Source organism: Buteo buteo, chromosome 4 (genome assembly GCF_964188355.1).
Source record: "Buteo buteo chromosome 4, bButBut1.hap1.1, whole genome shotgun sequence".
Taxonomy (NCBI): Eukaryota; Metazoa; Chordata; class Aves; order Accipitriformes; family Accipitridae; genus Buteo; species Buteo buteo.
Window position 1 is genome coordinate 52,528,927 of NC_134174.1, and position 144,179 is coordinate 52,673,105.

At 36.5% G+C, this 144,179-nt stretch overlaps 1 protein-coding gene across 2 annotated transcripts; it reads left to right on the top strand.

Moving 5' to 3' along the window:
* Positions 1-8,803: 8,803 nt before the first annotated feature.
* DNTT (DNA nucleotidylexotransferase) lies at positions 8,804-106,948 on the top strand. Of its 2 annotated transcripts, XM_075026133.1 has the most exons (11): positions 8,804-9,006; positions 12,423-12,597; positions 19,795-19,920; positions 31,247-31,417; positions 32,682-32,753; positions 35,793-35,916; positions 37,261-37,393; positions 70,025-70,127; positions 79,024-79,287; positions 80,739-80,822; positions 105,463-106,948. In XM_075026133.1, exons 1-11 carry the CDS (start codon positions 8,804-8,806, stop codon positions 105,547-105,549), a joined length of 1,542 nt encoding a protein of 513 aa, XP_074882234.1. In that variant the 3' UTR covers positions 105,550-106,948. The 2 variants fall into 2 exon arrangements, with proteins under 2 accessions (XP_074882234.1, XP_074882233.1); XM_075026132.1 differs by lacking the exons at positions 79,024-79,287; positions 80,739-80,822.
* The last annotated feature ends 37,231 nt before the right edge of the window (positions 106,949-144,179 follow it).

Genomic DNA, 144,179 nt, shown 5'->3' on the forward strand with positions numbered 1-144,179 from the left:
CTTGATATATGCCTACATCCTTGCCATCATCAAGTCCTTCCTACTCAGAAACTGTTCTCCTGGACAGAGCCATCTTTTTCCACTGACTGCAGCAAAGTGAAGAATATTATTTCCTCTAATATTTTCTCCCTCAGATGTGAAGTTTTTTATTCCCTCTCAGACACATCTGGTCTTACAGTCTGATTTAGGTGGTTGCTTTAACCTCCCTCTATCAGTATTCATCAAGAAATATTTATGTTTGGTTTCCTTTCATGATGCTGTATGCAACCAGAACAGTAAGGGCTGTTGCAAAGTTGGACTGAAATTTTCCTTCCAGCCCTTTAAGCTGAGCATTATCACCCACAGTTGTCATGTCCCTCCATCTCCCCCCGCCCCACCTTGAGTTTCTGACACCTGTACAATGTGCAGGAAAGGATCAAGAAGGCATTTTAACTCACATAACCTGTATACCAGTGAAATAAGTAACCAGAAAACCATTGAGTCTGCTTAAAGGGAAAGATATACACTACATATAATTATTTGTGACAGAGAATTTTCTGGATTTACTGGTGTACGAAAAGATACACAGATTTTCCCCCTGCAGGTTGTGCAGTATGACATATTTTGTACCTTATTAGATGCCTACACATGATAATGGACTGACTGACCAAATTTTCTGTACATACAAAACCATACTGTTAGGAAAATATAATTTGATCAATGTTAACTGCATGGTTCAGTGATTATGATGCTTATATACACAACTTATATTTTTTTAGTAAAATCTGTGTATATAGTTTCTATATCGTGTCCCATTTTGCTTATATAAGCTTTTTCTTACTTGTAACACAAGAGACATCTTGGACTACTTTTCCATACATTTAAAAGCGTGACTACATCTTACCTCATTATTTTCATCTTAGTAGTTCACTACTATTGAAGTATCTTCCTCTGCAGACCTTTTCTTCTTGACATGAGTTTGATATGCATTCACTTACAGCTGTCAAAACTGTAGCCTGTGTATGTTGTTATACCTATGGCTTCCTCATTCTTTGAAGCTTATTGTGCAATTGCTGTGCATGTTACGTTGAGTGTCTGTGCAATAAGTCTGCACAGCACAGACCAGTAGGTAAGACTGTAAGAGAGAAAAAGCAGTATTTTCTTCAGTGCTTCCTGTAAGTAAATCAGTGATCTGGCCTAAGTACCAAAATCTACAGGAGATTTTCTCCAAATCCTCCTACTTGACTCATTTGCTTTGGACAATGAAAGCTGGGTGATAGATTGGTATGACTTCTATGGTGCTTGAATCAAGCTTGTAGCAGAACAGCCTAGAATAGCTAGAAATTAGCTGGTTGGGTTTTGAAAACACGTATGTAGTAGTATTGTCGAAATAATTGTTCTTGGCTGTCTGATAACTTTGGCGTCTGCTGGTACCTCCTCTCCATAACCATCAGCACAGTCTCAGGATTTAGGCCTTTCTCTCCTCTAACTTGGCCTGATTTTACGTCTTTGTAATTCCACATATTTCAACACAGTCAAACAAAACAGACGCTAAATTAGTCTGTGTATCATGCTTGTATTCATGACATTTTGAATTCTAGTGCATTGTAAATCTCATAATGATCTGCCAACAGCAAAAGAAAACTATGATATTAAATTGTGTCCTTAATAATGTCATGAAGTGCAGTGACTAAATTAAAATGTCTTTAAATTATAAGCAGCATGTATTTTGAGTAAAATTTTGAGTAAATTGTTGTAACAGAACAGCATCCACAAATAGATTTACCTGCTTTATATCCTTCCTGCTGTCATGCTTCATAATATATGATAATAATTAGTTTAGCATAGGAATAGGAAACCAGAAGGATGTAGGAAACCTTAGCAGAAGACAGACATTGAAGCTTTCTGACAGAAAGATCTTCAGTACAGCATGATATTCCGATTTGTCACTTAACTATTGAATTACCATCTCCATTCATAGTTATGCAATAGTACGTTGAGTCTGACTTTTCACATAGCAGAAAATTAGCTTTTATTTCTTAAAACTGAATCCTCTCTGCAGCAATAAACGTGGGAAAGAGGAGTAAAGCTCATAATACAAGTACTTCAATTAGGTGGAATTATACTGTCTCTTTGAATAGTATAAAAATGTGTCAAAATTTGTGATGGAATTTCCTAATAAGTAAGTGTGCATCATAAAATAATGGCATGAGATTTACATCTGTGATTTAAGGAGTCAGAAAGATGGCTCTAAAGGCTGCCTTCTCAGAAATACCTAGGGACAGTGTGGTTTTCTTATAAAGATCAATCAACATATGTTCACAGCTAAGTAAGTATATAATACTACACTGGGACAGGGCTTGTAGGGGCTATTGCAAGTTTGAATTGACTTAGAAATATTGACTTTTCTGCAGGATGAAACAAGGGAGCAAATTTTGAGATGATAGCCTGGAAAAGGAACTGCCGGTGACTTTGAGAAATAAATTTTTATGCAGCTGAAAAAAATTAGCTTTCATGGTAGTGAAAGGTAGAGCCATCAAATCCACACTTCAAAACAAAAATGTTAAAGTACATTTTGATACTCCAGGCAGCTGCCAAATTATAGGTAATGTCAGTAAGAAATGGAAAGAATGCTTTTGTGGAAACTGTGTCAAGAGTGGTTTTGGATTAAAAAAATCCAGCCGGATAAAGCAAACTCTTTCCTGCTATGAATTAATCACCCGGCTAGGTTACTTCTGCTGTAATTAGTTCTGCATTAGTGGAACTCAGGACCTCAATAAATCAAAAACGTGAGAATTCTGCCTCATTCCACTCTGCTTTCTAGCTTCCTTCAGTTCAAATTTCTAGAATAAAGAAGCCTTCTAATTGATTTTTCCTTCACCTGCAAAATTCACAACACATCACTCAGGTGAACATCTGTTTTGTTTCCTCTCTGGAGGTAACACAAAATTATGTGTAATCCTCATCAGCAATTCTTTCAGCTTCTTTGACTTTTTTTTCTGCAGCTTGTTTCAGCAGAGTGTGCAGAAAGAGCTCTGTCAGGACTCACCATACTGTTAGCCATCACCTGTTGCTTTTGCTCTATAGCTAGAAAGTGAGATAAACTTTCTTAACTTTCTTAACTTAATCACACTTAGTGTGATTTGCATAAGCTTTTGAGAGGACGAGGGGACATAATGCATTCATAAGTTTTTCTTCCCTCCGCAACAACATTATCTATGGTACTTACTCTTACTTACATCTCTCTTTTATATTACCTGGTCTGATTATCTCCTCAGCTTGATGGTGTGGGAACTGCAAGCCAAAGAAGCTTTCCTCTACTACTGAAAATTGAGTGTATAGCTGAAAACTTTATGTGAAACGCAGCAGTAGCCTTTTCCCGTTTTTCATTATTTTGGCTTAACTACATCTATCTTTATTGAATGCATCATGCTTTACTATCTGTAAGTGTAGAAGGCATAAATGTCAAACATACTGCCGTTTGTATATTCTATAAAGTAAATTGGTCTAGAACTGCATTTGCAGTGTTACTGCAAGATGCATCAATTCCACCATCTAGTAACTATTAACAACTAATTAAAAGAAGATACATGATCAGTTTAGCTGTTACATTAGCAGTGTCCTACTAGAGGAGCAGGGGAGGAAATAAGGACTCTTTATGAGACAATGCAGGTAGCAGGATAAGAATTTTTATATAACAGTGTATTAATTTCTAGTATTATCATTTTATATAAGAAGTTTCTGAAATGTTCACAGGAACATTACTTGGTCATCATTGAGAGAAATAATCTTTTCAGCTGCTTAAATATAGACCGTGCAACACTATTTGTGTAGCTCCTCATCTCTGAAGCGTTGTTTGGTATTTGTTAATTAACGGAAATGCCCTTAATACTGGCAATGACATGAATGTGAGAGAATAAATAAATGGCACTCAACATCCAGAGACCTTTACCTTTGTAAACTGTGTTTGGAAGAGCTGCAGAACCGTCAAAGGACCTGCCTGACCATGTATATTGATGGGATTATGCAGACATGTCTCTGCTTGTTGCTGAGAGGTTCATGAGGCTCCCACAAGACTACAGTATAAAGAAAACCATTGATGCACCAGCACAAAAAATCAAAGAATAGTCCAATAACAATCACAACAAGGAGCAGCAGCTACCATTAGCGGAGTAACCAAAGAGAGCAATTGTAAGCCTTGTTACTGAACAGAGAGACTGAAGGAAGAGTAAAAATAATAGTTTCCAGGGAATATAGGCATATTGATGTGGCTAGGAAGTAGCTCCTGCCAGGATTTGTCACCAATTACTTTTCCGCATATTGTAAGCGGGAACCCTATTGCTCTATTTAATTATATAGCATTGTGATATCACTATTCCCCAGTTTTCTCAGAAAGGGCTTAGAAGAACAAACCCTTTCTGTAATAGCTGTGTATACAATCAGTTAAAGAAGCTGCCAGCTCTTGGTGTGATTTCTACATGGGCAGTTTTTGAGTGATGTTGCTAAATACATTATTCTTATTCAGGTTTTCATCTCCAATTTGGGGCAAAAAAAAAAAAAAGAAAAAGATAATAAGCAGCTATTCTGACCACATACATCAGAAATGTACATTTGATGACAGCAACTACAAGATTTTCTTTCCTCTCTAAGCCTACTTTATCTTACATGCCAAATACCGTGATACAGCCAAGTAAGCACATTCAAAGCGTACTATCAATTCATCAGTTTTTCAAAATTCTTGGTCATCTGGGTGGTTTATCATCTTTGGTGTGAATAACTCAAGCATGTATACTTCAAAGTTGCTCCCTGAAAATGTTCTAGTAGTTCAAAGAATATAAACACCAAAGGGGATGAGGGAGAATTGATTTTTAAATGTATCTAAACATTTCCAGAATATACTTTTCAACTTTTCCTTATCTCTAATAATAGTATATTTATTCAAAACACTGGAATCAAATGTAATAGTGTGATGTTCTTTTTCTGTGTTTTGTAGGCTAGCCAGATTGGTTTACCATGCTCATTTTGTAAGAATTTATATATTAGTATATGGGAAAAAAATCAGGACTAAAGAAATAGATTCATGCAACATAAGTTCAAACTGTACCTTGCTGGTGCAGGTAAGCACTCTCCAGGAACTCCAGGAACTGACTCCTTTTGTCTGATGGAATTGTAAGATATTGTTAAGGTTGTTGATTACCTGCTAAACAACAATGAAAACTTCCCACATAATGTGGAATTAAGGACAGAATCTTGAGGCCTTCATGAGTCCATATGACAAGTAAAGCAGAAGACTGAAGTAAAACAAATAAATAAAAAGATGAAAACAAACCCTGTACTTGTTTGTAAGAGATAAAATGTCACAAACAAAGTTTGTAGATATTTTACACTTTGGTATATGTACATCCTTCAAGTTTGTGCATTGGCTAAGTGTAAGTGGTACAAATATAGAAAAGTTCTATGTAATAACTTAATTTAAAAATATAATTGGATTCCACAAAATTTTTACTAAAACTAGGAAAAACACCTGCCATGTTATTTTTAGGCATTGAGAGATTGGTAGAACAGGTAGAACAGCAAAGGGAATGCTTAGCAGCCAAGAAGGCCAGAATTTAAACAAAAGCAAAGTTGTGGCAATATCTAGACAAAAAACAAATATCAGAAGGATTTTAAAATTTCCATGAAATTGTTCATTGGAAAATGCTGAATTACCAAAGACTTTAAAATGAAAAAGCTAAGAAAAATTAATCCTTGTGAAACAATAGTGCATGAAACACTGTTAAGCCTATGTGAAATCAAAACCAGTATCCAAACACTCACTTCTCTACTTTTTATTGATGCTGCTTGAGAGATGCTTTCTCTGTAGGTTAGCATACTGCAGCTGTGTATTAAAAGCACATTTCACCCCACTTCACAGGAAAGCTATATAAAATAGGCAAGTAACATTTTATAAAATATTTACAATGCAGTTCACATGAAAGCAGGGCACTAAAAGACTATCTGACAGTAATCAAGAAGGTGCAGTGAAAGCATGTGCAAATACTGAAATTCAGAGGACCTGAACTGTGCTTTCCAGAAATTCTGTGTTCCTGCACTTTTACTCCCAAGGAAACCCACTTTGAAACCAGATCCGTACTCTGGCTTCAGGCTGAGGTCTGTACTAGACACTGCTTGAGGACTGCTTGGGATGCTGTTGTTGGCACACACATCATAAGCGATGGAAGACGTTTACTTAAATGCCCAGCAACATTTGTGTACATCTCGTTCTTAATCTGTCCCTTTGATAGCATGTAAAACTGATCCACAGCAACATCAGAACATGGAAATTTGCTCTAGATTTCCCTGTACTGAGATGGACAAATTTCTGCAAGTTTCTGTAGTTTTAGGCCACTAACCATATGTGGTGTCATGACTTACATAACAGGCTACTTTTCCTTTGTCATAAATAAGAGCCATGCTTTTCCTCCACTGTATTTGCTCTCTCCCTAATGCATATTCTACTTTCTGTGTTACTGTCAAAAATATTATAAAGTAATGTTGTAGGAGAGTAGGTTATTCACTCGTCTGGGATATGGAAATCCTGTTAATTTTAGAAGGTATATTTAATAAAATTGCATCATTGGCAGGGACCTTTTCATGGTATTATACTGTGTTTATTAGACAGAGAAAATCTCATTGCATTAGGTTCAAAGCTAGAAATTGATTACCAAAGGAGCTGGGTGCCTAGGTTGCTTCGATATTTTGAAAATCCCACTAGGCCTCTGTTTGCAGCTTTTTGGCACCTAAATACCCTTGAAAATCTGGCTCAAGAGTTATTACAGAAACACAAAGGAATAACAACTTATGTTTTTCATGCCAGAAGGATTTTACTGGCACTGAGCATCTTGATGTTACACTGGGGGAAATTATATTTACATATTTGAGAGCACTAAATTAATTATAACATAAAATAAGACTTTGTTTAACATAGGTAAAGAATCTGTTCTAAAATACATTATTCCTTGTAGGGATTGAGATAAAGTAAAACATTTTACCAAGCCTAGAAAGGCTGTAAACAGGGAGACGGCCAGTGTTCAACGGTTGATTAGTAGTCTGGAAAACAGACATGGAGCAACAAAATAGATTGCTCAGCCTTAATGCCAGACCCATCACTATTAATTTTTTTTTTCTTCCTTGCTGCCATTCTTTTGTGTAAGCCTCTTAAAGTCTGCTTGTCCATTTTCCAGTTCTTATGAAAATATCTTGTATAATTTCAAAATAACCTTGAAATGATCTACTTTGACAATTTTAATGTTATGAATCAGAAAGAGGAAAAGGTATTTTGGCTTCTGGGTTATCCTTAGGCAAGGGAAGAAATGAATGGAGTCTAGTGTATGTACTGAACTATGTATATATTTTCTTCATGGCTTCAGGAAGACCCCAGAGCTGAAAGCTCTATATTAATTTTTGATGGTTAGTTTCTGTTCTGATGAAAACCATTTCTTTGTATCTGTTACAATACAGTTGAAGCAGCAAGACCTACAGGGCTGGGAAAATGTCAATAATACTTCTATAATTTAATTTTTAACTCATGGCAATAATTGCAGGAAATGAGTTTTGACTTATTTTTCGATAACATAGGTTGTATATCCATCCATGATAAAATGACAGAAAATAAAATTGATAGATCTGACTTAGGCAGGATTTTTCCACCTTGCTTCCTCTCCTGAACATGAGCAATGAGAATTGCAAGATATAACATTTCTGACACATTCTGAAGGACTGGTAAAATCCAAATTCTCTGCTACACTAAAAATAAAAATCCAACTTGATGTGGAAATGGGGATATATACCACTGAAGTAGATTTGTGCTGAAATAGATGCACATGCTGTAAATCTGGTTGTTTGCACTCACTTTGCTCTGGTGGAAATTCAGGGTGATACCTAACTGGATCCAACACAATGTCTGTAACAAATTTTAGCATAGTTCTCTGATGACCAATACCCCATCTTCTGGGAGAGGATGGTACATAGCCTCCATAATCACCCCTGTAGTGGTTTGGAGGTCACTGGGTGCTTAAAAGCGGTAAGGTAGTTACTTTTTCTCTACTGTACTGTAGATAGCAGTACTTTCCAGAGCAAATAGTAGAAAGCAAAGTCAGCAATGCATGCCAAAAGTGTATTTCAACACATCTCTAATGCTTTCTCTTTGTCTTTCATTGCCTTAGTATCAAAACAGCAAAGGATTTCTTTTATTGTAAATTTAATTTCAACAACTTATTTTTTGTTTGCTCTCTCAAAAAAACCTATTGGTTTTAAATCAAATTAATTACAGAGAAGTAGCAAGTGTACAGGCTATTCTACAACATTTTTGTATACTGTTATTTAGTTGTATTCTAAGACATAGTTCCTAGCTAACAGTAGGAAGAATTATTATTATTTTTTAAATAAATTGAAAATTAATGTGCCCTGCAGTTTGGAAAAGTGAGATCTGGAAACAATTTGAAAGCAGAAATTGATGGAACTGGGCCATTAAACCAGCTGAAGACCTGGTTGATATTTTGAGATAATTTTGCTATGATCAATTTTATTTGGATAAAGTCTTTACAGGTAATGGCTGTTTTAAGGAATGAAAGCATATTCGCACCTCTCTAGAGTAGTTCTGTGGAAGAAGTCCCAGCTGGTAGAAAGCAAGTGATGTTTCTGCCTGTGTAGCACTTGTTTTTGATTTCAGAGGGGAATCAGAAGAAAATTACTTCAATGGGTGGTGACTTTAAATACAGCTGCTGCCTGGCAGAAAGTATGTTATCTCCCTTTTACCCAGGTGAAAACACTTCTACCTTGTGTCATGGATAGCATCAGAGCTCCAGCTGTATTGTCCCAAAGGAAGAGACAGAAAGGGATGCGTTCCCCAAACCTTTCCTGCAGTTATGAAATAAAGTTCAATAAGTATGTCATTTTTATTATGCAGAGGAAGATGGGGATGACCAGAAGGACATTTTTGATGGAGCTGGCAAGAAGAAAAGGTTTCCGAGTAGAAAGTGAACTAAGGTAGGAAAATGTTTATATGTGTAGAAATAACATGTAGTAATGCTGCTTGAAGCGTTCTAATTTAATAAATGTAATCATGCAAGTAAGTGTGGTTGAAGATTTTGCCTACATATTTGGTGGATATACTTTGTTCTTCCCGCTATAAAGATGCTTCAGGATCTCAGTGGGTGTTGCTAAAGTGTGGTTCGTTTTTATTGTCTTCTGGGCAAGCAACAGGCAGAACACAAACATTAGCAAAATTTCTTATTTTTTACCTCTAAAATCTGTGGTTCTAATTTATCTTAAGTTTGTTAATTTTAACATGTCTACATTTTTCAGTGTACTGCTTCTCACATGGCAAATAAAAACTGTAAGGTGTGAACTTGTTTTTCATGTGATATGTGTCTATGCCTTTGTATAGTCTCACTGGAGTCAATGAATCATGTCTTTAGCTGATTTAAATCAGCCATTGTTTATGTCCTCCTTGAAGTCAGGTTAAGATTAATCTAAACTCAATGGCCAATTCCTGAAATGAAAAAACATTAAATATACAGGAACAGAAAATGTGATGGGTTGAGGGGGACATTTCTCTAGAACACCTCTAGTATTCTAATATTTAACCTTCCTGTGAGTAATACACTGATGTGAGTCTCAAAGTTACTGGCTTACGCTTTGGTACAATCTGTAAGAGCACTGGAGAAAAAAACTAGGAATAAAGTACCACAGATGTGACATTTCAGGATGAAAATATACTTCACCTGCAGATTTGTCTGGTGGTGTTTCAATAAGCCAACTCATTTTGAAGGAAGCCTTCCTCCAAATAGTGCTTTTCATGAGTGCTAGTTATATTATGCAGTTCTCTGAAAGCTACATTGTTATGTAGGCTCTCTGAAAGGCTGGAAGAAAACCAAGTATTGATCATTTGTCTGTATCTGTATGCAGATAGTATACAACTGGATCCCCCCTATAAAAGCTCATTTCCACAGATTTTTTTCAATCCCATTGACTTTGAAAGCCTGAGGAAGAGGGGAGGATGAAATAATTTGTAAAGCAAGATTCAAGCAGGTATTGAACAGAAGTAGGCAATTAGTGTTTGATACAAAACTAATTGAATTCGTAGGGGAAAAAAAATGAACTGTGCTGTTCTGAATCCTACATTAACAATCCATTGAGGACTGAGTAGACGCTTTATCTGGTCTGCTTTGACACACAGGTATTTATTGCCACTATTTCAGACTTTCTGTAAGTTGTATGCAAGGCAGGTGTTATGTTTAATTTCAGCCTAGCTGCTACTGGATAAAACATAACTATTTAACTGTTGATTTTTGTTTTTGAAAATGCCAGAGGAAATGCTAAATTTGTTACGTTCTGTGCCAGGAAAAAAGTGCAGCTGTACAGGTACCAGAGGAAACTGGTGTGCAGCAGCTAAACTGCTGCTGTGAGCATAGCGATGGCAAAGTTCCCAGATCTGCAGCTCGGTACAAATACATTACATATGAATATTTTATATAAAGTGGAATAAACCACAGGAAGCAGAAGTTCTATGTCTCTAACTGATTTTTTTTTTTTTTTTTTTAACTCAAGCAAAGATGTGACAGTTTAATTAAAGTAGAACCTAGCAGGGATAGATAATAACAAATGCAATAGTATTTCATGAATATTCACCTAACCTAGACTTTTAATCTTTTAGATTAAAATAAATTTGGATTATTTTTTTCCCCCCAATGGACTCTGCTCTACAAGCTTCACAATATGGAGAGAAAAAAAAAAGTGCTATACTGTAACAGTCTTCGTATTTCCAAAGTATAATACATTCAATACATTTTATATCTTTCAAAAATATAGTACATTTAATGTATTGGAGAGTTATGTGATACCCGTTTTCTATGGTCAGTTTCTAGTATTTGTAATTGTGGTTTGGTGATTTAATGAAATCAGTGATTATTGGTATGAATCAGGGTCACAGGGATAGGCCAAGGGGTTTTGTTGGTCTCCTGGAAAGTAGTTTGCATTGAAAGGTTGTGCAGCCTGCCTTCATCAGTTATCAGCCCTCATTTTTAAGGTCCATACTAACCAGCTATCTCTACCAGTGGTGTCCTGTCTGCTTGGACAGGTTGGTAGATTAACTTCTCCAGGTGTTACAGAAGGGCTGCAAAGCAATCTGTCAGGTCTGTTTGAAATTTACTGTATATGCACAAGGCTGTCACCAGGATGGGTTAGCAGGAGGTTTACGGAGGCCTGCAAGTGGAGGCAGCTGCTATCGGGACAGTTTATGTTCCAATTCTAGGCTTATTTCTATAGAAACTAGGTCAAATAATGACACTGTCTTGTCTGTGCCTTTTCCCCAAGAAGCTTAGGAATCTGTTGACTGATATCATTTAATTTTGGCATATATTTCAGAGATACTGAGGTTCTACAAGTTTCATGAAAATGAATAGTTTTGTCCTTTATCTGTTGTTGTCTTTGTGGGTAACAGCACCCTCCTGGGGTTTGTGTGTGAAGGGGGAACAGTAGGAACCACTCAAGATTTCCTACCAAGTTAGTAGTTTTCTAAACTTGCTGAGGAACATCAGCAGGCCAGGTAGAAATTTACAGATCATCCTAAGTGTGTATGTAATTTTTTCTTGAAACATAACTGTCCCTGTCCATTATTTTCCTGTGGAAGGTGCAGAATTGTGTCTTTTTAATGATGAACTATCATGGGATTCTTTCCAATGTTATTCTAGTACATGGACCCAAATTTAGTGTAATAAAGTCTGTGCTACTGTATTTTTAAGCAATGTACACCATATAATCTATTGAACAATAACTCAATCTGTACATTTTATATTCACTAAACTAAGATATCAGTTTTGTAAGAGACTGGCCTCTTAATAGCAAGGAAGCAGTCTTTAGATGGAGTGCATAATTCATAAGTTATGAACATTTGACAATGCCATAAGTAAAAAGCTTAATATAAGAACATAAAAGTTAAATTTACAAAAAGATATTACTAGCCGTAAAGCTTTAAAGAATTATTGTTAACAGACTTTTTAATACTGTAAATCTTTCATTCATTGATCAAGAATATTGAGAAGGGGCTATCAGGTATCGTAAAGTAGCCTTTTCATTATGGTACTGGTCGCGCAAGCCAAATATTTTCAGAGTCGCAAAAAGTGCGTAATAGGTTAAAGTCTTTATGGAAGGCAAATGATACTGAAAGAAACAAAATGCTGCACTTACGGGAGCTTACGGCTAAAGTCTTTCCTCAAAGCAGATTCGGTGACTGGAATAGATATATTGTGATATGAAAATACAACTGCTTCCCACATCCTAACGTACAATATATGCTAAAATTTCAGGAAGTGCGTGATAAGTAAATATGGAAATAGCAGCTCTATATGTGTACAGCTGGGTTCAGGAAAAAAGGAGACTTCTTTTTCTGTACTTCTTGACAGTGACTCTGTCACTCATATTGTGGCCGAGAACAACTCTTACCTGGAGGTGCTGGACTGGCTGAGAGGACAGGCTGTGGGCGACAGCTCCAGGTTTGAACTACTGGATATCTCCTGGTTCACAGCCTGCATGGAAGCAGGAAGACCAGTTGATTCAGAAATGAAGTATCGTCTCATGGTAAGACAGATCCTTCAGTGCAAATACAGTGATGTTCAAAATGCATGACTGTGATTAGTTGGTTTTTTTATATACTTGCGTTGTGATATATTTTTTGAATTTAAAACCTTTTTTTACTAAAGTTTACATGAGTAATTCGCAGTTTTAACAGATTAAAGAGACCTTCCATACCTTCTCTATCAGTGTCTGGTAATGCTAAATTACTATGCCATCACGTTACAAACTGGTAATATACATCATCCCTGTAAAAAAAAAAAAAAAAAAAAAAAAAAAAAAAGGGGGGGGGGGGTGCCATTAAAGGGGAAATATCCATCAATGAAGCACTCGCTGTTGTTGTGGTACTTGTGGTATTTCCACAAATACTTCAACGTCATGGTAAATGTCCCACTGAGAGCAGTGTGTTTTAATGGGCTCCTGATGGAATACTTTGCCTCTTCAAAACAATACAAAAATATTAAAACCTTTGCTGTTTGGAAGTGATCAGCTAACCACTAGGCCCTTGAAGGACCTGTGAAATGAAGGCTGCTGCAGTCTGTAGACATGCATTTACAAACTTGGCACCATCAAGTAAAACTGTCCTAAGAAAAAAAATGGTTTTATTATATTGTATTCTCTCCCAATGGGAGCTCTAAGTCAGAGGATATTGTGAACGGCAGGCTGATTATTTGGTGAACGGTGTTTGACCTTGAAGCAATGGATGATGACATACTTTGATCTATATCTGACAAAATTATGTGCTAATTTCTCAAATTGGAGCGTAGTGTGAAACGGTGGTATTCAATACCCCCAGTACAAACTATAAATGATGAGGGTGTGGTAGGGATGCCTGGCGCGCTGTGCACAGAGCAACGACAGCACGTGCCGCTGGGCCGTGAAATAGACCCTGCGCTGCGGCAGGATGAACCTATTCCCTTGTTCTGCACGCATTCAAGCCTCACGGTGATGGATATAACATGCCCTGGTGAAGAAATTAATTCATACATCAAGAGAATAACAAATCTGGTCTAAAGCTCTCTGAAGTGAGGGATTCCTGATGATTTCTGAGGGTCTGGATTAGGCTCCATGTGAACTGTTATCCCACTGCAAAAATGATAACTGGGAAACCTGTAAACACTGGGACCACGGCAGGATCATCAGCGTGTACCTTCCTGTGAGGCAGAGGATGCCTGAATATTTAACAGCAGTATCACACTGTTCGCTGCTTCTTCATCCTGTTTAGATTATGAAGGATGATTCATAAATACCACCCTTCCCCAAGAAAAACTGTAGCTCCTGATTAATTTTTTCAAACATCTTTCATTGCCAGAAACTATTTTTCAGGATTTTACATGTAAGAATTACTGTTTAATAACAGTTGTGGGTGGGGGTGGGGAGTGAATACACCAGATGGAGCTGTCGCTCTCAGACTCAGCATAATTCCATGACAGAATATGTGTTTGTATTTGCAATCCTTCCAATGAAGTATTTTTGCAATATGTTTATAATATTTTCAGTGAATCTGCTGGAGGGAGAATAGACCAAAGAAATTAATGCAAAACAGAAAATACCTGAAAACCTTGTAACTACTATATTGTGTAATCTCACAGGCAAACAGGTCGTAAAAATAAAAATACTGGGTATGCAAAGAAGTTCTCTAAACAAGAAATAAATCCAAAAACATCAGCAAAAATCCTGTGAACTTTGCTGAGAGTTTCACATCAGGATTAAAAGTAAACTAAATTACCCTTTATGTACATTCTTAGTTTCAGCAGTGTGTAAAGACCTATAGATTCAGACATCTCAGAAAATAGATGGGTTTTTTTCCTTTCAAAGTCAGAAATGCCTTTGTCTTTCTCCAAAATGTCTCCAACGATGCTGAAGCTTACTTTTTTTTTTTTTTTTTTTTAAATCAATGAGGAGGCCACTGCAAGTTGAACTGCCTTAGTTTTCTTTTATATATAAAAGTCCTTTTGGAGTACTGCTGGAGCAAAAACTTCTGAAAAAGGTAGCAGCACTGTCAGGAGACCATTAGTATACTTTGAGACTGGCTCTGCAAGTAAGACCTTCTGTTTTTATCGAAACATAAAGATTTCGTGGTAATAAATGTAGAGTGCAATAAGCAAGCCAGTGACAACTGTACCATTAACATTAAAGCTTATAGTTAAGACCAGTCTTAATTATATAGTGACTCTAAAGAGATAAGCATATTTGTAAAGCAAACAAGGAAGGAAGAGCAAGGATTCTAGAATTTCAGCAAATTTAAAAATAATTTTATTGTTGCAGTGTCACCATGATTATTTTTTTTTTCTGCCTTGAGAAATGAGGAAGGGTTGAAGTAATGGTGAATTTTCTTTTTAAGTACTAGACCAAAATCATATATAATGTAATTTAATTGGAGTTTCACTGAAGACAAATTTGGTCCATTATGTCAGTCCTGTAAAATGTGAAATGAAAGTGAATGAACAACCCTTGAACTCAGGCTACATCATGAAGGCTTTGAGGTATAAGGAATGGATTGCAGTGGGGGAATGTTTTGGGTGAATAAAATTGCCATTAATATCAACAGCAGTAAAATTTCCACTTTCAGATCTTACAGTAGCCTATTTGGAAGGTTGTTCTTCATTCAGGACATTTGTTTTAATGGATTACTAAAAAGAAATGTCCTTCTTCATGCAAAACAAGGGGAATAAAGTCAGAGTTACAGACGATTAGCTAACATATTAATTACAGTTGTCACCAAAGTACATCTTTCTGTGGTTGCGAATGATCCAAGAGGTGCTCTGATGTTAGTGATTTATAGGGTATAAAAGGTTGGGTGACCAGATCTAAGATGGTCTGAATTCTTATTGATTCATTTGGTAACAGTTGACTTTTATAGTTAATAGCCATCATTTAATTTAATAGGCTATGGAAGTGTGGTAGCCAAACATCCGCTTTAAAGGGAAATCAAAGTATTTCTCTGCTTTGTCCAGAGATGCCCTTCCCACCACAAGCAGATGGGTATTCTGGACAATAGCAGGACATGGACATCAATATGTATGCAAGGGCATCCCCATATGCTAGAAAGTAGTGATGTTTCCTGGGTAATGGAAAAGAAAGAGGCAGAGGGGAAGCTTTCAGAAGGATAAAAAGAAAGGAAGAGAACGTTAAGTGGGTTCACATCCTCAGCAGCCTTAGGAACTGTGCTGTGATTGTGTCTCTTCCGCCTTTTTCTCAGTCAGAACCCCAAAGTTGTTAGTTAGTTAGGTTTTTTTTAGAAAGGAAAAGAGATTTATTTCCTGAACAAAGGATTTCCCTCCACATTAGGAAAAGGAAGTACCACATCTTTTGATCCCTTGTTGTATCATGTGACAAGCAACTCATATTTAACATTTTCTGGAGTGTCTCACTCTGTTGCCTCGTGAAAGAGAGAGGCTCTAACTAATGGAAGAAATTCTTCATACTGACAGTCAGAGTTTCCCAGAAAATAAAATGAAACTTATAAACTGGCTGCCTTCTCTTCATAAAATGCTGGATATCAGCAGACTTCATTATTTGATCAATGCTGTCTGGACTACAAAGCTGCTGGCTGTTGAATAAAGTGGCCTGACACAGTCTCTAGTATCTGCGCACCTTACTCACTGCTGCTCTGTTTTCTCTCTGTTATTTCCCTATGTCATTATACTACTTTGTGTATTAAAAAAAATAGTTTGACAAAGAGCAAAGTAGTCCTCTACAAGATTAATTCTGCAACTAAGCCCCTCTGCTGTGCAAATAGATGCTAGTGGTACAGGATGATTTTCTTGCTTATGCCATGTAGAAAATGTCACCGTGAAGGAGTGGCAGTGACTTTCACTCTTACTTCAGCCTGGATGTGGGGTACAAACTCTGACTAGCTCTAGCAATTCAGTAGCCTACACATTTAGATTTTTTTTTCAGTGGTTGCCCCTGTGCAGTGTATCATAATTTAATTTTAATGTATTGAATTTATCTGCAAAAAAAGGAATTTTAATTCTTACTTTTTTCTCATATCCATAGTTGTTTCTTCCCAGTACTACAAATTATTTTGAGGTAGTGTGAGTTTCCAGGATTGCTTGTTCTACACTGTAATTGCTGCCGGATGAAAGTTTTGGTTTGTCCCATCTGATCTTCCCACCAAAACCCAGTATCAATCCTGTTCCTATGTTCTGCTGATGATAGATCATCTCTGTAGTTCTCATGCAGGCATCGTAATATTCCCTAAAAATCAGACTATAGTGATTACTGTTTGCTAGATGTTTTTGCTGTTGATTTCTAGCTGAAGTTTCTTCTGTTGTTATATATAATCAAGGCCTGTTAATTAAAAACATAACTATTACTGATTAAGAAAAATGCTCAAATATCTCTGCTAAGGCAGGAACAGGATGTTTATGTGCCAGTCTATCACCCTCTTAAACGCATAGAGTTTCTGCATTAATTCTGCTCTCATCCACAATGCTAGGTAATGCTACATGTAAGGTTCTTGTTCTTTGTGTGTATATATCCTAATGAAGATAATAGCTTATTATATATTCTATTCAGTAACGTTGTGTTTGTTCGCAGTCTTTGCAGCTGGCACTATCATTTCAAGCAGTATATTAGCTGTAATCAGTCATAGTTTATATGATTTAAAATCAATTTTAAAGTATAATTCATGAATGTGTGCAAAAGTGGATGAGTTGTGCTGTTGATCCTGGCTGAAACCCATTTCAGTTATTCCCAAGAGTGGTCTTACACATAAAATAGCTTCCTTCCTTTCAGTGTATACTATGGAAACTGCCATATAATTCACTGCTCCTTCAGCTGTGCAAGTAAATGCCTTTTTTGTGTGTGCATGAATACCGTTATTTAACTACTCTGTATCAAATACAAAGGCAATTTAGCATGAAATTATATGTGTGGGGGAGTGTGTGTGAAGGCACATACACATATTTATAGGTTTGCCTAGCACAGATGCTAGCTGTATGTCTGCACGTCTTTGGATACAGGGGAGAAAGGGCTCATCATTCCATTATTGGGGTGAAAATTTCCTCCATGTATCTTTGTGATATTTTTTGTTGTTGTTGAACCATTTCCCTGTGGTTTTGGATAGTGCAATGCAATACATTTTTGATAGATCTGCTAAATGTTTTCAAACAAAATGACAAATAGCAAAAAATACACAGAAATGCTGAGAATGCTTTGGGTGTTTCCCAAGTATTTAAGATTTGGGCACTTCTAATGAAAGCAAAGGGATTAAAGGACTGGGCATATAAGGCAGCAGAAAAGCTGGTGCTAGACTGTCTTTTCAGTTGCTCACTGGTCAGGACACTTGCATATTGAGGACTTGTGCTTAGGACTCTCTTTTGTCAACAGGGACACAATTCTGTGTATCCTGCCTTTCAGGAGAATCCCCCCCCCCCCCCCCCCCCATTGGGGTGGGTTGCCCACAAACGTTTTTGTTGATCTTGGTCGATTTTGCATGGAGCAAAATTAGGTGAAAAGCAAACAAGCATGTAGGTAGCCTGGTGGTTGGGAAATTCCCATTTAAGATTTGGCACCTGGTTCCTTTTCCTTGCTCCAGCAAACATCCAAAAATGATGTCTGAATTGGATCAGCATGTAAGGAAGGGGCTGAGTGAGAAATCACATCATAAGAGGAACACTAGCTGTTGGTTGAAAGGGTGGAGATGACTCTTCCATGGCTGTTTGTAAATGTTTCCTTTGCTTTATAATGACCCCAAAATAGAACATTTAGCTCAATGAATTAAATCTAAACCAAAAAAGTTTTCTTTCATTTTACCTGGAAGAGGGGGGAAAAGTTTAAAGTCATACAAACATTTTTCCTCCACCACTGAATTAAAAAAAAAAAAAAAAAAGTCAGTTATTTGAGCATCTCCTTTTTTCTTTTTTCCTTTTTTCCTTTTTTCCTTTTTTCCTTTTTTCCTTTTTTCCTTTTTTCCTTTTTTCCTTTTTTCCTTTTTTCCTTTTTTCCCTTTTTCCCTTTTTCCCTTTTTCCCTTTTTCCCTTTTTCCCTTTTTCCCTTTTTCCCTTTTTCCCTTTTTCCCTTTTTCCCTTTTTCCCTTTTTCCCCTTTTTTCCCTTTTTTCCCTTTTTCCCCTTTTTCCCCTTTTTCCCCTTTTTCCCCTTTTTCCCCTTTTTCCCTTTTTTCCCTTTTTTCCCTTTTTTCCCTTTTTTCCCTTTTTTCCCTTTTTTCCCTTTTTTCCCTTTTTTCCCTTTTTTCCCTTTTTTCCCTTTTTTCCCTTTTTCCCTTTTTCCCCTTTTTTCCCTTTTTCCCCTTTTTTCCCTTTTTCCCCTTTTTTCCCTTTTTCCCCTTTTTTCCCTTTTTCCCCTTTTTCCCCTTTTTCCCCTTTTTCCCCTTTTTCCCCTTTTTCCCCTTTTTCCCCTTTTTCCCCTTTTTCCCCTTTTTCCCCTTTTTCCCCTTTTTCCCTTTTTTCCCTTTTTCCCTTTTTCCCCTTTTTCCCCTTTTTCCCCTTTTTCCCCTTTTTCCCCTTTTTCCCCTTTTTCCCCTTTTTCCCCTTTTTCCCCTTTTTCCCCTTTTTCCCCTTTTTCCCCTTTTTCCCCTTTTTCCCCTTTTTCCCCTTTTTCCCCTTTTTCCCCTTTTTCCCCTTTTTCCCCTTTTTCCCCTTTTTCCCCTTTTTCCCCTTTTTCCCCTTTTTCCCCTTTTTCCCCTTTTTCCCCTTTTTCCCCTTTTTCCCCTTTTTCCCCTTTTTCCCCTTTTTCCCCTTTTTCCCCTTTTTCCCCTTTTTCCCCTTTTTCCCCTTTTTCCCCTTTTTCCCCTTTTTCCCCTTTTTTTTTTCCCCTCCTCAGTCTAAATACCTGATTTTATATTGAATAATCTAGTGTTTTCTGGGAAAACTCTGTTCTTTCAAGCTTATCCGCTCTTAAAGCTTTGTGGTTTATCAATATTACTGCAATAATAAGAGTAGTAGAGACTTGCCCTGTAGAGAGACTTTTTTTTTTTTAAATGACAGTGCCATTGAAAACTGCCTGCAAGAACTTACTGCAGAAAATGAAAAATCCCAGTAAACACCAGATAAACTGGTATTGTTAGTGCAGCCAATGTGAAATTACATGTTTTTCCTAGAAAGATGGTAGAAGCGTTATTATTCTCTTGCCTTCTCTTTAAAGGTACATATTTTGGGATCATGAAATGTACTTTTGGTATTTTAGGCTATTTGACAGGTGTGTCACCAACCCTTCTCCCCGTTTTTTGTTGTTAGGAACAAGATCAGTCTCCTCCTTTGAATACACCTGAATCAGAAGTGCCATCATTTACTGCAAGCAAAGTATCTCAGTATTCGTGTCAAAGGAAGACAACTTTAAATAACTACAACAAGAAGTTCACGGTAATACTTATTCTATCTATGAAATAAAACCTAGCATAAATAAAATAATACGGTACTTGCATCAATATTTTCTATGGTACCCTCAGCAAATTCATGAGTTAAACAGGCAGCACAATTATAAAAATTTAAAAAGTTATATATCTGCCATACTTAAATTAAAATTAAGTTCAAATTTAATTACATCCTTTAAGTATTGCTGAAAGCTTAACACAGTGGATCTTTAAATACACTAATAGCTTGTAAACACATGAATTTTTAAAACAAATGATAGAATGGCATTCTGAAAATGTCTTTTAGCTTTTCATCACAGTCTTATTTGACAAATTGGAAGTAATGGTAAGCGAAAGTTTGGTTTAGGTCAGTCCAAGGTACTTCACAATTGCTGTGCTGCCTTCTTGCTTGCCCAGGTGTTTGGTTCTTCAAAGTGTGATTGTAAGCTTGAGATTTTCACAACTGCTTAGTTATGAAAACAGATTGCATGATCAATGTAATTACTTTAACATGATGAAAAAAAGCCTTAAATTGTCTAGTTAAATAGAAATCTTAGAGACTGTCATATATCCTATTTAATGCTCATAACATTACACAGTTCAGTGGGTATGAAGAGCCTGAGTCACCTGGTCTAAATTCCTCTTAAGTTATTGTGCCTAATGGCTCCTCTTGGCTGGCTCTAGATACTCAGTGACAACTATTCAATAGGAAACGTTTGACACAGAGACTCTAATGTAGTATAGTCTGGATAAATCTGGCATAGTTACATTTATATGTTTCAATTATAGCGTGAAACACCTTCTCATCTTCCTAAAGTTTTATTATTTATTTTGTTATTATTTATAATTTTTATGCTTTTACTTCATGTGTGCCTATAAATACACAAAAATCTTTCAAGTAAATATTATTTGTAAGATCCATGTAAAAAGAATAAAACCAGATACCAGTAATTTGAGAATAAAAAACATTTACAAGGTAAATACTAAAACCTCTGGGAATTCAGAACTAAAGATAAACCTAAGAGCAACTCTGAAATGTCTTGAATGCATAGTTAAAAATTAAAACCCCTAGATTTTGCCTTGTAGTGATGCTTTTAAATAATGATCAATTATACCAATTATATAATAGTGTTTAAGGTACTCAAGCAGGTTGAACTGTTTGCTTATTTAAAAAAAATTCCCATTTTGAGCAATCTGATGGGAATTTAGTTTTGACCCTGCTTTGAGCCTGAGGTTAGACTAGAGGCCTCCTGAAGTCCTTTCCAACCCCAATGATTCCAACATTTCCAAAACTGCTTCTTTTGAAATAGCTACCATGCCCCACCTCCTGCTAGAAAAACAAGGCTGTGAATGCTACCATTTAATCTCTTGAAAGTGGTCATTCTTTTTCACTGTTTACAAATATCAAATACACCCTGCTGTAGGGTAAGGTGTCAGACCAAATATAGTATGATCCAAAGATTCAGTAAAATACTGGCCTTCTTGGAGAAATAGGAAGTAAGTGCCTTTGTTCTACACTTCCTGAAAACAGTGGAATACGGGAGTCTGACTCTTTCTTGAATTTTCTGTAGTAAGACATTTTGTCAGTCATTCTGAAGGTAAAAAATTAGAAGTAATCGTGATGGATTATGGCAAAGTACAATGGCTACTCCTAGAAAGCAACAAGTTGTTGATTTTTAATTATCGTTAACAATTTGAGCACAAAAAGGTCTAGAATAAGGTAGTTCTCTTTTTAATGTTACCTTTTACAATTATTTTTAATTTTGAAAGATCTAATATCTTTATTTGTAAATTCACACAGTATTCTTCCATTTTCCAAGACTGAGTACTATAACTCTAGTGAATATATAGTTTGTCTCCTAGCTGCTGAATTCCCGAATTTAGTCCAAGATTCAGTTCAAGTGAAAACTGTGATAGCAGCAACATATTCATTGAGTGGTTTCTGTCATACTTGTGTTTCACAAAGAAGCAGTCCCTAAATTACTTCCAGGTTTATCATTGCAGCAGTCTTAATGTCAGAGGACAACTTGTATTTGATAAATGAATTTAGCTGAACACATGAGAAGCAGGGCAGTTCGATGACTGAAGCACTGAGACTCCCTTCTGTTATCCTATATATCAAACATTTCTGAGTCTGGCTAGAAATTAGGTTTTGTAGTGACAAAGGTAGCAGTTTTTCATCTTCATACTTTGAAAGTAACTGTTCTGAGTTCATGCTGTATTTTATTTCTGGAGGTGGTACTGGGCAAGCTGATAATGCGTATGAGTCTGCCTAGCATCTGCATCTTGACAGTTGTAATGTGTGGTGGGTTGACCTTGGCTGGATGCCAGGTGCCCACCAACCTGCTCTATCACTCTCCTCCTCAGTGGCGGGGCGGAGGGAGAAAATAAGGTGGGAAAAAACTCATGCGTCAACATAAAGGCAGTTTAATAAGAGCAAAGAACGTGCACAGAGGCAAAGGAAAACAAAAGATTTATTCTCTACTTCACATAAGCAGGTGATGCCCAGCCACTTCCTGGGAAGTAGGGCTTCAGTACGTGTAGCAGTTGCTCCAGAAAACGAACATCATAATAACGAAGGCCCCCCCCCTCCTTTCTCTTGGGTTTTATTGCTGAGCAGACATCATATGGTATGGAATATCCCTTTGGTCAGTTTGGGTGAGCTGTCCTGGCTATGTTCCCTCCCAAGATCTTGCCCACCCCCAGCCTACTGGTGAGGGGGAAGCGTTGGAGAGACAGCCTTGATGCTATGCAAGCACTGCTCACCACTAGCCAAAACACTGGTGTGTTATCAACACCTTTTTAGGTACCAATGCAGAGCACAGCACTATGAGGGCTGCTATGGGGAAAAATTAACTCCATCTCAGCCAGACCCATAATGTAACTCCTTAGGGCTGTTGCTCTTTTTCCTCACAACCAAAGCTTGCAATAACAGCAGAAAGGCTTGGGTGTTTATAGACTGCAAGAGCTGGCCGGTTCCCTGGAGGCCTGCCAGTTAGTCTGCCTAATGTCAGAGGAGCCTGATTTTCAGTTTTGCTGTTGTTTTGTCGGTCTTGCATTAAACCTGTAATTCTTGTTCTCAAATAAAAGTGTTCCAACAGATTTTTCAGTGCGAGCACTTAGCAAATGCACTGAAGCATTGGTATAATTCACTTGTGCATGCTGTGGGCAGCCAACCATTAAATGACAGATTTTCCCTGGCTCAGAACTCTATATCCTGAAAATTAGGTCCAAACCATCTTGAATTATGTGTTGATGATAGTATTTTGTTATAACAACTTTATTCTGTGAGCCAGGGTTGTTCCCTTTCCTTACAGATTTTCTATTTTCTTTGGTTAGCTTGAAAATAATGTTTTTTGTTCTTGCCTCTAACAGGGTCACAAAACTATTCCTTGCTTATGTGTTCTTGGATGAACTCATATATATTCTTCCTCTTACTGGACTTTGCCTTGATACTGTGTATCAAATTCCCCTTTAAGATGAGTAGTAGTTATGTTTGAGAAAGAGTAGTATTTACATTTGACATCCTTTAGTCTCTTCAGAAGAGCAGGAAAACAGTCACTAATAGGAAGTGACGTGCGTACAATGAGGCTTTGACTGTGCTGCTTCAGACACATTTGGAGACTTCATTTCTGGACAACTTGGTATTTAATCAGCAGTTTTAATCTTGAGTCCTCTTCTGTATATATTTTACCGTGAAAGACCATTTATTAAAACCAAATAGCAGAGATATTTGATGAGAGCTCATGAGGACAATGTGGTGGTTTAACACACTAGATGCAAGTTCTGTGTTTAAGTGTCCCATGTTTTCTTTCTACTGTAATGGCCAGAAAATAACTTACAGAAAGGTGGGCAAACCAGTTTTACATCATGGAAGAAGGTGCAGAAGGGTTGGCAGACTGTGCAGATGTGAAGGTTTCATGACTGTGTTTGGTATGGGGTAAATCCTACCCAAGTTATTTTGTTTTATGAGCGGTTGAGTAGTATTAAGGCCTGTTGTGTGAAGAATAGACTAGGTATGTCAGACTGCATGCCAAGGAGGAGACAGTGGCATTGTGTGGCAGTTCATGGAGGAAAAATGCAACCACTGCAGGCTTGTGGGGCCTCATGCAGTCTTTGGGTCACTGTGCGTCATGTACCATGAGGTCACACTACATAGGTTGGGAACCACTGCCATGGGCTTTACTCATTTGAGTGATTCAGGAATGCACCTGAATGCATAGCCCTGACTCCAGAGGTGAACTGTAGCTGTTCAGATGGGTAAAGGTGCAAAACAAAAGGGCAAATAATTTCACCAGAGGCTGTGCCTTAGCATGTTTCCTTTACGTTTGTCTTAAACATTGATGTTATTATGGAATAGAATACTATAATATTGTTCTCTGGCTCATTTGTAAATAGCTAGCCATCCTCCCCCTCTCCCACTGAAAATATACACTTGGGGGCTGCATTGTGTTTTCATGTGGTAAAATAAATGGAGTCATTCTGCTGTGCCCGAGAGGGGTTGTTGAATTTGAATATTAATACCAGACTGCAATAAAATTCAGAAAGACATTCTTCTGTGAGGAAAATACAATTTAATTCTTACAGAAGAAACTAATTAAGTCAGAGGCAAATGGTTCTGTGATTCTGAGGCTTATTGCTAATGCTACTGAAAGTTACTCTGCTTTGGCTGTTACTCATGGTAATGAGAACGTGGATGTTTAGCATGGGAAAGATGCCTGGTTTCCTTTCCACTCTGTTAGAGAGAGAAAAAAAAAGAAATTCCCTTTTTTATTTTCTCTTCTTTTTTACCTATAGAACCATGTATCAGTTATGCCAGTGGCCCAAGCATTTATTATTATTATTCCATTTTAAAACAGACCTCAGGAGAACCTCAACTTTAATTTTATAATGAACTTGGGAGCTCTGTAGGTAGAAAACCACTAACTGAATGCATATCCGTAATAACATGTACTGTCTTACTGGCATAGCCTGCTTCAGTAAAAATTCTTCAGACAGTATATCAAAATTGCAAATTTTGTAAATGTATGTGAAGTGTACACCTACCCATAATGAACTCGTGGTTTGGTCTAAGGAGCAAATGTCTCTTCTCACTTTTAAGGTAAGTGGGAGGGTGCTCCCTAAAATACAGAGAGAATATAAATACACCTGCACTTTTTGGCAACCCAAATTTGTATGTATACATCATGTCTATGCTGCTTTCTTTCACCACATTAATATGTGTAATATACATTTAGCATTTTATGTTTCTTATTACACTGTGTGTTTTCATCTAGGGCAGTGTTATGTGATTGTCACTCTCACTGCATTTTTGCTCTCTGTCAGCAAATCTTTTCTTGAAATTGTCTTGTTTTCTTTCACATTATGTGGAAAAATAAGGAAACTTCTCAAGAGTACCACTCTTCTGTTGTAAGAAATGAACCTGTTATTATTGGTTAATATGAGGAGCAGCTGGAGCTAACATATTTATTTCTAATAATAGTGTGTATACAAGGACCCTGAGATCTTGCACATTACTATTATTCTCATTCTTTCAGCTCCTTTGTTTCTCCAGCTGATGTAAGATGATGTGATAAAATCTTTGGACCTGGACACATATTGGGCTTTTCAGTTCAGATACCAAAAATAATAATAATAATAATAAAAAAAATCAGACTGAACAAAAATGGATAATTTTATTTATTTGGAATCACTTTAGTCAACACTATAGGTTGGCTCAAATTGCTTAATTCTCCTTGAAATAAGCACCTAAAATTGTTTATTTTCTCTGTGTATACAAAAGGCATTCACATGCCCTATGTCTCTTCCCATTGACACATGAAATTAGGATTTACACTGGGGAAAGTGAAAAGAAAATTATTTGAATGAATAGTTTGCTCTAAATCTCTTTAAAATCACTTTGGTCAGTTCTGAATGGACACCAAACACTGGCAACAGCAACGTGAAGAGAACTAGGAGCCACCCTTTGGATTTATGACTTACTAAATAAACTTCAAGTAGAAAACAGTGATTGAGAGGAAAAGCGATTTAACTCAAATTGCTCTTCTGAGTGTAATAGTCCTTCAAGCAGGTATCATGTAGGATTTTGTTGTTGTTGTTGTTTAGCTCACTTAGCTATTTAGCTCTTTGGTAGATTAAGTTCACCTGTACAATGGTATGTTATTTTTTTTATTTGTGCTGCAGTAGCATTTGCAGGCTCAAGTAAGATAGAGGTCTTTTTTGTAAGAGATGCTGTACAAACACATTGTGAAAGACAATTCAAGCCCTGGAGAGTTCATAGCCCTAACAGACAGCAAAGGAAAGATAGCAAGGGAAACAATGGCAGAGAGGTATGAAGCAGCTTTCCAAGGTCACACAGCAGAGGAGCGGTGGGTATAGGCATGGGAATAACACAAGTGCTCTGTCCATGAAGCTGTAATGCTTTTTTTACAAAACAGATTAGATTTAAAATATGTTCTTGGTAGTATAATATTGGTGATATCTGTTCTCACAGAGTCTTAAACTGGAGGAAAAGACTGTTTTGCAAGTAACAATGGAACTGCTCTGATAATCTTGTTGAAACAAGCAGGACAGTATGAAGCATAGCATGGGACCGTTAACTTCTTTTGCTTTCCTGAATGTGAGTGGACTCATACTCTGATATTCATGCTGAATGTTATCGGGTTAGCTGTTCAGCAGGCATAAACCAGCATAGCATTATTGATTATTATTTTTTTCCAAGAATCGCTCTCATATATTAGTTGAGAATCTTGCTCTTTGTGTTGATTTCAGTGTTGTGATTTTAGCATTTATAATATTTCAGTGTGCATTTTTACATGTGCAAGATGCTTACTGGTAGCTTTGCTTTGTTAATGATATTTTATCTTACTAGGTCTTATGCCAGATATTAAATGAGCTTCAAAACTCCTGTCAGTACATCCATCCTCTTCCTTATTTCTAACATAATTCAACAAAATCTTTGTGTACTTTTGTATCTGACCCATTGGGGTCTGGAAGTCCATTCCATGCCCAATGTTTTCCATAGCCCAAGTTTCACCAACATACATTCCACAGTTTTAGACACGGATGGAAAATTTGCAGTAACTGAAGAACTGAAATGTAGCCCAGCTATCTTTCACATTAAATTAGAGCAGCCCCTGCAGAGTATGCCAGAGATTATGAAAATCCCACGTGTTGGAAATCTCTAGAAATTTAGTTTCCCATTAAACTAGAACCTTTTAAATGGGCAATCTGAGTATTGATCTGATTGATAAAAAGATGGTTAGGTGCTTAGTAAGAAATACAAAGGTTTAGAATAAATCAGGGGTCAGTAACTTTCCTTTTTTATATTGCCGTAAGTAGATTTCACTAGAGATCTAATAGACTGCAAACCTTTTCTCAGCTGATATAGGAGTTTCATGTGCTTTTCCCTTCTGGAATATTGTTCAATATGGACTATAATATTCAATAGGCAGCAACTCCACTTGGAGAGCCGTTTCTTTCTTTTTTTAAAGCAGAAAGATTTTATTAAAAAGAATGTCAAAAGCAGTTTTATGTAAAAAGACAGATCTGTAATTAATTGCAGCATTTGCAGGCAATGTTTTGTACAGGGAATAATGAATATTCAATACTATTTAATTGTTTATTTAAAACTGCTTAATGAGCTTCACAAAGGCAGGAAAACATTGAAAAATGCCAACTAGAATGATAAAAACGCTTTGATTAAATTTTCTTACTGGCTGTCAGCAGCCTCTGAGTAAAATGCTACATGTGATTGTTTTTTCTCAATAATAGTGGTGACACAGCTTTTCTGAAAACTGCCCTCCTGCTACTAGGAAGGGGCTAATACCTCTCTAAAACAGCAGTGGTGCTGGTATATGCAGACACATTTATCACGATGGCTGATTATTCAGTGTAGAATATATCTATTTAAATGTGCATGTGAGAGGCTGCCTGTTGGGAGTGAGAAAAAACATCCCTAGACTTTGAGCTTCCTAATCAAGAAGATGACTTTGCCGGTCTGTCATTACTACACACAGCTGAGTAGGTACTTATGAGAACTGTTTTCTGTCTATGTGTTTGTCGTGTACAGACTATTTTATCAAGAAGGTAACAACTATATCTTTTTGGTTCTGTTCCCTGATTAATTCTCCTAGTGTTGACTGGAGTAAGAAATTTCTTGCCAAACACTGCTTTCTTGAGTATTCATGTGCATAGATTGTAAAGAGAGAAAAAGAAAGAAAAAGTAATCATAATTTTGTGACTGTAAACCTCAGCTCAAGTAAGAATTAGCATCTTTTATTGCATAGAAGGAAAGAGTCTTTGAGCTGATAAAGAATAAAAAGAATAAGAACTTGAGACAACATCCAAAAAAACCTCACAGCACAGGAAACATCTGACTCCTGTCACCCCACTGGTAAAAAATATATATTCCCCATTTGCTTTGCAGTACTGTGTATGCTGTATTTGTTCTTCCATATGCAAAGTGGGATGAATCCATGCTGCTTGTGACCTCAAATTGGTAGTTTCCCCTTTTTTTGCATTAGTTTTCTTTCTAAATGGGAACTATAATGTGCACCTGTCTTTAACCAAAAAGTATGTAATTAAATACAACATAATCTGTCAAGCAAATAAAGATCTTAAATGTGGAAAAAAAGAAAAAAGAATAGCAGTTGAACAAATCCAACAATTAGCCACTGCAAGAGCTTTAAAGACAGCTGTAAGGAAGCTAAGTTTTTGTGCACTATTTTTGTAATAGAACTCCCCCCCCCCCCCCCGCTCCCCCCTTAAAGGAGTGTTTTCCACCCTCCCTTTGATTCCTTATACCCAAGGGCTAGCTGAATGTAAATACTGGTATAAACTTCCAGATCAAGCATCTTGCTAAACAGCTCTCTATCTCAAGAGGTCTTTCATGAAATGTTATGAAAATGGAATTGCACAGTGCTTACTAATCAGGGTAGCTGATAAATAAATATGCAGCTAAGGGGAGGATTCTTTCAGTGAGATGGACAACAGGTGACTGATCCTTACAGAGATCAAGGAGTGAAGTTATACTGGTGATACAGAACAAAGCAAATTCTCTATAGCAAGCCCTAATTAATTATTTTTATACACTTTAACATGGTAGCACAGAAAAAAAAAAGGAAAGTGCAGTGGGTTTGTTTAGCTAAGGTGCCTACTGTCAAACCAATTAAGATCTCATATTTTTGATTCATTAAGAGGAAAGTTTTGCAAATCCTAGGGTCAGTAGAGAACATTTTCTTGCAGATTGTGGTTTAAACCTTCATTTTGCTTCAGTGAGACTATAATATTTATAGTCTGAGCAACACGACATATCAGATGGTCTGTTTTTCTAGAACTGACCAAACAATAAAATGTAATATGTAAGTAATCTACATTCATTTGTGAGAAGCACATTTAATTTTAAGAAGTTGTTCTATTTTAATGATCTAAATGATTGTACCTCAAGTAAAATCTTTTCATTGTTGTTTAAATCAGGCTGTATTCCTTCAGTGCAGGGTGACAGATGCTGTTCTCAATTCCACAGATGTAGTAAAGGGACTGGATTTGCTGTCACATCATTTAGTGGGCCTGGAATTGACTCCAGTTCACCTGGAGATATTACTCATGTAGCATTTAGGATGTGCAAGGCCTGCTGTTTTTTACTTGGCTTTATTTTCCGATACAAAGCACATTAATGCTAAGATAAAAACCAAAGCAAAATCTAAATTATTTTTTAAACTATATAATGATACATTTAATTACAAATTAAATTAAATATGAACCTAAATATGAACGGTGATTCCATAAACACTGAGGGCAGGAAAAGCTGTTCAATCTCATTCCTTCCTACTCTCTACTGCAGTCATTGTTCTAGTAAGCCATTTGCTGTCAATGTCTGTATCACAGGGCGTTACTCATCCTTATTCCAAAACCATTTCTGAACAGACACTTGGACTACTGCTCAGTGAAGAGATAATTGCAGGCAGATGCACGCTGACAGCAACTTCTTTGTTAGTTTGTAATGCCTCGTGGGGCAAAGAAGAAGCAGGAGCAAGTTGGAAAAGAGGAAGGATATGCAGCAACTGATAGAGTGGGACATGTATCCCTTTCAAGGCCGGGATCTGTTAGCTGCTCTTTAGAGACTTTAAACGGTAAGAAATGGCATCTCCAGGAGGAGTGCAGGACACAATGCAGTGCCGGAGCTTTGCAAGGTTGGCTTGTTTATGGTCTGTACCTAGCCTACCCTGTGCCATTTGAATGGTGCAGAAGATCATCCCTAACAGCCAGGCGTGGGATGCTTTTTAGATAAATATTCTGAACAGTATCTTCTGGAAATGGTACACTCTTAGGTGGTTTCTTCGGAGATGTTTAATTTTGCAGTCTTTTTTGAGGTTTTGTGCAAGGTTTCATTAAGAACTCAGACTTCCAGTTGCTGGTCAGCTGCAAGCCTTCTTAAGTTCTTATCTTAGGTTATTCACAGACTTTTTTTTGCAGCATTTGTTCTCTCCCAAAACACAGTGTTCCACAGTGGGAAACAAAAACCTGCTTCTTTTCTCTACCACTGTGTGATCTGTTCCCTGCATTTAATTTCTAAAAATTGCTGCTATTAAGATATATATACATATATATATATATTTTTCTCATATTCTGGGAGGGAGGGAGGGAGACAGACTCCAAAGCTATGTAAATGACATATGGATAGTTTACAAATAAATAAATAAATAAGTTGTACTGGCAATCTCCACGTAGTTTTGAGCGCAATGTCAAATAAACCAAGCCATGGATAGCTGAAGAGCCATAAAGAAAATGTTTTTCTTTTTGCATAGGTCATACAACTGAAAAAAGAGGAAAAAGTGAGTTTGTTCCTTAAATTCCTAAATGGAAGCATGGCTAAAAGATCAAAAAGGAGGTGGTTTCCAGTATTGCCACAGACTCCTATTTGTTTGTGTCTGAAAATGAAGATATCATGTACTGACCTGCTGGATTACTTACGTTTGGACACAATTCTAAAAAGTATGGTGCTCTTTCACATTGATTTATTAGATCTGCACAGAATATGGAAAGTCTATCTCACAGAAGGTTTTAAAGTTTGGCTTTGTTACAGATCGGATTCTTTTCCCACATTTGCCTCTCAAATACCATTTTTATGATATCTGGAAAATTTCAAGTGGTTAGAAAATTATGCTGAATTTTTTTTTATGAACTCTATCTTTTCACCTTAGTATAAAGAAATCATTCTTGAATTAGCATACTAAGTAACCTTTCTAAGGAGTATGCTGAATAGCTTAAGCTTTTATTAACCTTTAACTTTTTTCTACACCTGTCCTGTCCCCCCCCTCCCACCCCCTCGCCAGGATGCCCTTGAGATAATGGCTGAAAATTATGAGTTCAAAGAAAATGAAATATTCTGCCTGGAATTCCTGAGAGCAGCTTCTGTGCTGAAATTTCTTCCATTTCCAGTAACCAGAATGAAAGATATACAAGGGTTGCCTTGCATGGGAGACCGAGTCAGAGATGTCATTGAGGTAACATACCTCTGAATTATCTGCCAATTGATTCTTTTACAGATCTACTTTCAGAGGTCACAGAGTGCAGCATTGATACCTGTGTGTATTTACATAACCTTCTGTATTTCCTGTAATAACATTATATTACCCTTGTTACTAAGAATGCAATGATTTCTGGAAACCTTTTGCAGTAACATAAGGTTCTGTCATGGACCCCCTGCCCTTAGGAATAAAAGTAACTAATGAATAAATACAAATTAGTAAGTAATGCAGTATCATCTTTGTATGTATTTTTTTTTAAAGGCTCGCTCTGATTTGGATGTGACAGGTTAACTGTTAATAGTTTTCTTCATGTAACTTCTGCCCTTGGCAACATCAATTTGCTCACCTGAATGCTTTATTAGAAATACTATTTTTGCAAAACTGGTAAATATTTTAATACTTTAATGTTAAGTCCTACCTTTCTATAAGTTATAGCAGAGCCATTTATCTAGGTGATGGATGAACTTTACATTCTTACTGGAGCTTTGAGTATTCCCTGCATTTTTCTTTAATTCTTAGCCTTTTCAGGACCCCACATCTCAGGTGCTGTTACTCCAGCAGGCAGCTGATCAGGGGGTCTCAGCTGTCTGGAGAGGTCATTGCTGACTGCTGTGATTCACTCTGGCTCCTTGTTTGCCTCACTCCACCGGTTAAGAATGTAGTCCCTGAAGTGCTCTTTGTACCTACTACCTGGGGACTGGGAATTCAATTATGATGCCACAGAAAAAAGGATGATTTGGGGGGTTTTATTGCTGGGGTTTTTTTTGTTTGTTAGTCTTTATCAGAAAGATGAAAGGAACTGTACACTTAAGAAAAAATATATCTGTTCTTATAATGTTCTTTTAAGAGAAGTAAACTCAACCAAATAATGAAATCTAATTTTCAGGACAACTCATTGATAGCTTATGATAAATAACTGCTTTCTGGCTGTGAATTTATGAGTAAATAAGTACTGTGAAATATATTCCATGGTCCCAGTTTCTACTTCATCCTTGAGTAAATTTATGAGTAAATAAGTACTGTAAAATTTATTCTGTGGTTCCAGTTTCTCCTTCATCCTTCAGTAATTATCTGTCTGAACAAGGATTGCAGAATTTGATCCTAATGCAATAAAACAATATGCTTGCTAAGGATGCTCTTCGTGTTTTTACGGGTTGTTATGACTTTCTTCTAGATTGGTTTACTAAATCTTACCATAATCTTGGTATTTTTTTTAAAGTAATGTTTTTTCTTTGTTTAGGAGATTATTGAAGAAGGAGAGAGTTCTAGAGCTAAAGAAGTGTTAAATGATGAACGATACAAATCATTTAAGGTAAATCTTTTGAAGTTTGTTGCTGTTGTTTAAAATTGCATATATTTTCTTCTGTTTAGTAGAGCTTAGACATTACCACCAATTTTATTATAAAGAAACATCCAATATCAAGTATAAAGAAAGAAAGGTCTTGAATAAAGAGAAAGGGAGAGAAACTGATAGAGTAAGGAATAATGGTGAAATCAGTTACCTTTCTAATTAATGTGATGCATACACAGCTGCTCTTAAGCTTGAACAAAACAATCTCTTTTTCCTGAAAACTAATGCAATGCATAGTCTTTGCTGTAAGTTTAACCTGATGTTGGGTTTATTTTTTCCTCAGTTGATTATTACTATAACACTATACCATCTTATTCTGGCATTAAGAGAATACCAGGTGAAAAAGATGACTCAGATCTATTTTAATTCTCTTTTGTGTGAGGCAGAAGGAAGAGGACTGGAGATACTTCTTTCTTAGGCAGATTGTAGGTTCAGTGTCACGGTTACACTTCATAGTTACAGGGAATCTAAAACACACAGATAATGCAGTTTGTATTTCTTAAATTTTCAGTGAATTCTCCACTGGAAAAATATATACTGCACATTTTTTTTTTAAAATTTTATCTACAGTTTTAATATCTAAAAGTATCCTGTTTGTGCCTTCAGAAAAATTTAAATCAGAGTAAAAGGAATGGGACTGTTTAATTCTCCCCTGCATTATTCACTTTTACTTCAGCTATTGAAAGGCTCTTCCATTCTCTCTGATCCATAATACAAGTATGAAAGGATGTTCAGTGATTAGTTTTTGATGCTACCTGTAGCAATACTCAGAGAAGAGGTGTAGATTCACATGTATAGCAGAATTCAGGAACCGGACCTGCTTATTAATGGTAATAAAGATTGAGGATCCACCATTAAATTTTATGTTTCAGGGTTTAAGAAAATTTCTTGGAGATCAGAACAAAACCTATCAGGGGACAGATTATCTCAAATATGCTTTATGCCTTGTTTCACATGCCAAATTACAGCAAACTTAAGTGGCTCTCTTGTTAGCTGAGTACAGTCTCAACATTTTGACTAAATTGCCTGTAGCCAGTTTTTTCCAACAATTTTTTTTATGGGTTTCTAAGATAGCTAAGTAGAATCCTATAATATTAGTGAATTTCTAAATTTTACTGTTTAGCATGGTTCTGGTAATGCCTATAAATCACTGATCATGACTTAAAAGATCACCTCTCGTCCCAGGACCACAGTTATCAAACAACTGAAATAAATTATACAGTCTATGTTTGAGACGTAGGGTATGTGAATGACATGGTCAGTTTGCCTTGTTACGGAAGTGGATGCTGCAAAGAACAAGTTCATAAAATTCACTTTCACCAACTGAAAAAGAGCAATGATTGCATACACAATTGAAGAAATGGGCTACTTGCTACTGACACTGCACTCTTGGCAGTGTCTCTAAATTGACATCTATAAATATATTGAATAATAATGGATCTTAGTATAGAAAGAAAAAAATGTGGTTGTTTTTTACTAAAAATTTGAACAGTGGCATAGAATCCATTTTCTTTAGTTCTCCATCCCAATATTAATTAAATCTCTTGGAATTGTTCTAAACCCAGTAATAGACCATTTTGGAAATATTTTAGTACTAGCAAAAACATTAAAAGATAACAATCTAAGTATTTAAAAAATCACATTCTTTCATAAACACCCGTGATTCAGACAAAGAATAGGTAATTTCATGCATTATATACAAAATGTAGGGTAATTCCTATTTAATATTTAATTCCTGTTTAATATTATCCAAGATTTTAATTTTTCTGTTTTCTTTATCTTGATTATTTCCAAGGAATTAATCTCTTTAGAAAAACACAAAATAAAGCTAGTATGGTTGGAATTCGGAGGTTGTAGATTCAATGGAAAACAGCAGTTATTCATGTCTTACACAGCTACTCATTGAATTCTATGAAAGTACAAAGAAACTATTGAGAGCTTCAGTATTGACAAATTGAACATAAAGAATGTGCTTTTGGGCAAGCATGAAAGTTTTCTGTCTTGCTTTTATGTCGCTGTTTGTCTGAGATATTGATCCACTGAATAATGCTTGCAACTGTGACATTTTTGCTTTACATCCTTTCTTGGGGGATAAGTTAGTGCACAAAATTACTTTGGAATAAATGGAATATAACCCTACTACAACTTCAGAGACTGGTAGATTTTTTTTTTTTTCCCCCCCATTGGACAAAATAGTGAAATCTGTGCTCCAAGTTAGAAGTACAGGAATTTAGCTTGGCTCATGTGAGGACTGAAGAATTGTAAGACTGTTTATAATATGCAAGCAAACAAAAATTACCATTTGTACTTGAAATTGAATCCCATTTTGGAAAACAGTATTGGCGTGACCTCCAAACATACGTTTTTTATAGAATGCAGTATAAGAATAGATTAGTTGTCTTTACATACTTACCATCTGTTTCCATGCACCAGTAAGACTCATTGCCCTCGGTGCAGAATTTCAAGGGCCACAGGGTTCTCACTGACCCCAACTCTTGGCAGTGCTGCAGCACCAACATCATGTGTACAGCTGGGAGCTGGTAGTGCATATAATACAAAACCATAATGTCGGTCAATGAGGAAGATAGTCTTGAGACATCTCTTATTCTGTGAAGTCAGTGTAAGGGAATCCAGCTACTTAACATTATTATTTGCATTTCTATTAAGAAATGCAGTAAAAATAAAAATCACTATCCTTATTTCAAACCTTAGTTGAAGGTGTACATTTAGGCGAATCATGTAAAGATGCCGGAGCTGCTACTGTATTATTGTTTAGATTTCATTTTAATGAGAACTGTCCATGTATAAAAAACAATTGTCTGTTCAACATAACTATGCAAAGAAAGGAAGCTGAATCTGTATGTTTGTATTACGGTATCTTCAATATAGGATAAACTCTGCCCAGTGTTTCCTGTGAAACCTTGTTGTTACCTATTTATTGTTAATTCATTGCTCCTTTAGAAAACAACACTGAAATGTGTGTTCTTCCACTGACCTTAGCTGTTTACCTCAGTCTTTGGAGTGGGAGTGAAGACATCTGAGAAATGGTACAGAATGGGTTTACGAACTCTGGAAGAGGTAAAAGCTGACAAGACCCTGAAGCTCTCAAAAATGCAGAAAGCAGGTAAGGTGAAAGTCTCATAAAAACTTGTATCTCAGTGCTCTAAGAACTTGATAACAGAATCAGAGGAGGAGGCAAAGTTCACTTATACATCCATTTCTTGCTGCAGTGTCTTGTGAATATTAAATTATTAGGTTAAAATAATGTTTGGACTAACAGAGCTCCTACTTAAAAATGGTGTCATTCAAAACATATGATTATGCATGGTTTTTTAATTGCTTACACAGATACCCAATGAAATCTGCTCTTATACACAAAACTATTGATGGGTCATTATTGCACAGATCGTGAAAAAATTACAACATTAGGAAAGCCCAGAACTACTTTTCAGAGGAGACCTGTCTCCTTCAAGGCAGCCCTAGTTTAGTGATAAATCTAGATTTGTAATAAAGTACTTGTAAAAGTACTTTCATAATCCTAGCACATCATAATTTTAAAGTGTTAAACGTGGTCAAATGAATAATGTTGCTTCCCCATAGATTTGCGTGTGTGCACACACATGCCATGTCCCTAAATAAAGGAACTCATTTAAACAAAGGAATCAGTTACATTAAGAGAAGGGGATTATATAACAGGACATTAACATAATGTAACTTTATGTTTGCATTAAACCCATGTGTTTTATGTAACCTCAGTAACCCTTGGATCAGCTTGCCTGCATTCATGCTCCATTGTCCTTTTTTCTTTTACATATCATATCCAAATGTGAAGCAAGCTGCAGGACTGGGCTTTTTTGATACAAGCTCTGTGATCAGACATAAAGATAGCTGGGATATTTCACATACCTCTGAGCCCTGTACTTGGGCAGAATCCCATCATTTTGGGAAGAGCACCTTTTAAAGCAGTATGTCCCAAAATGCCATTGATGGGAGCTGGTAGAGAAGTCAGACTAATTTATAAATATTCAGGTTCTCAGCAAGTGGAGCAATTACCCTGAATGCTATGTTGTTATAAATTGAAACAGCAAATTATAATGACTAAAATATATATAAACTGTAAGGACAAAGATGAGGGAAGGAAGAGGCTGTCTCTTGCCTGTGATCCCCCACACCCCAAGCAGGAAGCTGACTCCAGGAATGGCATGGAGGAAGGAAAAGACTTCTCAACAGGCTGGATATAAATATATTTGTTCCCACAACATGTCCTGTAACATGTCCTATAGTTTCAGGTACAAGATAAAGCATTTCTTAATTCTTGCTATTAGATAAGGTTCCCTTGCCCATGCTATGAGTTGTGTGGTTTAACTTCTTGGTGAGAGGTGGCTATTTCACACGGGGCTTACATAACAGTATGTAGATTTTGATAATTCCACAGACTGATTGGCACTTTTTTGCCTTTGATTTCCAGGGTTTCTCTACTATGAGGACCTTGTTAGCTGTGTATCTAAGGCAGAAGCGGATGCAGTAAGCTTGATTGTCAAGAATACTGTGTGTACGTTTCTACCAGATGCTTTAGTTACCATAACTGGTGGTTTCAGGAGGTGAGTGAAAACAAATGAGGTCACGTGGTTGTTTTATTCTGGTACACACAGAATGATGTTTGTGTCTTGGAAAAATCAAAGAAGCTTAGTGGGAAAGTATCAGAGGGTTTTTTCCATATTTTTTTTTTCCCCAAACAGGAAAGAAATTCCCAGGTTCCTATGTTTTATTACTACAGATGGTTGGTTTGTCGGAACAAAATCTAAGAATAGCGTGCTGGAAAAATTATGTTTCGATCACGTACCATACTTGAGCATATTTTTTTTTTCTCTTTTGGTGGCTCTGAATTCCCAAGACTGAGACTATTGTAAGGCCATGTTGAAACAAAGATATGATAGCTTTAAGGCAATCTTGGTTTGTTTTTGTTTGGTTTTTTTGGGGGGTTTTTTTGAAGATAACTTGGTCATATGAGATTGAAAGGTGCTAAGGCAGAGTTTGTAGTGTTGCAAGTATACTTTGCAGTAAACACTGACTAAACTGAACATAAAGTACTGACTAAACTGAATATACACTAACCTCTGTATAGCTAGGGTGATCTCAGAATTTCTTTCCTGGGTGATTTTTGTTCCTAAAGCTTTTGATCTTGGTTTGCAAAACCAAACCCAAACCTGTTGCTCAGGACATACACAATTCATTCTTTCAGCACTTATTTGAGAGCTTTCCTAAAGCCACACAGCAAAGTGTTGAGACTGGGAATAGTCTTCAGGAGTATTGGGTTCCTTGCTCTGTACTCAGTCCCCCATTATGTCACTGCTTGTAGTACATGTCATGCTCATAAACCTAAAAAACTTAGCACCTTAAATCTCTTGCTGCTGAATTTGTTACTGTGTAAAACTTTGACTATGTTTTTAACACAAAAATATCTTTCAAAAAATACTGGAAGTATTCTCTTAGAACTTTAAAATACACAATTCTATCACTCTCATGCAACTTAAAATGGTATGAAAGCAAAAAGACAGAAGAATGCTAATAATTAATTATCAATTGTGTGATTTATTATTGTAAGCCTACATAGGCCTACATAGACTCACTCTGGTGCTAAATTAAGACCTTACAGGATTTTTAATTGCTATATACATACACAGTGTTTATGATGAATGTATTTTATCACCTTTGTGCTCCCTCATGATATCTGTAATTATTCCTTGTATGTCCCATATTTATTGTAAGAATGTTTGCAGCCACCAGCTACATGATTTCTATAAAACAGTGTGGTCAATAAGAAGCATTAGGCTCAAGTATGAACCCTGGTCAAAGGTATAAGAAAAAGATAAAATTTTATATTCAGAACCTCAAGTGTCATTATTTTGTGAGTCCTTGTTTAAGAGGCATGTGATGGCAATCTCTTCGCACTGATGCAAATCAGTCAGGGACCTTGTGTTAGTAAGTTGGATATAGCTGATTAACACATGTCTAGATGGGTCAGAGAGTTGCAGGGACAGAACTGTTATCACACTGAAAATTCTCAGTTTCTTCTGATATGATGTATTTGTGAGCTTTGTTGGCAGCATAGTTGTTTGCAAAGTTGGAATCTCACACATCAAATTTAAGCCTGTTGTTTTGCTTAATATTTCAGAGTCATATGATAGTTAGCTATTCTCTTTTTTGTTAAGAATAAGCTTTTGTATCTTTAAATGGGTGTGTCAAACTGGAAGAGAAATTATTTAAGTATCTAATTATGCCTTCAGTGAGTAATCCTGTATATTAATTATGTGCCTTTAAATATACAGAGCATATATTAAAAAACTAAGTTTCAAGATGTCAGTCCTAAATGATATTTTACCAGCCCATGGAAAACAAATACTACAGCGTAGGATTTGTAGAAAACTTGATTAAATGGATTGAGGTACCTTTATTAAGCACCTATATTTTAATTACTGAACTGCAATAGAGTTGACTACTCTGTTCTTTTTTGCCTGTCTCGTATAGTGGCAGTACTCATCAGCATGAGGTATGTGTTAGCTCACTAGCTCACAGTTTCCAATTGACAAATTATTATTTGTTTCTTTCATCATTATGTAAATATTTTAATAAAAGTAGGCAAATTTTATTAATCAAACAACTTGATTCCCTCATACTACACCTTGTACACTACTAACATAAGAGAAAAAATAGCTTGTGATTGCTCTGAATAATATATTAATTCCCCAGGACCCAGATTTGTCTTTTTTTGTATATTTGTTTCATAACTTGGAAAAAATAAGCAGTTGTTTGTGTTCCTCCAGATTTGACTGGAGAGTTGAAAGTCAGGAGTCTTATAAACCTTACTTACTATGCAGGACGACTGGATGAATTACAAGGAACAGAACTTCCATTAGCAATCTACAATCATGAAGATTCAAAAGGGTAGAGGTGAACTACAGGAAAGTTACATTCTTTTTCCCAAACTTATCAAACACACACATGGCTGGATATATTTAATGATTTACTAGACCTTTTCCATTAGATTCCTGGAATTTCATGAAATCAGATGTTGTAGTATTTCTTTTAATCAAAATTAGGAAGCATTGTATAAAATTCCAGTAAACAATAGCTTTTTTTAAAACCCCAGCAAACTTGTTCATGGACTTTGGTTTGATTTAGCTTTCACCTTTAGTCTTCTGTATTGCTTCTTGTACTAGTCTTAATGCTAGTTGGTGTTTATAGCAGCCATAATCATGGATGATGGTAGATGAACCATGTTTCAGGTATGGACGAAGGAGCAGCTCAAAAGATTAAGAGCAAACACAGGAGAAGCCACTATCTGAAGTACAAAAGCATCAGGGCATCAATCCCTCAGTAGTCAAACTGCAAGCACAAGTGCAAAAACAGACTTGATTGGCAGCTGTATGTTAGAAAGCAATAGGAAAATGAAGAGCAGGATGGACAACTGGCAGTGAAAATGATGGATTCTTGAAGAGAGGAGACAAGGATATTCTGAGCACAGGTTTTGCTGATAGTCTGGAGACTGTGTTAGGACACTGATAACTGCTTGTGTCAAGGCAGCAGGATTGCAGGATTAAGCCGGTGGTTACCCATTTGCTGATTATGCAGCACTGGGGACTTCTGTTTGCATATTTCTAATTCAGGATGGTGGAATTTTCAGGGGGAGAAAAAGGCCATAAACAGGAAGTGAAAATCAAATTACTAAGTTGGATCTATGTGGTTTAATCAAAATACCAGACCTACAAGTTGTTAGACTGAAGCATGAAAACTGGAAAAGCTGATGCAATCTTATTGAGAACATACCAAGACCTGTTTCTCTGACCCATTGCATACAGTTTATTTCCTCTTTTGCTCTAACGTTCTGTAGTTTCAGCTTAGCCCTCAAATTCTTTCTTTTACCTCTTCTCAAGGGTCAGATTACTGAAGGAGACTTCAGTGTCTGCTACTTCTTTGATGCCTTTTCTTTCTGACTCTTTCATCTTTCTGCCTGTCTTCACAAAACAATAGCTTATAAAACATCTTAAATCAGAGGTGCTTTCCATGTGGTTTTGGTTGGAAGTGGCAACAATGCTATGTTTGGTTGAAGGCAACTCTCTTTTCAGCTATCTGAATCCATAAAGGAATATGAAGACTTAAAAGTAACTGAAATAAAGGTTTGTGATGGCAACCCTTCAGTATCTCCCTAATTTGAAATCATTCAGGAGCAGAAATGAATAAATTAATGAAGTCTGGATGAGTTTATCATTTGTTACTCCTCTACAGAAACACTTAGCTAACTGCCTGTTAAACATACTCATTGAGTTTCAGTTGGTATAGTTTCATATGAGAAGTTGGGAGAATTTTTAAAAAATCTTTTTCTGACACTTATCTGGGTCATTTTGAAACAGAAATTACAACACTGAAATGCATAGAAATACAGAAGTAGAACAATTGTATTTATGAAATAAATAAATCACACCCACACAGTGTGGAAAGCATTTCATTGTCTATCTAGTGAGGCCTATCAGCTCTGCTGTAGAGAAGGAAGTATTGAAAATGCTGATAATGCACTATAAAGCATACCATGGACAATGTTATCAGAAAGACTGAATTTGCCATGCAGTTTATTTGAATCAGGAATTGGCATGGCATTAGTTTCAGTGCTCAGCCTCTCTTATTTTGAATTGCTGAGATTTAAGGCTGTTTTCTTCTTAAAGTTAATGAGAGAAATTCTGAGGTGGGGAACAGTACCTCATATTACAAGTCACAAAAGCCACTGTGGGTGAAGTTTCCCTTCCAACATTGAGTTAAAGAGAGGCCCTGGGATGGGGAGAAAAGAAACTTTATTTTAGCGTGCAACATCCCTGATTAGTACTGTGTTTGTCCCAACTATATCCAAGGCAGGAGTGTAGTTTAGGCTAATGTATGTTACCACTTTTAAATGAGAGTTAAACTGAGGACCTGAATTTTTTTTTCCTGGTTATTAAAATTGTAATTTTATTCTATGAGGAGATTTAAGTTTTTTTCAGTAGTAATAGCATTATCTCATCTTGTATATGTTAGTACATGTTACAGAAAGTTTGATTCGTATTAGCAAAGTGTTAATGCTATTATTAATAATATTAGCATCTTTGCAGGATTGTTAGTAATGACAAGTGGAGAGGGAACTTCAGACTAGGTTTCATGGCAGTAAAACTGGAGTACTTTTTGCCTTTTCCCATAGTTCCATGTTAGGACATGGCTTCGCAGTGACTTCAAGAACAGGTTGTCATGGGCTGAATCATTATCACCACATTCTGCAAGATCCTGTTTTTTTTGCTAACTTGATTTAGCTGCTGATATTTGGTTTTGCCACAAGAGGTAATCTAGACGGAGGGTTTCCTAAGAGCAAAAATGCTTGGAGGAAGCATTGTATACTGTATGTAGTTTACGGCTTCAATCCCTGTACTGGTTATTCATATCTCAATACACACACCCACAAAACCCAATTTTGACTGGAGATGTTCAGAAAAGGATCTGGAATAAGAATTAAATACAATAATAAGGATAAATCATCATGTTCATTAACTGCATTTCCAGTATGGCTTTCTGTTAGCCTTTCTGTGTGCTTTGTCCACATGATTAACAAATGATTTACAAATTAGGTTTCAGTTTTCTTGTGTTCCATGTAGCACACTCGAATAGTTGTGGTTAGCTCTGTAGCAGCAGGATTGTATTGCTATGGTATAAGCACATAGTTACTATATCATCAGTAGGCACTTATTTTTTAGAAGTTACCTAGGCATCCTATTGGTATAATGATTTCAGTTCTGGCTTTCTCAAATGAGATTTACTTAGACATACTTTTGTTAGTTTCTGTCGGGAGGAACGGCCGTAGTCAAGCCTGCTCCGTCCCTCCCGTCTCCGTCTGCTCCGCCGAGTCTTATGAGCAGATTTGAGAAGCCCTCCATCTGTTTCTCGGCCTAACAGATTTGAGGGTTGCGAGCGGCGGAGGAATGCACAAAAGTCGACTCAATATGAGTGATAGAAGTGATTCACTTTACTTGCACGGATAGCTCACATTTACACAGTTTACGATAATTATGCCTACTAGTCCTAATATTATTGGTACATTGCTAATGTTTATTCATTACTAAAACACACCTACTTGTGGTTTGCAGCTATGTAGGTTCCGCAATTTTCTCATGGGAACTTTCTCAAAGTTGTCTATGAAACCTTGCCAAGGTCACAGTGGATGCAGTTACTTATCTCATTCTTCAGCATCCAGGTGTTGCTTGTCAGGCCAGGCTCTTCTTATCTTCTTTTTTCCCAGCACACAAGGACACAGTATTTTGTAATCTTATGCTTCATTCCCACATAGCGGCTGGATTGCTCACATGCCTTTGCCCAGCCAAGAAATCCCCAACAAGTTTCTCCCATCTTCACTCTATCTTAAGGCAAAGTAGACTAAGGAGACGCTTCGTTTTAGATAAGTTTTCATATTGCAGTTCTTAAGAAGGTGTCCAAGTGTCTTGGGCAATGCATCAAGCAGAATATCTAGTGCCTATCGTGTATTATTTGTCTTGGTGGGAGGCTAATTTCTCAATCCTGCATCAGTCTTCAGGGAAGTTTTGTCTCGGACTCTCTTGTTATTGAATTCTGTTCTAACATGAACCTAATTGTAGATCACTACCTCCTTGCTTGCATTTTATATTATCTTTTACAAATCGGGATTTGAGGCTCTGTAACATTTGAAGATAAGGACTGCTAACAGAAAAGCAACGAAGACAGCAAAGGACAGGGTCTGTGTGTTTGTCAGGCAGCACTGCCATGCTTTTGTATATTTGAAAATTTCTTTCCTGGGTGCAGTGACATTTCTTACAAGGCAAAGGAACTTATAAAGGAATGACATGGGACAGGACTGTTGTGTATCAAGAAAATCATTTAAAGATATCCCTCCTTTCAATCTCAGAGATAAAGTAAAATGAAATGGCTTGGACAAGGAAACACTTTGAGAGATTATTTTACAGGCTCACGCGCTGATGAATAACTAATATTATTGTGGCACCTTCATTTCAGAAATGAGACTTCTATAAGGCATCTGGAATCAAAATTATCTAACTGTATTGACACATGCTCATAAATGAGAGGATGTGAGATCAAATGTATGAAGAATATTACACTTCCTAAGCTCTTGGTATATACTCAGGACTTCATGGTTTATTTAAGTGAGCTAATCATGTGGCATCTGACTGAATTTCTTGATAAATCCTGATAAAAAGCTCTATTTGACCTTTTCATATTGGATACTCCTAATACAAGTATTCTTTAGCAGGCTGTAGAGGTTCTACAATGAGGCTAGAACACCTGACATGACACCAAATCTTTGTTAAGTTCTGAGAAATAAATGTATTCGAAGTCCTATTACATAATTTTTTTTCTTTCAGCCCAGATGTAGGATTAAAGTAGTGCCAGATTTCAAACTAATATAATTAATTTAGTCAAGTTTCTTTCATTAAGTTTTTAGACAAACTCCCAAGCAGAGGTTCCTTATTCCACTCACACCTTGTTGTTATAGTGTATCTTTACATTTACACTCTTCTTAGATATAGTGGTTTCTATGCTTTTTTTTTTCCTCCAAAACACAAGCTATAATAAGGTAAGATATAAGCTGTACCCAGCTGTTCAAGTCCAAGTACTGTAATTTCTGCTCACTTTCTTCTACTGCTGTTATAAGAAGTAAATTTTTTAATTTGCTGTTATTTTTTTTGTCAGGGAGAAGTGTGCTATAAAGGAGCTGTGGGGCAAGCTGTTCACTGAACATTTGAGCTGATACAGTAGTTTGCACACAGTCTAATTTAAGCAGATCCTGGAATAATCTAGCAATTTTTCCAGCAACAGACTGGAGACTGTTTGGATATCATTCATGAGCACAGCTTTGCCTCTGATAAACTATAGTCCACTTTGGATGAGGCTTTTAACCCAGAGGTATTCTAATCTGATCTGCTTGGTCTTAGAGCTTAGTAAAAGAGCTTCACCCTACTGAACTTCCTCAGTTTAGAAGTGTTTGACCTTGAGGTATTGGGATGCTATGAATAAAAATATTCTGTAGCAGGAGTTAGAGGCACTACAACTGGGAAAGAACAGAGGTCATCACTAGTTTCTGCTTCTAATTTTCTGTAACCCATTAAAAAAATAAGTTGAGAAAGGAGAAAATCATTTTTATCCAAATTAATGGATACCCGAGTCAATTTAGACGATAACCTATTGGAGTAATTCAGACACTTCCTTTTGTCATTAGAGCTTTGATTATTTTTCCACTCATTTCATCTATTATTAGCCATGATGAATCATGAAGTAGAAGCTGATGAATAAGGTATCTGGGAGTCATGGACAAAAAAGTACTCAGCACAGTGTATTCTTTCAAAGCCTTTCAAAAACTTGATTCGGTATTTTTTACACACCCTACTCTACTCAAACCTTTACCACTTTTGCAGGTTTATCAGCTCATTAGAAGGGTGCTGTTTAGTTATATACCTCTCTTCTCTCTAAAGTTACTTCAAGTGATGGGTCCAGAGTGGAGGTAGCAATGCTGCCGATTTCTGTGAAGCCAGAAGTTTTACCCTGTATATGTAGAACCAGAAACTCCCTGGATTAGCCTTACAGTCTCCATGATAACTTACACCTCCTGGAATGCATTTGTCACAACCTTAACAATGTTTATTATTTTCCATATCCTATCAACAGTGGTGATGACTACTAGTAAGCAAGCCAGAGCAATACAGCCAGAGCAATACAAGTAATGTTTATAGAGCAAGATACGAAATCCCAGACTATATTAATTTAGCACTACTACAACAAAGCCTTCTGTATTAGCTTTTTTTTTCTTTTTTAACTGAATTGGACAAAATGAGAATGAAAACCAAAACTAGGGGTGATGTATTTCCTTGTCAGGCAGTCAATCTGAAATTTTAGTTATGTACTGATCAGGTTTGTTACCATTTTAATTCTAGACAAAGTTTGTTTATTTTTTATGGAACTGGCTAAAATCTTTGAAGTTACTGCATTGATGACTGCTTTATGCTATTTACTGTATTTGTCATTATACAGAGTATAAGGAATATTAGCAGCAGCATTTTCAAGTCACAAAGGTGAAGCAACATATCACAGGTATATTACTAGGAGAAAGATAAAGTATTGTCTTAAAAATAGGTTATTTCTTTACAGTTCACATAATAGTGTTTTGTTCATTTGATATCCAAATCTGATATTCAATGTTAAAATGAAAACCAAAGTGTGCAATTAATAGAAAAAATGCAAGAATTTCTAGTAAAGATGCAACTATTTCTAGTGTAATAACAAAACTACAATTCACAGGACTCTAACTGCTTTTGACCACAAATTCTAAGTAGGTTGCCTTTTTCCTGTAAAAGGTTATTTTAAAATAATGTATGAGACAAAGTTGCCAGATGATCTTGGGCTGCTAACTGCATAGATCAGTTTGGCCATTATCAGAGGCAGAAACACCCTGTAACAGAGAAACTGCTGATAGATGTGGTAAGATGCAAAAGTTTAAAACCAGCAACAATAAAGTAGATGTGAGTCAGAATAACTGAAAAACTTGCTGTAAGCAGATAATTACTGTATACACACATACATATACATACATAAATATAATACATACATATATAGGCACTCTCTATATGAAGAAAGAGCAGAATGACAGCTAATAATGGTATTCAATGAATTTTTCTCCTTTTGCCTTTTTCTGATTTGCCCTTTGAGGTCACTTTCAATCATTTTTGGTACATAATGGTCAGCCATTTGACAATTCTGAGTTTCTGAATTATATGGAAATATTTTTAGAATGCTTGCCACTGCATAAAACCAAAATGTTAATGGCTTCAGTAAGTCAAATTAAATTTTAATAGCCATAGTTTAATTTTCCTTTTAGCCTGTTCACATCCTTTAAGTACCATTAAATGTGATTCAGTTGTCTTCTAATATCAGCTGACCTGAATAGCCTTTTCAATTAGCCTTTTAGATGAAGCAGATCTGATACATTTAAAATAAATAAAGATCTCTTTTTATTGGTTGAATGCTGATATTCACAGCTCATTTAATCCATTTATTGAGATGCAATGTCAAAAGAACAACAGTTTCTTTGTGCAATGCTGGTGAATAACGTGTAGAGATGAGACAAAAAATCACAGCATCTTTGTTTTGCAAGTGGATGGAATTTAAGGAAGCGAACTCAGATCTATTTAAGATTTTAAGAAAGATGCATGATTGAGAAACGAAGAAACTTATTTGCCAAGAAGTTACACATTGAAAACATTTTAGGAAACAGTGAGAAAAATAGTGAGCTAGCAATGTAGATTCCCCTCATTAATTTATTCTGATGTCTTGCAAATAATCTAATCTCTAAAGAGTAAATGGATGTCCCATGTTTTTTAAATCTGTTCATTCTATATTAATGTATTATGTTTTAATTTAATCTTTTTATGGATTATTTTACTGTTTACAATGTCATAAGTCTTTTACTTACACAAAAAGTAATAGAAATTGTCAGAAATCTACCATAGTTCATTCAAAACATCTCTAATGTTTCCATAATTCTGTTTGATCTCAGTTTTGGTTGACAGTTTCTCAAAACCTTCACCTTATAACAGAGACAGCCTACTGTGATTAAACCTTCACTCTGTATGGGGGCAGGCATGGGGAAAGAGGTTTCTGGGTTTGCTTCTGTTGTACCCCGTGCTGAGCAGTAATCTGGGGTGTCTATTATGTAGAAGAGCGAGACTGAGGATGCTTTGGACTGTAGGTGTATCTTTCCCAGTGGCTGTGGTTATCAAAGTGCAAGAGAATGGTATTGTCATTAGCTAGAGAAGATTTCAGCACTGACTTCAGCTTTGCCTTCACCGACTTCAGCACTGCCTTCAGTTTAGTTGCTTGTATGAGTGTCAGATTATAAACCTGCCCACAAGTAACTTGCTTTCTCCTGACGTAAAGTCCTAGCTCTGAAACAAATAAGAGTCTATCATGACGGCTGGCTCATTAGACTCACCTGAGTGGAAAGAAGTGGTGACAGCTGTCAGTACGAATAACAGTACTCCCAGCTCCAAACTCCAGTGGCTTGTGCAGTGGCACTCTTTAAGATAATATACCATTAGAATTCAAAAAATGTTAAAACAGATTTTGCATTATTTACACAATTTTCTAGGCAAGTTTGCCAAAGTGAATGTTTTGAAAAGTTATAAAGTGGGGTCATAATGCAACTATTTAAAGTCTCAATGTATCAATGAAATATACTTAATAACCTATATTCTACTGACCACTCCTATTTTAAAAAGGTTAGCAATAAAAATTGTTGTGATTTTTATTATGCTAGGTTAACTAAAAATTATTCAATTTGGCATTTTAGAACAATTGACATAGGCAGTACTGAATACTATTAGCATTATGAAAATTAAACATTTAAGTTACTAACTTCTAGTATGACTTATATTGAAAACACTTCTCTGTTTTTTTTTTTTGGAAGGGGAAATGCTCTGCCTTTCCTTGAACATGACTCTCCCAAATACATAATTCTTCCAATATATAAATGTCATTTTTCAGTGAGCATAAAACACACATTAAATAAGCTCACAAAAGGTCTTTTGCACAGGACTTGGGCATTGATGCTGATACAGTTTGAATACGATAGCATTTCATCCAAAAAAATTGTATCAAGTCCAACAGCCCCAGGCATTATTATAACATACAGTCTGGGGTTGGGGCAGGGAGGCAGGTTGCATGATACAGAGCATGTACTAAAATTGATTTATCAGTATAATTTTCTAAGCTAGATAATCTGCTTCCTACACTAATGGTCAACTATTGCTCTTTGAATGTTTTCGTAATTTGGGACTAGATTAGTATGATATGTCATGGGGGAATAAAAGCTGTTCTGATTAAAAGGAAGCTGTACAAATAATTGGTACCTAACATTAACATGTACAGAGATGTATTCACAGGCTGAATGAGCTTCATTTTCAAAATCTGTAGAGAGAACGACAAGTAATTCTTTACAAGAAAATCTCAGGCAAGATCAATGATGATAACCTTAGAACTACTCTGTAGCAGAGTCATGTTATATGTGCTGCAGTTAATTTGGAGTGCATGAAATAGGGCTCATGCAGTTTGCAGGCTCATTCTTTTTCATGCTACTGATATTAGGCATATAGTAGGAATATGACAAAGAGAATATGAATATCTAACTTTTAGTGAGTTTTGATTTTATCCCATGCTTCACTATGTGTAAGGAAGTCTAAATTCACTGACAATTTGATTAACTCTTTTTGGAATTTTATTTTAGTGCCTTTTCACTAATGTTTGGTTGGTTGCTGGTTTTTTTAATACTGGGGGACAAGATAATTTGTATATTAATATTTGGGAAGAAGTTTGATGAAAGGGGATGCTGACAATGTGAAAATTGCAAGCCAAAACATATCAGTGGTGTTATAGAACAGGTCTATACCCAGAAACTAAGATAGTGAATGAAGTAGATAATACGTTTATATTTAAGCTTAGTTGGAAAATATCTGTCAAAGTGTTTATAAGTATTGTTTGTTTTCTGTGAAAGTTTTCAATTCTTCATTGAAGAACTGGACAGAAATGTCATTCTCTTGCCTGGTAGGGGCTATAATTCAAGTGATTTGTGTATCTTTAGTGAAATGAGTTCTTTAGTTGGAATTTCTCTTTCATGATGAGCCTCAGCTATAGAATTTTCATACTATATTGTGTCATTTCACCTAAAGACAGGGCTATGTGCATCATGGAAGAGGTAGTTAGAGGCACAGAAACCTCTGTGAAGTGTTACAATGCCTTTTCAAGATCACTGAAATATTTTATTTAGGTTTTGGCCAAGAAATTGAAATTACAACTTGGATTAAAACATTTCTTTCTCATTTATATTTAACTGTCCACACAAATCCTTCTGCTTTCTCTTATTTTCCTGACCAGCTCTGCTAAACCCTCATTGTAAATAACAGATAGAGTGATTAGAGAGAGAGAATAAACTATCAACTATAACTATCATTCAGAATTTGTAGCAAAATCAAGCACCAGCAAATATTTTCCAGTCATTAGTGATTTTTTTAATGGTTGGTTTTTTTGGTCTTTTACATGGGTATTCCGTGGATGCATCATATTTTGAAGTACTGCTCTGAAAAGTGACAATAATCTGGGTGTCTCATAAATATTTGACATGAAGACAGCTTAATATCATGCATTGATTTCTGAAATGTTCAGCCAACGAATTTAAACAGACTGATTTTAATACTTAGGCTAGGAAGTATATTGAGGTAGGATATTTAAAATATACTACATGAAAAGTATTTGCTGTAAATGGATAAGCACTAAGGGTTTTACAGGCTGGCTCACAAATAAATAGCTATAGAGTAAAATATATTCATGATAGTACATAAAACTGGTAAGTAAAAATCTAAAAGTTATAGAGCATTAGGTACAAGGAGGACTATTAAGATAGTGGTATATATTCAGGGAAAGATGAAGTAGCAAGATAGAAAGAGACAGGATATTTCAGATAAGGTGTTAAGATAAAAGAAAAACGTAAGGAACAAGAGGTCAAATCAAAGGCGTATATGGCCTTGATGAGATAGGGATGCATAGTTTGTTAGACAGTTCTGTTCCTTAGATTTTATATACGTGTATTGAGTTTGTGTGGCAAGGTTTTGGTAGCGGGGAGGCTACAGGGGTGGCTTCTGTGAGAAACTGCTAGAGGCTTCCCCTATGTCTGATAGAGCCAATGCCAGCCAGCTCCAAGACAGACCTGCCACTGGTCAAAGCCAAGCTCATCAGTGACAGTGGTAGTGCCTCTGTGATAACAGATTTAAGAAGGGGGAAAAAAAGTTGCTGCAGCACAAAACTGCAGCTGGAGAGAGGAGTGAGAATATGTGAGAGAAACAACACTGCAGACCCCCAGGTCAGTGAAGAAGAAGAGGGAGGAGGTTCTCCAGGCACCAGAGCAGAGATTCCCCTGCAGCCCGTGGTGAAGACCATGGTGAGGCAGGCTGTCCCCCTGCAGTCCAGGGAGGTCCACGGTGGAGCAGATCTCCACCTGCAGCCCGGGGAGGACCCCACACCGGAGCAGGTGGATGTCCAAAGGAGGCTGTGACTCTGTGGGAAACCTGTGCTGCAGCAGGCTCCTGGCAGGACTGATGGCCCCGTTGAGAGAGGAGCCCATGCTGGAGCAGGTTTTCTGGCAGGACTTATGACCCTGCGAGGGACCCACGCTGGAGCAGTCCATGCCTGAAGGACTGCGCCCCATGGAAGGGACCCATGTCGGAGCAGTTCATGAAGAACTGCAGCCTGTGGGAAGGACCCACATTGGAGAAGTTAATGGAGGACTGTCTCCCATGGGAGGGACCCCATGCTGGAGCAGGGGAAGAGTGTGAGAAGTCCTGCCCCTGAAGAGGATGAAGTGGCAGAGACAACATGTGAGGTACTGACCAAAACCCCTATTCCCCATCCCCCTTTGCTGCTGGTGGTGGTGGGGGGATAGGTAGAGAATTCAGGAGTGAAGTTGTGCCTGGGAAGAAGGGAGGGGTGGGGGGAGGGTGTTTCAAGATTTGGTTTTATTTCTTATTACCCTACTCTGGTTTGATTGGCAATAAATTAAGTTAATTTTCCCTAAGTCAAGTCTGTTTTGCCCATGACAGTAACTGGTTGAGTTATCTTTCCCTGTCCTTATCTTGACCCACAAGTCTTTTGTTATATTTTCTCTCCCCTGTCCAGCTGAGGAGGGGAGTGATAGAGCAGCTTTGGTGGGCACCTGGTATCCAGCCAGGGTCAACTCACTACAATATAAAACAGTTTCATTGGGGTTCACCTCCTAAAAAGAGGATGCCTTACAAAATCCAAGCAACTCAAGGTGGAAACAAAGAGAGACAGTAACACTGCCTGCGGAAGAAAGTGGTACTCTTTTCTAAAGGGAAATCGAATCAAAACTCTACATAAAGGTAAATTGAAACAAACCCCTGCTAGCAGTTCTCAATAAGTTCCCAGCAGTAAAGTCAGCTGTAAGGTACCATTAATGAGCTAAGGATAGAGCCTGATTATGTTTAAAAGATTTAATTAATGTGTTAAGAATGAATAGTGCCAATGATGCTTAGTGAGTTTTGTGTCAGACATATATAGGTGCACCAGAAAACAAGTGTCTATTTCTTATTTTGTTTCAGACAATTGTACTTAAACATCTCTTTCCCTATGAACTCCAATGCCTGTCCCTAAGCAATTCAGGACAGAATTAGAAATAATTCATTACATATTGTCTTGTATGTAGTCCTTCTTGAATGTATGTTGCTTCCTCTGAGAGCTTTCTGATGCCTTACATGTTTTCAAGTATATTTCTTATTATTCATGTAGCAAGATAATTTGTTTGTTAGTATGTTTTACTCATAAGTGTTTCAGGGCATCTACACCAGAGATGAAGTTGCTCTGAAGATTTTGCTCTCTGTTAGTGAGCAGTTACTAAGATGAACAATATTATGTGGTTCACTTTGCAAAAGAGATTTTGCAGGCTCAGATGCCAGACAGTTCAGGGTTTGCAGGATCTAATGTCTGTTGTTTAGAGTGAAGAGATTGAAAACCAGTTCTAATTATAATATGTAATATACTGCATCACTTTTACCATGGTTTTATTCATAGAAAGCTGGCTTGAAAACAGGATATTTATAGCAGAGTTTACTCATTGCTGATTTACCCTTTAGCAGAAGACAAAGTTTATTATAGGCTAGTTAGTTGCTGTAAAGATGGTTGACAGCACAAAGACTGATGTTTTCCTGGCAGATAATTATGAGAAAAGCTGCAAGTATCGGTGACCTTGTAGTATGCTTACAGCAACCAGGACATACATTTTGCAGATCCCTGTGAGTAAGAGTAGCCGTAACATTTTACTTACATGTGACATGATCATGCTGGTGGTGTGGGGACATGACAATGAGGAAGTAACTGCTGGCTAATTTGTTTTTGTTTTTTTTTTTCTACAATATGAATCAGACAGGACATTTTCTACATGTCAGATAACAAGGAAAAGACTAAAATGGTTAAAAATAAATCATGTAGGAAATGCCTGAATTACGAGACATAGCCAGAAATAGTTCTTTTGGTTGGTTTCAGTTTGGGAATGGTGGAATTTATTATGGATTGTTGCTATACTGTGGGAGAGTTGATGGAAATGTTTCAGGCAATCTTTTTGAAGAATGGAAAATCAGCATTAAATAGAGAGTGGCAAAACTTCATAAGATAGACTTGGCTACAATCATCAGCTATGATAGCTGTTCTATCAGACTACTAGGGGCTATCTTGGAGAATAACAAAAAAAAACCCCATGAAAACCTTATGGATTGCTGCTGCTTATATACAAGTTTATAAACTCATATTAGTTCATAGATTAATAACCTTACACTCTGTATGTTATGTTAGTGATCAAAGACTGCAGAAAATTTTCCTTTTATCTTGGTATATCTTACACCTAGACACAGTTCTAGTGGGTGAACGCAGCAAACATTCCTGGTTATTTGATCCTGTTACAGAGGTTATTGTGTCCAGCTGCACCTAGTTTATCTGCATTAGTAATAAGATCCTCATTGAACATTGCTTATGAAATGTCTTGATGTTGATATTATATTATGCATTTGTATCACTACCATAAATAGTACTACATCCAGACTTACTAAATTTAGATTGTATCTCCACAATTCAAGTACCATAAATGAAGTGTGAACAACTTATTGGTACATTCTAGCTAAAGGTAGTTGAGAGCCTTGACACTGATTTCAGCTGAATCATGACAAAACAGAAGGATACTTTCACCTGATTGTTTGAAAATTTGAACTGGCAAGAAATGGTGACCCAGAAAACGCACCTTCACATTTCTCCTAAAGAAATAAAAATGTGTAGCTACAATGAAGATACCCTTAAAATGCTCCATTACCTAAGGTCATACAACAATGCAGGTTGAAAAAGTCAAGGTTATATTCAGAAAGAAGTCAGAACAGAACTTTAGAGAAATATGACGTGACTGGTTCAGAGACTCACTGAAAATACACAGCTAGAGCTTTACAATATCTGGAACAGGAAAAAAGGCACAGAGAGAACACACAAAAGTTACATTCTCAAACAGGGTATCTCCTTGCCATGGTTTGAGAATTAAGAAAGTTGGTTAATAATAATCAGAAAAGTTTTCAATTTAGGATTAAATCAACTAAGCCAGCTTCATGAGCCCCTTAGACTGATGGAGGATCATGTCTTGAAGCAGAGCAAGGGAATTTTGTAAAGGAGGGTAACAAGATTTCACTATGGAAAGATTTACTGAAGGTAGAAGGTAGATTTAATGACAGGCTTGTCTACACTTTAAAAGGCTTTTCTGGTATGCTTATACTTGTAGAATATATTGGCAGCCTTTCTCTGTGGAGATGCAGTGTTCCTTTGCCAGTACAGTTTAAATGATTTTCTCAAATGGAATAACTTATATTGGTCCAAAGGGTATAACTGTTTCAGCTCCAGGGAACTGCTGGCTAACAATGTGATTTCACACAACACAGCTATCTTGGCAAAACGCTGTTGTAGACCAAGTAGACAAGTTTTGAATTTCAATTTATGTTTGAAAACTGATTGCAAAACAGGCATAGTTGTGTTCCATAATTCTGGTGTAAAATAAGTTCATTTTAATAGTAAATACTTTCTCTGTAAAAGTCTAGTTTTCTAAATGTATCCCATAGGTTAAGAGTAAAGTCCTCTTCCCTCAGACAAAATTAGTTGATTGACAAATTAGGTCTTAAAAGAGAGCAATCTCATTTCCTTTATATTATGCTTCTGTAAAATTCCCAACTACCTTACTTGCAGTAGGGTTATGTAAGCGTAGTTATGGAAAAAACATATGTAAGTCCAATCCTGGAAAAACTTAACAGTTCACTCTAAAAAGTCAAGTGAGTGAGCAATGTTGTTAAAACTAAACAGATTGTACACATACTCGAAGTTTAAACTGTGCATAATTGTTTCGGAAGCACTTGAGTAAAACTTTAGTGTCTTGGTAGAAAGGCTAGACTCAAACTTACCATCTTGCAGCTGTAGGCTAGCAACACGCAACTGATAAATTTGAAATTAGTAGATATTATATTCCATTGGATGGAATAGGCTAATAAGATATCTTAAAGTAAATCACAACTAAAGTGGAATTTTACATATTGCCACAAAATGCCAGAAAGTTCAAGTTCGTAAATCAGCTTCTCATGTCTTTGTGACTAACCCAAATGCATGAACAACTACCTGCACTCCTCAGCCATCACACCACCAGCTCAAACAGAAGTCTTAATCCTATTTTATGTTAGAATTTGGGGGAGGTGTCTTTTTTTGGTGGGTTTTTGGTTTTTTTTTTTGTGTTTAGTGGATGCAAGCAATCTATTTCTCAGTTCAAGGAATTTTAATAGAAAAACTGTCATGTTTATATAACTTCCAGTACAGCTGAGGAGGAAGCAAATACAAACCTTTATTTTTATGGTAGGTTGATTCTACAGATTGTCCCATCACTGCCAAGTAAGTGAAACCCAGGCTGAACATCTAGTATCATTCAGACATTCTGAAAATGCACGTTTCCTTTCTTGCATGAACATTAATATGGTCTTTTAAATTGTTTAAAGTGAATGTTTTGATTTTTGGAAATGCCAAAGTAGACATGCATGAAAAAGAACATTTTGATGGCAGTTTCTGTGACAAAGGGATATGACAAAGAAATAATCCATTTGAAACTCTCAAGAGAATTAGCTAGAGAGAATTAAAATGGACTGGGATTGAATGCATGTTTTCAATCTACCACCAGAAAGCTTCAATATGGCAAAAAAACGTTGCTATAAAGCTATTTGTTAATTTTGTTATAGTGTCAGTATAGAAAAATAAATTTTTCTTTCTTCTTTCAAAATAAAATATCTTAAAAATTAGCTTATATATATTAATGAGATTCTGAGTAAGTAGAATAGAAATACAATTCTTAACCGAACAATTCTCTTTTGGACAATAATAGTAAATGGAACCTGCCTTAGTTGCAAAATCATTTTTTCTAGTTAAAAAAAAAAAAGTTGTGTGACAATAACTTCATAAAAACATTTTTCAAAATATACCGCTTTCATAATTAATAATGCAGACTGTTGTCTACTTATTTCAGTAAATAATTTGAATGCAGCTGACCTTTCTATTTTCCCTGCTGCATTATTAATGATGTTGAAGAGATCACTAGGTTATTGTTCTAGCAATATATAACTCGCTTAGCTGAGGTTTTGGTTTGCAACTAATGGTATTTGAAATGTGGCACCTGAGTAGATTATGTACCAGCTGAGACGGAAACAAAAAACTGGAAAGCTTTCTGACTTACAAATCCAGACAGAATGTCAATGCATTTCAACTGTTCAGTTCCACCTTTAGGCAACTGGAGTACATGTATAATCTACAGCCAGCTCTTGATTACTCTATCTAAATACCTCATGATGGCAAACTTCATTCTCTGTCAGAACACCAGCAGAAGGTGGACACAGCACCTGAATTTGTCTTGAATCAGAGCAATTTCTATATATAATGATTAATGCAGATCTAGAAGGGTCCAACTCTCTCCCAGTTTGCAGTAGCCTGTCCTGAAAAGTGCTGATCACCAACTACCTCCAAAGAAGTCAGACATTAGTCCTAAAAACCTTAACCCTCTCCTTTCATCATCTCATATTGATTGTTGGATAGAGAGAGAGGTCTTTTTCTTTACCTTTTTTGTTTGGTTTTTTTTTCCAAAATTCATCATATTCTGAGAGTTCACTGAAACACCTGGCATTTTTGAGTGCACTGATCTCTGTGTTGTATTCTTCCTAAGTAGAGGTAGTTGAATTTCCTTGTCTGTCAGTTTGCATAAGTCTAAAGTCTTTGTTAAACCTTTGAATTAGGCCAAAAGAGACTAGGTATTTCAAGATTTCTGAGCAGGTCTAGTCTAAGATGCCTGCTTTTATAAATAATAAAAATGTACCTTCTCTTCAGTCAAGCCTGATTCTTCAGTACTTACTACATATTGGAATATGTTCTTTTTTCTCTGCAGATTTCAGAATAATTAAAATTTTACAATTTCTGGTAACCAAAGATACTGTACCACTGTCATACAGACTGTTTCTTAAAGAGTGAGAAAGCTTGTTCCATGTTATCATAGAATACACTGACAGTAGAGTTTACACATGCAAAACTAGATAGATGTTTTAAGACTAAAGTATCATCTGCATACTCTTACGTTCCAGCTGAATACATAAGATCCCAAATCCATATCAATACTCATTGGAGTGTATATGTTTTTCAGTGTTGAAGAGGTTTTGCTTCGCCATTGATTGGCACTCAGCAAAATTTATGTATGCAGGAAGTTTCTATGATGTCATTTGAAATGCTTGATTGGAATGGAGTGTAATTTAAAGGATTTGCCAAGACAGCAAAAGCAAAACTTCAGCAATGTATTTCATGACTTTAAATAAAACTGTGACAGATTGGTATGGTACATTTCATAAGCTTTAAAAGCTTGAAATTATATGGACAGCTTCCAGGTACAGTTACATTATTTACATGAAATTGAGACAGCACTCTCAGTGATTCAAAACTTAAGCATAGTTTTGTTTTGGTTGGTGGAATAGTGAATTTACTTCAAATATAGAATTCGGAGAGCCTAGAGCTGTTAGTAGCAAAAAGTCTTCTTGTGAGCAAGCCAAAGAGGCATAAATATTCATCATCAGGGTATGATTGGTAACAGCCACATTCAGGCATTTATGTCACAGAAAGCTGGAAGACAATAATGCCATCTAGGCAGTACAACTATTATAATATATAGAGATAGCCACAGTTTTTAATTAAGAAGTAGGTGACTAAATTCTTACATGGCTATTATCCTATTTTGCTGTCTCAGTAGAAACCAGACTGGTAGAGGACTAGTTCTATAAACAGTTTTAATAGTGTGTAATAAATTAAGTTGAAATTTAATTTTGTTACTGTGTTTCACAGAATTTTTTTTCGTTTTTTTTTTTTTTTTAACAGCTCTGAGGTTGAGTTAAGGTTGAAGGGAATTAGTTTCAGTATGTGAGTAATAGGTGGTCGTCCTGAAGATAATACATACAAAAATAGGTCAATCCATTGTCTGTAATGCTTTTGTTTGTACAATAATGTTTTCTAGTCAATTATAACAATTTTCTGATTTATCTTTTCTTATTGCATTGAAGTAACATCCCATATCTGCTAAAGCAAAGCTTGAAAAAGACATCGGCATGACATGCAGTACCCAGGTGTCTTGTACTTTGAGAAACAGTGTTTAGGTTTCTTTGGGGTCATAAAAGACACACACAGTCAAGCATAGCATGACATACGCTTGGTCTTTCAAAGCGTGTTTAATGAGAGACTAGGTGAATGGCATGCATTACTGTACTTTTTTTGAGGCAATGTAGTCACTGAGGGTGAAATTAGGTTTTAAGTAAGATTTTAGTGGTATTGCGCAGGTTTTGCACTGATTCTCCTCACTTCAGTTATTTTTCACCCTCAGAGCATAGCTCGCAGAAATATCCAGAGATGTGATCCCTTCTGCAGCAGGTGACACTTTATCCTGATTTGATACAAGAAAGATGTTTTAAGTAATGCATTCTCTGCATTGTTAGGTGTTTCCCTAAAAGTCTCCTTGAACAGCAGCTACTGATGCTCCATAGCACTGATATCCTGCTGAATAAATGAGAAAACAAAAGTGTTTGTTTTCTGTATCCAATATTAAAGCTATATTCCCTTATGCCATATGAGTAAAGTTTCTGCTCCTAAAGGGAAAGGGATTTTTCCATTGCTACTTCATAGCAGAGTTGGATTAACTTCAAAAATAAAATAAATAGCTTCCACAGCTATGGAAAATGAGTTCTGCCCCTGGTGTATTAGAATTAGTGTTACACTGGGCAAGAAAAGTAGCATTTTAATGAAGTGTCCACCCTCAAGCACCTCTTCCAGAGAAGACACCTGTGAATCTTTGCCAAATACTTATGTAGTTCAGCTGGGTTTATGTTGAATTACTTGGCTGGGTGAAGAAGCTGCTATGTGCTATCTTTGGCAATTCAAACCTTTGTGGAAGCCTGATTTATAGCTGCCCAGGAGAACACTGGCTCAGTTTTCACTATGTTTTTGTTTCAGAGACAGTCTAATCTAAAATGATTTTATTCTTAAATCAGTGGGAAAAGTAATTCTGCAGACAAAGCTACAACAGCAATTTTTTTTTAACCACAAATTGCCTCAAAATGAGTCAGAGTATCTCTCATAACTGTATGTATCTTTTCAGTTAAATATATCATGAATTCAGTTTTAATTTTAATTGTCTTTCCTGGTGGCAGAATTTATTTCAGTTAATTTCATTTGATTATTGCTATTTCAGACCTTCATCAGCATCCTATTAAACCATCTCACAGATATTAATTATGCCCCAAAATAGCCCTGTGATGTACAGTCAGGGAAGAATTAATCCTTGAGGGACAGGAATTCCAGAATTTCCTTAGATGTGGAATACAAAATTTCAGTCAGTTTGGATTTAGATTTCCAGAAGTACTCAACTCTCAATTTTTATCAGCTTGTGCAAACCAAGTGCAGTAGGGTGACTGAAAGGCCGGGCACTAAAATCAGAGTCCAGCTATGAAATGTCTGTGCAAGTATTTTCCCACATTGGCACTTCTCATCTCAACATGTATTTTACAGTACATTACCACCTATATGGTATTAGAAAGAGAAGAGAATTAATTTTGACACTGGCTGGGAACCACGAGTATCAAACTGCCTTCAAAGGCAGCTAGGATCTAATTCAAATAACAAACCAGGAGAGCAGAAATTATCCCAAGAAGCCAGATATTCCTATACCCTCATATCTGTCTTCCACAGAGCCCTGATCAGATCTTGCTTTATTGTTTTCCTCTTTACTTCAAACATGTTACTTTATTTTTGAAAAGCAGTGACTGACTGTGTATGTTGTTCTGTGTTGGGATTCATTCACTTGGGGTGAAATAACAAATGATACCTGCCATAGATACTTTCAGGGTAAGGTGTGTGGGGGGATCCTTCTTGGTTGTTCATTTTTTAATAACCATGGGCAAAATTATGATAAAGGATTTGTAATTATCCATTGCATAAAATAACCTGATAACCTACACAACTCTCTCTTCCTATTTACCACCCCAGTACTGCAATGGAAGGCTTCTGTGAGTTTTAATTCTGGAATGAGAGCGATCTATGATTCCAAAAACTACAACCTTTGGGAAGCTTAGTATGTCTTCATGTGATAAATGGTATAGATGAGCCTTCTGACTATCTAATTTGATGAACTATAAAATGGTATCTTGCCTCTGGCATCCTCATCAATCTTATGTCTTTGTCACTTTTAAGGTGGAGGTATAAAGATCATGCACCTAGAGAGCAAGTGGAGCTGCTGGTAGATTTTGGCATGTTTGAGTGCCCCTTGTTTAGTCTGGCTGAATGTTCCCCCTTCCACTCTGCCTCCACTGACAAAGTAATCATTGCACAGTGTGAGTCATGCTTGCAAACAGTCACTTTTTGCATTTTGCTGTCTCTGCTTTCTGTGTGTCAGTGTTTTTGGATTGTTAACTTTGGTTGAGATGCTTTTGGAGTTCAGTGAGCGTTTATTTTCTTGCTACCTACTCTATATGTGTGTGAACCACCATTGCATTGACACTGTTGAATCTAAATGTTGTTTTGAAAATGTGGAGCTGACTTGAATATTAAGGAAAACTGCTGAGCTAAAGCTGACAGTGATTTGAAGAACAGCTTATGTGTGGTGTACAGGGCTTAGCTGGTCGTTTATGATAGCAATGGACTGGTATAGTGTTATGCTGCTACTTAGGCTGTTAATACTCTTTACAGCATTGATCAGAATATGTAATTGCTAGTTTCTGAGGAAATAACTTCAAATAAATGTTACAGCATTTTATTGTAATTTGGAAGACCCTTTCTGTCACAAACAAGATAATTTTCTAACTTTCTTTTAAGCTATCACCCAGTTCGTGTTGCAAATGAAATGAGACTGTTGCAAACATTATCATTTCTGCCATTCAACAAAATCCTTCAGCATGAAATCACTGTTGCAGAAACCCTTGCGCAGATATAGTTCTGTTCATTTGCTTGGAAAGTGCCTTGTTCCTTCCTACATTCGTAGCAAAGGTCAATGTCCTTATAAGTCAATAAAGCCACTTACACTAGGTCCAGATTTCAGACCTGAAAAAAAGGTCAGAAGAAAGCATGCTGAAAGAATTGATTTCTGATTAAATTCTGAATTGAGTAAATTCACTCAGGCAAAATATTCTGAGAATTTTACTTATTGGTCTACTTTGCATTTATATTGTATTAAACTGCTAGTAACTTATACCTGAATATGCAACGTTATGGAAAAAGGTTTTGAAAATCTGTAGTATTACAGCCAAGAATTATTCTTGGCTGAATGAAATCTGTGACTACTTTGCAATCAATGGGATTTTTCTCCTCTGGCTGTTAAACAGTCCAGGATTTTACCTTCTATGTAATCGTTGTAGCACTGTCACACTCCAGTACTTCCAGCTTAAAGATTTTTTTTTTCTCTTTATAATGGGGTTTATCCAAGAAAAAGCTGTAGTTCTTCATAGTTTGAGGGACAGTAACTCAGAATTATTTTAATATCTGACCGTAAGAAATTGTCCATCTCTTGTTCAAGGTCTCAGCAAAGACTGCTTAATAAGCAAACCCCCAAGCATGCAGACTACCTGAGATTTGGAATAAAAATGTCTGTTCCTCTTCTGAGAATGCATATGCTGGTGGAACACAGGTAGTAGAGATACCTTAATCAGGACTATGGTTATTAAAGACAGCATTACCATGACAGTTCTATTTGGTCAAACTCGGCTGATGTCAAATAATAGTTCTATGTTGCCAGTACAGTGGGAGTTAAATTGGACCCAGTGTAGAGGATAGCTCCCTGGAGTAAAAATATGGCATCAACATCAGAATAGTCAGAGAGAAATCTTTGAACTATGTATGCATGTGTGTGCATGTTTGATTATAGCTGTAATTATATATTTGACTATGCATGCACAGTGTGTCTACTAGTTTTCCATCAGGAACATGCATTTTATGGTACTTATAAAATATTTGTTTGCTATATCTAAAATGAGTGATTCTGCTACTTGTCCAAGCTTTCTCTTTGCTGCTTAAACAAAAGTTCATTGTGTTATATCACAATTTGTCCATTCCTTTAGCTATGTGTAATCTTCTGCAACATTTAATCCCTTTTCCATTGCCACACAATCATCACTTCAGCAATTGCATTTGGTCTGCCTAGATGTTTATGCATATTGCTCATCTATATTCAAGGGAATATTCAAATGGCCTCACGTATTTTCAAATCACTTGGGGATATCTGTCTGGAAGCTGTCCTCCCTGCATTTCCCAAAAGAAGAATGCAGAGAAGATGATGCTTAATTTAACATGTAATGAATTCCCATATTTCTTTCCACAAATAAAGGACTCGTCATCTTTTTATATCGGCTTTCAGCATTTTAGCTAGTATCCAGCTTGCTCTACAAATGGATTTCAGCTGGATTGCTTTTAATCTGAGCTCTTTGGAAGGAAGGGAGAGTTATATCCTCTGCTATTTTGTGCATACTCTCTACATGCTATCTAAGGTTTACTTTTACTGATTTTCCCTGCTTTCTGTATCAAAATACAACTATACAATAAAATGGTCAGGAAAGTGAGAGTTTAAAAATCTTACCAGTTTTGTGGCGAATATTGGTTGCATAGCAATTCCTGATGGCCTGATTTTTTTTGCTGTCTTTCCTGACGGCAATCATTCTCAGGAAGCTATTTCACAGCTATAGGTTTTTTCTTGTTCAATGTAAAGGCTTCAAATTATATGCGTTAAAACATCCATTAACATTTTTAAAAACCATTTCAGTCTGCCAAATCTGAATATTACTATTATCATAAATGTACTGGTTTAGTAAATAAAATCCAGTTTCATCAGACAGACTAACTCAGAACATTAGCCAATATCAAATGTTTAGAAGTTCATATGCCTTCTTCCACAATCAATATTATCCCACAATTTTAACAGGAATAAAAGGTTCAGCCAAATAGAAAGAAGCCTGAAATATCTATGCCAAATCTGTTTCTGTTCTCCATTATTTGTCCTAACTTCATTATGTTATATTTTGTGGCAGTCAAATGAGTGTATGATTTGAAGATTTATTATGTAATTAATTGTATGCAATTAATTTGCTTCATTCCAAGAACCCCACATAAATTTATGCTTCTTTATTATTTAATATAGCTGATCAGATGTTGGAAATAAGCACGTTAGTTGTTAGTCTTCCAGGTTCTTAAATACATATGCTTGGCTTCATGCAAGTGATTAATGCCGCCAATGTGTGTGGCAGTGTTCTCATGTGTGGAGTTCAGTATGCGTGTGCAAACACTGAAGGATTTAGTACACATGCAGCCTCATTCAACACTTAGAATGCTATCATTATGCCAACAAGAATTTTGTCTGAATAAGGAATAGATAGGATTTGCTTAATAAATGGAGACTTGACTATGCTGTGACTGTTACAAAATGAAAAAAACCAAAGTATTTGGAAATTTTCCATCTGTTTTTTGAGAAACAGAAATACAAGTTGGCCAGCTTGTCTCCAGAGCCAGTGGACCAGTCATCTCTGATGATCTTTCTGAGCAGCTATTGAAAAACTTTTTCTTCTGCATATTAAGTGCCTTCTTCCCCCAAAAGAGTGCTCAAGTGCCCTTCCTGAGATGATGTTGAGAATCAATTGAATTACAGGATGTGGCAGCTGGGAAGAAAGAGTATTTTAGACTGCCCTGGAAAGTCTGATACTAAAATGGATTCCTGGTTCAAAATTTCTAACCAACAAAACAAAGTTCACTTTGCATTTCTAATCAGAAGTCAGGCAAATAATTTGTTATTTAGCCGACAAGGACAGATCCGAGGGAAATCATTCAACTGGAGAACTGTTTTCACACAGAAGTGAAGTCAGAGTTTTGCTTGAGAAGGATTTGTAAAAACTATTATAATCCCACTTTGAATGAAGTGTGAACCTCTGAAAACAAGAAAATGCAGTCTCTAAAGCAAAACATCACAGTGACCCATTACTAAACAACCTAAATAAACCAAAGACTAATCTAGTACAGTGTGCGGGGTTTTAAAGTCAGAAGTAATTTTTATGATCATCTAGTGCTGCAGGTAGGCCATTCAGTTAATCACTTTAATGGTTTGAAGGACTTCACAGAAGACTTTTATCCAAGGATTTATCCTATTTGTTCTGGTGTATTCAACAGCAGGGTAACAGTTGGATTGTCAAATGAGAGAAAACTTAACATCTTTCAGAATATGACTCTAGGAACTTGAAAACTAATGGGTACATTTTAAAAAGTTGTTGGTGAAAAAGAATGAGTGAGGTACACCCAATAAGAAAAAAAAATCTAATACAGAGCCTGTAAAATCAAACCAGGAAAGAATTCCAGGGAAACAAAAAAATACCTAGATCTGTGTATTCCTCTTTATCATTCCCATGGTCTCTGAATGCTAAGCAGACAAGAGTAAGAATGTCACTGCAGTAGAGCATAAAATATTTTTAAAAATAAATTATCCATATTGTGAAAAAAAGGGAGGAATCATGTAGGGCAAAATTAGAGAGACCTGAAAGAAAACTGGAGATAGAGGAAGCCAGTGAAGAAAAACTACAGTATAGCAAGGTTAGCTGGAAAATACAGGTCTGTGTGTATGTACTGTGAATAATGCCAGACTTGGATACATCTGACCATAGCTGAAGAAGGGGTCTGCTCTTGGAGAAGAGCCTTCACAATTGAAGGGACCTGATAGAGAATATGGTGGTGAACAACTCTAGGACTTAGACTGCAACATTTCAAAGGAGAAATGCCTTTCCTTGGTTAGCACGTAAAGCCAAGCATATTTTGGCAACACTGAAAAGTGAGTAATATTTCTATGCATAATACAATGTCAATAGTAAAGGTAATAATAAATCATTTTTATGACAGATCCATCCGAAGGTGTTGTGCTGTCTGTGATTTTACTTTGATGCTTATATTTCCTAGAAATATGCCTGAGCAGGAGATGCAGTTACTCTTATAAACACAGGCTGTTAATGTTCACTTTGTATTTCATGCACTTTGGGGGCTTGCAAGGTTAAGAAAAGCTTACAGTTTTACCTAATGCAAGCACACATGTGGAAATACAGTATCATCTTCTGTATCCACTTGAATTCTGTATAAGCACAAAGATTGCTAAATGGTTTTCAGGGTTTTGACACATAACTCATCACTGCAAAAAAGTGATTTAAGCTCCTCCATTAGTGAAGTTTTGTGAGTGGTAGAGGAATGTCAGTCCATCTTTCCTCAACTAAAGTCACTTTATCAGAATTGTCATTGATATGACTTAGCTGTTATGTAATATCCTGGGATTTCAAAATACTTTGCACATATACTGCTCTAAAATGTCTAATCATGCAGATGTTGTCCTTGTAGATTAAGACAATATGATTATCTTTTGCCATACGTTTGTATGTTTAAGTTTTAGTCATAATGACAGTTATGTTTGATGACTTGGAATCTAGATTTTGTATTAAAACAATAACAGCAAAAAAGAAAACTCCAACAACCTTAAAGGTAATAAATTGACTACTAAGAAATGCTTACCATCTTTATACAAGTTTAGTCAGCCAAGAACTGAACACAGTTAATTAACGGTGCTCTGTCTTTTATAGTCTTCAGGCTTGAATAAATTATTAGGACAAAACTTCAGTTTCAGTTCTGCAAGGTGCTGGGTTTCTTATAGCTCCAGCCCAACAAGGATTCAGGTTTAGATTTAAAGAAAAGAAGGTGTAAGCAGATCTGAATAGCAAATCCAAAACTTGAATCCATGTCCTTTCCTGTTCAAAGCCTCAGAAACCTAAACTCCCCAGTCATGACCCTGATTGCTCTGCTCCTAGGGACACCTACGCTTTTGCTTCATAACAGCCCCAGCATTTCCAGGTATAAGCAAATAATTTCCCAAATCCTGCTTATGCCCAGAGGGGATCAAAAAACTAGATAGATTATCACTCTCATTTCACAGGAGGCTGTCGTGGTTTCAGCCCAGACGGTAACAAAGGACCACGCCAGACGCTCACTCACTCCTCCCGCCCCCTCTGGTGGGGTAGGGAGGAGAATCGGAGGAGAGAAAAAGAAAAAAATCCAGAACCTCGAGGGCTGAGATAAGGGCAGTTTACTGGGACAACACAAAAAAAGAGAAGTTACAACAGCAACGGTACCAATGAAAGAGTATACAAAAAGAGTGATGCACAGTGCAACTGCTCACCACCCGGGACCCGACGCTCTGCCACTTCCCCCACCAAAAGTCGAGAGAGCTCCCCCGCGCTCCCCATTTATATACTGAGCATGATGGCACATGGTATGGAATAGCTCCTTGGCTAGTTCAGGTCAGCTGCCCCAGCTATGCCCCCCACCTCCCAGGTTCCTGTAAAAATTAACTCTATCCCAGCTGAACCCAGGACAGAGGCCTAGAAAACAGACAAGCTCTGAGCAACTCTCATGCACATTAAGAGGGTGTATATTATTTTTTCTAAAATGTCACTGCAACTGTTTTTATTTTAAAATAGTACTCAAATTTTATATCAAAGCCTTGTGATTAGAGTACATAGACAGTGGCCTGCCAGAATCAAATCCCTACATCTCCCACTATCCATTAGTGTGCTAAAATCACTAGCCTGGGTGGATTTATGCCACCCTGCAGTATAAAATGGGAGATTTGTAGACCCAGGGAGAGTGTGATATAGCGTACTGACTAGGATGCCCATTTAGAGAGGAGAATTCTCAAGACTGCTCCCTGCACCGAGCACTGGCTCTGTATTTTGTATTTCACAGTCAGTGGATGACAAATAACTTGGCTATGAAAACATTAAACAGTGTTATCCTTCCTGGCTGAGTGGTTTTAATCCAATAGCTAATAACAAGTAAGTAAATAACCTGTGGACACTGGCGTGGACCCAAAGGCTATCTCTGAACTCTGGTCCTGGAACCGTACCCCAGTGGAAGGCAGGAGAGGAGACTGAAGAGATGCCTCCTGTGAAGCGGGAATGTTGCCAATATTCCTAACTTAGAAAAATAAGGCAATAAAAAGACAAGGAATCACTGCACCAATCACTGGGCTGCCAAATGCAATACAAATCCAGGCACCGATAGCATCAATTTGGTGTTTGTTTTTCAAACAAAGTGTTTGTTTTCATTTTAAGTGAATGATGCTTAGTCAATCTGTGTAAGGAACCTGCTCTCCTGAATGTGAAGGGGTTTGAAAAAGACTGCAGCCTGCAGCGTTCCTCTTGGAAAACTGCAGGAACGAACAAGAGATTGAGGTTTGATCTCTGAGGCACTTAATCAGGTGATGAATTCTGGGTTTTCATATCCAGTTTGAAGACCACGTGTCTTGTACCGTGGTGTTTAACTTGTATATAATCAAGTCCTGTATCATATCTAGTCTTTAGGTATACAGTTGGCTTTAGCTTCAGTGAACTGTTGATGTGCAGATAGAGTTAATTGTTGATACAATTGTTGATACAAATACAGGTATTTACATACTTCCTGAGCTGGGGACAGAGCACCTATCCCATCCTATGTGCCTTTTATGTAATTTTATGAATAGCCATGGTTGTACATTTGTATGTATACAGACATAAATACGTAAACATATAGATGAAAAGCCCTACTCTGCTGAAATCAATGGCCACATTCCCTTCAGCTTCAGTAGAATGATGGTCTGAATCTATGTGCACTTTACTGCATCTTTTTGCATGCTTTACAAGCCATGAGTAGTATATATTATACAGTTTTTTAATTTACTAGATTGTTTTTCTATTTTAAGGAAGAGAATAAATTTTTCAAGAGTGAAATACGTTATTTGGTAAAGAGTACTAGTGGAAATTAGACTAAGTGTTCCAGTAACAGCCTCACAAATTCAGTCAGAAATTAATCCAATGTGAAGTAGTTCAAAGAGAAGCTGAAATAACTCTGACAATAACAATGATTTTATATTGTGTGCTTTTATATGATATTTAAACGCTAACTTCATGAATAAAAAGCGTTTCAATAAATGCTCTCTGTCTTGGGAAATAGATAGCCAGTGAAACACCTTGGATTTCTTGGGATTTAATGGCTGGATTGATGCAGGATTTTGTAGATGTGTCAAGTACCAGAGGAAGAATCGGGAATCAGATCCCAATTCCACCAGCTTCTAATTTCTTCCTTTGATTTTTTTTTTTTTTTAAATATAATTTTAGGCAAGTTTTCTTATGCCACTTTCTGGATCTCTAAGATAGGAATAGTAAATTCCTTTCCTTTCAAAAAACATTTTGAGACATGTAAGTAAAAAGTGCTATGTAAGAGCTTTGGATTATTATGGTAATTTAAGAGATAATGAATGTCATCCTACAAAATAACTCAGAGAGTGTTACATGGAATACTAAATGTTTTTAACTTCTTGAGTTTGAATTGCTGTTCGGTTTCTAAGCCTAGACTGATGCTTTGTTTGAAACTTCTTTTGAAATCATTTCCACCTGTTTAAGCAGTTTTGACTTTGCTGCAGACACGGCACAATAGTTGCATTATAGTGGGTTAGACTGCTTGTCAAATGTAAAACCTAGATTTTCATTTCCTTACATCTTGCTGCTAGCGCTGTTCAACTATCCATCAGTCAGATGATTTCCTGTCATGCAAATGGGAGTTGACGTGTCTGCCAATCAATTCTATTCCTACAAATTTTCAAGTTTAAGAAATAAAATTTGGTTTTATGCACTATTTTAAAAGAACAAACTATTTCATGAAATACAAAAAAGCAAATCTTTTGTTTTGTACAGTTCCCATTTTCACTGCTTGTATAACAATTCACAAGTTCTCTGAATACTGTACACAATGTTGAACTGAAACACACCTCAGCTATAATATTGTGTACCCTTGTGAACATCAGCAAGAAGAGACTCTTCCCTTGAACACAAGAAAAAGATTTGGAGTTTTACACTTAGGTGCCACTACTCCACATTTTGGGTGCTTACTCTGCCTCTTGCATACTGCGCCTAGTTGCAGAAATATCCCCTCTGCTCCTTTCTCCTTAGGCTGGCCTGGTTACAGCCAATAAATAGATATGTATGCAGTCCCTGTTGCAGTATTTAGACCAAAATGAAAACCTCGTATTGGTTCTGCAATCCTCATGAACTGCACTCTAAGATAAATTTTCAGATGTTCTCAAACATTTTATAATTCTGAAGGGAAGCATTCCGACAGCACACTTTTGCCTGTTTTCCAATGATAGCTACATCTTAATCTGACTTAGGTTTAACGCATTTGGTAAGTGGATGAAAGGCAAGCCGAATGCTTAGACTTAAATGAAGAGCAACAAGAGGTTATGACACCATTTTTCATTAAGAAGATTTACAATTAAACTTTGTGCATATTGATTTAGTTGTGAAATCCTTAGTGGATATAATAAATAAGCTTTAGTCACATTAAGGCTGAACTGTTCTTGAAAAAAAAATCAAGCTCAATCTCTGCAAAAAAGCATTGTTATATTTTAAAAGAGAAGAAATGTAAAATACTCAGGGATTTTATGTCTGCCATTAAAAGAAACAATAAAATTATTCTTAATCACAGTTTTGTTCATTAAAGTGTCCATCAAAAGCTAAAGAAGAATATTTAAGCCTGCATTAGTCAGACTGGCAAGTTTATCTGCTGTTACTGCACTGGATTCATAATATGTACTATTGTATTTTGATTATGTTTTTTTATCCAAAGATGACTGAAACCTTTTCTGGGACTTAAGGGGAAGACAGAGAGAGATTTAACATCAGCAAATGGATCTGCAGTATCTAGTTGGACAACAGAGAAAATACATCAAAAAGCTTAAATTATTGCTTAACAAAGAACACTGACAGACCCGATAAAAGAAACAGAAGTTTCCATTTTGATTATGTTTCAAGAAACATTGCTATCACTTTATGCTGCAAACTTTTTTTATAATGCAGCAAAAATATTCTCTTCAAAAGTAGTGTGAAATTCAACAGGAACTTAACTCTTTTAGCCTTCTTGTTATTTATTGCTTCCAGGGGTAAGAAGATTGGACATGATATAGATTTTTTGATCACCAATCCAGGACCAAAAGAAGATGATGAACTTCTGCATAAAGTTGTTGACTTATGGAAAAAGCAGGTATGAACTCAATAACATTTGGCCAGAAAAGACATATTCTAACAGTACTGAATTAAGCCTATGTAGTGCTTAAAGAACGTTGACTCCTTTTACATGACTCCTTTTACATGACTGCAATATTTTAAAATTGAATATTGGTCTATTTGGTTATTAATAATGATGATGTAGGTGCATCCTCCAGTCTGAATGCTAAAGTTGAAGGTTATATCAGAAGTACTCTATACACATTCTGTTATATCTTACCCTAAGAATATGCAGCTAGTCAGAGGTAAGACATTGAGCTAGGTGGAGTTTTGATTGACACAGCAAAAGTGTTCTTATACATTGAAACAAAACTGTAGTTGCTTGATTTCTCCTTGAGATGGGAGTAGGTTCTTCCAAGGGAAACTACTTCAGGGAGCTCCAGCTTTAAGTGTAGTGGATTTGGGTGACCTCATGGTGTCAGGTGAGCAAGTCTGAAAGCTTAGGTACCAAAGACCTGGAATTCTGGCTTCCTTTCAGCCCATAGATTAGCATTTTTCCTGGCTTCCATTGGAATATTGTTAAAATTGACATAATCTTCCATGATGTCTGGGTTTGGAAGAATGCACACATTTCAGAGATGGAATTTTCCATCTAAGGGTTTTGGGTTTTCTTCTATTCAGCTTTCTTCAGTTTCAAGCAGCTTTACAGTTGGAAGCGTCTGAATTATAACAGATGCAGGTACCTCAAAATATTCCTAGGTCAGAAATATAGTATGTTGGGAGTAGTAAGCTTTTGTTTCTTCTTCTACCATTCTAGCCAGCTAAGATATTTTTCAACGTTTACAACCTGTACTGTTCAAAGGAATTGAGGACATTTCAACAAGTAAAAGGCCAATTCTCTGTCTGAGGTGAATCACCAAATGCCCCACTGCTAAGTCAAGTCAGCTTTCAGTGCAGATAACCTGGAGACGATACTTTTGAACTGATTCTTGAACTATATACTTTAATTAATGTATAATGGGTTAACAGGTGAAAGATTAAAAACATCCAACCAGACAAAGCTTATCTGATTGTATAAAGTTAACTGTCTCGAGGTGGTCAAAACTTTTCAGTTGGCTTTAATGGAAGGGCTTCAGAATTTTTTTCCTGGTAAAATACAACCTTAGCTGAATTCCTTTTCCTTCAGTTTTCTTTTGGTCTTTGAAAAGTTAACAGATTATTATTAATATTTAGATTTCTGTGATTTCCATCCTAATTCTGTATGGAAAGTGTATGTATTGAAGTAGATTGCTAGCAGGTATAATTTATCATACTCCAATGAAAAGCAATGAAGCTGTGGCAATTAATGAGTGCTGAGGAGCTAATCTATTTTTATCTTTTTATTATTTATGTCAAGTTTCTTTCTCAATCATTCTACTCCCTTTTTTCTGGAAAAGTTGCATTTCTTCTTGGAAGCTGTCCTGTTACCTTCTTAAGCAGACTGGAACCGCTAGGAAGCCATGTGTGCGTCCTCCAAAAATCATGTTTATTATCACACAACAGAAAGGAAAAGCGATGACAGGCTGAGGCTAGAGCCTGCCCCAAGTGCAGCCTTTCATTCCTTCTCCCATTCTATCACACTCCACTTACATTAATGAGAACAATGGCTGTGATCTGAGAAGTTTGGCAACTGCTGAAGCTTTTCAGGTCATTCTGAGCTGCTTTCATTAAATGGAATTGAAAGGAAAGAAATAGAAAATAAATTGTTCTTGCTGATTTTTTTCTTTTTTTAAGCATAAAATTTCACAGAAGTGAGTACAGGGAGAGTATGGGAGGTCAAGGGTTGCCAAGGGTTTGATGAAAAGATTAGGATTCCTCTAGGAATCCCAGCATGGAGAAAATGTCAGAAGGGGAGATGCACAATGGCTGTAGAAACCAAACCCAAAGAAGCTGGGGTTTGTTTAAAGCTATGGACAAATATTTTCTGTGTTCTATTTGTCCTCCAGAATTTTTATGGCTTGTTCTACTAGCTATACTGCCTCTCTACTGTGGCAGTTGTAATAGACAGGCTTTTACTGGTACTACTAAAAAATAAGCTGCCAGCAAAATCAAAATGCAAAAAAAAGAGAGGAATTACACTCCTCTTGCCTTTTTATTACCTTTGCTTTCTAAGAGGGAGGAGAGGACACAAAAAAACCCCAAACCTAAAGCACTTTTATACTTTTTGACAGTCCATCTGTCGTCTGCTTCACAGCTTTCCGCTTTTGTGCTATTGCTTCAAAGCTTAAATTCATCAAAGAACATCACTGAGGTCACGATGTTGACGTCCTTTCAGCAGCTCTTGGTGAAGGATTCTACAATGTTTAACTTCTAAACTATGGACCTCAGCCTTATTGAAATAGTTTAAAGGGGCCTTTTTCTTAGCTGAAAAGTTTATCGTAACAAGATCCTTCCATTGAAAGATGTTGAAAACTTAAGTGGTTAAATCAACACTATTATGCTCTTCGATGCAGCTGCAATGCAGGTTATGGTTTTAATGGTTCCAAAAAGCTTCATAAAGAAAGTAAGAAATTACTTCTGTGCGTTAGAGTTTGGTAGTCCATGGCCAAACAGGCTGAGCCATCTGTGTCGATGCAGCGTCATTCACATACTGTGTAAAGACATTTTCATTTTTTGCTTAAAACCTATATAGCTATATTTAGCACAGTTACATATTTCAACAAAGGAAGAAATACCGTTACTACAGACATTCCTGCACTCGTCATTTTTTTCCCTTTGTATTCATGTAAGTATAATGTTGCATTTTTCTTTTGACTTTTAGGAAAATGAGGAATGTAGATGCCTGCCTATGCTTACTTATTTTAGTATATTAGTGGTCTGGTTTACAATCTATTATTCACCCTTGCTGAAGTGAACAGGTCAGGAAGGGAAAGCCTTGATGTCCCATTAAGGTGGATTGTAAGGAGCAAGTAACCAGTCTCACTTTTTCATTGCTGGAAATATTTTTTGTAAACAGGGTTCACAGAACAGTGGCACATTCATTATTGAGTGACAGCTGGATTTTAGCAGCAACAAACCTGTTCCTAAGATACAGAAACAGTTAAAAGGCCAGAACAAAGAGCTTATTTTTTTCAGATGAACGCTCTGCCTGTAAGGATGCAGACCTCCTTTGTGAACAGATATTGTCTCACCTTTTGACTCAATGCATTATGAATTTTTGTTGCATTCTGGCTCTGCTTCAGCAGGAGCTGAGGACGTTCTTACCTAAAATAGACTATTGCATGGTGGTTAGAGCACTGGACATGAGACAACTTGGCTTAAATCGCTTTAGGCAGAGGATGGGGCTGAATCTGATTGTCCTGCTTATGAGGTTATTGCATAAAATGGGCAGAAGCGTTCCATTTCCTGCTATGTTTCATGTGAAGATCCAGGCAGCAGTGGCATTTCTTATGACATCTGATCCTTCTGGTGTGTGTTGTATATCTGTATGTGGGTAAGTATGTATGTATATGTCCCTATCTATCTCTCAGTTTATCTTGCTCACCACTGCAAGTGCTCATGGCATAGAGAAACATCTCCATTCCTGGACTCCGGTGCTGGTCTGTCCATTACTGTTAAAACCAGGCTGTTCAGGACATGCCCAGAATTAGACCATTCTGATGTACAGGGAACTTCAAGATGAAAAAGGGGCCAAGGCAGTTGCATGATTCTGCAGCAGCTGCAAAGCTTTGTATTGCTGATCAAACCTTTGATGCCATTTGCTAATGATTTCTCACCCTAACAGGTCTGACTGCTCCCAGGCATAAGTTCCTTGAGCTGTTCCACTTTATAGAATTCCATGTGCCTCACCTAGGTATTGATTTTTCTCAACTAACATACCTAGATCCTATTTTGGATTAGCTATTGGTATTTCACTGAAAAAAATCCAGTTTCACTTTATTAAACCATCTCAGAAGGAAATTAAGAGCAACAACATATATACATTTCAGAAAAACATACTGGTTTACATCTTCAGGTGGTATAAAATGGTCCTACTTAGCTTTAACAGAATTAATCCAGCTACCAACAATTGAATAATGACAGCTTGTAGCATTAAAAATAGGATAGGATTTCATTTAATTAAAAATGACAAAGAATGCCAATGACCATATTTGGATTGATTTTTCAGCTGTTGATTTCATATTTTTCTAGAAATTCACACTTTTCCTCAGTTTGATCATGGATTTACTCCAATATCAATGCTATTGATGTGCCAGAACTCAGTCTATTTAAGTAAAAGTGTATAATCATTCTTAAAAGGGAAAATTGTTGCGGGTATTAACATAACTGCCCTAAAAACATACATTTGGTTTTGATGATGTTGTAAATTTGAGAAATGAAAATGCCCACATTTTAAAACGATTGTGTAAACAAAGTCTACAGCACTTTATAGTATATTGATCAAGCTGAAATTTGCAAAGAACTGCAGATTCCCTGGCACAGAGTAATGAGAAGGCTGCTGTTTTGCACCTAGCAGTTGCCAGAGCTTCACACAATCTTCATAGCTGACTGCCTTTTCAGGCAATACTTTTCCAAAATGTACAGAAGTGCCATTTCAGCTTTACTTTATGGGGTCATGGTGATGTCCAGTGCCTAATCAAATTAGGTTAATTGGAAACATTATCCCAATGGATATGACCTAAGCTTTGGCTCCTATTTAAAGGCAATATCCTGACTTTGAATCAGGTTTCGATTGCTTGTTGAACTCGGCATTTGTGTAATTGTTGCCTAATTGCATTTTTTTAAAGTTGAAGCAGATATTTACAGTTGTCTACATACTCTCATGCTCTTCCTATTAGCTTTAGAAATTGCCCAGCCAACAAACTATGAAAAAACACTACGGAGTAACCCAGAGAGAGGTAGTCCTAAAACATCTTCCTAGTCACACTTGCTAACCATGGCCATCTGCAAATACTTAAAATGTATTCAGGTAGAAGACATGGCCTAGTCAGCAAGGGAAAACAGCAGTAGGAAGGCTCCAATACTGATTTGGTGTAACTTCTTCATGATTGCTTGATGTTAAATCTCAGGGACCCCAAGGAGTGTTCATTTGAAGTTCTTAAGTATGAAAATAGGATGAGGGAAACAAAAGAGAGAAGAGATCCATCTTTAAATGCTGTGGTTTAACAGGAAGAATTTGTACTCTTCAAGCAGCTGAGAGATCTCAAAGGGAGGACCTTTAGTAAGTGTGGTATCCAGGATGACTTCAGGTAAAGAGAATTTCTTCATCTTTAATACGGGCAATGCAGCAAAAACTGACACGTCAAATTTACCTTGTATCATTTACTACTATATATTCCTGTAATGAGTAGCAAGCTGGAAAAAATGACTGAAAACTAAGTAAAGCTGATGCAAAAGAGGTCATCTGTAAAGTGATAACACAGCTAAGCATTAGAATGAAAATATTGATGAAGCAGCGATTACAATGTATGACTAAAAGTTAAAAATGAACGTCTTAAAAAGCCTGAGCATTTTATGTCAAGGCCATTTTATCTATTACAGACACACAGGTAATACATAATCATATCTCCTCGAGAGCTTACAGGCTAAAAATCCAAGTATGGGGTACTGGTGGCCATGTGTGACTGTCCCCAGATCTCACTGAGACAAAACAGTCTCTAGGTGCTTGTCTGCTTGCCCCTAGAGAGAGAAACCACTGGAGGCTGTGATATCTTGCTGGATTTCTCAAGTGATCAGAAACAAAACTCCTTCTAAGACTTCCTATCTACAGTAGGAATTCCATTCCTTTTGTAGTCCACCTAAAGATGGGATTTAATTCCTGATTTCTTGCACCAAAACTGAGGAGATTTCAACTTCACTTGAACAAAGAGGACACAAACACTTATATAGACTGTGGCAAATGTGCAAAATTGGTGATCTGAGCACACCCTCTACAAACACCATACAGGTACTGGAAATGTAGTTACTTGGAACTGTAAAATAAGACTTTACCAAAACTTAATCTAGTTAGGATTCTGTCTCGGGACATAAATTATTTAGATTCATTCCGGGATATGCTCTGTAATGCCTCAAATCTCAAAGAGCAAAAAGGAAAATGAAGCAAAAGATGAGGAAGTGCTGATGAAGTAGCTAGAAGATTTTTATAGAAAATGGGAAGAATGTCAGTGCTTAATCAAAGCTTGTAGTCATCAATTAATGGTCAATGATCAATGAGATTAAAAGCTTTTTTTAGCATTAAAAGCAACAAAATTAACCTGAAGGCAAGCACAGTTTCATCAAAAAGAGAGAGATAATAAGCAGTTATGCGTTAACATTCAACAGCTGTTTTGAGTCTATGTTTGGAAATAGCAGGCATCAGTGCCTTGTGATGTTGGGGTAAAATTAAGAAAAAATTACGATCTGTTTTAGAGATGGATGTGAGAGAATACCTGCTAAAATTAAGCATTTTCAAATCAGCAGACTTGGAAACTAGTAATCCAAGAGAAAGAGCTACGTAAGGAGTTTTCTCACATTAGTTTATAATAAATCTTCAAAATCAGGAAAAAATCCAAAGAAGTGAAAGAACGTCAATGCAAGTCAAAGAGTTATCATTAAAAAGATTGGCCCAGTGATCCATAAACAACCTGTGACTGATTCCCAGTAAAATAATGGGATTGTTAATTTGGAACTGTCATCAACAAAAACCTGGAGGCTGAAAATATAATAATATCTATCAGTGTCTCTTCATGGAAATCATAACTTGTTAAGTGTTTTTGTTATGCTTTTTTTTGGCCAGAATTATACCTCTGAGCAATAGAAGTAATTTATTGTTGTAAAGTATTCTCTAAGGTATTCAACATATTATCATGTAAAGTTACCACACTTGCACTATATAAAAGAAATAATCAAAACCTGGTGTTTAATATGGAGATATTCTTCCAAAAATCAGTTCATTGTTCCCCTGTGTTCGTAAGAGATCTGACCTGGAGACCATTGTAGTTAACCATCAACAGCCATCAAACAAAACCACTTCTATACATGCTTAGCTCAGTATTGCAATTAAAAAAAAAAAAAAAACAAACAAAAACCGCAAAACTAATATGATTCTTTACCATGTATTAAGGGATGTGTTAACTAAAAGTCAGGAGGCATTCTTGATCATGCTTTTTTTATGGTGAGACTAGTGTAAGAATTCCTAGTCCAGAAGAAGGAGAATGTGTAAACATTCGAGGCACTTGAAAAGGAGAGACAAAAAATTGATTCAAGGACCTAAAGAAATCCTGATGATGGAAATTTTAAGAAACTGAGTCTATTAATCTCATCAGTGAGAAATCTGAGAAGTGGGTTTGATCGATGTGTAGGTTTAAAGAAATGTAAAAGGAGATATGAAAAGACATGTGACAGTTGTAGGCTTGTTGATCTTGAAGATGAAAACTAATGAGCTTATTTAGTCAGAACATGAAGTTAGTAAGTTCAGCTTAGTAGTTTTCCTTCCAGTAATAACAATTAAACACCTGATAGACTATGAAGAAAGTGGTTTATGCACTATTGTTGCTAACCTTTGAAACAAAGTTACATTTCTTTTGCAAAGGCAATTCTCAGAAGTCTCTACTTTCTGTGAAATCAGGAGCTCAGATGAGGCAGTCACAGTGGTCTTCTATATTTTATGACTCTATAAAAGCTAAATTAAGGGTGAGTGTACCAGGACTTAGGCACACATCTAAGTGTTTTTGGCATGTGGAACCAATCTCAGAAAGCGGAATCTTTTTGCCAGCTGAGCCCTTCTGCTAGAGATGGCTTCAGTGACACTGAGCATTGTCGTGTTATTATGTATCAAGCTCCATTTCTATTCTGAAGACTCAAGGATGAGGAAGGAAGCAGTGTGATGGAAAGTATCTGCTTTATTTCTTTGCTATTGTGTATTTGATTGTGTATTCTTTAAAAAGGATGTGCTGGGCAGCAGAGAGAGGGAGGCTGCTCCTTGTCTTGTCCCAGGTGCTGTGCTTCGGGTGATGAGAGGTTTTCTGGCTGGTGAGGTGAGATTGTGCTTTACCTGAGGGCAGCTGAACATGCAGAGCTGTAAGAAGCTTTGGGAGTGCAGGGTAAATCTGAGATGTCCAGGAAATCAGTAGCCTTGGAAGCTGCCTAGAAATGCAAAGAACAGGCACAGAGACAGGCCAGAGGAATGACAGAAAGATGCTTTTCCTAAGGGCCTAGAAGGGATAGTGCAGAGTTTGCTGCAACCCCAGGAGCCTTTGAAAGGTTGCTGGCTACAGAGCAAGGCTGGAAGAAAGCATGACCTCTTTCCACCCAACCCTTCCTACTGTGCTGGATTAGAAGGAATTAATTTACAATGCTCCATTACTTCAATTTTTCTTACTCTGAATGTTCTTTATTATAAAAAGAAAATCTTGTTTTTGTCTTAATAAAACCTGGTTCTTGAGGATCTACCTTTTTTTGGTGCACTCCCTTCAAACAGAAGGCATGGGCAGGGCCCTTTCATCTCTCTGGAGACTCCAGATCTTGTCAGAAGGAAATCTCACACAACAGACACAGTCCAAATGCTCTGTTTGGCATCTGTCAGCAAGACTCTGCTTCAGACTAATCTGTTTTTCTAGATGTCTGCCATGTGGGAAAGCATCAATCCCTATACAGAAGTTTCTGTTGACATAACTAGAAAAGGCTTAGGAGGAAAGGATGGAGGGGAAGAATTGCAAATATTGTCTCCTTAGTACAGGGCAGGACATAGCCACTATCAGATGACTACCACTGCACGTTTCCCTCAAAGGATCTGCTAATATTTTTCAAAAAGCCACAGCTGTTTCATGTCTCTGCTTAGCCCAGATTTGGCCGGGCACAGTTCTGTGTTTACTGAAACTGCATTTTCCATGAATTTTTAAGACAACTGCCTAGAAACTCTGAAATTACAGTAAAACCAGTCCAGCAATTCAATGTGAGCAATGTCTTCTCTTTAGGGCTTACTTCTATATTGTGATATCATTGAATCAACATTTGTAAAGGAACAGCTACCAAGCAGAAAAGTTGATGCCATGGATCATTTTCAGAAGTGTTTTGCAATTTTAAAATTGTATCAGCCAAGTGTAGACAACAGCAGTTACAACATGTCAAAAAAATTTGATATGGCGGAAGTCAAAGACTGGAAGGCAATCCGTGTGGACCTGGTCATAACCCCCTTTGAGCAATATGCGTATGCTCTTTTAGGCTGGACAGGCTCCAGGGTAAGTAACCACAACAGTCTGTGTTTTCTCAGCATTTCTAACCTATTTTTGCTGTTGCAGGACCATTCAGGGTTCATGGATATTTAAAAAATGTTCCTTCTCTCCACATGTCACATTTCATGCTGTCATCAACCTGTGATCATAGGTTGGAGCTGATGAACTCATCACTGACATTTATGGATATCTCTCTAGAGGAGTTAACATCTATTTTCCTTGAAGCTTAGTATTTAGATTCATGGACTGAAGAGCTAGATTTTCAGCCAGTTGTGTTGTCTTTTTACATCATTCTAGTGTTAACAAGCAATTTAAATGGTTACTGAGTAGAGAGATGATTTGGAAAGTGTCACAGAATTTTACAGGAAATTAAACATTTGAGGAAGAGATGTTCTGAATTGGAACTTAATTTGTTTTGTAGGAAATTGAAAACAATTTTACATGTTTCTTTTTGGATTAGATAAAATGTTTTGTTTCAGTTGTATTTTGAGTGTTTTAAATTGTAAAATATTGGAAAATTTTAGAATTTACACATTAGTTTTGAACTAGAATAAAATATGTTTTGTTTGATATTTTACTAATTGAAGAAAACTTGAAATGATAGCTACTTTCACAATAGACACTGTAGTCAGTGGGTATAATATAAAATAGTACAGTATTTTCAAAATAAAAAATTCTATGTAAATGCAAACTCAAAACTCAAATGATTAGTCTCTCTCCAAACAGAATTATTTTTTAATCTGTTCTACATGCTTGCCTTCTGATGTTCATTTTCTTAGGAAGTGATTACATGGTATAATGGAGAGCTGCTGAGCCTGCTCTGAACACTCTTTTTGATGTGCTAGAAGCAGTACAGGTGCATTACCACTCTGTTCTACTCAGGTTAATTGGAAGCAGGATGTTATAGACTAGGCAAAATGTTGCAATTGATGTGTTCTCCTGCTGAGCTGATGAGTTACTTTAGTCACTTTTCTTTTTTGAGATAATAAAATGTATTTATTTGGACCCTGGATAAGTTCTGCAGACTTTGGGGTCCTTCTTACCCTGGAAGTGTTTGGCTACTTAAAAGCCCTTCTCTCAACTCCATAGGTGGGTGTCTACACTAAAAATGCATTTTGTGAGGCCCTTTGGTTGAGTAGGCAATGACTCCATCTTTCTCTGCCTCACTCAGCTCCTACTCCCTGTTGAGATAATTCACCTACAGACTGTGGGAGCCCATCATAGGCTTACTTTGTTGTACAGTGCCCAACTATTCTTGGACTAACCAACGGAAATGATGGACCATTGCCTATCAAAATATTGTCCTTTCAGATGATCAATTTTTTTCAGGCTGTAGTCTTTTAATAGAGGTAATTTTTACATGTTAGTTTATTATTTGGTTTGGTGTTGGAACTCTTATACAAAGGATAACAATTTTGGTTTGTCAGAATTGCTGGTATTTGCTGTATCTTTTACAGCAATTTGGTCGTGATTTGCGGAGGTATGCTACTCACGAAAGGAAGATGATATTGGATAACCATTCCTTATATGACAGCAGAAAGGTACTGTTTATTCTCAGAAATAAAGCTACTGTGTTTTTATTCCTGAGTCTACATTTTCAGTTTATTTTTGATATTCAAGTGTACAGAATATTTTTAGCTTGATTCTCTATCTATTGTGCAGCAAAACAGTCCCACTTTTGCAAGATTTAGTTTCACTGACAGAGCCTGATTAAATCTGAACAAGTAAGTCCAGAAATCTTTTTTGGCATTGCTGAGGTAAGTTCTGAAATTTAACAAGAAACATACATTAGACAATGGTGTTTGGAAGGAACTGTGCAACCTTCACAAAACTGAGAACACCTCATCTGCAAGTATTTGAAAAAAGTATTTTATTGTCCTGTTTCAGAATGAAAGGTCATTTCTGTGTCCCAGGCACAATTTCAACAGGGATTGTGCTGACATTTTGAAGAAAGAAGGGATATTGAGTGGTACAGGCTCAGTTAGAAGGCCTGAGGAAGTTTTTGTAGGGTATGATACTAAGTGGAGATCAGGGATCATCCTGCTTTTAAAGTCCTGCATTCAGAAGTCTATGTGGAGTTCTGTTTAGTCAGGCTTGCCAGTCTTAGTAGTAATTGGTAGTATTTCTGGTCTAAATGCTCTTGGCTGCAGTTATACTGATCTCTGCATTTTTCTGGCTTAATGTCTGTATTTGTATTAGGCCATTTTAATAATAAGCAAAAATCAATATAGAAGATGTTTATTGATGTCATTATAGGGGAAGGCAAAAGTACCATGTCAAGATTTTACATTAATCTTTCCTATATATTTGTTATAGAATGGAGACTGCTTTTAGCATCTCTACTTACATGCAGCATTGTCTCATTGTTTGTCTGTTAGATGCAGCAGTGATCTAAGCCCTCACTCCATTTCAGCTGTCTCCATATGTGCTTGTCAGGCTCAGATGCTATAGCATCCTCAGTTCACATAGAAACCTGGGGAAATGATCAGACTAATGATCCATTTAGTCAAATATCCTGTCTCCAACAATTGTCAATACTAGATGCTTCAGAAGAAAATATAAAATTGCATAATAGATAAATATGCTATCAGATGTCTAAGGGGGGAAGTTTCTTCATTAACTCAGGGATGATGTCAGAGTCTTTCTGCCTGTTTTTTATATTTTGAAAGCATTCAAAACATAAACTCTTTGCCTCAACATAATATAGCAAATGTTATTATCTGCAAGTTAATATGTGCTCTGTTAAACAGCTTTTTGGGTGTAACAGATAACTGCACTAGGAAAATACAAAGAATTTAAGAAATGCCAGTGTTATTTTTTGTGTGTAGCAAAATTTTCCTGCCTGGTGTACAAGGATCTATCATTATATCTGCTGCTTTTATGTGGAACACTGAGGTGTTCAGTGATGCAAAATGGACGCTGTTCATTCACAAACAGCATCAATCAGTATAATTTTTTCTTTATTGTGTTTAGGCTTTACGTACCATTCAAAACCTTCTGGGAAAGAAAATGTGAGTTTCCATGTGTATTTCACTGGACTAGCCAGGATGTTTCACAGATAAATGATGAGTTTATCTTCACAATACCCTCTGGGAAGAAAGATGCTCTTGTCTTCACAAATTTTCAAGTAAAGAACTGAGGCAGAGAAAGATTTAAGGCCCTAAAAATCCATTGATTTGAAGGGCCCCCCTGTTTGCAGTGTCTGGCCTGAATTTTCTCTTGTTGAATATCTGCCTTAGGACTTTGAAAAATACATAGAAATGTGTATATCCATGACATGTTTCCCAAAGCCATCAGCTGTAGCTGTAACTGAATCTCCAGACCTTCTACAAGGCTGAGTCTCAACATACATTTCCCCACTGCACTGCCCCAAACTGAAGAAACAGCATTAGTGAGAGGACTGAGAAGCAAGACTTACAAAATTTTCCTTATTGCTTATTATATTGCAGGAATTCTATGACAAGGGCAAGGAAAAAAAAAAAAAAACAAACAAACCAAACAAAACAAACCTTCAGGGTAAATTTCAACTGTCTTGACCATGAAGTCTAGGACTTCCATATATCAAATGAAGGACATGAATGGATCAATTGTCCCTTTTTGTGGGGGCACTCTGCTTTTGAGTCTGTCCATCATCGTCCACAATAATATCTAAGTCTCCCTTTTCTCATTTAATCCCAGACACAGCCAGTTTACTTCCAAATTTTATTTTCTGCTGCAAAACACAGATGTACTACAGATTTCAAAACAAGAAGTCATGTTAATCTGTTGACACGGCAGAATACTGTTCTTTTCTCTGCTGCATTCTCAGAAATAGCTAAATTACATAAGCTGAAATTTTCCATAAAAAAGAAAATTCTAAGACAGATATGCAACATGAAAAATTTTAGACCAGGCAGCACTGAAGTTATAATCTACTTAAAACAGGGTCTTTTATCAAGTAGTGTCATTCTAACAAGAAGCAGGGAGACACCCCTCGCCCTTCTAAGTATTCTACTATTTATAATCTAATGTGTTAAATTAAAATAATTTTTTTCTTATTTTTAACTTTGCAATTTTTTATTAAGTTATTCCCATAAAGGGCATTTTGAACAAAAAGCCTTCCACACTGCCACCCAGTGTGTAATAAAGTCACGAATGTGCATAATACAGCAATGGTGTCTATAACTGTGAAACTTGAGATGATGACCCATAGTGGAAGAGGACAAATTTGCAGTAAGTTGTGTGGCTGCCAAGGTTGATTAATTTTTACAGCCATCAGGTTAGTAAGCTTAAAATCAGTGATTACAATAATTAGTAACTTTAGTGCTGTTTCAGGGAACATATACCCAAATCGTGAAATGTTTAGGGTTTTTTTTTCTTAATTTAATTATGAAGACTAGAGAATCTTTACTGTAATTCTAGTGCTTTTATTTAAAAAACATTTGACTCGGGGGGAACACTAAAAACATGGATGTTTTATCTGTACCATCTCTTAAATTTAGATTGGAACATGAGCGTATGTATTTAACAAGGACATTTTTCTTTGTGGTAAGAAATCTTCCTTTCTCAAAGGAGAGCTTTCTCAAAGCTAAAAACAATCAGGAAGTAGATATCCCTTGTGCAAGCTGATCAAGATCCCTCAATAAAACCTTAATTAAGGTTAATTAGGCACCATAGGTAAAAACTGAATCATCTTTTCCATATTTCTCTCCTTGTTTGCTGAAGAGAGGTTACCTGATATCACTGGCTCTGTCTAGGCAGACAAGCTTTCCTGCACAACTCTGGAACACTCACTGGGGTATAATTCAGGAGCTGGGCCAAATCCGTTCTGCTTCGTTCTTCTTTTATTACTCTGTGTGCATGTACAGCAAAACGGATGGAAAGGTCAGGGAGAGTCAAACTAATTCTCGATCCTGATGAAGATCAAATCCTTTCTTTAAAAACACTTGCCTGTTGTCATTTAAAATTTTGCAAGCTGGTATAAGTTAATAAACCATGCTATAGCAGATATACTTTGATTATTATTTTTTTTGATGGAAGGTAACAGTGCCTCTAAGAGATTGTATTTCATTATAAAAGACAACAGTTTCCTGGGTTACTCTATGTTCCAATATATAATTTGGTATACTTTATTCTTCTATATTAATATTTATCAGCCCTTTGGCACTGAAGCTTCCTCTGTGGCCCACTGTCTGAAATGTGATGCATGTCAGAGAATCCCAGATTCCCACATTCGAGGGGTTGTATCAGGAGAGAGTCCTGGTTACTTTAGTGTATTTCCAAAGGGATTCTGACAGGAATAGGGAGCATTAACACAGCAGTTAGGAATCAATTACATAGCTTTGCAGAGGGGAACAAAAGGAACAGATATTTCCTCCAGGGACTCGTTACAAAGTTACACTGTGAAATTATTCCTCAGCCTTGATTTTTTTTTTTTTTCCTAGTGTGAATCTTTTTTATATATTTGTGGAGTTTAGAAGACAGTGTGCAACTATCAAACTAATTGTTTTTTCAGTTCTGTAATAAAAAGGTCATTTTGTAGGTCTTCCTTTGGTAGGAAAATTGTGACAACAAAAATTGCAAATTTACTACCAATTATCTGTCAGCCTCTTTTTCATAAAAAGATGAGTGGATGTCCAAATCTGTGCCTCTTTAGAACTGTGTCCTAAAGCTATGGAAATCAGCACTTGTACATACCAACTTGAAGTCTGAAGTTTCTGTGATTTACATCAGCTGGAGATCAAACCTTACAAAGATTCCCACAGTTACGGAATGAAGAAGTTCATGGATCAGCCATCAGGAAGAAAAAGAAATTTTATATTCCCTGTGTCTTATTGCTGTTGCCCTGGTTACAAGTGGCATGACACATTTATGAACCAGGCCAATAACATTCTCACTGTAAAACTTTTCTGATTCATGAATGAACAATATGCTCTCTAAGTAAAGTAGAAGTGCTTTTGCAAAGAAGAATTTAATTTTTCTGTGTGAACCATAAATCAGGTCACCTGAAGAATAGGCTCTTCCATAGAAAAAAAATAAGGTCTTTAAGTTGGAAACCATGGCATCACTGGTTGTTTTTACACCCCTCTGCATTGGATTGGGAGTCATTTATCGCTTAATCCACTATAAAGAACTTCTGGTTACAACATGCGTTGTGTCTAGACTTAATCAGGAGCTAACAGAAGTGTAAGCACTGACCTTTGTTAGGTATTTATGTAATGCAGTCATCAGTTCTCTGTCTGAACTGAAGTTTTTAGTGTGCATGTATATATGCAGTTTGCTACATACAGAGATTTGAAGGGCACTTTCTTTGCAATGATTAAAAGTTTGTCATGTACTAGGGCAGTTGTTAGCAAGTTTTAACAACATCCTGACAGCTTTTTAACTGGGTGAAATGGAGAGAGATCTAGTGGATCTAACTAAAGAAGATACAGCTCTAAACCTTGTTTTAGTTTTAAACAACTGTCTTTAAGCTGAATAACTATCATCTGCTTGCATGAGAATGCAATAAAAGTGTGAATTACTTTCACTTTAATGTTTTATTATTTTTAAAGTGATTTTTAAAGTGGCCTGCAAACCACAGGGTTTCTATTCTTAAAGGAGTAGCTGTCCTTGATGTATGAGTGCTTCTCCCCTTTTACAGTGTCAGCAACCTGGAATAAGATTCAGGAACCGCAAAGATTGTTGGCTGCTTCTTTACCAAACTCTGGTGCTATTAGCTAGAGTAGAGTATCCTTGTCATGCAGAAGGGCACTGCAGAGTGTCTGAAGCTGGACTCTATGATATTGGATTTTTGCACTCTTCACCAAAAGGGTCGGTAAGACTTCATGTGGAATTACTGTTCTCCCATGAAATGGCTCTCGGACTCAAGTGTGTGCTTTTCTTCAGTAAGAATGTTACTTAAGGAAAAGCTTCCTTGTTCTCCAGAATATAAAATGCTATGGTCCAGTCAGCTTATAAACTTAGCATCATCTTTAACTTTGAAGTTTCCTCCACCATAAATATAATGTCTTATTACCTGTCTGTACTCTCCGTGCCTTTACTTTGTCTCTATGATTAAGCTCATCCAAGTCTCCATTTCTTCTTAATCTGACATTGTTTCATTCACTTTTGTAGACTCCAATAGTTTTGTAGACTTCAATGTTGCTGTCTACTTTCTCCTGGGTACTATTAATAGCACTTCAAAATCGAGGGAATGACTGTAAAAAGGGCAGCTGCAACTTAGTGGTGTATAATGTCAGTTTGAGAAGTTACTTTCCTTACCCCAGTATTGAAAGGATCCAATAGGCTCTTGTGAGTTACCTAGAAAGCTACCATAGCTCTGGAAGACATAAGCTGTCTTTCTGCTGAAATGAAAATTAACCAGTTTTAAATATAGCTTAGATTCCACACTGTAAGCACTAAAACAAAATTCAAGTTCCAAAAACTTTATCACCAGGAAAAGCTGCCGTTTTAATTTAAACTAATTTTGTTTTACCTTCTGTTATTCTGACATTTGCTCTTAGCTGCTTTTTGGCATTGCTGCAAAACCTTGTTTTTGCTTGATACTCTTAAACTTTCCTGTTCTTACAGAACCATAAATATGTTGGATTCCCCCACCCCCGCCCTTACTCTGTGTCCCTGGATGTTATCTGAGGTTGCAGCTTGCAGTTCATAAATACCAGACTGTTGCGATCCTGTTCTTTCTCATGGCTCATTCATTTGAAGATCCAATTCAAATACCCAGTCTTTGTTATAAACAGCTATAGATTTGCTGCAGTCTGGCTTGTTGAAGCTCTCTCTGCTCCCTCTTGTTCTCTATGTGTAGTCACTGGATATAAAAGGTCCTTCTTCAGCTTCCAGAAACCCTGACATATGTGATTGTTAAGACATTATGCCTGTCACTGGTATCTGAATTGTTTACACTGATGATTGTGAAGACAGTTGTCCCGCAAACTTCCATTCCCATTGAAGAAACACAGCCTAGATAACTGTTAGTGTTTAAAGGAAAGGTTGAATGAGCAGGCTGAAAATAACGTGATGTTTTATCAGTTAGATTCTTCAGGGTTGTGCAGTGTCCAAGCTCTGAACTTGGAAATGTCTTACGTGCACAGCCAAATCACTCTGAAATTTATGTGTAAAATTTTGCACACACTGCTGGTGTTTTGGCTCAACAGAGAAAACAATCAAGAATAGCTATTAACATGTGTGGAAGGCATTTGTATGCAGACGAGGAGTAACGTCTTGAAGATGACCTACTCTAGTTGTGCCCTTTCTTACTCTGCAGTAGGTCCGCTCTTGCCTAGTAAATATGTCTTTTCTTGTATCACTTTGTAACAGGGCGTTGTGTCAGGCTGGTAGACTGATGTGATTACAGTCAGCTAAAAGATCATGTACTGGTTCAGACATGTGACATCAGAGGGCATATTCAAGCAAATTTCAGGTTTTCATGTTCTCTCATCCCTCTTTTAATCCTGATTTGGCTTGTGAAAAGGCAACTTTTGAGAAGGAATTTTGACATTTACCATGAAGTAACAATTGTATGAGCTGAAGAGAGCATACATATTGTTGTAATGTGGCCTGAGGAAGGACGGTGGTGCAGAGGTTTGGCTAATAGCTTGCAACTTGGGTCACACTGTAGCCAAATTTTCTCTGCAGTTTTAAGCAGATCGTTTAACCTTCCTTGATCTTACTTCCCAACAGTAAAACCTAATTCCCACAATGCAAAGGTGCAGTAAGGATAAGTAGTTAACCACTGTGGCAAAAACTAGTTTTAATGAAGAATTTTGATCACTCAGCATTTTGCCTTTCCCTATAACTAGGAGAAAGAATAAATGTTCAATGAAGAATTTTGATCATTCAAAATTTGCTTGTTCTTTTAATCAGAGGGAAATTCAAAATGTTGACACTTGCTGCAAAAGTAAATGTTTTTGGAATCTCAACTTTGGAAACAATCCATGGACCAGACTTTTCTAAACCTCCAAAGCTCAGACAGCTCCTGGGGCTCCAAGCTCTGAGGCACTCAGCTTGGCTGGATGCTTCAGGCTCATGGAGGATAAGCTCTGGGGATCCTGGCTCTGATGGAATTACAATGACTTATTTGAACTCCCACCAAAGTGTCAAGCAAGTTGTTGAGAAGATGGGCAAGCTGGCAGGAGCTCAAATAGGCTTAGATTTTTAAAAATGCCTGGTAAACTAGGTTCTGTTGGATTTTATTTTTTTTCAGGGCAATATCTTGATAATTACATCATTTTTATGTAACACCCAGGTTTAGGTGAGTAGGAAAATTACAACAAAACTAAATTCATTAGTGTTTTGCTGAATAGATCTGTTCACAAGGCAATGGGATATTATGTTTGCGGGACTATACATGTGTTAAGTAGAAATATTGTTCCCTAGAACTGTCTTTTCTCTGGGAATCCTGGGAAGTTGCACTCCAGTGATTCTCAGCCAGCAGAATCCATATATCATGTTTCTCTATAGAGCTTGGTGTGAGGATGCCCCAAACTTAAGTACAGAAGATGCTTCTGAAAGGTCTACTGTGCTATGCAAAGCCCAGCCCTACCGCTTATACCATGGATAAATCTGGGTTTTTAAAATGCAGGATTTACCAACCTTTTTTACTGTTACTTCCTAACTAAACTCTCTTATTTGGATTAATTTAAAACTAGTACCATTACCGAATACTTCTGAACCCATATTGTCAGAAATAAGCTGCTTTTTGGTTGTTTTTATATTTTGGTAACTATTTGGAAACTCTTCCTTGTAGCCACAGTAAAGAAAGATGTTTAAAACTTCCTCACCACACTTCACACAGTTTCAGCTGTAGTGGGATTCTCTATTGCTCCTTCCTTTCATTCAAGGTGTATTCACTATTCTTGATGCCATTTGCTCTTCAGCAGTTACTCAGAACTGAAAAGCCTGGCAGAAGTCTGCTGTATTCAGTGTCTGATCTGTAAGCACTTCCCATTTTGTAGAAGGCTCTGCATAAAACAGGAATTAGTTTCAACTGCTCCATGCCCAAAGTTCTGAATGATACATTTCCTCAGATTGTTATCTTTTGAGCACATGTGTGAGCATGTGGGAGTTAGGCTGAATGAGAGGTGGAATGGGCTGGATGCATTAAGCTGCTGCAGGTACTTTTCTCTGTTTCTGTTTTGTGGCAGGAGATTTCTAGGGATGGCATATGGAACAGCTTCACGGCTGCATCATGGCCATGTAGAAAGTGTCTCTTTCTTGCACCATTATCACACTGCTACCCAGCAGAAATCCTCAAGGTGGTTGTGGGATCTGAGGGCTGGATTTGTCTTGCAGATTTAGCTTTTTATCTTATATAACCCCGTATGTTTTCACAATAATATTCCAGAAAGTCACTTTTAAGTCCAGTTATTACTTTATGCAGTTCAAGGCAGCAAAATTAAATGATGTAAATAATTAGCATTGCTTTTTTGTAAAAGAGTAGCTGGGATTCCTAGGGTATAATAGATTGATTAAATTATTAGCATATGAATGTTCGTGCACTAACATTGTAGGTTGTTGAGTTTTTGTAAGAGGAGGGGCACAAGCTCAGTGTTATTTTGAAGAATCATCGGAGCAGAAAGCAGTTATTAGTTTTATGTCCTATGAAAATTTAAGACGGGAAATAGCTGCCTTAATGTTTTCTATTGTTAAAGAAATATTGGAAAAAATATGACACTCTACGCAGAAGACTGTATATGATTGATGACAATTTTGCATTTAAAAACTATTGTGTGAATTTGAATGGCAGTAAATGATATTTAGTTGTTGAATAGCGAGAGAGGCGGTTTATATAACTGCTCTGAATAGTAAATTCACAAGATGCTCTGAAAACTTCATAATGGGACCCAGCTTTGCAAAACATTAAGTGCTGTACAGTTACAATGAAAATAGTAAACCCCTATGCTCCTAACTGTTTTTTTAAGAGAAGTTTTCCTTGGGAAACCACATGAAATACGCATGAAAGGGGAAATTTATCCTGGGATTTCTTCCACACTCCGAAGATCACTGTTGCACAGTCTTTAATTACTTGCCTGCAGAAAGCATTTCTATTTAGGAAAATCCTTAACTGACTCTTCAGGCGGGGCTTGCCTTGTCTGTCTTTGCATATATGAAGCCAAATGAAGGTGTGATGGCAGCCCAGGTAAATGGTTGTTATATGACTGTAATGCTTTGATGAGCTGGCTCAAGGGTGTTTGTAACTTTGCTGAGTTCTGCTACTACCCATCTTTTGCCCAAGTCGTTGCTTCACAGACAAACACGGTGTTTGCAGCAGCAGCCCATTCAGTCATGCCTGGCAACATACTTGAACTTCTAGCCTCCCCCACGATGTTCAAATTTTTCTCTGGCTGAGTCTAAGTCCCTGTTGCTGGCATGCCACTTAGTCAGCAACTTTTATTTTGAAAAAACTCTTACCTGACATTGACCACATTGGTCGGAAAAGTTATGTTCATGTGGTAGCTTGGCTTAGAGGATGGAAACAACTCTGATGAAGCCAGACTGACTGCAGATGGCTGGCCTGTTACTGAACTTTCCAGAACTTTATAAACAGGTCTCCTAATAAAAAGCCAGCTTTGTTTTCCAAGCATTGATTCTTTTCTGTCACTACCCAATACGTCATTTCTCAAAAACATGTATCACTGGGAAGAAGAGAGTTGGCTGTGATTCTATACCCTCATTTTATTATGTAAAGATGTGTAATATTCACACATTTTGACTGTTTATTCAATAGTTATAGTCTCAAAATTAGTTTTCTTGTGTCATCTGAGAACATTTACTCCACACTACCTTTCACTGAGAAAAGATGCCTGCAGAAGTTTACTTGCACAGTTAAAGAGACTTTTTTTACGATTCTTTAAAAACTGCATGTTATAGTCTTATTTTGGCAGATGCTGCTCTAAAACTATGAAGTTATAACAGTGAGATAGTCAGCCTTGAGAACATCTTGATGAATTAAACATGCTGCAGCTGCAGAGTTTGCTTTAGATGTCTGCAGTAATGACTGGATTAAAGCTAAAGTAAACATAAAGATCCAAAGTTTGTAATATTGATTTCCAATGTGATCAGTTGTTCATACAATCATTACTACAATTAAACACTGAGTCATTGTAAACAGATGCACGTACTTCAATTTACATTCCAATTCTCTCTCTGTCTCTCAGGAAAGTGGAAATTGCATATGTGATTTGAGGGATTTGTTCTTTTTGCACCTGGTCTATTTTTAAAAGTTAAGAATTAAAATAATATACTTTTCTTACCTCTTGGTAAATTAAAAAATGATTATGTATTTTCTTCCAAAGTGTGCTTCTCCCCAGTGTTCTCTTAGCAGTTTAAATGTTTCACATATACCATATGATTCTTCATTTTTACAAAGTCCGCGTGTAATTCATGTATATATTTAGCTAATTTAATCCCTTTGTAATAGCAAGCTGTACATCTCACACAAAGATAAATGTACCTAATTGTTGTTTCCTTTGCTTGATGTGTTTTCTGAACAGTTCAGTGAAACCTGTGTTGCTAATGAAAAGAGAGAGCTCTCAAAATGCATAAGTAGGTGCAGATCCAGAATATTTTGACTATATTTTTATTCATTTTAATTTCTAGGGCAGTACAGAGCCAACCATTTTCAAGTGTTTTAATTCAATTATTCAATCAGTATGCTTGGGTAAGTTATTGAATGTGGAGCAGGTAACATAGTCTCAGATTTTCTGTTAAAAGAAAAAAGAAATCTATTGGGAAGAAGCTAGGTAAAGAGGAAGCTGGAAAAGGAAAGAGCCAAGGGCCAGAAAGGAAAATGGGCTATGGAGTGGGAGTGAGAATGGGAAGTCTGTGGTGGATGTACAGATTTGATAAGGAAGCGCAGAGCGACTGGACAAAGCGACGGGGAAAGGAAAGGGTATATTTGATTAGCAGCTGCACTGTGGAAAAGAATATGGGTTGGTTGAAGGGGTTGAGCTGAAAAGGGGCACGAAAAAAGAATGATAGGCGAGATATGAGTGGAAGTTTATGGACTAAAAAATAAATTAAATTCATCAGGCTAATGCTCCAAGCTGGCAACAAGAAATGGGTAAACTTTCCATTGCCCCAAGTAACTGACTAAACCATGCTTATCTCACTTTACTCTGGATATGGCATGAGTGGAGCCTGAAGTTACATTAGAAATCTGAGGGGAGAGATCAAGGCTACGATTTAGTATAGGGAAGTAGGGAAGAGAGGGAGCTAGAACAGATACAGATTGTAATGACTCAACTTGCTAAGACTGATTGATCCCACATTGGCCTGCAACCCAAGATTGTTGCCAGGGCTGTCAGCAAATATTTGTTAGCCCTGTGGCACAGTATATTTCCTGCCTAGTGAAAGAAGCCTAAGTACTTTAGAGGAATTGAAGGAAGCAGTATTTCTTTGAAGAAAAAGAAGTCTTTATGCATAGACACAGGAAGACAGAATTAAGGTTAAAATACAATCAACCACATTCTGGGATTTCTTAAATTGCAGGTCTTTGATTTTGCAATCTCATTAAAGTTATTTTGAAGTGGTTTGTTTATAATAATCCCATATGAATTACTCTCAACTGTGTTTCATAAAATCGAGGATTCCACATTTTTCTTGTTTCATTCATTCATATGAAGCTTTATAAAGACAAATACAATAAGTCAACTTAAGAGTATTTGACAAGCTCAAGCTACTGTAAATAACATAGACTTAAAGCAAAGCAGAAGTATAGATAAAGTGGAAAAGTAATCCCTGTTAATATTTTTAAGGATTTTGTGATAGGACACAGATTGTCAGAGAACTACAGGGGACAATAAGGTTTTTTTCTGGTTTTGTTTACAACAACGTGCTATTTAACGTGTTAAAATTTTTGCCTCAGTTGTCACATAGGAAGTTCCAAGTTTCTCTTCACTTTGTGTGCCCAAAACTGAAAACATATTCTTATAGTCTGGATGGTAATGTATTATACTCTTTATTTCTTGTGGAAAGTTTTTAATTTTTAAAATTGTAGTGGGAGAGTGGATGCATAACTATGTACTGTTTTGCAACAAAGTAACCACACATCTGTAATTTTAAACAGAGAAGAGATCTATTTTATGCATAGCGTGGTCTTGTTTACAAACTAAATTTTAGCAAATAAAAAAGTGCTTGTTCAGTTAAGTCAACAGATAACATTAATGTTTTTTAATATTTTATTTTTCAAAGTGTCAGCTCATCAGCACTGGCCTTTTTCTTTCTCCTTCATCAAAGCTACTTGTAGTAATTAGATTGCATGTAGAAGGCCTGAAGGTATTTTGTTACTCCACGTTATGAAATAGTTAATAGGATAACTGCCTAGAATATCCTAATATTAGCCTGATTATTCTATTTTTCTCAGTGAATATACTTCTTATTGTTCAGAAATTTAATATGACTAAACCTATAGCTAGATTTAGAGAGTAGTTGTAAGAGAAACATTCAAGTATGGTATTTCTGATTAAAAGCAAAGGACATGTCCAGTGGTAAAATGAAATGAGAATTTATGATTCTGGCTTCTATTACCTTCAAAAATTATTCATGCCCAGAATTATTAGAATAAATTCCGCCACACTATTTTGCATCAATACCATTACACGTGATTTTGCCTGAGGGTATTGAGTCAATGGGTAATGCTCGTAATACTGCTTTTTCAATCATGGTTTGTTGTAATGTCATTTCAAAGAGTCATTTTTTTCTCTCTGATTTATTTATCATCTTATTTGTAGCTGGATTAGGAACAGATTAGTTTTTATTTTAAAGTAGGCATGGTGATGTAAATATTACTACAGAAAATACCAGTTAAACATGAAAATTACATTTGGAGATAATATAATGTCAGAGGCACTTCAGGTTATTTGCTACTGAAAACTGTTATGATACCATCAAAAGGAAAATGCACAGTGTCTACACAGTGCTGTGGAATATTATTATTGAACTTGATGAAATACTTCACATTTCTAGCACAATTAGTACTTCAGCATTTATGTTCTATAATTATCATGAAATTGTTTGTACTGTTAATAGTCTCATTCATAAACATAGCATAAATATTTAGCAAAATGTCTAATTACAACCAAAGCAAAAATCACCAACACCCAGTCTTAAAACAAAACCTCTCTCTCAAAAAAACCCCCAACTAAACAAGAAAAGATTGGGAAAAACAAGGAAGAAAAAACACCTGAAAGCTGTTAGTCCTATTGTTTAGGAAAGTACTAGAAGATAGATGCTTAGATATTATAGCATATATATGTGTGTTGACCACAGTGAAGATAAATACTACTCAGAGTAAAATGTACTAATAGGTAGTTATGACACAGTTCCTTAGGGCTTGATTCTCTTGTGTTTTTTCATCAAGCAGTGTCTTGTTCTGAGAATGATGTCTGACTGACTAGTAGTAGAATAAGATGTTGTCCCTCTCAGGCTGGCTAGCAGTATGAATATCAGGACCATGGAGAAGTTTCGTTTTTCCGTGTTACATTCTGACAGTGTTCATACTACACAAGATAACCATTGAATACAATTATTTGAAACATCTTATATAATGACAGGATTGTATGCATTTTAATCTGGAAATTGCTTTAGTTGGACTTTTTTTTTTTCCCCCTTCCTCTATTCCTTCCCCTCCCTCTCCATAAAACCATTTAGCTCACTGTGAAAGTTACTGATTACAATGATTCTTGTTAGCACTTTGTCTACCCTAATGAGTCAGCTAATGATTTCAGAGAAGTAGCCACCAGTTTATGGATTGATGTTACATTGTATTCCCATACTTTCATTGTAGATTGAAAGCACTCAACCTCATATCGCTCAGTATATTGCAGGAATTTATGGATCTTCTGTAACACTTTCTCTACAGTTGCTTTACACAATTCTGGGTCTGTAACTGGTGTAAAATTGCAAAGCTATTTGCTACACTGAAGCTCTGAGCAGATTTACGTTTTCTACCAAAGATGTACAACATTCATTCTTGTAAAGTTAACAGTAGCATAGAGAAGGAAGAGAAAATAGCTGGCTTCCTGATCAGCGTTTGCGAAGTATGCTTTCATATTGGTCATTACAAGTCAATAAAAGGGAGTGGAGCTGGTTGTAATGCTGAAGGTAGGCTGCATGGCAGAATGTGACAGACCTGAATGACAGATGGAAATCCTGGTGCAGGGCCTGCACCCATTTATTGATGGCCGTAAATTCATGGATTGAGGAGGCGCACATCCAGCTGTTGAAAGAAAATAAAATCATAGTCCCTGTGGGTAAACATTGATATCACCAAATTCTGCTACTGAAGTCAATATTTTTTAAGTGTTGATGGCAGCACTGGGCTCCTGTTAGTTATTTTAGTAAACATCTCTATGTACTACCACATGCATTCCTTTTTGACATATAGAATATAAAATAAAATCACAGCCTGCTGTCTTGGTTAGGGTGATGGGCGATGACTCAAATTCTACATTGTAAGAGCTGGAGTTAGATATTCAGGGAAGATTTTAAGGAAATATGCTTGAGAGAGGCTAGCTTTCACTCACATCCCTTGTATTTATTATAAATCATACTAATCAAGTAATGTTGCTTTTCTTTAGGTTAGTAAATTAAAATATAAACACAAGCCCGTGTTAATAACCTCAGCAAAATACTTCTTTTCTTTGAAATCTGTTCCTTTCTATTGCTATGGAGAGTTATTGTGCATTTTCTCACAGGTTTCCTCAAACCTTGTGGCTTATACCTTTCAGAGCTACTAGCTGTCCCAGTTAATGCATAAACTCTGTCTGCAAGAAACCACTCCAGAAAATGATTGATTTTGATAGTGGAGAAGGTGGAAATATCTTTTTGAGTAAACAAATTTTGAAGAAGAAGTGATTGAAACACTTTAAGTTTGCAACATCCTTCCTCACCCTCCCTTGCAGCTGCTATTCTTGCTGAGTCACTTTGCAGGCACTACCTGCACCTTCGTCTCAGAAACCCACTCTCTCAGAAATCCATTAAGATAAAACAAAAACAGGTTAATTAATATTTTTTTATTCTATCTGCTGCATGGCTTTACTGAGACCCTAAGAAGTTTATCTAGACTATTGCTTTTCCCCCACTTTCTCTTTCCATTACTTTCTATTCTAAGTGCCCTTTCGTTCTTGCTTTTTGGCTGGCTGGTGGTTGGAGTAGATTTGTATGGTTCTGTAAATTTTGTTTGGAGTAAAGTGTTCTGAGTAATTTTATTAGAAATTTTAGTGTGAGTTAGCATCTACCTGAAAAAACAATTCAGAAATGTCTGTACTAAAATTCCACTGAAAATTTCTTTTCGCTATTTTCTTCAATTTTACCTCCCTGACTTGTTCTATGTGTTGCACTTATTCTCCATATGAAAGCACTGAACTGCAGAAGCTCATCAGCAGGTTCAGTACTGTAAGAAGTGTTAGCACAAGAGACACCATTAGCAGGTCATGTGAAGTCACTCGATGACACTCTCCTCCATTCTGTTTTTTTGTCTTTTGCTAGTCTGTTACTGACATCCTCCCCTTTGTCCTTCTCTCCTCCTTTATTTTTTACTTATTGTTAGAAAATATTACTAGCATCTCCATATTTATGACTCCAGGATAAACCTAATTGAAGTTGATGGGGATCAAGAATATAATCAACTCAAAGTGTTTATTTTGGGACTTGGAATAACTTAATTGTCAATAAATAGAACATCCAACTAGTTGTGCCATGGCGTGAATTTGGATAATTTTTCATCAATCAGTCTGTATAATTTGATTACCTCTCTTCCAAGTGACCTTTCTGAGAGAAGATGTAAGTGCATAACTGAAACACAACATATGTTCTCCCTGTCTGCCTTGTCTTCTCTTGGGCTTTCCTGACTCAGTTTCTTTGACAGTGGTCCTTGTACTTGTCACATCCAAGAATTCCTAGACACCTGCATTCAGTGGATGGCCTTGGAACTCGGCTTTTTGTTTGAAAAATATGCTTTCCTTGCCAGAGGTTGACTTTTCTGTGACCTTAGTGTTTTCAGGTTTTCTTTTGGTTGTGAGCTAATGGAGATATTCAGGCTAGTGAGGCAGAGCAGGCTTCCCAGGTGAAAAGCAGCAGTGAACTTGCATGATTTCATGAGGCTTAGGTGCTAAGGTTTACCAGAAATCCATGCAGCTCACTGTAGTCAAATGAAAATGCCTATAGCACTGGACCATCTTTAAATTTGCACTGAGATCTTACTTTTCTCCTCTTACTGAATTTGTGTACTGTCAGTCACAGGAACTAACATTTAACTCTCAAAAATAGGAAACAACTGGAATTATATTGATATAAACCATTAGGTGTTTGCCTAAGGACTTTTAACTTCTAGTTGGCAAAATCCATGCAGCAGAATTGAATTACTGAATCATATGAACTTCTTCATATAAAATTGAGCCAGAAAGATGCATGCTTTTCTAATGTAATAATTTTTTTGCAAAATTTTAACAGCTAAGATAACAACATATTTTTTGCCTTCTGGCCTCTTTGTTCCTTCTTTTTTCTTACCTTTCAGGCAGATCTCATTTCTGTTTTTAAAGAATTTTGCAGTGCAAGCCCCAAAACTCTTTTCCTTGCAATTCTGATCACACAATCAATGAAAATGTGACTAGTTGAAGCTTTCAAATGTCTATTTATTTCTTTCTCCTCAGTCTTTTGTGGTTTAGAGGAAGCTGCTTGAGGCTATTGTCACATACTACATTTAATAACCATATATCAAGAAACAATTTTATGTACTACTGCTACCTTTTTAGAAAAATTTCACCAATGGTTGTTTTAGCATTGATAGAAATTCTTCCATAAAAGTGACAGTTGTTTGCACCTATTCCAACTTGTTTGTTTTATTTCTAATTATTGTTATTTCTAACATTTTCACATATGATAAATAATTTAATGCTATACCCATTTATTGTCAGAATCTTGCTCTGAACTCAATAAAGTATGAGCATTGAGTACAGAAGATAGCTGCAGTCAATCTAAGAATTGCTTGAAGTGTTACGACAAAAAGACTTCAAAGTATTGTTTTATGGACACATGATTGTGCAGACATTTTTGATGCAATGATCAGACTACCTCCTTAGCTGAATATCTTCAGCACAGTATGCAGGAGTTTAGATCAATATAGTTAGGAAATAATAAATCATAAAATAATGAAATATATACTTACATTGTGAGGTATACATTATAAAAGGCTGATTTATGAAAAGTAGCATCTTCCTAAAAGCGTCTGCAGTCCTACTGTGACCTGTGTCCAGTGGTGGTGCATCAACACTTGTTCAAGCAAAAATAGCCCCATGACAGAGAACAGATAGGGTAACGCTCAGGTCAGGTAAACGTATGTGAACATTACCACTGCTAATCATGTAGAAAGTATTTGCTACCTGATAGGTTTCTTATGTTTCTGCCTTCACAATTCTTCCTGTAGGCTCATTTTATTCATTTAATTAACAGCTATTTATATTGTTTTACTGGGTATAAATGTTATTTGAGCAAATGGAATCAGAGAAAAAGGGAGTGTGAGCGGTTTAATAGCTTTGCACCTTTAATCTAATAGGACTTCTTAGTATATTCTGTAAATTGTAGGTCTTTGGTGTTATGGTGCACTGCTTCACTGAATGCAGTGGCCTTTCATATCTAGAGAAGTGCTTTCACACCCTGGAAGCTATTACAAGCAATGTAAATAGCATCATCTCTGCATTAGTCCCATGTATCATTAATTAAAAATCTTTAATTGACCTGGCATAAATGATGACATGTGAAGATGTGACTAAAGTGACAAATACATATGTAAGACAAATTTAAGGTGCATTATGGTATCTTTTACTATGATTGATTAAGCAAGTCCTGTTGTTACTATCATTCATATACAATTGAGTTTACCCACAAAATTTATTTTTAAAGTGGACTCTGTCCAAGCACAATGAACAGTTAAGTTCTGAGTTTGCAAATGACAGTCTGTCCTCTTCTTTTCTGTTGTTCATTTATCATTGTCATGTTTACTGCCACTGTAATAATTCCAGACATGTAAAGTGATGGGGGTTTAGACTGCTTGGTATTCATCATTCAGTATACTGGAAATACTACAAAGTTAGATATGATGATATTTCCATTATATCTCCATTTTAATAATTTTAAAAAGGAAAGACAATATTAAGGTAATTAAACTGATGTGAATAGATGTCACATGTTAAACACCATATAAAAATCAGTGAGAGAAGACAAAAATTAGATGAGAAGATCCCTAACTACCCTATCTAAGAGTTTGCCATTTTAAAGCATGCAACATCATCAGGATACAAGAAAAAGATTAGAATAAATGTGTATTTTAATGACGTTCCCAGATACTTTTCTCAAAGCAAAGTTGTATCAAACAGTTTTGTAATTTGTTAACAAGATACTGTTGGCAATATTCTGTGTCATCCACTCCACACTGCCCCCCTGCCCAATTTATTTGGTGAAACAGTATGTCAGAAGGAGTCCAGACAGACCTTAATGATTATGGCCCTTCAGGGTCTTTTGCAAAAGGAGGGAGGGTGCCTCCTACACAATGTCATAGTTTTCCAAAGGATAATGAAATCCACTGGAGTATGACTGCATTCTTTCTGAATTACAGCTGCAGAGCAAATAAAAGTCAGCACTATGAAAAGAATAGGAAAAATGGCATATGGAAGGAAATTCTTTGGTCTTTCAAAGGGCACGATTTTGCTATGACTTATTCAAGAATAAATGCTCAAATAATGTATAAAGTAGAGTTGGGCCAGTAATCATCTAGGAAACTTCATAGTTAATTCCAGTTTTAAAGAAGGAAATTAATCAAATTTCCATCATGTCTCACCTTCAGATCAGTGGGTTGCACATGTATATATGCTGTACATACAAACCTGCAGCTCTTTGCTCTCCAGCAGATTCTGTTGGTTCAGAACCATTAAATCCCATTTCATCAATGATACTATCTACATTATCCTACAGGCTTTTATTTTGAGGTACTTGTATTCACACTAACTTCCTAAGTTCATCTCGAGATGGGGAAAACTATAATCAAATGCCACAGTGACAGGCTGAGAGTTATTTATAGTATTACTCAATCATTATAGATTACTCAATTTGGTATTTTGCAACACACTATTATTACCAAACTATTTGGTAATAAAGAGTTGAATATCAGCTTACTTGTAATCTGATTAAATGTGTGCCCTTCAAGAAGGCTGAGTTAATATTGATGGAGAGCATGAGTAGATTTGGTTTCAGGAAATTTGTGTACACAAAGCTGGCAGAGCAGTTGTGGGCAGAGCAACAGCTTCTATGTCTCCTGAGTGAGCAACCTCAGCAAAGTATAGTTTTGTTCAATGCAGTGTCAGGAGGTTGCTATCACTGCAGTATTATTCCTTCCTGACCAAACAGAGGAAAGGAAGATGGATGGCCACAGTAGAGGCAAGTGTGGGCTGGGTGTCTAAGCAGTACATTTTCATTTCAACAGCCTAAAGGATTTATCTAGGCTCACTGGAAGTACAGGTTGCTTAATACATGAACAGTGCATATACAGTGGCCTGAATTTTCATATAATAGCAAGATCCTTTGTGTTATGAAAATCAAGAATTTGTGCACAGTAATGTCAAGTAATCTCTGATTTCTTGAGATCTTTTCGTCTACATCTTTACTGGACAAATTGCTAACCATATTTTAAGGTTTCCTATCTTGATGTGTAGGGTCAACCTACTTGTTAAAATACTTAAGAAGTAGGTTAGAGGCACATGAAGGTACTCCAAAAAACGGAAGAGAAAAAGGGGTCTGAGGTACTTTCCAGTGCATTCAACTTTTCCCCATTATTTAAATGACCTATATACAAAATCAGTAAAATCAGTGTTTGTCCCCCAAAAGAAATGTGCTGTTGGCCAATGCTGATTTGTATAACTAAAACTAGAACTCTACTTTATTGAATAATGGTTTTGTTTTGCTGGCTTTGTCATATTAAAATGTGCGATGAAACCAAGTGACAATAGTAGTATAACATCTGTTTGAACTTTGGCAGTGCTAGTTAGGATATCATCAAGCAGTGCTAGCTCTGTGCCTTCACTCTCTGCTTCTCTTTTATCAAAAGCTTTATTGATCATTAATGCCAAAATGAAAAATAAGAGGTAGCTGTTCACATAAGAAAACATTTGGATGGCAGCTGTTCTGCATTAGGTGTAGTTAATGGTCATTTGCAACCACAAATGTAATATTTACATCCATTGAAATAACAGAATTGATTAAATGGGATAAGAGCAGAGTGATACCAGCTGCTCCAGAGCATTGTTTTTTGTAAGTTTGATTGATGTTGATTGGGCATGTCTTGGATCTGCTGAATATTAGTAAGAAGCTGAAAAAAAATCACAACTAGGCAAGGAGTTAATTACTTCTCTTGAGCAAAAAGAAAAGGAAAAAAGAAGAAAGAACAGTAGCGAATGCAATAATCAAATTTGCATCACTGTATAAGCTCTGCATAGATTGACAAAGAAGGAAAATCGCAGGTTATGATTAACATTAATAACACTTACACTGCTAAAGCAGTTGGCAGATATCAGCTAGAGATTCATTTAGAAACATGGCTTGTAGCTACTGAGAATGGTATTCAGCATCAGATACTTTGTATTAGAAATTTTCCCTGTCAAGCAAATGAAATGAGTTTTGCTTGCAGAAAAACATAAAGTGACAGAACAAAAGAAATGGGATGCAATTTGGGGTCCCAGAGATATGAAGAGCTTCTATTAAAGAGTATCTATAACATCTGTCTACAAGTGTAAGATCTTTTTTCTTGTTTTACTTTTCTGCAGTAATGTACATGTATGGATTGCTGTCTCTTGTTCTTAGTAATAGTAAAAGAAAAAAAATAATCCCTAAAATCCTGTCCTCCCAGGACATACTTTAGGAACAAAATATTCCCAGTATTGTTAGCCGATGGACAGCTATCAATGTCGTCATTCCTTTTCTTTTATTCTGTTCAATATCTTCTTTTGTACCATTTTTTCTACTCCTGTCTATATGAAAAAGGATCAGTTTTCCATTGGTCAGTTTTTGGTAGGTTCTTTTTTATTCCAGAATCTGACATTTGAACTTCCTAGGAAAAAGGAACATTATTTGTCTATGCTTTATAAGCAATCTTTGCTATTGCAGACATAACTTTGAGCTGTCAGTTCATTATGGATATGTGGTTGTTTTCAGCTTTTCATGCTCCAGCAATGCTCTGTAGTTGTCGGGGGCACTGTCCCAGAGGCTAAATATTCATATGCTGAGAACTTCATGGTGGAGGATAAAATACTTTAGAAAACTGAAGACTGTTTTTTCACTACAGGTGTCAAAGCAAAAAGGCATACCATGTTTGTTCTGATTTGATTTAAAAAAGAAAAAATATCCTTCAAGCAATGCGCCAAATTATTCCCTCAAATTTCTCATATGGTGTGTTTGAATATGCAAATTGTCTTATATAAGTGGAATTCGTTATGGAAAAGTGTAAACAACTTCATATACCTTGTTAAGTACTTTTACTATGCACTCTAATAACAAATCTCTGATACATATGGAATGTATCACTGCCTGAAATCAATGCCTTTATGGTAGAGCTGAATACAATGTCTACCGACCTCAGTGTGAAAACCTTTATTTCAGTGGGTTTGGTTTGGGCAAAGAGCAATGGATGCACGACAGTTCTGCAAATACAAATATGGGGAATATAAATGCCAAAGAGTTAATATGACAAGCAAGTATCTTCTGAGCATGGGAAGACACTGTACATATTGATACAGGATATTACAGGAACAGATACAACTTTAGAAGTTACTTTCTGATTTTGTAATATATTTTATTAACAGAACACATTACTTCATGCTGCCATAATTACCGTTGACTCTAATTATTTGCCTATTAAGATCGCTTTTGTCTAATAAAAGATGAACTGTCTCCAAATAAAATAGTGAAAATGTTCCATATTACTTCACCGTATAGCAATAATTTGCTAAGGAAGATAAATGACTTAGTAACTTTGGATGATTTCAAGAGGATATCAGCCAGAACTGCTCTTCAATATGTACTTTGCTGGTTGAAAACTCTGGAAGAGGAGAATCGGAACCTCATATTCTGTACTTTCTCTCCTCCCAAGCTCAAGGGAACACTAATGGCCTCTGGCTCTATTCACTCAGGAGCATCTAACCTCTACCATCCAATTTAGTCTTCATAACCTTTCTAGCACAGTTAAACTGGCTTTCATTCTGCTTTGTGGCATTGAAAAATAGCTGTAACTATTCTGGCTGTTGGAGCTGAATAGCATCAGCAAAAGACGGGCCTTTTCTGTAGAGTGGGGCTTAGAGCTTCAAATTTCAAATACCTCTACACTGAAATGGAAACAAGATTCTGATTTGGTTGAATCCCCAATGAAGTTTGAGTCCAGCGGACAATTGATGTTACGTTTCACTTTAGGGGTTCAGTTCTTCATTATGCCTTCGCAAAACTGTGGCTCCTGACAGGACTGAGATATTGGATCAGGCACTGCAAAGAATGGGACTGATGGAGAATAACAATAAGCCAGGAGGTACCAGCTGAGGAGCATATTTCAGGTGCAGCATGAGGCTTCCCTGGGCTCAGTGGTTTTGCTTATTCCTTCTGGCTCATTGTTCCTTCTGCTTTCCTTCTACTGATGCAGCAGCTTAGACTGCATTATGTAGCCTTCACAGGCTCTGGTGCCATACTGCTTGGCCAAGTGGCATCACCAAGTCTTTTCTACCAGTGTTGATCTTCTTTGCTGACTGATAAGTAACAGGGGGGTTGAAAGGAGAAAGAGTGAAGTGTCAGTAACGAGAAGCAGGATCTACCTGTTCCAGCAATCTGCCTACCTGCTGCTTTCTGAGTCCCTTGAGTTATCTGATCTCAATGGGAGTAAGAGACAGGGAAGCACCATCCAGTTCAGGGAGTGAAGGAGAACAAGGAGGAGAGAACACAGAGGAAAAAGAAGGAAAAGTTGTGAATCTCTGGTGCCAGAAGTTGTTCCAGCATACCCTGGGCCTGCTCTGATCTGGTTATGGACTGCTTTTCCTGACCCATTCCCATAGATATGCTGGACAGCATAGCCCTCCTGGAGACACCACTTGGCAGCTGAGAAAGCAGAGGTGCTAATACAAATGTCCCTAAATTTTACGGTACTCAGTGATTTTCCTGACTCAGTGGAATTCATAAGTGGGCAATTCTCTGGGCAGCATCTCCGCTTTCACGGTAAAAAGTAAATCCAGATTATGAAACTTTAACCCTGAAGTTTTCATGACAATGGAGTTTGAGATTGTTCAGAGAGGAATGTGGATTGAGACTTAACTTCAAATGACTCAGGAACTGCTGAACTATTAAGTATTCTTTTCCAATAGAAATTAGTTTTTCTTGTGTCCAAACTCCCCTAAATGGTGAGTTTTCACTGTTTTAATATTCATCTACCTTAGCAGCTTTTTAAATTAATTTTGTACTTCAGTGATGAAAGGAATTCATAAAGCTTTACTGTATCAGTCATCTTAGGGGGGGTAGGCTTGTGGGTGGTTCCTGTGCAAGAATACTATCCTGTATTATCAGAAGTGCAAATATGAAGAAACAAAACTAGTTTTTACTGTAAAACTTTCATTAGGAGTGTGTGTGTAAAAGAAAAAAAGTTGCAGTTGTTGATCCCTTATTTTCGGCTTGTTTTTCCAGATGGAATATTTTGTCTTTTCAGATAAGTATATTTTAGAAATTTGGAAAGCGTTGATGCTTTTAATGCTTGGCTATACATAGTTAGTGTAACCATTGAATCAGCTTGAAAGCATTTATATAGAAGACTACTATATTAATTTAAAAAACATTGATGTTTTTATGAAGAAAGTCAAGCTGTTGACCCTCATGGAAGGGAAATGTAGGTTTTATTTGAGTTCTAGTCCTAAAACTTGTGCACAGAGCCTTGAAAAAATAAATCAAAACAAGAATTGTAAACTATCATTAGAACTGAAAGCATCAAGCCACATTAGAATTATTTTTTAACTTGCTATCACATTTCAAGGTCAGCATACTGATGAAGACTGTATTCTGGAGAGGATACAATGGGTAGAACTGTCAAAAATTAACTCCTTTTAAACAGCAGGAAACATCAATTGAAATTTCCTTTTAACACCCTTATTGTCTTCCTTTTTTTTTTTTTTTTAATTTTTTTCACAGAGGATCTTTCTCAAAGCTGGAAGTGAGGAAGAAATCTTTGCACATCTTGGCTTGGACTATGTCGAACCAGGGGAAAGGAATGCTTAAAATGATTCACCAGTGCACGTTCATCAGTTGACAGCAATGGTCTTTCTGCCTATCTTGTGGTCTGATTTAGAGATATATATATATATATATATAAAATACTTGTTTCTATGAAAACTAAAAAATTTTAAATATATATTAGTTAGAAGCCATTATACACGCTAGAAAAGAAGAGTATAAGTTCTTCAGAATCCTTTCCAATCTCTTCTGTTTTATTTTTTGAAGTTTCTACATGGGAGTGACAAGATAGAGCTTGTTTTGGGGGGGGGAACTTGAAGCTGGTGAGATTTTTGCTTGTGATAGGAATTTAACATTCCTGTGAACAATACTTGCTTGTTAAAATGCTGTCAGCTATGACAATACCTAAATAATACAAAATATTTGAGCTGAGTCCAAAAATTACTGAAATGCATGCTTATCTTTAACTGAATTTCTTAAGTATTTTGCTGAATCCACATATAAAATTGCTACTGTACATAAGGCTTAATGACCTAGGCAGTAATTAGTCTGGCAGTCTCAGCAAGTTGAGGCTTGAATTGTAATATTTTTCCAGGTAGGGTACCACGCTACAAAAACTGTAAACAAGTAGAGAATTCAGCGAGAGTTAAAAAATGTTTCACAGGAAGGGAAAGAAAAAGTGGAATAACTCAGTAGCAATCTTCATTTGTGAGGAAAAAGTACTATAAATTTGGAGTACTCATTTGGACTAAAGAAGGTTCAGGTTGTGTGATGTGATGGTCCTCATTCAGGAATTTGAATCATAACCTGCATAAAAACAGCTGCTTTAACTGTTAGGCTGGTGCCTGCTCCAAGTTGAAAGCTTTTAATTGTCTATGCTCAATTTATATAGATGGAAATTTATTTATTAGTGTATATATATATATATGCATTGGGATGGAAGTTTACTTGAGCTGTTTGGCTATTGGCTGCTCTAGAATGGTATTCCCTCTTTTTGGTCAGAAATTCATCTTGGATGTGAGAGACTTCCTGATAAAAGTAATCCTATGAGATATTTTGGTTTCAGAAAATTTCCAGGTAGCTCTTGTGACTATAATGATAATGAAGAATTTGTAATACATTTATTCTTTAATGAACAAGGGCATTTAGTGCTTTAGGACATGAAGTTACTTACTGACCATTCATTTGTCATTTGTAGAATAAAGGTGATTAAGAACACCAAGACTGGTCAAAAAAATTTCTTGCTTAAAAACCTGAACTTTATTTTCTCTGTTAAGGCCGATTTCACATCTTGGCGTGACAGGGGGAGAATGGCAGTGACAGGGCCAAGCACAAAAATTATTACTGACAGCAATGGCATCCCATATTCAAATGATGGCAATATTCCATGGCAACATAGACTTGAAGGTTCTACTCATGCATAAAAACATATGCCAAGGTTTAGAAATACAGTGCTTAGCTACAGGATGAATGACTTGAAGTGCAAGTGCCAAAGCTATTGCTGGTGAGAGAAAATTAAATAGGAACTTCTGAGAAGCTGCTTCCCCAAAGGATGATTTGCCTGGTACAGTAGACAGGATAGTACAAGTATTAACGAAACTTCCAGTGTACAGTTTTATACGTAATCACCTATTTCTGGTTGTTAAGATAGGTAGTAGCTGTATTTTTGTGAAATGTATTCATTCATTATCATGGTTAGACTCAGTACTATAAAAACACTTTGAAAATATGAGTTCACGTTAAATTCTGTTTATTTGTTGCCCAGATCTTTTAGGATACAGTTTATGCACCCCACATTCTATCTCCTCTACTGTATTCAAGAAAAAAATGCTCTCATCAGTTTAATGCATTTATTCACCAGGCTAAAATGTTACAGGATTAGGCACAAAAGTGTTTGTAGGAAAATGAAGGCTATTTCAGAGCAAAGGTTCAGTTTTTGCAACAAGGATCTCATTCTATACATACACCCATCTAGCTCACAGGTAGTGGGTAGATTTCCTAAACTTTAACAAACAACCTGAAACAAAAGCTAAACAAGAATGGCTCTATCAGACTTACTGCAAGAAATGCATGCTATGCTATGAATCCATTCTATAATTTGTGATAATCCTAATTTTATGGTACAAGCAATTTAAAATCTGTAATTTAAACCTAATTTGGTGCCATTAGTAGAAATGAAGGCAAGACTTTTTTTTTTACAGTTATAGTTACATGACAGTCTTGATACTAAGAAAAAGTATGCTGAATTTGTTTACTGGTTCCTTTCAACTGAGGAATGGACTTTTAGAGGACTGCATCCTAAACTATTCTAAAACCTCAGTCAGGGATGTAGAAAAATGTAATAACAGCATGGAATTTTATTCTTGCCTGTGCCAATAAAACCATTCTTTTTAAGTGGAGTTTTGCTAACTGAGCAGAAAATATAAGGCTACTTTCTAAATTGCTCTAACTAGAAAGCACTGGTGTTGCTTCCTGCTTTATTATGCTGATGTATGAAGCATCTTCTCTGTGTTTTGCATCAGGATGCTGACACTTAAGTAGCAATGACTTTTTTCAGTCCTAGTGGAAGAGAACAAAAGCTATGGTATCTTATATGAATATTCTTTCTGCCTGGCCATCATTTATCAAAAATTATACATTCCAGTTCTGCTGTTTCTGCATACTTCAAGCCACAGAGGAAATATGAAACATTCTGATTTTCACATGAAGAAATAACTCCCATCTTGCCTGCCTATGCATCACTTATAATTATACCACCTGTGGGGAAAAAGATACCAAACACAAGTTCTGTCAGCTCCTTCAAGATTGGAAGAAAACAGAATATCACTTTATTCTTTTTTTCCTCTCGATTTTTTGTGAACTTTTGTTAGAATACATCTTACAGATTACTCACTGGATCGAGTATTATCAAAAATTATGGAATTGTTAAATGGGAGGTCAGATTAGATGACCAGGGTGGTTTGACTATGAAGAAGATAGCTTCTGTTATGAACACCTCTGCTGAAGAAGCTGATACCCAAGTCACTATCATAGCTACTGTATGCAGGATGACCCCTGATAGCACTAGCCAAACAAATCATGCATGCGATGGCAGAGCCAGAAAAGCACAAACTCAGGTTTTAGTAAATAATCTCTGAATTATAACATGGTGCTTCTTGTATCAATTAAATCTAGTCCTACAATTCTGAACAGTCTCAGCCTTGTAATGATTTCAGTGGTTCTTGATGATGCTAGTCAACTGAGACTATAATTAGAAAAGATGGAAGTCATACAGGAGAACTGGGGTGGAACAGGTTAAAGGAAATAAAACCTCTATCAGTTGAGCATATCTGGATCCACGAGCATACTGAAAACTCCCTACAGTGTGGTGGAACTGTTGGCGTCAACAGTAATGATGTTTCTGAACTCATGAAGGACAGGTGAGGCCTGGGGGCCTGGAAAAGGGCAAACACTTGTAAAAAGAACAGACTGATGTTTGTTACAGGGAGAAGGGAAGAGAGAATTTCAGATCAGTGCACTTAATATATCCTAAATTGCTGGAATGATTAATAGACTTTATTTTTAAAGCACCTAGAGGAAAATAAAGCGATAGGTTATTGGTAACTTGTTCATCAGACACAAATCATATCAAACTAATTCAGTTGTAAAGTCCCTGGAGGCTGATTTTTAAAATGCCTGTCCCTCCTCCCCTGCTTCTATGCCAAGGCAATTTGGCAAGTAGTAAGAGGAAAAGGATCATTGGTTTTATAAGCATCTACATACTAACTCTCTAAAAATTGATCAGTGACTCTATCTCTGGGAAAAACATATAAAAGTTAAAATGAAAACCACTGTATTTATTTCATGGTTTTGTGGTAATTTGTGTTTTGTCGAATACCCCACACAATGTGTTCCAGTGACAAACATGGTATAACATATATTGTATAGGTAACACAAGGTAGTCATTAAAAAACAAACAAATAAACAAATCCAAATGCATACACAAATGCTTTCCTACAAATCCCTTAAGGAAAAAGCAATGAAATATATCTATTTAGATTGGTGGGTAATAATGTAGTTAATGTCATCAGTGAATCTAGGTGGTATAATATACTAAAGGAAGAGCTTATTGTATCTACACAACTCTACAAAATTGCAAATCCAGGCAACCTAAATATTCATACAGCTGGCATTACAAACTTGAAGCCACACAGACTTTCTGGAAATTACTGGAAACCTGAGAACTGCTTCTAATTTACATAAATAACTCCAGAACTTTAAAAAAACAATCCCAAAGGTCTGCATACCTTATAGTCCCCAAATGAAATGTGTTTTCTATAGTTTATGGCCAGAATTGTTTGGATTTCTCAGGTGAGACCATCGTATTCGTTTGTGTGAAATGTATTCTTTCACTTTTTGAACACCTATTTCTGTCTATGATACAGTTTCCTTCAGCAACTGCAGTTAAAATAATCAAGTCTTGGCTGTAAAAGGTTAATTGAAGTCACATAAACAAATGAAGACAGGGAGCTCTGAAAACCTTCCATAGAGGTTAAGCTTCTGCTGGCATGGCTGTCAATCTAGCTAGGAGATGATGCTGCTGGCTTTGCCTTTAAGGGCCCAATAAGGGACGTATCCATAAAAATGTCATGTGTGTAGCTATAGGTGAGTCAGAGTTTCAGAGCTGTCCAGTTCTAAATTCAGCTAATAGCTAATTAGCTGATCTCTGTCTGTATACATGTTAAGCCTCCTTTTTTTTTTTTTTGTTTGTTTCATTTTACAAAGAGGACCAAGCAATTTGCCCCTGCTGTGTAGATATACTAAGTGCCTTTTATTTTAATCAGGATGCATCAGTTGTAACTTGTTTTAGCTGATGATGCTCCTTAGGAAAAAAGATCAGTTCACAGTCATGGTTAGTATCCCCCCTTTAGGATCTAATTTACTTAGGATGAATTGTCTCATGTCTGTTTACAGCTTGTTTTGTATGATATGTGGTATCATACATTAGGTGTGTCAAATTCTAACTCTGGATTTGGTCTATTTATTTTTAACTAAAAATGTGGATCTTTGAATGGGGAAATGAAGTGTCTTCAGGTGTCCTACATCTCTGCCATAATTCTACTGTCCATGTGTGGCCTCACATCTTGCTCAGGTATCTACAAAGTGGGTTGCTCTAGGAGTGCCTGCTCTCGATATTTAGATTCCCAAATCTGTCTACATGGACCATTTGTTCCACATTTCCATTTCACTATGCCATGTCAGCTCCTCCTTCCTGTATTTGACATGACAGCGATTTGTAGCTAGAATGTGATTCTGTGGTGGCCAAAATAAATGCCAGCCTAAGCATCAAATATTGAAAACACAAACCTCACAAACTATTCATCAACTATTTTTCCCTCATCTTCTCCCTGGTCTTTGCTTCTTTCAGTTTGTGTGGTCACTTCCTTGTTTGAAGGTTGTGTGGAATACAGTGAAAAGATACATTTGCCACCCTGGCCTAAGGTGCTCTGCTAAAGCCAAATGTTCTCTGTTCTGGTATCACCTCACACAATGTCAAATCATACCTAGGAGAGGCTTTCCTCCATGAATGCTGTTCAAACACCTTCAGAATACTTAATTTAAAAATATATTTAATGACTTCTTCAATAAATGTGTATTACAGGCAACCCATAAAATCTAACACTATTTTTCGCCTAATGCCTCCAAACGAATAGTATTCTCAAATACTACTGGTAATACAAACAATCCATACAAGTTGCATTGTGGGGGCTACTGAACTACATATCCCAGAATCCCAAGTGCCTCGGGTAAATGTTCTCTCACTTGCTTGATCGGGATTAATCATACCTGCAGCTGGTGACTGACTATGGGGAGAGAGATCACGTGTTGGGTAAGTACGAAGGCTCCCAGTTTGCAGTGTTTTAGTAAGTAAACACACTTATTTGAAAAACAGGCTACTTTTTTTTTTTTTTTAAATTGTTGCAGGCATTTGATTCTAGTTCCTTTGTGACTGTGCAGCAAAGAATACTGCTATATGGCATATTGCCTTTTGTGTTGCATTCTCTCCAAAATCAACATGTTAATTCAAAGGGGTTTTTAGAAATGGCAAAGCTTCCCAATTCCTTTGCCATCATTTTTGAAGTTATAAGGGAAAAACATTTATATGAAACCAACTCAGAAGCATTTCTATTAAATAAAGCAAGCCTTTCTAGCAGGAGTTATATTACATGAAATACATTATTTCATGTATTTGTTGCTATATATACACACACTATATCCAAATTATCCTAAGTTTTCTGTCAACTTCAGTGTCTTTTTCTCTTCAGGAAGCTATGCATTAAGATATAATAGAAAATAGCAAGGTCTCCATTTTTAAAGACTAGGTGATTTCTCTGCTAGGGGACATGTAGTTTATATTCTAGAAATTGCTGGTTGCAACATCAGGGAAAAAAGAGTAAATAATAAAAACCTTATCCCAGCGTTTAGAAGATAAAATAGTAATCTTTATATATTTCTAACCACTAAAAGAGAGGTGATTTGGAATTGTCTTCACAGCTGTGTAGAGAGGCTCAGGAGTTTATACAGCTCCAAAAATGGAACTTGACAAGGTTATGTAATTGTGTGACTAGGTAGGAGTGTTTCTGCAGTTGGAAACTATTGCTGATGATACAAGTCTGAAAGTGTTCAATTTTTGGTAAAGACCATATGGTCCTGTGGCTTCTATAACTGTATTCTATGAATCCTACGCTTCAATATGCAGTGGCTAGAAAATTTTGCTTTTGCCCTACTCTGAAATGCAAAAATCAAAGAGGATAGCTAGGATCTACTGCTTCCAGTGATCCTGAAATCCTTATGCTCTGGTTTAAACTACATTATGATATATGTGTTGGTTTTCTATGTTTTAAACTAAACTAAAGTATCAGAGATATAGTGTGGTGCCTTTTGGCTTTTGCACTATGCTTTTAAGTGTGTTATAGGCTGCTAGTAAGTATTTTTGTGTTGGCGTTATGTGAGTGGGAAGTGGTTGTTTTGGAAACCCTTCCAGACTAGTTGCAGGGCTGTAGCTGTTGCAGGGCTCTTGACAAATGATGGATGACATAATTTGAATCCTTCATGATACCAACACTAAAAAAGAAAACAAATACCACAAATATCAGTATCTGTTTGGAAAAGATGTCAGCATTTCAGAAGGAACATAGATACTTCTCTCCCATTCTGTCTCGCCCCTTGCCCCCAGTTAGATCTGACTTCATTAGGGGAAAAGGACATGTATCTGAAGAACTCAAAGGTCAACCACAGAACAAGCGCTCTCCTGCTGCCCATTGAAGGGGCTCACAACCCCTTTCTTTACCTACTTGCCTGAAGGACCCAGAGTTTCCCTTTGACTGCATATGACCAGAAAGTGGGATATTGAACATTAAGCAAATTTCTGTTGGATGCAAATAAATGGGGCCTAATGAACTATGTATTTAAAAAATGATGCTGCAAGTCTTTCTAGTACGTGTGTGTATACAGGGAAAGATTTTCAGAAGCACCCAAGTGAGAAAGAAAGTGTAGATGAGTTGGCCACTCCACTATGAATTTTAGTGACAGATGGCTGCTAAGATAATCTGCACTAGATGATAAATGACTATACATTAAAGCCTACAAACCATAAATAAACACAAAAAATGCCTCCAAGAAACATTTGAACTGAGGTTTAATGATCATACAAAATTACTAGCAAATCAAGAATTACAAGCTTTTGAAGAGAAAAAAGGCTGAGCAGAGAATAAATATTCTTCTAATGTAATGGAGGGATGGACAGGTATGAAGACTGTCAGTGATGAACATCAGAGCTGTCAGTGATGAACTTATTATTGTGATTATTCCAGTCCCTGGAAAACCAAAAGAAGAACCTCAATGAGATGTGGTAAATCCCCCTAGAAGCAAGTACTTCTCACGCCCAATAACATGGGTACACACTAAATGCTGCAAAATGAAACTTTGATGTATAAGGGAGGACAAATTAGCCACAGATAAATAGGTAAGAATAACAAAAATGAGTAATGATGAGCTATTATGAGTTACAAATTTTAAGATAAGGTTGTAATATTTGTGAAACAATAATGGAGGCCCACTTGAGAGCTGAAGTAAATTACGTTAAATTAATAGAGTTCAAAAAAACCCAGATGACATAAAACCTCATAGTATGATAAACACCTATCTCAATGGGCTAGTTGTGACAAACCACTATTATGGGTAATTATTTTTTACTAGTGAGAAAGGGGAATAGTATCTTCAAAAGTATCCAGCTTCCAGATTCTGTAATCTCAGCAGTTCCTTATAAAAGAAGCAAATAGCATTGACAGTGATTCTTATTGCAACAGAACTTAATTGGAGAGTGTTTATTTTTAGAACTAAATCATGTTAAAAAGACACATGAATTTTGTAAGAAAAGAGTGGAGAAAATAATTTTCTATAGGCAGAGGTTTACCATATGAAAAGGAATACTGTCATTGGTAACTTTGTTGTAACAAGACCTTCTATTCTCCACCAGAATTCCGCCCCCACCCCCCACCCCGACTAACTAGTGTGTTGATACTAAAATCTAAATTACAGTATTGACAAGAGCTAGGAGTTGTTGAAGACTATTAGGTCTAGGGAGAATTTGATTGAAATAACAGAGCAAGAAATTGTAAATTTACTTTAGAAGACACTAGATCTGTATCAATAGAGAAATGTATTCAATAGTTTGTATGCAAGGCCCTGTTAAATGTGACTCAGACTGGATGAAGAATAAAATTGCATTACCATTTTAAGTTACCCACTTATGACATTTTTACTTCCTTTTTTTCTCCATTTTTTTCCCCTCTTTTTTTCTCCAAACTTTTTGCTTGTTTTGATGGGGAAAACTGCTCATTTTCCCTTTTTATCTCTTCAAAAATATTTCACAAACAGCCATATAATGTTGAGTACTAGTTGAATTTCACTGCAAATAGTTTATCTAAAAGCAGACAGAGATAACATAATCTGAAATTATTATGCAGATATATCAATCATAGGATGTCACCGGGTTCTCTAAGGGAAGAGAAGTTTAAGCCTCAAATTATTAGCTTTCTATATGTGTGATTCATATTCCTGCTGTGGTATAGATTTCTTATTGTAAAATGCAAAAGTCATGTTTTTAGGTCTTCATGCAAAGGTGATCAAGAAAGTATTGTTAGGAATTGCAGTGCCACAGCAGACCAGTGGTCTTTCCACTGCTGTGTCCTTTCTTTGATCTAAGTTGTTTCACAAGTTGTGTAACACTTCCTTAACTCCTTAGTGCTCAGTTAAACATGACAGTCATTTTTGTGCAGAACCAAGTAAGCTGTGTAAAAAACAAGCAAATATTAAGACACCGAACAACAGCATAGTGTTGGACAATGATTGACTGACTTACATGTATGAGGAGATGCTTGCTCTCACCCAGCACAAACCAGACTCTAGGCTTCTCAACCAGGAGACCTGTTTCAGCTCATGTTGTGTGGATTTTAAACTGATGAAAAGCTATTGTCTTTAAAGAAGGCTGGGCTCATTAATGCCAGCAAAAGAACTGGGTTACACTTGCAGTGTCTGTGTGGATAAAACTCATGGATGAAAAAAGTAATCTGACAATAGGAAGTTTGTGTGAATCAAGCAAAATCAGAAACCATAGTCAGAAAGTAAGCAAACAGAGTTCATTTATGTAAAAATATACCTTGGATGCTGTAAAAACGTAATACTGTTGGGACCTGCATATATTATTTAATCTATCCCTTTTAGGAAGTTACTCAGTAGGGTATTCCAGACACTTCTTAGTGGCATCCTAGATTCCAGGATCCCAAAATAATGGAAAAAATAATGTAAGTTGAGAATAAAATCCCAAACAATTTGGAATTGGGGGTGGTGGGGTGGTGGGTGGTGGTGTTATTATTTAGCAGGACCATCATCATGCCCAAGAATAGTGAAGTCACTATCTTTATCTGGCCTCATATTGTTCAACTTGCAATTATGTCACTTTATGTATGCCTGTGAGGACTTCATGAAGTAAGGTTATCCAGTTTTCTTTCTGAGAATGTAATACTCAGAATTAGCTCATATCTTAGAAAATTAGGATTTCTTACAAAAGTTATTCCATCTTTGAAGTTGAATATTTAACAACCACAAACAGAGTAAGTACGCACAGATCAAACAAAGGTAAAAACAAAGTGTTATCTCACTTGCCCCCCTTTTTTATTCTTGGGGTTTTTTTGATAAACCTTACCTTTCTCTGCAACTGAGAAAAAAATTTGGTTCCCTGATTGTATTATCAAACTAGCTGATTTTTACAAAGATACTATGGCTATTAAAAATATCAAACCACAAAACTCAGTTTATGGAATACATTAGCATTCATGACTGATAATGCAAATGTGAATTATGTCACGGTACACTCAATATACCATCTGCTCCAGAAAGAAAAACATCTGTTGGTAAATGTAAACTGTGGAGCTTATGTGGTATGCAATATGTTCAGATACTGTATGGAATAAATAAATTGGACATTGACAATCTATTGTGTTAGAAGCATTCAACTACTCTCTTATGTGGAAAAGAGGAAGAGCTCAGCTGCAAGTATTTTTGAGATGGTGGAGGAAATTATTGTGCCGTGTCCCATCCAGATGGTTTTTGCTGAAGCCAGTCACTGGCAGGCTGCTGCAATCATCATCTGTGGTTATGAGATGCTTTAACATAGTATGGACATAGATAAATGTGCTCCTCTACAGTAGAAGTTTCTGTGCTTGAATTTTCATGATGGTGATGACGGTGCAATTTGTGATATTGTTGCTGTATTTTCTGGCTTTTAAGATGAAAATCATGATCATGAAACATGTGTAGTCACATGTATGAATGATAAAGACTGTTGCATATTTAATAATGATAAATTGCATCAACAGAAGAATAAAACTGTATATTTTCAATGTGCTGCACTAATATAAAAATGTAAAATGGGCAGTAGTTTTAGAATTCTAAGGACCAATCATATAAAATCTAAAATCTAGCCCTTGTAAAATCTAATGCTTTTTATATTCCTGATTTAGAGTATCCTGTTTTCAGATTAATTTGTTCAATTGATTTTAAGCACTTAGACAAAGAAATGCTTTTTTTTTTTCCTTCACAACTGAGTGGGACAGCTAAGGCAGAGGTGAAAATCTCAGAACACCCCTGTTCTGCACCCATATGCTGTGATAGAAAAGGGTAGCACCAACAGTACTTCAGAAATTTCCTTGACAACTCTCCATCCATTCCTTGTCAGCTCATAGAAAGCACAAATAGTTTTTAACATATTTAACAAATTGTTAAGTATGCAGAAATGCATATTTGGACATATATCCAAAAAGGCAGAAAACTTATAAAATTATTGGGATTTTTGTTTCAGTTTAACCTCCCCCCCCACCTTGTGAGAAGGAATTTATCATAATCTGTGTTAAAGAAGTCAACTAATGTTTGTGCTAGTGATGGTTTGCAGGTTCTGCTTGTTTAAGCATCTTAAACTGCTGATGTTTATTTGCCAGGGAATAAAAGCCATTCTGTGGTATGCATAATGCTGGTGTTACTCCATTGTGGAGTAATCTGAAAGATTGGGAAGCCTTGCTCAAGAAGGAGATTTGGGCTTCTGCAATTCTCTGCAAGAACCCTCACAACGCTTGCATAGTCGGTCTCCACATTGCTTTTGAACAGCTCTTAAGCTTTTTACTCCACCGTTGTCCTTGCATGTCATCGTTTCTTTTCTTCAGTTTTCCAGCATGTTCACATTCATTTTCAGGCCACAGATAGCAATGCAAGACCGCTGCAGGCAAAATATGTTTAAACTATTTGTTTGGATCAAACTCATCAGTCTACTGTTCTTTGTGGTACTGCTAATACCTGTGGTATTCTTCACTCCATGTATCCATTTATTTGAGAGAACTTTTTATTCTTAAGGTTATCAACTGAAGTGAGTCTCACAAATCTCTCCATTAGTGTTAGTTAGCATGTTTAGTCACTTGCAACAGAACTGACTGATCAAACACATGATGAAACATCTTTGCAAAAATAAACACTAAAGAAGGGTAGATGTAGCAGTTTTTAAAAACTGTATGTTAAATTGGTTCCAAATATTGCTACCTTGTACGAAGTATATTCTATGGATTGATATTCAAAGCACTGACAGGGATCAATGCCTGGACTGAACTCTTTGCTACGTATGGTTTCTCCAGCTGCTCTACCAGTGCTCTAGCAAGGGTACCTGCTTTTAACGCATTATCTGTGGCATAAGTGAGCCACACATCTTCTCTTAGTAGACCTAGCTTCAAGTTTTGCTTCTGTCAACCTTTCCTGGGACTTGTGGTTTATTCTGTGCTCTGTTTTAAAAAATTGGGGTGCAGATATGTTTTTCAGGTCTCCTCTGTACGAACAGAGATAAACTCTACTGTTGAACATAAATGGTTTAGAAAATTCCAGAGAAGACACAAGCAACAGTATTTTTTATAAGCTCTAACTTGTCAAAAAATAGATTTGGAAATATGGAGAGGTTCACAGCTATCCTGTTGTAAGAAATAAAAGCACAGTCCAAGATATCAATATCCAGATAATAAAAGAGCAGTCTATCTTTCTTAGTTGAAATAAAGATAAGTTAATAGAATGTACATAAGCCTTAAATATCAATCACCAGACTAGCAGCTCTCTTCTCCTTTTCATATTTGGACTGAATGTTAGATACAGGAATGATTATGTACTAAAGACGAAAATAACAGCTAAACAACATTTGTTGCTTTTTTGTTGAATTTAGATGGGAAATGTTACAACACATCCAGTAGCAGAGACCAGACAAATTATGTAAGAACAATAAAAATGCCTGAGGGGCAGAAGGTGTTGAAGAAAGATACAGTTAAGTATCAGCATCCATGCAAGAGCATGCAAACATTGCCAAAGGATTTGGCCTCTAAGTGCCAGCATATATATTAGGAACAGTGCTGGGCCAAGAACGGAATGCTCTGAGGGACATCAGAGCTGAGCTTATGCTCTGTAGGAAATTAAAAATCCCACAACAGCCCAAGGTCAGAACCTGACCACTGGTCTGCAAGTTACAGCTAGACAAGATTAATATAGGCAGTATAGGAAAAAAACAGTATGTTAAATCTCCTCATTAGAGTCCTGTGGTGCAGTGATGACTGAAAGAATACAAAGAAATGCATAAAGAATTGGAAGTATTTTTAATTTTTTATATTTGCTCAGTCCCATAATTCTGAAATAATTCATAGCAGATTTAAAGGAGATACAGCCTTTGGATGTAAAAGACAGCTATTTGAAAGCTTACACAATATAGGGGATTTCTTAGCTGAGTGATTGTCTTAACCTAGCAAATCAAAGCAAAATGGCAGTCAAAAACATTTGACAAAAATTTAGAAGGTATAAAAAAATTATCAGCAATAAAGTTTATAAATTATTAGTGCAATATTTCAGTTTGAGAAAACAAAAGTAAAACTAGCTATATGATCAGTGGTTTTTATACTACTTAATGTAAGTTGCACTCTCTGAATCTGGGTACCTTCTTAAACAGGTGTTTACACTTGGCAGGAAACACAGAAGTGTGTGTTGAATAGTAGGTGTTGGTGACTGCTGTGGAGATGCAAAATACAACTCGATCATTGTGAATCTGTAGAATATGTCAGAAATCTTGTTTGACAGTCTTTAAAATGAAGGAGGAGAGTCTGAGAAAACAGACAAGGGAGTGAAATCCAAGAAGCAAAAGGAATTTGGGGAGTGAGGCAGTAATAGAATTCACAAGAAGCTGCTCTCTCCTGGGAGAGAGCGGAGGTGCTGGCAGTTGACAGGCCAAGATGAAGTGCTGTCGTATATGCCTGACAACAGTGGAAAATGGACATAGAAGAGCTGGAGGAATAGAAGTTTTAAAAATAATTCTTTAGGAAATAAGGCCTGAAAAGAACAAGTTGCTATAAAGCTAAATACAAATAAAAGTGTGAAGTAAATGAAAGGCTTATAAGGAGTCAAAGCAATGGCTGTGATTCTCCAGATCTTGGTTCACCAAGCAGTCAGCCTGTCTTTTTTGCAGGGCTGCAACAGACAGGACAGTGGGGGAGTTCTCTTCCAGTACAGGATGACATTTGGGTATGGTGCAGATTGCCATGTCTCCTCCTATGTGATCACAAGAATCGTTCTCTTTTCTCAATCCGTTTTAAGATAAAAATGTTGCACTGCAAAGTCAAAGGAGATGTAAGGCTTTAGACGTAAGAACCCTCCATTGCAAATACAAGATTCAGTGGTTAAAATAGGATCAAAGAAATTAATAAGAATTATGCAATTTACCTCTAGTTATGGAGGAGGATTTTCTGTAGCTTTTGTGTTAGTTACATTCTGCACTTGAAAATGCTACATTATTTATGGTATGCATAAAACTTGATTCTCTAAGGTCTGTGAAGAGCTTTTTTATTAAAAAGAAGTGGCAGCACATTCTGTTTCTTGATATCAAACCAACAGCAAACACTAAAGTCATGAGTGCTGCTACCTCCCTTGATTTGTATCAAGAGTATATTTAAAATTTACATTAATCTTTTTTTTTCAGAGGATCATGGTTCTAATAGACTGTTGGATATTTAAAATGTGAACGATGACAGGTTGATTAGTTTTTGTTTGTACAACTTTTAAAGCTAAGAGTGTAACATAAATAATACAGTATGTTATTTTCAACTGGCAAAGAAAGAGAATAGCAGTTACCTCAGAACACCAATTCCTGTTTACCAAGATATTTTGGAGAAACTGTGCTACTGTGGTGAGAATACTACATACATATTCAAACTGTGCATTTACGATACCCAGCAGTTAAACTTAAATTATTATGACCTATTTGGCATTCTATTTGGCATGTGAAATACCGTGGTTTCTGGCTTTAACAGTTAAGTGGATTGTATTTCTAATAAAGAGAGTTCTTGCAGCATGGTAAACTATCATTTTCAGTTGGTGTCCACAAGATACAGCTTTAGCCCTGCTATAACTTACATGTCTGCTCATTTCCTCTCTGCTTGTGTTCTGCTTCTTTCTACTCATCTAGCAATTATAGACACTTTCAGGTCACTCTCATTTAATTTTTTTAAACGTTGTTTTCAAAAAAGCAATGACGTGACTGCAATATGAATATATAATGTGTAATATGAAACATGTATTTGGTTTCTTTATTGCTAGAACTCAGAGGCAGCCAGCTCATGGATTAGATGCTGGTTATAGTCCCCCACAGTATCTCAGAAACCTGTAAACTATTTTCTAGTTCCATATGCACTGATGGTCCTAGGGTAGGCCTAATGCAGGGAGAATTGGAAGCGGTGGTGGTAACACAAGGCTGTTCCCAGTGAGGTGAAAGACCCTGCCTGGAAACAGCTGAAGCATAGGTCTGGAAAGAGGAATGAGAGATTTTGAAATGAGGGGAAATCAAAATAGGAAGCTGAGAGAAAGAGAGGTGACTGCAAAATGTGCTGTGCTTCTCTTCTGTTTATCTTCTCTATACTAGTCACAATAGTGTTGCTTTCATCTGCTCCTTAGTGGCTCCCTGATAACCTGTGTGGTCTCATCAATCATTAAATCTTTTCTAATGGTTTACACTAAACAGCTTGTTCTGTGTTGCCAGTCCATGTTCACTTATTTGAAGACTTTACTATTGTGATAGTTTTGCCTTCCTAATTGTTCCAGTGCTCTCTCCTTCTATACTCCATAAGTTTTTTCATCCTTCCTACCTTTTTGTGCCCTGGACCCATTGTTAGCAGCTTCCTGTTTCTCCTGTGCCAGTAACCCTCATCCTCCATCACTCAATCCTCTCGTCCAATAGACTCCTCTACTGGTCAATCAGTTATACACATTTCCTAATAATCTGACCAAATTAAGCTTCTTGTTGACATCTGTTCTTGGAGTTAAGTGTTGTGTACTTCTAAACTTGTCATTTGTAGTAACACCTGAAACTTTTAAAGGACATTTGTGTTGTCAGAACTCAACAGATTAAACATGTGGACTATTCTCCAGGGCATTAGGAGATAACAGATGACATTTAAGAGCTCACTAATACTTAAAACCTCTTTACAGTGTAGATTTGAATCATTGGTTTCATTACATACATTAAGAAACAGAGACACACAGTAATATAATCAGTTGTTCAAGGTACCTAGCAGCAAAGCAGGGGAAAAGGTCTTGAAACTTAGTCCTGTCTTTAACACACTAGGCCACACTGAGAAAACACTTGTTCTGACTGGACTAAGTGTTTTTTGTCTGGAACATACTACTAAGACTTTGTCTGGATAGCTATTATTTTGAAAATGTTTGAAATGATGTTGAAAATGATTACTATTTCCTTGTGGGAAGGAATCCTGAATAGAATCATGCTGACAAGTTTGCCATTGTGCTAATAACTCCCTGCTTGTGTTCGATGTTTACATTATTTTCTGAAACTACTGAAGGAACAATCACTTAAAGCACAGGAACAAAACCAGAATTCATTTTCTCCTTTAAAAAAAAAAAATTGCAGGGTTTCAAGAGCATATGAAGCAGAGAGCTGTGATCTTCGTCCCAAAGGAAATGACCTTTGTTGTGCTTTCCAGTTGTTTTCTGCTTCTTTTCTTCTGTACTTCATATAGTTGAAAATTACTCCTGAAAGAATCTTTCCTAGAAACTATATGCCAGCTTGGCTCCCTTGGACTCAATGTGCATTAACAGGTGGGATGTATTAGGCACCTTTCTGGAGTGCATCTCGGGCAAGCCTAAGTGTGGTGAGTAAGAATAATCAGGAAATTTGCTCCAAAAATTCATTCCAGAGCTAGACTAAAACAGTAATGTAGGTGCACCCAAGGACTCAAAAGGTATCAGAAGATTTCTACATGTTAACCCTCTCTGTCTCTTCCCCTCTACCCCCTGGAAAAAAAAAAAAAACCCAACCAAAAACAAACCAACCAAAAAAACCCCTAAACCCCAACAAAAAGAAAAAATGGTTCAAAGATTGTAAAAAAGTCTGTTCACTCCGTAAGTTTTTGGTGGTTGTTCTGTTAGTGTGCCTTTCATCTTAGGAAAAGTGACTTTTGGTCACTGATGATATAACTACAAATTAAAACTTAAAGAATTCAGACCCAGTTTCTGTGTTAAGCAAATTCTGCTGAGATCAGTAGTAGAGAATTTTGTCCCAGAAGCAACTTCTGTTGCACAGTTTAAAATCTATCATATCTGCTGTTTCAAAGGAATTTTCTATCAGTGTTCCATAACAACTGTTGCAGGAACAAAAAGCCAAGGGTTTCCCTTGTAAAAAGATCCAAATTCACTCATCCTTTTACTGTAAGGTTGAGAGATTTGTTCCCTAACATTTTTATTGGGTTAAGGAGTCAAAGTTATGAGCAAGCAGTAGCGCTTTTTTTTTTTTTTTTTAATATCCTGCAGTATCTGTTTTGTTCTTGTAGAAAGGCCTTCTAAGAAATAACTAGACTCCACTTATGCAAGGCAGGATGGAACTCCATCTAGGATTTAGTGTGACCATCACTCGCGGAGAATGCTAACAAATTATTCTAGAAGCCTGAGAGGTCTGAGAGTCTCATGTCTCAGACACCTCAGTTACCATGAATTAAAACCTACACTGAAGTTTTCTGTGAGACAAATATTCTCGTTTTCCCTCTCAAAGTACTTTTGACACCCAGACAAGAAAGATACCCAAACAGTGAAGACAACTTCAACCACGCTGTGTGTTCTCGGCCCATGAATCCATAGCTACTGGGATGAGTACTGACGTATATAACTGAGAAGCTTCAAACTACTCACACAATGTTCTTTAGAACATTTCACTGTAATGTTACTCACTTACCTCCTCCTACAAGAATCATGCTTGTTCACTAAAGTAACAGTGACTATCAGACTTGAGTTAGTTCTAAGTTCTGAGACAGCTTTGAAGGCTAAAAGCTTGTGGACTATCAGGGTTAGAAATGGATGACTGTAAGACTCCTGGGAATCTCCCATTATGAGTGGTAACCAGCTTTTGTTTCTCTCTCTGATCCATAACAAGGTTTTGAATAAAGCATGAAAATATTCTCAGATAGATTAAAGGATTTTGTGATCTTTAACATATTATTTAGCATTTTTATTTATAAGGCCTCTATGTTCAGACTTACAGAACTAACAGAACATAGATTTTGCAGGTGAAGGGATTGGGAAAAAAAATGGAATGAGCCTTTGAAAAACTGTTTAAAAAATAGTTTTCAAAAATTCATGCAACAGTTCTAAGAATGGTTTATTCCAAATAAATGCCCAGGTTTGATTATTCCAGATTTACGAATTTCGTGTTTTGCCATTCTAGAACTTTTTGCTCCAGAGGCCTATTTGCTCAAAATATTGTTATGTTTATCACTTCTATTACAAATTCTATCAATAATACTGAAAAAATGTATTTTTAGTTAATTTCTTGGCATGTAGGTGATCCACTGATCTTTAATTCCTACTTGAATTAGGAATACAAAGGATATAAATAGGTTGGTGTACGCAGTAAGGGTGAAAGGAACAGGAAGGATCCTATCAAGTTTGAAGAGTTCTTGAATAATTCTATGATTTCCTGCAGCATTTGTTCATCCTCTGCATACTTGCCCCACGTGGAACTTTTATCTCCCCCTGCAATTGCTGTATGGGCTTCCTGAAGCAAATTTTCCTACTGCTGGAGATAATTTAGTTCAGCATTTTCAAAGGGGTTTTAATTGTTTGTTTTGTGAAATTAACTAGCTAGATTTCTAGTAAGGAGATAGGGAAATTTTTTAATCCATTAGTGTACAGCTTTCTTTGCATGATATTTAGATAATTCAATATAGAACAGCTACCAGCTGCATGAGTGCCTTGAATGTACAACAGGCCAAACAAGACAGTAACTGGCAATAAGAATCTTTTGCTTAATGATTGTTAGTATTTAAAGCCTTCATAAGAAGAACATTGTTTGTCAAGAATACCTGGTACCTCTGTCATTTCACCATTCCTATGATGTGAGAAATAGGACTATGAGAAACATGTTGGGGGCATGGCATCAAGATGTATGCTAGACTGTTCACTAGGCAGATTGTATAAGAGGTACAGAAAAAGTTACAGGCTGGAAAGATCTTGGTTTATTACAGGTTATGAAACTTCTGGGCAGTTAATGAACAACCACTACATTGTAGTTTCAGTGAAATTAATAAATAGTAGGACTAGTTATTTATTGATCTTTTCATAGACTGTGCTTAGATATATTGAGGACCATTTAAATGAACATCATCAGTATAACCCTAAAAATTACAAAATGACAGAATCAGCATCTGCTGGTTTTTGGTTGGGGTTTTATTTTGTTTGTTTTTTCTTTGCTACAGTACAAAACAGAGCAAAAAGCAAATCACTGCCAACTGTATAAATATATAAGATGACATATCTTTGTAAATATTTAAATAATTGTTAAAATAACCTTCCTAGTTTTGTACAATAAGTAGTGCAAACTGGTATTATGCTTCCAAATGCTCTGCTTTCTCAGTTCTGTAATCAATGCAAAGATATAATGGGCTTTATTTTAAAAGAGGATTCACCCAAGTGTATTGTGTTTGTTCTCATGGTTTTTTTAAGACATCAGTTGGATGCTTTCTAAAGCATTTGAAAGCAAAAGTATCATTTTCTGCAGATGCACCACTGGGATTTCAGTAAGCATGCAAAATATTTTGTACAGTTTTTGGCTTCATAGCTAATAATACTTCCTGAAAATCAACTCATTTCATGTCCCTACTCCCTGCCACCTTTCTCTTGGACCAATACATTGATCAGGTAGTCAGCATCTGCAGCAATGGCTGAACTTTCCAAGGCTGTGGTTGTGTCTTTGCCAAGGTCACATACCACCATGCTGACCTAGAAGCAAGCCAATGACTAAATCAGTTTACTATGTTTTTTTCTGCTCTAGCAAGATATGTGAGTCCATCAATGTTGCACTGCTATAGGCATGGAAAAGTTGTGCAGAGACTGTGCCTTCTCCGTGATGCTGCTAGACTGTGCCAAACAGCCAGGAGTTGTCCTAGGCATTCTGTATGTGAGGAAATATCCCATACAGGTATTTTACATGGGTTCATTGTTGGACCCACTTATTCCCTATAAAGAATGCATCTTTCTTTAACCTGCTTTGGAAGTGGATTACACTCAAACACAAAAAGACAAACACAGAGAAGCACAGGTTTGCTTTCAAATGAAGCCAGTGAGAAAGAGCTGTTAGAATTTAAACTACCACCAAACTTGTTTTACAAATGCTTTCTGATATAAACAAGTACTAAAGCTTTCAGTGAGCATGAATGCAATAAAAACTAGTGAAGGACATTGATAAGAGGAAACAAACTAAATGATTCAATTTGATTCTTCTGTTTTACCAAAAATGTATAAAGCAGAAAAAAAGTCCACATAAGGAAGTGCCAGAATACTGTTTTGAAATGTATTTAAGAATACATTTTATATCTTGGGATTCATGTTTCATACCAGATATATAATGTGCTGTACAGTGATGAGAGAAGTAAATACAAGCAAGGTCATAGCAAGATGGGCTGGGACTATGCTCTGCCCTTAGTTATTTCAGTCCCTAATGAACTGGGCATATTTCTCCCCTTTTTAGTACTTTCCTTTTGCTCCTTTCTGATAAATGTCCATATGTGAGCATGGAACATGCCTAAGCCATTAATACTTACATGTTAGGATATCATTTTCCTTTCTCTGAAAGCAGCACTGGCTTCTCGGAGATGATCCTCTAGGGTGATGATTCCTTACAGCACACTTATATGAGAGATGACGATGTACCTTACAGCCACCCCCAATCTTCCATTACAATGAACTCTGGTAGAGTAAGACCCTGGAGAGTAATGTTTTTACAGTCTCATTACTATCTAGTGTATTAGACCATGGCAAAAACATAGCTTAATGAAAAATATATCCTGTTACAGTGAATGATCACTTGGCAGCAATGGTTATTTTAAAACTTTATCTAAGGCCTTTAAACTAAGCTGTCACCATCTGTTCTACCTTCTAATTATACATGCAAAAAGAACATAATTCACAAGTGTATCATAAAAGTGGATAATGTAATTGATTAAATGATATTGCTGTATGTATGTGTGTTTGGTTATTCAGTGCCTCTGTTTTGCTTTTTAGCTCATAAATCACTCTGAATACATTGTGCAGTGACTTTTTCTTGGCAAACAGACAAGATATGTACTCTCTCACATTTGAGGGGAGGCAATGAACTAACTATAATGATAGATGGAAAGAGAATACCAGAGAGGTACAAATACTGTGTGGTGGTGCAACCCTTGCCCTGGGCCACATTGTGATGTCAGGACCAGCCAACATTGTGTTCTTGTGCAATGAGTTGGGACAATCTGGTACTTTCTTATCCTGGCTATGGTACAGTGAGTTGGGATGATTAGGCACTCCCTAACCATACCTGAAACTCCTGTTGCCTAGAACTGTACCTGAAACTCCTGCTGCTTGGATCATGGCCCACCTTGGAAAGGTGCTAGAATTACCCGACAAGAATTATGGCCAGAATGGAAATACATTGACCAAAGTCAATCAACTTGAGAACCTATAAACAGTGGCCCTAAGTGAGGCCCTTTGAGCTCTCCTGGACTGCAGCGGGCTGCAACCAGCATCTTCTTCTGAGTGGGACGCCTCTCAGAGCTTGCAAACTCTCCAGTTCGCAAATTTCAGAGGACTGTCGCTGAAAGCTGACAATGGGATCTGAGCTGAAACCCTTCACTCCTTGAGACTCAACCCTCACCTTTTGAGAAATGCCAAGACATGTGAAGTGAATATTTGACTGAATTTGAGGGGAATTTTTAACAGATATACCTTTGGTTATATCTATCTATCTATCGATCTTTGTATCTGTGTATGTGTGTGTGTGAGTTGACCTAGGTATCCGATAGCAAGTATAGTATAAATATTGCCATTTCAAATCTATAATTGTCACTGTTGTGATTGTAGTAAATTCTATTGAATCACTTTGTAAATGTTAAAACAGTCAATGATTAAGTGCTGCTAAATCTTGTGATCCACTTTAAACTGTGAATGAACCTTAGACTGCTGCTACACACATATAATCCCTTAAAACATGAACTGTTGACCAAGTCTGGGACTAGGAGTGGATCCAGCCCCATCTAGCTCCATCAGGGGTTTAAAAAGCAAGGGGTTTTTCTCTGAAATTCATGACTCAACGGGAGGGTCTTCCTTACTCTTTATATTCCTTCCGTTAGACATAAACTGTTGCCTAAGTCTGAGACTAAGATTGGACCTAGCCGCAGCTAAGCTCCATCAGGAGTTTAGGAAGCAAGGGGGGCTTCTCTGAACCTTGTGACTCAATGGGAGGGTGTCCCTTACCCTTTCGCATCTTCTGTCTCTGTATAAATCATTCTAGTTTGATTCTAATTTAATTTTCCTTTGTACACTTCATCCATGTATTAAGTAATAAGAGTGAACCTTGCCATTGAACTTTGTGAAGTCGCACTCTTATAAACTCCTATTAAATCACTTTTGCTAATACCCTTGACGGTGATTCTCCAAGCGGCCCAAACCACTCATTTGGGACATATTGCCAAACATCAAGTGTGCATGCTCCAGTTCTTTGAAAGAGTTGGACCAATCTGTTCTCTTGCAGTACCTCAGAACATGGGGACCTACTTGGAAACTGTCTGACATTAAATAAATAGCAAGAAAGAAATTGCTTGCTTAAATGGCATCTGACTGCCATAGTCTGCATGTAACCTTTTGCATGGCATTCCAATATCTGTGCATTGTTACGAATAGAAATCTTGGAGCTTTGTTTTACTAAGTCATCCAGGTGCTATATTACTTTCAAAAATATTGCAATGAATTCTGTTGCTATTACATGCTAAGAATAAGTTCAACTTGTCTAGGGCCTTAGGGAGGAAAAAAAGCCTGTATGTTAAAACAGCTAGAAAAAAAGGAAGAGCCACAATAAATAGAATGAAAAATTACTTGTAATTTGTTACCACAAGTAGGAAATTAACTGACTTCATAGATTTCAGATAATAGTAAAACCTGAATAATAGCGTAGCCTTTACAATAATTAATTTCCTTAAAAGTGGCAGATTTTAGTGAATCCACAGAAAACTGCTTGGGAACTGACACCCCAGCTTAAGGTCTGTTTTGATGAGAGCTTGCTTAGGCAAGGTGAAGTAGAAATTTGAAGTGCCTTCTACAAAGCTCTAGTAAAATTGTAGATTCCCTTCAGATTCATCTGTTTGAAGAGGTACTTAGTACTAACTGCACTTCCATTTAGTTTTCAGTGTTTCTGCAGTAACTTTTCTACAGTAACACACTGTATGTACATTTTGCTACACACGGTGTGTCCTAAGTGTGTACATAAAACACATTGCACAAGAATGCATTTGTCTGAATGCATGAAAGAAAATACTCACAATGAAAGCTGTTTTGAAAGATGCTTAAAATTAAGCAGAAGAAAATGTCATTCTTAAATTTTTAGCATTCTAATAATTTAGCTGTCTATCCATTTATGCTGTAGATTCTGTGATTCCCAACATGCCTTTGCCAACTTCCTCCCAAACAGCTCTTCTCTAGTGTTATCTTTGTCCCCTGATTTAAGCAGATAAGGAGAGTGAGTTCCTTGTGACATTAATGTATATTTAATCCAGATCATTACTTCGGTAGTTTGGCCTCAATCTTCTTCCAGGGACTATAGTACACACCCCAGTCATGTCCTGTCATGTCTTTTGCTCTTTCTCTAATGTCTCCTTCCCTCTTTCTGACAGGTAATTTAGAAAGCCTGCCACATACCTTCCTTGCATCTGATTCCACTGGATGTGAATGGATTGAAAGATGGAATGTAGTGGAACAAAACAATCTGTAGCAAGTTTGAGTATTTTAATAAATATTTTAAAATATTTGTTTGACTTCACAAGGATTTCCTAAATATTAACAATGCCATCCAGACAGCACTACTGTGACTTTGCCAGGAAATAACATGTGGTTATTTCCTTAAGAGGTTGTTTGGTTTTTTTTAATATCAATAAATAATACTTTCCTCTGGTGCTACTATGTAAAAAAGAAATTTATGCTTAACATATGTTTGCTTGGAGGTAAAATAAATGTATGATGGAGTGTTAAAAAGCAAACATGAAATGTTAGGGAAGCTTAAAAGGCCTGCTAAATCCCTAGATGAGTACATAATACACTGTTGTGGTTTAACCCCAGCCCGTAACTAAGCACCACGCAGCCACTCACTTGCTCCCCCCCACCCAGTGGGATGAGGGAGAGAATTGGGAAAAAACAAGTAAAACTCATGGGTTGAGATAAGAACAGTTTAATAGAACAGAAATGAAGAAACTAATAATGATAATAATAACAATAATAAAATGACAACAATAATAAAAAGGATTGGAATATACAAAAGAACTGATGCACAATGCAGTTGCTCACCGCTCACTGACCGATGCCCAGTTAGTTCCTGAGCAGCAATCCCCCCAGGTCAACTCCCTCCATTTTACATACTAGGTATGACATCACATGGTATGGAATATCCCTTTAGCCAGTTTGGGTCACCTGCCCTGGCTGTGTCCCCCTCCCCACTTCTTGTGCCACTCCAGTCTTCTTGCTGGCTGGGCATGAGAAGCTGAAAAATCCTTGACTTAATCTTAACATTACTTAGCAACAACTGAAAACATCAGTGTGTTATCAACATTCTTCTCATACTGAACCCAAACCATAACACTATACCAGCTCCTAGAAAGAAAATTAACTCTATCACAGCCAAAACTGGGACACACACACAGCCATAATCTGCAATGATGTATTGCTCAGAAGAGCAGACAAAACAGGCAGGTGTCAAACTTGGCAGCTATATAAATCAATAAAACCCATAAATTAGGCAGTGATACGTCAACTTAAAATGTATGGACATATGCAAAGTCTCATTTACTTCATAGTGCTGAGCCAGGGCACATGCAAGGAGATGGTAGGTCCAAACACAAATTGTAAATGGTAGGATTAGAGCCTTAGGAGTAGAGGACTGGAGCCAAAGCCGCTTGAATCAGTGGGAATTCTTATGCTGACTTACAGTGAACTGTTAATTGGCCCCTGAATTATTTATTCTGAAACCTGAACAGATATTCCTTAATTCATCCAACCTGTTGTTCATGAATGTAATTTTTACAGCTAGGCAGTCCTCTGCCTTTGGCATACTGGCACATTTTGTCAAAATCAGCTTCACAAAAGAAGCTACTGTCTGAAACCAGAAAAATACCTAATTATACTGAGTTCAGAGCAGGTTGCTATTTTGAGGATTCATTAAACTAACTCAAATTCATGAACCATTTACTTTGTTGCTAAAATGTTCATATTCTTCCAGAAGTCAACAGCAAGCGAGCAGTTTTCTAGTAAAAAAAGAAATTATACCATTCCAGAGGCAAATGGCTCCAATTTACAGCTGTATTAGCAAGACCTAATTTTATCTTCTTTTTCCAACTTTCCAAACCACCATTCTCCTTTTGCATGCTCTGTATTCTGCTGATCTACTATGCTTCTCTCAATTTTTTAGAAGATTTATTTTATATTGGATTTTCCTTCCTTTATATTGTCTTTTTGTTAATTTGTTTTTTAAGCTTTAGTGGAATGTAGTTCTTATACTAGAATCAGAGTTTAACTTTCAAAACCACATTTTCCTCTTAAGTTGGAAACTGGGAAAAGGAAAAAAAAAATCCTTATTATACTCAATCTTTAAAAATATCAGGAGAGCCAGAAAAGAAATTTCCAAGGGCTCAGTATTTTTAAAAAGAGATTAATTCTTTTTCTAAAGCAGTGATTTAATATGGCAGATCTTTTGAGATTTTCTGTAACTAGGGATCAGTCTTTTTTTAGTTTCCAGTAACGAACAACCACAGAGATACTGACTCAGCTTGACAATGTTTATAGTAGTCGTTATTTAAGCTATATTATAAATGATTTTGAGATATAAAGCCAGTTGCAGAAAGAGTCTAAGAGGCTCTCTGATCAGTGATGAGGAATTGTTCACTAGATAACTGTAATTCATATGGCAATCCACAGAGCAGAGCTGTTCTGGCCAGCTGTCCAAATTCACTTCATTGCATGCTTAAGCTTAATTAGACTTTGTAGAGTGATGGCTTATAAGGACAAAAGGACCTATTGGCATCATCCATGCTGACCTCCTTTGCAGCACGGGCTGGAGACTTTTGCTGAATAAATCCCCATTCCAAGAACAAAAAAGTCTTTTCAATCAGGCATCCATTTTTCCTGTCAAAACTCTGGTGATGAGTTGTAACCCTTAGTGCCTTTGACCCAGTGTTTCCTAACTACCCTCGTTCAAATTTCTTCCTTACCTGAAGCTTTATACCAGCTGAAATCAGTCCCTGATCTCATTCTGTCACGAGGGGCCTGGAGAGGCCCCGCTCTCAACTGCCTGCCCGCAGGATGGTCTCCCACAGGCGAGGATTCTGGTGAGCCTTGGCCGCTTGCGGGCTGTTTCCAGGCCCAGCCGGTGGGCTCTGCTGGCCCTGGGTGGGGTGAGGCCTGTCCTGGCCTCCTGTGTTTTCCGCTGTGAAGAAATGGCTCCCTGTGCTCTGGTGGCTGCCTCACAGCCTGCTGCCACACCTACGTGCCAGGATGGGAGCAGCCTGTGGAGAAGGTACTTTTTTTTTTTTTTTTTCCCCCCCACCCTCAGAAACAAGGATTTTAGTATTGACCTGTCTGCCCTGCAGTGCAGGGGCAGGGCTGGCACCTTTACAGTGTTTAGCAGTATGGGCCCATGGGTGGAGGTGCCACGGCCATGACTGAATTCTTGTCAAGACCTGGCTCTTCTTGGGAGATCAGCTGCTGCCTCAGTCCTTCCAGCAAAACTGTGCCCATGTGTGGGAACCATGTGGCTCCACATGACACCAAAACAGTCTCCCCTTAAACAACGTCCCCCACTTGGGGACATTGTGGTCTGGATGGAGCCCAGGAAGGTGGTGGGCCGTTAGAGCTGGATTTTAAGATTTCTGAGTTGCCTTTCGTTAGTCAGCAACTTACACAAGTATGTCCCCAAATGGGGAGTGTAAGTCTACTTTATAAGTGAGATTGTCAGTTAAATTTAAATGAGGCATGCAAGAGTAGAAAGGGATTCCACGTAACAGACTGACTGCTCATAGTTACATTTGCTATAGGTACCGAAAGGAAGTATCAAATAACTGTTAATAAATGGCTAGCTTTCAATGGCAACCAGTGCAGATATTTGGTAATCTAATGGTGTGCACTTCAGGTGGTGTAATAAGCACACTGAGAGCTCCCTTTCTGGCTCACCAAACTTAAAATGGGGGACTGTGTTCTCCATGCCTTGATTCTGCCTTTGGAAGTATACATGCTCATAATTAATTCTAAGGGGTATTTATTTTTAGGCAGAAAGAACCTGTAAAAACTGAATGAACTGATCTGTAAAAAAAAAAAAAACAAGAAAAAAATTCTCAGTTAAAGTGAAAGAAGAGAAGTGAGTAATAGCATAGAGTTATTTTCTTCACATGCTTGCACTTTCAGTGTTTTCAGCAGTTGTAGCATTAAGATTTAAAATGACCATGACTACAAGACCTGTATGTGTACTTGAGCCTGATTAGCATTTATGTTCCGCAGCTGATGACAACAAGACTCAGCTATAGCTTAAAGATCCATGAGGGTCATGCTGACCACTTTCTTGGTTTGATAATATATAAATAACCTTCTTAGACTAATACTAATTAACTTTGTACAGTTTCTGCTGTAAATTATTTTCTGAGCCTCTTAGGATTGCTCTCAGCCAATTGCATACATGGCAAAAGGTTAATTGTTTGTGAAAGACAAAGAAAAGGGCACCTCTGTGACTCCCAGTAGAAATTAAGAAAATAATGAAGTCTTTCTCTGGGAATTCATCTACTTCATGTGTGATGTACTGACTGCAAAACTTCTATGATATTCAAATATATATTTTTCAAGGGCAGTATTTGACAAAAACAGAGTGTACATTTATATAAAATAACGGCATGGATTTCTGCTTTGTCCAGAAACCTGGCTAGCAACAGATGTGATAATTTAAGCTCATCTGTTTTGAGAGGAATTATATCATGGATATATAAAACGCATGTATTTTCTATGCTGATCAAGGCATGCTGGGTTGTTCAAATTAGCCTAGAGAGTACAGAGAAGTTGTACTTATATACATGGCAACCACTATCAGACAAATAGGGATTGCATAATTATTGTGGCATGAAATATTTATGTGGCATATCATTACCAGAAGAGATGTGAATTGCCAATTGCACCCAACAAATCACAAAAGAAACTGCATGTGATGCCACACAATGATGTAGGTTTTTAGAACTTATTTAGAGCTGATTTATAATGCAGGGTTTATAGAAATGTCTTCATTTTTTAAAAGACATTTTTAATATATTGTCTCTTTTGTTTCTTTCTGACATCCTTGTGAAGAAACTCATCTACAGAGGTGTCAGTTGAAGAATCCTGAAAATAAAATAAAAATTATTTCAAAAAATCTGTAAAAAAGCTTTTAAAAGTTGAGAAATAATGTGATCTTGTAAAGAAACTATTTCTTCATCCTTCCCCAAATTACTTTCCTCTTGTTCAAGAAACAGTTGTTTTCTTCTTCCTCATGCTACTGTTTGGGCTTATACTTCCTCTTCTGTGGCCTTCTAGAGTTGATTGTGTAAGCAAAGCTGAGATCAGTCAGCTTTAATGAGTCTTACACGTGTAAAGATCTCATATGTGGGGAAATAAGGCAGGTTTTCGCAATCCAGAATTATAGAACATTGTGGGTTTTTGTTACTTGTGTGTACTTACACATACTGTTCTGTAAAAATAACTAACATTTTGCAAACCTCAGCCTGAAAGCTGTGAAGTATAATAAAGAGCAGAAAAAAAAATATTTTGGAAAATGGTAAGGAAATAAAATAAAAAGCTAGAAAGCTAGCATGTGGAAACCTGATGGTGGAAGTAAGGTAGAAGTAAAAACCTGTGCTTTGGTACTAAAAGTTTTGCTGATGATTTCATTTTACATAGCAGAAACGATTGCATAGCTTAAAACCCAGGCCCTGAGTGGCATTTAAGGTGCAGTGTACATTTATGTTGTATAACTTTAACACCATACTTTCTTGGTCATCAGTGTATAATCACGTCCTGGGTGAAATATCAGCTTCATTGAATTCAGTGGGTATTTTCTCATTGCTTTGAAGAAGGGCCAGACTTCATGCTTATATGTATTTACTTCTTTACTAATGCTGATCAGCCATGAGAAGGAAACAGTTTATAATGGAAAACTCCTCTTCTTGTCTTCACAATTACCATTTCCAGCTGCTGCAGGTTCTCTAAATTGGCAGACATGACACTTCCTTGTAAGATAGGCTAGTAGTTCCTCCCCTTACCAGTAACAGGAGAGTCAGCAACAGTAATGACCAGCAGAACTTCCATTGCCTCTAAAGCTTCTTAATATGTGAGTAACATTTGAGTAGATGTTAACATCTCCGGTGTACAGATAAAGAAAAGTAAGTATAAAGCAATGTATTCTATTTTTTAAAAAAGTTTTTTTCACACTGAACTTTTAAATGGTTCTTTCTTGGTTGGAAAGGAAAAATGAATAATTGATAAACTAAAGGCAGCAGAGAGACGCTGTAAAAACAATGATTTTTACTGAAAATTTGACAAGGAGTCATGTTACACCAGTCTGAACTGGCAAAGGTATTAGTTTCTGGATAACGTTTAATTTGAAAAACTGATTTAAGATGATTTGGCAGAATCAAATGGAGACAACATTTAGGATCTAGAATGGGCCGGCTAGTTTTTTGGCTGTAACCTATACAAGCACTAGTCTGAAAGAAGTTTCACACCTTTAGCTTACTGACATTTTTTCTTCTTTATGGAGCTCGATAAATGAAGGTTTGATTAGTAGATGTTCTGAAACTTGTTTCTGACCATATGGGAAAGCATAATCTTTTTAGGAATGATCTTAATATCTCCACTGAATATTTAGAATTCTAGCAGAAGAAACGAGGAAATACTCACTTCTTATGGAAATAGTATCTACCAACTCACTGGAGGTGAAGGTTGGAGTCTTTTGCAATTGGGATATGTGGAGTCACGCTGTAGAGGGGACACTAGTTAAAGGGTTGGGTTTGCTCCCGTATGAATAGAAAGGAAATTAAATAGTTGTTGCAGTGAATAGTCACGATCGCTGTACCTTTCTTTAGTAGTCAAAGTTGTATGCAGGAGAGAAAAAAACAAAATAGTTGGTGACTTGTTTTTGCGCTTGAGACTGGCTTCAGATGTTCCCACAGCCTTCTGTTGGAGCATTCAGGTTACACAAAAACAATGAATTTGCAAACTGACAATACCTGGCCTTTTTGGCAGATGGTATCAGTCATACAGTTGTTTTCCTGTCTTCTGCAGACAAGTCTGAGGAAGCACTACATTGGCTCACATACCACTGTTGGAAATTTAGTGTGTGAAAAATACTAAGCTTTAGAGTAGAACACAAACTGTATGATGATACAATATTTTTATTTTTGGTATGCATAAATACACATATATATGCAGTGGCTATAACTGAAGAAAAGGAAGAAGGCTCGCATAACCACTCTAGATGAACAAGGCCTATAGAAATCTGCAAACCTGGATATGCAGCAACTTTTACAGTGAAGATAATTTCCACAGAAAGCAAGGAATAATAAAAAAGTGAAGATAAGGAATTACAGTATCCAGCTATTACTACTATAAAATATTAAATGAATACATTAAGAACACCTGTTTCATTTAGGTTTTTTATATTTCTTGTTGATGAATTGCTGACATAGTAAGCTTTCAGTGGTTTGCTTCATATTTAGTTCACAAAACTCCAAATAGACCAGAAACATGAAGCTCAGAAATCTGTTGTCTTTTAAAAAATGTTTTGGTTTGGGTTATTAGGATGCTTGGAGAGGGCAATTTTTCTGCACCTACTTAGATACTGGGGTTTTTATGGTTTTGTTTTTGGTTTTGTTTTTTTTTTTAAATCTAATTCTAGTCCAACACACATTCATTGGGTCTAACAGAAACAAGTCTGGAAACTCAATCTTCCCACAGTTTTGATAATTTATATCTACTGACAATCAGGTATTTTTTTACTATGTAGAAGGCCTAACTGTTATACTCCATTGTCCTTTTCTTTTTCTACTACTGGGGAATATAAATAAGAATGCATGATGTGCCTTCTTTAATACCACTTACCTTCCTTTGTGACAATATTTCACAAAACTTACCTTGTTCTGACTGTATTACAACACATTTTGGAGGCCTTCTATAGCTCCAGCCTTTTTTCTCATCCAGACATAAAAATGAACTATTACAATGATATCAAGCCTGTTTGCAACTGCTAGAAGGGGATCTGTATTCTGTCACGTGTTTCATCATCTTTTAAAATTCATTACATTTCTAAAGCACATTTTTCCAATGTTGTCAATCTTTTCCTAGTAATGCTAATGAGCCATGCCTTGTAATACTTCTATAACAAAGAAGCAATAACTGTTTATTAACATGGCAATATGTACCTATTAGACAAATACCTTTTAAAATAATGCTAACTGTTATTTTTAAATGCAAATTGAATAAAACATCAATAAAAATGTCATAAAGAATAACAAAGAGGACATAATAACATTCTTGATTGTATTTGATTTAGCTGCTTTTAATAAAATTTGTATTTTAGACTTAGTAAGTATTACTGCAAAATTATTTTAAACTAGGAATTTTACATTTTAGTATATTCTTCTTTTTTAGATATGCAGGGTTATTATGAACACTGCTTCTTTTTTATATTCTTAAGACTATTTGACATAAGGTGATTTTGTAAAAAATATACTTGCTTTAAGAACCATTCCAGATTAGCTTTTGCAGCTTAAAAACTACAGAGGTTCTGTTTCCATATGTTCCTCAGTTTAAGTCTCTAGAAATATTTACAGAATCTTTTTGGTTTAGGGGTTGATGAGTCTCTGTACCAGAGATAATTTTGAAGTTCTGTTTATTTTAGAATATACCTCTCTTTATTCTTAACAGTATTTGTTCTTTAATCTGTGTTTTACTTAACAAGCAGAAGGTGGGATGTTCAGGTTCTACACTTAATGAGGCAATTTACAATCCATTGTTACAATCATGGGTGCAGCTTGGCCACATAGTAGTGCATTATGTTCTTAGAGTTGCTTAACCAAGGAAGACCACAAATCTTACACAAGTCTGGTGAGTTGAAGGCTTAAAAAAATAGTAATTTTAAAAGTCCTTTATATTGATATGACAATAATGTTTGTATTCATGTTTGAAAATATCTGGAAAACCTGACTCAGAGGTCACTTTTATTAATTCTATGGTGTTCTGTGTTGCGGGGGGGGGAATAGATGTTTGTCCATAGCTAATGACTTTTAAGCGTATGAAAAGGATTATTTGTATCTGAAGTAAGTAGAAGATACACTAGGCCTGCCTTTGAAACACAGTAAGTGGTAGAAAGGCAGTAACATCAGTAGGCCTTGATCATTTCAGGATGCTGGAGAATTTTAGAAGGTTATAAGTTACTATGAAAAAGAACTAGGATGGTGACAATCTCAACCTGTAACTAACATTGTAATAGAATTAAAATTAGGCATTAGAACACAACTTATATTTGGAAGAATGATAAAGTTGTTTTTTCAGCTTGAAGACAATGAGATAGGCAAGTTCTGAACAAAACACGTACCTTTAGTTGCAGCCTGTCTTTCATGTTTGGCGATTAAGTTGGATTTTACAGAGGCTGGATGAATTATTGAATGTATGCATTGTTACAACTTGAATGTCCTGGTATTAGTAAAAAGTATTGTTTTACAGAGGAAGAGAAATACATTACTGTAGTAAAGTAAATATTTAATAGCAATGCATGGCATACACACTCCATTTTTCCCTATCAAGACCAGCTAGGAAAGACTTGCTTGTGGGAAGTTGTATGACATGATTTATGCATGCATACTTCTAAAATGCTTGGACAGTAATAAATATGATAATGTATTTATCTCTGTCTTTGAATACTCAATCTTAATGTTTGATTTGTAAACAGAAATTTTGTTCTAAAAGTAAAAGCACCCCAAAATGATATCAGCAGGTACTTTAAAATATATTTGCACTGATTTCTTCTCTAGATATGTGGAAATACTGTATGTGAAGATTGGTTAAAAATAATCTTCACAGTTAGATGTATGATTAGAAATAGGTTGGTTTGGTGTACAGTGGAGGATATTGTGTTTCTCAAGATAGGACAAGTTCTATATTGTTGGTAAATTGTTCATTTTACAACCCTGTAAATAATTCTACTGTTGGCTGAAGCAGATGGGCGCATTGCTAATCATCCGTTTAATTAGACATATTTTATTTTTTTTAAATTTGCAGTTATAAGATCCACATTATTCAAAACTTCTAAGGATTAAGCCTTCTCACCAGAAATGACAAATATAATGGCAGAAACAACTTGTACTTGGACAGATGTTTCTAAGTTTACTTACTGTTAGTATTTTTAATATTCTTCCTGTAATACCATAGATAGCTGTTATTGACTTTATTAGTTTCATAACAGTGCAATTTGCTACTGAACATGCTGAGAAAATCACAGCTTTGATAATGAAAGCTGGAAAGACAAATGCTGCAATTTTCAGTAACACATTTATAGTTCATATGTGGCTAGAGATTTTCATGCGTTATAGCTTTTATAGTGCTTCACATGTGTTTCTGACATGTTTTTGTTAGTGTTCCATATCTTAATTTTAACATAAACAGGATAGTCCTAAATAGGAGTGGTTGTGTGTCTGTACATATAAGAACATAGCTACTCATTTCATATCTTGCATATCATTGAATATTCTGGATATATATTATGTGTATTGTTCTGTATCACAGTATATTAAATGACATGCAAAATATTGATGTCACCTATTTTCTTCATAATCCCATGGCTCTTCTACAAAAGCTAGAACAGTAAGGCTGGCAATGTAAGTGTTACAATACTTCACAGTCCCACATCAGCTTCATATCAAATGGGTTAAGACAGATTTGAGTTTGGGACCGTATTTGAGCATCCTAACTGCTTTGGTACATTTTGCTTTCATGAGGTTTTATTTCTAATGGCAGAAAGCAGTTGTCATCTTAATTTTAGGCTATGCTCAAAATAAAGCTGAATGCTAGATTCTTAGTTCTGACTCTCATATAGAACCAAACAATAAGAGTAAGCTTTGATCTGCAGAATTGAATTCCTACATGCCTCCATCTTTATCACCTCTGCAACTCACAATGCAATTCTCTGACCTACACTTTTTCTTTTTTAATTTATCTGTGTCTACAGACTGCTATGAAGTAAGCAAGGAAGAACAGTTCTGGCATGGGCTCTAGGGCCTCTGCTACTTTGATATGTTAGGGAAACTGCTTTTTACTCCAAGAATAGATGATTATTTGATTGGTCACAACTAGAGAAGCCTAACAAGTGCAGTTGCTATAACACATCTACCAGAAGAAAGATTATAGTACTAAATAGAGCTGGAATATTCAAAAGGCCAGAAAAAAAGAGACTATTTGTACCTGGGTAAGAGGCTGAGGAAAAAATGAAGTGTTAGCCAAACCCTATCTCTTTCTGGCTGACCAAAGGCAGGAAGAAAGTTTTTGAAATAGTTTTTAAACAGTTGTTGCCGCAGGATGGCTTATGCCTTTGCTTCTTGATCACCAGTTACCACTACCACCACCACCTCTAGATTGGTTTTTTAACTACTGAAGTAAGTAGTTGACAGTGTAAGTCTAAGTTATGTATATAAAAGTAGTCTTAAGCAGTCAAATATATTTAAACACATATATTTATAAATATATTTTATATACTATTATATATATTTAGATGTAAGATACATTTATATTTTTATTCATGTACTCAGTGATCCCTTTTGTCTGTATCATTCACCTAGAGCAACTATTACACTGAAATCTGCTATGGATAGAAAAGTTTATGCTAACATAGGGCTTAAATTTAATCATGTCTGTTAAACATTCATTCCTTCCTGCCTCTGAAACAATTGTAAAAGAGAGCTTGGGTTTCGTTGGTTTTTCTTTTTTTACAAATAATTAATAATACATTCACTGAGAATGTCAACTGTGATTTGTAAACAAACTCGATCTTTCAAAGAATTATTCTTACTGTCTCTTTTATCATTTTCCACATAAAAACAATCAATTTATGCAGGCCACTGAAGAAATATTATTCAGTTCACCCAAGCTAGTATCAGAATCTACTAGTGTATGGCATAATTTAAAAAAATTCAGAAACAAAAACAATTGGGTGATTGTATTTTCAAGTTCAAGATATTTGAAGCAATGTTCTTTGTGCACTTTGTCTGAATCATTTTATGCTGGAGAGCATATTTTCCCTGTATAAAAGTAGAAACTGCTTATCTCAGTGGTGAGGAAAGTCTGTGCCTCAAATACAAATGAGTAAGTAAACTGACTTCTGAAGAATGCTTCTCTGTGCTTGTAGTGAAGCTGAGTTCTTGGAGGAACACTGTCATTCACTCAAGGCTTGTGAAGGGTGGTGTTCTAAAACCCTTTTTTCCCTTTCATTTAAGGTGCAGATGGTACAAACATTTAATCTAAACAGAATGTATTGTTAGAATAGTCTAGATAGGCTATGATCAAGAGACCACAAATGGGAACAATTTGGTTTTGAAAATTTTTTATCTGATTACAAGGATAATGACTTGAAAGTCAACCTGGCAATTTTGCATGATTAGAAAAGTGACATTCATGTTGTTTTCTCATCATATTTCCAAATAGAAACAGATTTCTGCCACATATTACATATCATTTATCTCTTAAATGACTCTGTGTCTCATTTTGAATCTCTTAACAGTCTCAGCTATTCCATGCATGGAGCTGTTTTGTTGTTTTGACAGGCAAAGACACATCAAAATCATGTATTAGCCTCTTTTCTACATCACTGAGTCTGTAGGAAGAGCTTAGGAAAATTAAACCAGAGAATTAAATATAATTTTTAAAGGGGTTTGATTATATCAAGTCTGATGTTTATGCAAAAATAGACTCCTTAGAGAGGACGTTTATATTGAAATAAACACTCATATTTATTTTACCCAAATGAATGCCCATCTAATTTTGAATCCTTCATGTCCACATTGTGCAAGTGCATTTAAACTCGTAGGTGTGCTTCCAGCCCTAGACACTGTTTTACTGAAAGGAAATAGGTAGAGACAGTGCAGCTGACCTATTTTTATATCTTTGGGTGACTTTCTTACAAAGCACTCTTGTGACATCTGCATGATTCACAAAGTTTAATGTGGTATGTTATAAATAAAAACTTTCCCCATTTTTGCTTTTTCTACAGTATCTATAATCTACTTCTGTGCTCAACAGTATCCATGCTGTTTTCAACACATTTGATTAAAGCCTTATACTGTAAAGAAAGTGGGGTTTATGGATATCTAGGCCTGTTCTGTGAGTGAATTTCAGTTGTGGACTTGTTTCCATGACACTTACTTCCATCTTGGTCTCAAGATGTGGTGTCAGTGCAAGGATTCTGTCTTTTCACCTGTAGCATAAGGTACATATTCAGATAACTTTTACTGAGCCTGTGTTTTCTCTTGAAAATAAGAATGAAACCAGAAGTGAGAATCAATATTTGACAACAAAGCTGACTTGAGTTACAGACATATGGTGACTAAGAAATTTATTTTTTTCCACTCACAAATTTTAGCTTGGGCTTTAGTCAGTATCCATCTTAAAATTCACTTGCAGGGTAGAAATTACTGAAACTATTTCACTGGAGATGTTTTGACAGTGGAGGCAGGTCACCAGGAGAGTCCTTCAAGAGTTTATGCTAGGACCAGTGCTCTTCAAAAGTATTCACAAATGACATTATGAAAAGGCATGAACAAAGAGGTGAAAAGGTTTTGATGGCTTTATTGGATTACTGGTTATCCAGGGTATTAAAGAAAAAGGTGAACTAGTAAGTAATTTCAGAAGGATACAGCAAGACACAAGACTGAACAGTAGAAAGATGAAATCCAGTCCAGATAAATGCAAAATCATGCAAGAAAGTGAAAAGTTCTAATATCACATTCAAAATTACTGGCCATTACTACACAGGAGTGAAAACTGGGGATTATGGTAGGGCCAGGAAAATGTCAGTCCAATATTAAACAAAAATTGTTATGAATTACCAGGAGAGAAGTAGGAAACAAAACAAAGACCATAATAATGCTGGGCTATACATCCATGCTTTATCTCGGTAACTGTGGACTGTTCTGTTCCTGTTTCATAAACAACGTAGTAGAGCTGGAAAAGGTTCTATGCAAGACAGACAGGGTGATCAAATTGATGGAACAGCTTCCATACAAGGAAACTTAGAGAATTTAGAAAAGGGTACACTTAGAAATTCAAAACTGGAAAATCCTCTACTCACTGTCCCTTACACTTTGATTGTTCTCCATAATATAAAGCTAATATGTTTACTATGGCATTGATCAGTATTACTGCAAGAGGTTATCATATCTTCTCTGGAATACTATTTTTCTCGCTGTTGGATTTCACTGTCAGGTGTGCACAACCCTCCAATGTTTGAGGAAAGATATAATTCATTCTTGGTCTTATTTAATTAAGGCTGTATACGTATTCATTTTACTTTCATTCCATGTTTCTGCTGCTTATATTTTTCCTCATTGTGTTTCATTGCTCTGTGGAAATTAAAGGAAAAAACTCAGAGAAGAGAGCCTGGAGCTGCTGGAGCTGGCAACCACTCCTAACGCTGCTTAACAAGAGGTAGTGGTGTTGTGGAACTGAAGGATGTTGAAGCAGTGTGCAAAAAACCTGTAAGTTAGGAGGAAAATTGAGTTCATGCAAATAGCATTTATCAAATCAAGATGGAGAATTCAAGTGAATACAAACAATAAATTGACTCATTCAAGTTATTTTTAGCTCTGAATTTTCCCTGGTACTATAACCACCCACTTCTGTGTTCCTTATACCCATAAAATTGTTGATCACCAGTATGTAACACTGCCCATTTTGACCACTGCCTGAACAGGTCTTTCACAAGAATCTAACTTTTTCACAAGAATCTATAACTCATGTCCTTCTCTTGTTTCATGTACATTCACATCCAGTGCTTGTTACACTTATCTTCTTGATCTTGCTCTCCCAATATTTAGGAAACTCTTCTGGGTTTTTGTTTTTTGTTTGTTGTTTTGTTTTGGTGTTTGTTTTTTGTTTTTTTTTTAATAAATCTATGATGTGCCATCCTCTGCCTAAACATTGTTGTTTGTTCTCCGACTAGGCTCATTCTATCTACAATCTTGTCATAATGCCATAGAAGCCAGAGGGACCCATTCAATAATTTAGTGGAGTATATCACACCACCACTTAATTTTACCCATCTATTCTTATTTTAAACCTCATAATTTGGACTAGTCTATTTCTTTATTTTGAAAACTAAATTGTTCCATGCCCAAGGAAAAAGAATAGGAGAAGACAGAGAGCTACAAATGACTAAGGTATTTTAGCAAGGTATATAGGGCCAATATCATGGGTGAAAGCAGAACTTCCAAATTCCT

Bases quoted from the DNA above. Each gene is read 5' to 3' on its own strand.
- DNTT (XM_075026133.1), top strand. From the start codon at position 8,804: ATGGATAGCATCAGAGCTCCAGCTGTATTGTCCCAAAGGAAGAGACAG. The intron at 32,754-35,792 runs GTAAATCTTTTG...CACTGACCTTAG, and splicing joins AACGATACAAATCATTTAAG to CTGTTTACCTCAGTCTTTGG. The intron at 37,394-70,024 runs GTGAGTGAAAAC...TATTGCTTCCAG, and splicing joins ATAACTGGTGGTTTCAGGAG to GGGTAAGAAGATTGGACATG.